Genomic DNA, 144,179 nt, shown 5'->3' with positions numbered 1-144,179 from the left:
TTCTTAGCATACTCCACAGCATCTCTTTTCATAGTTGGCCAATAGTATCCTGTCCTCAGGATCCTTGAGAATAATGCCCTGCCCCCAGTGTGGTTTCCACAATCTCCTTCATGGAAGTCTTTTAAAACTTCTTGGATTTCAGGATCCTCAATGCATCTTAAATATGGTCCTGCAAGAGATCGCTTATACAACATATTATTTAAAATTGTGAACTGAGATACCTTAACTTTGAAAGCTCTAGGGTTTTCTCCTGTAGGAATCTCTCCATGTTGTAAGTATCTCATAATTGGGAGGATCCATGATCCTGAACGAGATCAGGTATCCTCACTAGGGATGACTGCAGAATCCTCTTCTATTTCCATAGCCACATGATCCTCGATGGCGGGAGCCAGGATATGGATAATGGGGATACTTATATCTTCGGGGATCTTCAAGGATGATCCTAAATTAGCCAATGCATCGGCTTCTGTATTTTCTTCCCTTGGTACCTGTGTCAAACTAAAGGAAACAAAAGAGAGTGCCAATTCTTTGACTATCTCCAAATATTTGGTTAGCTTTTCACCTTTAACAGCATAGGATCCATTAAAGTGATTAGTGATTAGCAATGAATCTACATGTACCTCAAGATACCTGATCCCCATATGCTTAGCAATTTGCAAACCAGCTATCAAGGCTTCATATTCAGCCTCATTGTTAGTGGTTTGGAACTCACAAGCTATAGAGTGGGGTATTATGTCCCCCTTGTGGCGATTTTAGTAGTATTCCAAGCCCTGTGCCTTTGACATTTGAGGATCCATTAGTATAGAGTATCCAAGGATCCTTGGTCTTCTCTAGGTGCTGGACTTCCAATTCAGCTTCCTTTTGCAAATCACTACTGAAATCTGCCACAAAGTCAGCTAATGCTTGGGATTTAATGGTTGTCCTAGGCTCATATTTTATATCATATGCACTAAGCTTCACTGCCACTTAGCCATCCTTCTTGACATTTCAGGTTTCCTGAGAACATTCTTAATTGGAAAATTAGTTTTAACAATAATAACATGAGTTTCAAAGTAATGTCTTAATTTAGTAGATGCCATAATTAAAGCAAGGATAAGCTTTTCTAGGTGTGAATACCTGGATTCGGCATCAAGTAAACTCTTACTTACATAATAGACAGGATGTTGTGTACCTTCGTGATCCTTAACAAGGACTGCACTTACTGCTTTTAAGGATACTGCAAGATATAAGGATAGCACATCTCCTTTTTCTGGTTTCATCAAGGCCGGGGCTAAGGATAGGTAATCCTTGAGAGCTCTTAAGGCACTTTCATGCTTCTCAGTCCACTCAAATTTCTTGTTCTTCCTTAGGATATCATAGAATTCCTTGCATTTCTCTGAGGATTTGGATATGAATCTGTTCAAAGCTGCGATCCTGCCTGTTAGCCTCTTGACATCCTTAGCATTGGCAGGAGATTTGATATTCACTAAAGCTTTGATTTGTTCTGGACTGGCTTCAATGCCTCTCTTTGTCACCATATATCCTAAGAATTTACCTGCTTTAACACCAAAGTGACATTTTGAAGGATTAAGTTTCATGTTATATTTGTCAAGGATATCGAATGCTTCCTCCAAGTCCCTTAGGTGATCCTCAGCCTTTCTGGATTTTACCACCATATCATCTATGTAAACCTCCATAGTTTGTCCAATCTGATCCTTGAACATCATATTCACCAGCCTTTGATAAGTTGCACCTGTATTCCTTAGTCCAAATGGCATAGCAATATAACAATATATACCGGTTGGAGTCATAAAGGCCGCATCCTCTTGATCAGATGGTTCCATCTGAATTTGTTGAAATCCAGATGAAGCATCCATAAAAGTTAACAGTTCATGACCCGCCGTTGCATCCACCATGGAGTCAATGTGGGGTAATGGGAAAGGATCCTTGGGACATGCCTTATTTAAATCTGTAAAATCGACACATACCCTCCACTTTCTGTTTTTCTTTTGAACAACAACCACATTGGCCAGCCATCTTGGATACTTGACCTCTCTAATCATACCTGCTCGGAGCAATTTCTCTACCTCTTCCTGGATAATGGCATTTCTTTCTAGTGCAAACTTCCTCCTTTTTTGATGGATTGGTTTGAATGACCTGTCAATGCCAAGTTTGTGAGTGATGATATCTTTAGATATACCTGTCATATCTTCATGTTTCCATGCAAAGGTAGTTCTCCTCCTTTTGAGGAAGGATATGAGGTCTTCTTTCATTTTGCCAAGGATCCCTGATCCTATGTAGACCTTAGATTCAGGATCATTAGGATCCACAAGGATTTCTACTACATCCTGCTCTCTTGCCTCCAAGACATCCCTTGGAGGATACTTTGATTGCTATTGCTCTCTTGATTTTGAGGCTGGTTTCATCGATGAAGTGTAACAGTTCTTAGCCTCCTGCTGATCACTATCAATCTTCACTATTCCCCAAGGACTAGGGAGCTTCACACATTGATGGTAGGTGGATGGGACTGCCTTCATATCGTGTATCCAAGGCCTGCCAATGATAACATTACAACAAGATAAACAGTCAATAACACAAAATTTTTGATAAGAATGTAGGCCTTCGATATAGATTGGGAGTTTAATGTCCCCCAGAGTATTCTTATTTTCGCCACTGAATCCCACGAGCACAGAGGATCTTGGTATGATATCGGACTCGGGGATATTCATCTTCTTGAGAACATCAAGCTGGATAATGTTCACAGAGCTCCCTCCATCTATAAGGATCCTGCGAACAAAATGGTTAGAAATAAAGAGAGTAATAACCAAACCATCGTGATGAGGATCCTGGATATCAACACGATCATCCTCATCAAAGGTTATGACTTTTCCTTCGGAGACACTTGATGTTCGAATGGGTCTATCTCCGCTATTGATGAGGCTGTCGCGGGCCACTCAAAAGAAAAATAACCTAACTTTACCTATAGACAGGGTAAGTCGGGTGTCGAATCCACGAGGAGCATGTGGTTAGTGTTACACTTTTTGTTTGTAAATTTTACTAAACTAACTGATGATTATAAAACTGATATGAAATTTAAAAACACATGAAACAAGTTGCAATTAAGAAAAAGATTGAGTTGTAATAAACAATGATGAGAAAAGGTGATCACTCCGGGATTCAGATTCTGTAGTTACTAATAACCTAGTTCTGATTTTATTGGATGCTATTGATTGAATAGTAAATCTATCACAACTACCAATTACCTATGCAGTTCAAAATCTTAATATTAATTGATCAGAGAAATATTAAAACAAACATTCATAGGAAACATACAATCAACAAAAGCATAATTGGATTCAAAACACAATTATAACTCTGACTGTCACTCAGGATTTGTCTGTCACACAAATAATATAATCATGTAAATAGTCGGCTGTCACCCGACTACAAATCCAAATCTCAATACAAAACAGAAACTAGAATTAAAAGTGTCTTACAAGAATCATTCACCCGAAGTGTTCACGAAGGATTTAGCCGCTCATCTCGGTTGATTGATCTTCGCCATGGTTGAAACCCTTCTATCTGCCGTCGAAGATGATGTGATCGTATTTCTTGAAAAACCCATTCCTCCTTATATCACGACCCACAATTAATAATAATAACCCCACAAGTCCCTTCCAAAACAATTGTCTACATGTGCCTCTCGAAACCCAAGTCAGCCGCAACTATCTCAAAAGTCGGCCCACAATGATGATGTTTTTGATGTACATGTGCCGTCCACAATTAAGCCCACTTGTGATTTTGTTGTGTGATGTTTTCTGCCGTCAAAAAAATAGGCCCGAGCCCAATTCAAGAAACAAAGACTAAAAGTCTCCTCCACATGTATGCGTGTGTTGGTGATGATCAGTGGTATTATGACCATTTAAAAATAAAGCATCTTTCACACATGTGTTCCCTGTTCCTCCTTGTCTACGTGTATATATATGTTTTCATCTTTGAAGAAATTAATTAATGCATGCCTCCCATAAAGTCACATGGATGGCTGATGATGTAATGATTGATCTTAACTGAAATCCCATATGTCTTGTACATCCAAACCATCAATTTGACCCGGAACATATCCGAGCATTTCCAACGACTGCACTCATCAATCTTACATGCTTCGCTTTATCTTTAAACCCCATAACTTAACCAAATTCACTTGTTTTACCTGCAAACATACAATCACTCGCAATAAGCTAATTCCAGGCATATAGTCATATAAAACAAGCTAAACCACATAAGATAAACACTTCAACACCCATGTTTTACACTCTCCATCAGCTATCTATCTTGGTTTCCTTTGCATGCCTTTTAGCCGCTGAGAAGGATGTGCCACAAATGTCTGATCCTCCAGAAATAAAGTTTATTACTTGTGCATCTGCTGGAGGGGCCGGAACTTTCTCAGGGATCCTTTCAGGATCCTGAGTCCTTGACTTTTTTTCTCCCCAATAATTCTTTCAAATGCCCCTTGCTCAACAAGTATCCAATTTCTTTTCTCAGTGCGATGCATTCTTCTGTGAGATGCCCAAAATCTTCATAGTATGCACACCACTTTGATTTATCTTTAGTTGCAGCTGGTCTGTCAGTTTTCCTGGGCCATCTAGCTTTATCACCTAAATTCTGCATCGCAAGGATTAGTTCATTGTTATCAACAGAAAAACAATATTCAGAAATTGGAGGATAATCCTCGTCATCCTCTTCTTGATCAACAGCATGCACATTCTGCTTAGCAGATTTGTTATAGGATCTGAATTTGTTGTTCTTGAACGAGGATCCTTGCTTTTCTTGTTTTGAGTCCTACTAATCTCTCCTGGATCCTCTTATCATCCTCTAGCCGGATGAACCTGAGTGCCCGGGTTCTTACCTCATCTAGGTTCCTGCATGGTGTCATAACAAGATCATCATAGAACAATGAATCCCTAAGCAATCCCATTTTAAAGGCCTCAACAGCCGTGGCTATATCCAGGTTAGGAATGTCTAAGGATTCTTTACTAAATTTAGTGATATAATCCCTTAATGATTCATTATGACCCTGGGTTATCCTATATAGATCACTAGTTAGACGTTCAAATTTTCTACTACAAGAAAACTGATTATTAAATAGGTTAACTAGATTAGCAAATGAGGTAATAGAGTAGGGGGAAGACTTAGCAGCCATTTGAGAGCTGATCCAGTAAGAGTGGATCCAAATCCCTTGCACAGACATGCTTCCTTTAACCTTTCTGGGATTAGATTGATCTCCATCCTCTCCCTGTATTGTGCTATGTGTTCTTCAGGATCCGTTGAACCATCATACAACTTCATGGTTGGCACGTGGAACCTCTTGGGTATCTCAGCATCACAGATTGGTGGTGCAAAACGAGATATCTTATGGCTCCCATCTGCAATCTCCGGGATAGGTTTGACCACTCCTGGAACACTTGATATCATATCCTTTGACTTTTGCAATTCTCTGGCCATGGCATGATTGATACCTGTATCCTGCATGAATCCATGGTTAGTGGTAAGAGAACTATTAAAAGTGTTACCTCCCACCGGGTTTAAATTAGGAACACCGGATGTGAACCCATATTGTTGGGACTCTGGAATGATCGAAGGACCAGTAGAATCAATGGTCTGCATTGGAATAAAATCTCCCTGATGGATATCTGAACTTCCTGATTGCAAACTCCTTAAGGATCCCGGCATCTGGAAGGATCCATGAAACTGGGATGATCCTGGAACATAGGAAGATCCTTGAACCTGGGAGGATCCTTGAACCTGGGAGGATCCTGGAACAAAGGAGGATCCTTGAACCTGGGAGGATCCTTGAACCTGGGAGGATCCTGGAACAAAGGAGGATCCTTGAACCTGGGAGGATCCTGGAACAAAGGAGGATCCTTGAACCTGCGAGGATCCTTGAAACGGCCAGAACCCTTGAATCTGTTGCGCTCCTGGGTATCCTCCAGAGCTTGTGAAGGATCCTGCATGCTGAGGATGGGATCCTGCTGGTTGGAAGTGCGATCCTGAGGTCTGAGTCATTGTTGTTGAACCGTAGTGCACTCCTTTTGGTCCTCCCACATATTGAACGTCTGGAATCACTGAAGGCTGAGAAGTTATCACCGGAGTATCAAAATTCAAAGATCTGGGCACCAGTGGGGAATGATCCTCTGCCGATCTTTTTAGTTTCTTGATGTCTCCAATTTCTTTAAGAATCCTCTCATTGGTCTTATCTTGCTGCTGTATATGATCTTTCATCTGCAAAATCAGAGTAAACAAGTCACTAGTAGTAGGAGTATAAGAAGCAGAAGAAGTTGGAGGTTTTGAGAAAATGGGAGTTGGTTTCTTCTCAGCATTTTTCTGAGGTCCAGCAGGTGGTGGAGGCAAAGGTGGAATGCCCTGAGATGAATTGACCGTAGACATTGCAGCAGAAGTATTCTTTGACGATGAAGCCATGTACTTGAATGCAATGAACCAGAATGATCACAAATAGAAGAACTTCTTAGGAATGAAGCACCAATTGCCCCACGGTGGGCGCCAAACTGTTTTGGTCAAAAATCAGACGAGGATAATGCAACCAAACTCTTTGTTACGGGGTATGATGCTTGAATTGGTAAACAACAATAAGGATCACTTAGATATGAATTGCACAAGTGACACAAAGATTTATACGAGGAAAAAGCCCTTGATCAATGAATGATCTCCGGCATAAAAAACCTCGGGTGATGGAAACTACCGATCACCAACTTCAAATTGAACAATAATTCTTTACAACTTCGGATAATAGCGAGCTAGGTACAAGGATCACTATGGTGTATCGTGCAGAAATGTGTAAAAATTGCTAAGTGTTTTGCTGTATGCTCAAGAGTGCTGTTGTACGAGTGTGTGTAGCCAAAATTAGCCAAGTGTTTCTAAAACTAGCTCGCTACCCCTTTTAAAAATAGAAGTTAACTAGCCTAACTAACTGTCCGCAATTGGTGCCTTGCTCCCACGTTCTCCACAACGTCCATTTTCAGTCAAACACGTGCGAAATAACCGTGGAATATTCCTTAGTAACGTTGCCAAGACCAAGTCCAACTTGTTACTCCTGCAAAACAATATGAAATTTAAAGTGAACAATCGTTAGTATAAGGATCCTTAGGGTGATCCATGATCCTGATCCTGAAGCACTTCTGAGGATCACTATCTGTCACAAAAGTAAGGATCACTAAAAGGATAACACATAAAGATCACAGGCTACTAGAAAATCCTCCCTTAACACTTACCAACACAAGGATCACACGTGCTTTAAAAGAAATCACCGCTGAACTAATCCAATAATCATAGGAAATAAGACAGACAAAATTACATCGGAGAAGATAATATGATGAAGAGAGAAAGTGAAGTGTCTAAAGCACAAAAGCTTGCCATTGGAAATATAAAGGGGCCGGAAGAGTTTGCGTGTAAGTATCTAACAAAAGCCACGTGTACATGTTCTAAAGTGTTAAAAACCAAAACAGAATGTTCAAACATGTAATCACTAAAGTACCAAACATGAAGGAACAAAGGTAACAAAAGACAAACTTGAAGGGCCAAAGCCCGAAGGTGTATTCACCACTAACTTTGGTTTTTAGTTTATGGAATAATATTAAAAAATACAATTAATATTAAAAAAATCCAAATTCGGTTACTATTAAAAAACATTACGGAATGTAAAAAAAAAAAAAACCCAAACAACTTAAAAAAAGATAAAAACAACAATTCCTATATTTAAAATTATAAAAAAATATTATTATTTTGAATCTTTTAGTACTCCTCATGTATTTCTTCTTTTGTCAACCAAAATAACTCAAGATAATCTTCAGATAGATAGTCTTTTTCATGGCCATTAACTTTATATCAGAATTTTTTTTTATCTCCGTTTGTTCAACTCAACGAGGTTGGTCGTACTTGAAGCTAATATTTTCATGCTTTATTTTCCCTTTATTGATCCTCCCGGGTGGGGTACTAGTTGTAAAGTCCGTCAAAAACGGATCCTCGAAACCTTACTCGTATTGTAAACCGGATCATTGTGAAATTAATAAATGAGAATTTTATTATCTTTTGTTATGTGAGGTAGTTATTTGATTAATATAAATATTATGGGGTTTAAAATATTACTATTATAACTAAAAATAAGTAACTTCGTTAGTTCCATTACAGAATAAAAAAAATTAAGTTAGCAAGTTAGAAATAAGAGTTAGCCTAGTTCATAAAGCAGGGGGACTTGTGTGCAAATATTGAAACTTGAAAATAAAAGAAAATTAAAAAGAGATAATCCGGGTAGAGCTGGGGATTCGAATCCGGGTCTCCACCCGGGCAGCGCACAACAACACAACCAACCACTCGACCACTAATCCCTTTGGGATCTAAACTCGAGACCCGTTTTATTTAAACCCAACCCGAACTATCTTCCCCACCCGATTCAAAGCTGAAACGCGAAACCCACTTAACCATTTAACCAATTCGTTTGAAACGGTGATTTTAATGGATAGTTAAACCCAATTATTAACCCTTACTGCAAACAACTTTGAGATTAATGTTTTGTGACTCTTAAACATCTTGTAACCATCCGAATTAAATCCAAACATTTTCACCATTAAAGGGTTAGGAACATCAATTTAGACTACATGGTATGGTGATGGACCATCCTTGGAGGATGGTCCGCCACGTAGGCGACACGTCACAATCCTCACTAAGATGGTCCATCCTCCAAAACTAGAAGGCATGGTAGGATGATCCTAGTCATAGTCCTTCACCACTTTTTATGTTTTTTTTATTTTTTTTTATTATTTTATTTTTTTTAACATTTGACAAATATACTAATAAAATATTTTCATTAATATTAAACCCACATTACATAGATATTAAAAAAAAACATAAACTAAAAAATTGGTTGGGCGATTGTTGGAATGAAGCAAACGCGTTCGATGAAAATTGGGAGAATTGGTTCGGTTCTAGCGTTGGATAATATCCCGGAACCGAAAAAACATTTGGTTGGGTCGGATTGTTGGGAGTATTCGGGTTGTTCGAAGGAGTGTTGGGAGTATCCGGGTTGTTGAACGGATCCATGAAAATTATGTGGAAGAAGGTTGAGAGTATAGTGGAAGAGAGTGTAAAAATTATAGGAGAAAGTGGTGAATTGTGGAGGTTAATTTGGTGTTTGATAGTGAAAATGGATGTAAAATTTATATAATTTAATAATATAGCCGTTTGGCTTTATTCAAAATTTGGAAATTTTTTTTTTTTAATGTAACGGTCATATTTTAAGGGGGGGGGGGGGGCCACAACATTTGCTTCGTCGCCAACGTCTAACTTCAGACGGAGAGGACGGGGACGTATGGGGGCGGCACGGTGTTTGGACCGTCGCCGACCCGCGACGGGCCGGGGCCGACCCCCATACCGTATAGCCTTAGGGTTCTTTCATTTTTGTAAAATCATATAACTTCTCACTGAAAGTTTCATATTTCATTAATTGTACATCACGAATTTAATTAAAGAGCTTTCTAGGGCTCAAAACTTTATTTCAAAATTTCTCCTCCATTCTCACACCAAATAAGGTAATTCCAAATTTCTCGTTAATTTTTTATGCTCTACAAAACTTTGTTGTCAATTTCTGTGATAGAAGACTTTATGAATCTGAATTGAATTCTTGGTTGAAGTAGGGTTCTTAGTTCTTGAAATTTGGACATTTTTGATATAGGATTGTGTTTTGATAAAATTAAATCTAGGGGATTGTTTATTACAATGTTAGATTAGTTTGTAGAACTTTTGAGGATTTTTGGACTCCAATTGAATTTATTATGAATATTTAATCACAATATATAATAAGAAAAATTATATAAATTATAAAACTATAAAACTATCAAGATAAAATACCAAGAATAATATTTTCCTGATTTTCTCTTAAATCCATAGGACTCAGTATTTTTCATAGATTCATGACACAAGGTAAATTGTAGGTAACAAAATGGCTAATTTAATTTATAAATACAAAAACTAGACTTTTAACAAATTTAAATAATAGTGTAAGACATGTTAGATTGTGTTGGACTTACGGAATATTAAGAGGAATTTTTATAGGTTTATCTAGAATTGATATTCATAATATATAATAACATAGAATGTTGATTATTTCATTGTTGTAATTTTGGTCATGTTAGATATAAATTCACTATCTTAGTTAGATTATATACTTTTTGTTGTTAAGATTAAATTTAGAGTTAATTGCTCGGATGGTCCCTGTGGTTTCAAGTTTTTTCACGTTTAGTCCCCACCTTTTGAAAATAGCAGGTATGCTCCCTATGGTTTATCATTTTGTTACTCGGATAGTCCCTGAGTAAATGTCAGTTAGTTTGGAAATAGTATGTATGCTCCCTATGGTTTGTCATTTTGTTACTCGGATAGTCCCCAAAGTAAATGTTGGGGGACTATCCGAGTAACAAAATGACAAACCATAGGAAGCATACATGCTATTTTCAAAAGGTGGGGACTAAACATGAAAAAATGTGAAACCACAGGGACCATCCGAGCAATTAACTCTTAAATTTAGAGTAATCAGACTTAGTTTATATCACAATATGTAATATTGGACATAGGTATTTTATTGTCACAAATATTAAATTAGTTTTAAAATAGAAATATAATAAGTATTTTTTTAATTATACAAAAGCCATAAATCTTAAGATCTATTTTATACTTTTTTTATTTGTAGATGTGTATTTAGTATATTTTCGTTATTTCATATATTAGGGTGATTTTATCTTCGAATGTTTCTCAAAATCCGTGCAGTTTAAGTCAGGATCAAACAAATACAACCTGTGAATAGATCTTTTACTTATCTCCTTTTTTGTCATTAAATATTTTTGGGGTGTATCATGTATCTTGTTTCTATTGTTTCTATTTAAATCAATAACATGCGAAAATCAATGTGTCACTACGTGTTTCGTATTCATGTTTCTATTGTTCATATTATCTATTGTTTCATATATGTGTACCTATGTGCTTACTCACTTTGTGTCTATGGTTTCTATTGTGGATCCACTGGCTGACCGATTCCCCATGACAAAGGGTTGAACTTGGTATCACCAACCTCATTTAGATTCACTATTAAGGGCTTGAATCTCACTGTGTCTATTGTTTCTATTATCATTATGTTGCATTATCATTTGTAGTTGTGGTGATTGTTTTTATTGTTGATTTATTGTGGATGTAACATTACACATGATATTGCATGTTAATATATTTTAAGAAGGAAAAATTACAAGTTTTGTCATTTATCTTTATATCACTTTTCAGGCGGTGTCCTATTTAACGAATGTTGACAGGCGGTGTCCTTTACTAAGTATTTTGTTGCAAGTTTAGTCCTTTACACCCAACCCAGTTAAAAAACCCTGTTAATTGTTGGGTGTAAAGGACTAAACTTGCAACAAAATACCTAGGTAAAGGACTAAACTTGCAACAAAATACCTAGTAAAGGACACCGTCTGTCAACAATTAACAGGGTTTTTTAACTGGGTTGGGTGTAAAGGACTAAACTTGCAACAAAATACCTAGTAAAGGACACCGCCTATCAACATTCGTTAAAAAGGACACCGCCTGAAAAGTGATATAAAGATAAAGGACAAAACTTGTAATTTTTCAAATAATAACGCAACAACATTTTATTTATATTTATATATATTCACCAACATTATGTTAACCGAAAACCTTTTTTACACATGATACAGGTACACAGGGGTGTATGAGTTCAAGATGAAGACACATAGGATGTCCCTTAGTTAAATAATTGCATTTTATTTCATGAATAATGTCTTTTGGTTCTTGTATGAATATTTGGAAAATTCTATGTTATGTGTGATAATTTATTTGGATGCTTTAAATATTTAAACTTATAATAGTTGTCAAGAGCTATGGACAATCATCATGTCTCGAACCCGGGTCTCTATCGGGTTGAAATGTGATACTAGTTCTTCAATGATAACAAATTCATCATTCATGTTGTTGAGATCAGTGTATGTATGGGCGTCGAAGCTACCTTGGGACGGGCTATTCTCATTGGACAAAGTTGTTTTTGTCTGTTTGATGATGGACCTTGACCCATCATTGGTACCAAGTGCTATTTGGTTGACTTTCTCAAAATCTCTTAAACCGGCCTTTGAGAAAGTATAGGTGTAAATGACAAGGTCATCCTAACCGCTTAGGCGATTGCTCCATTTTTTGTCGTAAAGATTTCCAAAAAGTCCAACCTTCCGACGTATCTCTACCCAGTGACCTAATATCATGTCGGCGATAGAAATTCACACCGCAATGTATTATTAAAAATTGTTGAAATCATGCCCAAAAGTCGTTTTCTTTTTGCTAATCCCTACAATACGTGTAAAAATAAAATAAAAGGTAGATATTATTTTTTTTTTGCTATTAAAATAAAAACTTACCGGTTCTTCTATCCTCTGAGACATCCATCCATGCTCGAGCTAAAGTTGCACATATACAGATGATGAACGGGGTTGTTTTTTCTTGTGGGACCTTTTTTCTTGGAGCCGTTTGTGGTTGTGTTTCGGGTACCTATTATGTTTGAGCGGGCCTAAATTGTTCGTATATGTTGAATTCTATAATGGGTCAATAATTGTCGCTTTGGTCCATAATGACTTAAAATCTAAAATATATCGCAAGAGATTGAGATTAAAAAAACTATGGAGAAGGAGATAAATTGTTTAGAGTATGAGAGAGATGTGGGGTATATGTTGTTGGGAGATGAATTGTTTAGAGTATGAAAGAGATGAATTGTTTTTTTTTTTTTTTGAACAGTAACTTTCATTAACACAGACACTAACCCAAGACGGGCCAGCAACAAAACACCGAACAATTTACATGTTTACAAAAGAGACCCAATCTTTCCACTCTACCCCTTTATACTTCGATCTACTAGCGAACCATAAATAACCTATCGATTTAATTTCACTAATGATGCTGTCGATTCTAACAGTCGCACTAGAAAATCTAACACTGTTCCTAGCGCGCCATAAACACCAACAACCAATCAAAATAATACGGTGGACCGCTTCTCTCTTCTTCTCCGAACCGTTGACGTCCTTGTAAAAGGTAAACAGATCCTTGATGGAGAAAGCAAAGAAATTAGAGATTTTACACCAAGAGCTTATACCATTCCAAACGTTCGCGGCAATGAAGCATGCGTTAAAAACATGTTCAACAGTCTCCTCCTCCGAGTTGCAATGAGGACAAACAGAGTCACCAATGTTGATATTTCTTTTCCTAAGCGCTTCGGCTGTCGGAATTTTATCCATTTCCGACCTCCACGCGTGTATGTTGACTTTAGCAGGGACCCATTTGCACCAATCCAAAACGAAAGAGGAATGGATACTAGCTTCAGCTTTAAGCAAACTTTTGACTGATTTGACTGAAAAACTACCTTCCGGATCTGCTCCCCACTTCCAACTATCCAAGTCAGCCGAGATCTGGACCGAGGTTAACGCGTCCGACAAAAAATGAAGATTAGCCAGCGATTCTGCATCGGAAATTTCCGATCTCCAGCTCCAATTCAGCCGTGTATCGTTACCTTCCTGCTGTAATCTATCCGCCACCGAACACTTCTTATTAACTTCAATACTAAAGAGGTCCGGGAACTTCGTTTTCAGCGGCTCATTGAAGAGCCAACAGTCAAGCCAGAATGCAATTTTCACCCCATTTCCCACTGAACCAATCAAGAAATTCCTAAGGGGCATACCTTCAACCTTAGAAAAAATGAAATTTTTAGCAATATTAACCCAAACACCGTTAAAAGCTTTTTTATAAGGAATACATTCCCAACCCATCCGGCTCGAATGTATAGTGTCGATAACTTTTCTCCATAGGCTATTACTTTCCGTCTTGTACCTCCATCCCCATTTGGATAATAGAGACGTATTCACCAACTCTAATTTGGTTAAACCCAAACCACCCTTTTTCTTAGACCGAGTGACCTTCTCCCATGCAACCCAATGCATCTTTTTTTCTTCCGACGAACCACCCCACAAGAATTTTTTCACCATAGACTCTAAAGCGGCTACCACTTTCTTCGGAGCTTTATATAACGAGAAGTAATAACACGGAAGACTCTCCATAACCGACTTGATAAGGACGATCCTACCACCGATAGAAAGAAGATGGGACCTCCACTTAGCAAGCCTAGAACGGAAAATATCGACCACCGGTTGCCAATTGACAACACGATTCATATTAGCACCCACAATGAGACCGAGATATTTAAACGGAGGGCAACCCGGCTTGCATCCAACAACTTCGGCCATTTCCCCAACCTCATTAAGACCCACTCCTAACCCATAAAGATTCGACTTGTCGATATTAATCTTCAAACCCGAACACAGGAAAAAGCAACGAAGGATATGAACCACATTAATCACTTCATTTCTTGACCATTCTCCCGTCACTATAGCGTCGTCCGCGTAGAAAAGGTGAGAGATAGATGGCCCATTGTTATGAAGCTTAATACCTCTTATAATCTCCTCCTCTTTGGCCTTGTCAACCATACAAGAGAGCGCCTCCATCACAACTAAAAAAAGGAAAGGGGAAAGAGGATCCCCTTGTCTCATACCTTTTTCACACTTAAAAGTGTAAGTAGGTGACCCATTGACCAACACCGACGAGTTGGCCGATTTAAGAATCCCCATAATCCATGAGCACCATTTCTCGTGAAAACCCATTTGTTGAAGAATGCTCACCACAAAACACCAATTAACATTATCATATGCTTTGTCAAAATCTAGCTTGAGAATAAAAGGCTTCCGATTTCTTCTTTTTAATCCAAGAGATGATCTCATTAACAATAAGAGGGCCGTCCAGAATATATCTACCCCTAAGGAAAGCCGATTGGGAATCAGAAATGACGCCATTTAACACCGTCCTCATTCTATTAGCAATGACTTTAGAAACCACTTTACTAATCACACCGACTAGGTTAATGGGTCTATAATTGAGGAGAAACACCGGGTCATCGACCTTGGGGATAAGTGTAATGAAGGAAGACCCACTACCTAAAGAGATCTCGCTATAGTTATAAAACCAATCAAACACCTCAGCAAAATCATCTTTGAATAAATCCCAAAAGTGTTTGATGAACTTAAAATTCATCCCATCCGGACCCGGAGCCCTTTCGTCACCACATTCAAACACGGCATTTTTTATTTCAATCTCCGAAAACGGCTCAATTAAAGCTATGCTATCCGCTTCTGAAATTTTTTTCAAGTTACCACAAGCAGCAACCGGACGATGAACGTGAGACATAAGATCCCTAGTTTTGATACGATTGAAATTATGCATTTATCACAAACATATCCCTACACTTAATGCAATCATCAAGAATGTAGACGAAGAGTTACAAATTTAAATTGAGAAATAAAACACCAAAGTTGGTGATTAAGTTTAGAATTATCATCGATTGAATATTTAGGACCACATTCATCAATTCATAAGAGATTAATGAAGATCAATGTCCATATGTATAGAACAATGCATACACACATCAAAGATGATGATGAGTTGGGAGCTTACCAAGATCAAATTATGAAAACAGGCAAAGTCAACTAAAGATCATAGAAAAATTGTCAAGCAAATCATTTGGGATTCTAGAAAGGTTATATAAATGGTTTTCATGTGATCCAAATGAATTTATAAAATATCATTTTTTTATACAACCATGATGATTTCCCATATTGCTTTTATAAAACATCAATTTAAAAAAATAATAAGTGTTACAAATTTATAAAAATGGTTTTTGAATTATCTTGAATTTCAAAGCTGGTGGATGAAACTTACTAATTTATAAAAACTAGATTTACGACCCGCCGCAATGCGGCGGGATCCTTTAGTTAAAACTAAGTCGATTTAAGACGCGCACGTTATGTTGAACCTGTCAAACGGGAAAAAATAGACGATGTAAAAACATTCACCCACACACGCACGTTGCGTCATGTTAACTCGTAAAATTTTGAACGAAACGTAAAAACGTTAAACTAAAGATGCACGTTCCGATGTGTTAACTCACAAAATTTAGAACGAAGCATAAAGCGAAAAATTTGCGGAAAACAAAAACTATAAAGGACCAAAGCTGAAAGTAAAAAAAAAAGTTGTGAGGATAGATTGCAAAAGATAAAAAGTTTTGTGTTAAAAGTAAAAAAACAAATAGTTTTGGGTTAAAAGTAATTCATGAAATACTTTCGGGTGAAAAGTAAAAAAATTAATTTTTTTTAAAAACCCCCAAAAGCCAAGGTTTTAACAAAAATATTCATAACTATTTTTTTTTTTTTGAAAAAACCCGCCAAAGCCAAGATTAACACACATAAGTAAAAAAAATCAAAGTGGTTAAATTGCAAAAGATGGAAACTTTTGAATTAGAAGTGAAAAATCAAATTAATCAAACGGGTTAAACTGTATAAGATAGAAATTTTTGAATTAGAAGTGAAAAATCAAATTAATCAAAAGGGTTAAATTACCAAAGATTAAAACTTTAAACTTAAATTGTCAAAGATTAAAACTTTAGGGTTAAAAAGGAAACAAAGATTAAACTTTAAACTTAAATTGTTAAAGATTAAAACTTTAGGGTTAAAAAGGAAAGTTCTAGTTTTTTTTTTTTTTTTTTTTTTGAAAAACTCACTAAGCACATGTTACAACACATGTATGCATATTCAACTTGCTTATTTATAAAGTTTAAAACTTTAAACTTAAATTGTCAAAGATTAAAACTTTAGGGGTAAAAAGGAAACAAAGATTAAACTTTAAACTTAAATTGTTAAAGATTAAAATTTTAGGGTTAAAAGGAAAGTTCTAGGTTTTTTTTTTTTTTTTTTTTTGAAAAACACCCCAAGCACAAGTTACAACCAAGGTAAGCCTAAACTTGTTGCTTCTTTATATGGTTTTAATGTCATTTGATAAGACACTGATAATCCCTATGCCCCAATGTCTCCTTTTTTGCCTTTTGCCCACGCCCGTGATCCTGACCAAGCCCTAGCCCCACAACACCCTTATGGCCAGGGCCGGTCTGTTTATGTAACTGGGCTAGGTGACGGTTTAGTGCCTCTGGAAAAATAGGGCTTTCAAAATTAAAAAAAAATAAATCTGTATTTATAAAAAAAGAATATTATATTTACAGTTATATTTGTTGATATTAAAACTAGTATGGTAGTAAGAACAAGATCTGATCTTTGTAGAGGGCTGAGTTCGAATCCCACCTGCTACCCATTTTCAAAATTATTAATCACCTCACTCACTCTTTTAATAAATGGTTATAAATGCATCTTTTTAATCACCTCTCTTAATTTAATAAGCTAAAATGTTTTATCCACACAAATTTTAACATGATACGTCCATGTAAAATTTTATTTAAAGAAATCGTTTCTAACTAATAACAATAGTATACTTAAAATAAGTAGCATGTTTTAATTCCTTTCACACATAAAGTAAGTTGTTATTTGTTAGGTTAAACTCTTTTGACCAACTTAGATTTGATTTATGTATTAGATCCTAACATTATTTGATTAGGGAAATCATCAAGTGCTTTATAAGTTTCTTCTTAATATATTTAATGTCAGATACAAACCGAAATTACGATCCTAAAAAAACTAAAAAGGGTTTTGAATTTTTAATTCTTTTTGGGCCTCCAAAATTCTAGGACCGGCCCTGCTTGTGGCGGTGTTTCTGAGCCGCGCCTCTGAGATGTGGCAATTATGACTCCCCCAATGGAGCCCATAACACATAACCTTAGACTCATCGGTTTTAAATATACCCAATTAACCAAACTCAAACAAACTCATTACTCGAAAACCGATTAAACGATTGTTAGATAAGGTATCATTTAGACCTTTAAACATCAAATAACCCCAGAATAACAAACCCGATCAACACCCGGAATTTATATATTTGACAAACAGTGTTACATGGCCGTGGTTTATATATTTAACTAAGATGTTAAGAAATGAGTATGGGAAACAAATAAGTTGAGATGGGTGGCGTGGGGTATGAACAGGGACTACAAGGTTCACGTGCACATGCTGCAGTGTCAGCCCAAAGTTTGAAATAGTTGGAATAAATCTGTGTTTTAAAACCAAACACCCCACAAACCAAAACTTTCAATTTAATGTTTTCACATAATAAAGCATCCAATGCCATAGGCAAGAAAGACATTTCGGTGATGTATGTGGACCCTTTTATTGTTTTTAACCACACAATAGTACATCATAATGCACCCTTATTCAACGTTGCTACTGTATGTGTAAGCGTGTGTGCATGCGCGTGTGCACCTGTCACTTCTTTTAGTCTTTCGTTGGTTCATCATCATTTTTTCGATCATGCATTGCAATAGAGATTATATCGTTTTACTATTGAATGAATAATATAATTCGGAGAATTAACAATTATTTGATTCTTAAAGTCGCATTGTGAAAATGAAGAAGTTAAACTTCTATTAATAGAGGTGATGTATAATCTGTTACATAGAGCTGTAAATGAACCGAACGTTCAGCGAACAGTTCGTAAACCGTTCGGCGGCAAGTTCGTTTATGTTCGTTTGTTTAGTAAATGAATGAACACGAACAAGAAATTCCGTTCGTTAAAGTTAAACGAACGAACATGAACAGAGGTTGCGTTCGTTCGTTTATGTTCGTGAACGTTCGGTAATGTGTTCGTTTAAGTTCGTGAGCGTTCGGTAATGAGTTCATTTATGTTTGCTCGTTAATATTTATTTGTTTTAGTTCGTTTAAAGGTTTTATATGTTGTATTTTGTTTTATTATTTCTAGTTTTTAAAATTTTGAAACCCTAGTTGTCTTATATGCCTTTTACAACATCCCTGGTTTCACTATTTCAATTTTAGTTTGCGTTAAAGCTTTGTCAAACTCTTAATTTTGTGTTTATCATGTTTTTGATAATCACGCCAACTGTGTTTAGATGATTATCTTAAGTGTTTATTTATTTTTTGTTGATTTTTCGTAATGTTTGTGATGAAAATGCAGATTTTATTCTAAAATGAATATTGTGTTCATAAATGCCGTTTGTGTTCATTTATGTTCATGAACATTTGTTAGAGCTCATTAGCATATGGTAAGTGTTCGTGAACAGTTCACGAACATGTTCGTTTCCTTAATGAACGAACACGAACAAGAAATCTCGTTCGGTAAGCGTTCGTGAACAGTTCATGAACAAGCTTGTTTCTTAACGAACGAACACTCGTGTTCGTTCGGTTCGTTTACAGCCCTACTGTTACAAATCAACTAACTAAAAAAAACTGCTATAGTATTAAAAAAATAAAATAAAGAGTAAATTACGTTTTTGGCCCCTGTGGTTATATCACTTTTACTATATTGGCCCAAAATAAGATTTTTTAACAGATTTGCCCCTGTGGTCCTGATGTCTGTCGTTAAGGACATGCAAAAACCAACTAAACCAGTAGATAGGGTAAGTCGGTTATCGAACCAGAGGAGGATTGTGGAAAGTGTGTAATGCTCAGTTTTAATTAACTACTATAAAAAAAGTAAAACTCAATTGATGGTTTGATTGATTAAACTACAATTACGAAAATACGAAGTTGTAAACAGTAGGAGAAACAATGGTCCCTCCAGATTTCAGGTTTGCAGCTAGATTCAATTATGTGTTTAATCGAACACTTACATAGACATAAGTGGACTAACCTAATCAACTAATTGTGATAACCAAAGACTAAGTACTCCGGTCAATACATAACGGGAGGTTATCTAGTGGTTACCAATCACAATTACCAACCCTAATCCTATAACAAATATATCCCAATTACTAGAACTCTCGGGAACTGAATGATCAAAGAATAAGGTTAAGCAAATGCAATCGATTACAATTAATTAACTAAGTCATAAGTGAAAAGCATCGAATGCTTAGATCACTGAGTCAAACGATTGTCACCAAACACATAAAATCTGTTAACTTACAAAAACCCTCCATCCGGAGAAAACCACTAGGAGACTAGCCGCTCATTAGGGTTGGATGATCTTCAGAAGCGTCTATCTTCGTCCGTCTACTGTCGTCCAAGATGATGATGTTATTGGATTCCCTTTTTCTTTAGATGTTGCCGCCCTATCGGCCCATATGTATTGATGTTAAAGCCCATGTGATGTTTCGATCCCCAAAGTCAGCCAAGCCCGTGTGCGGCCCGATTGGGAAGTGATTTATATCATAAAAATGCCGCCCATTATGATGTTGTTATGATTGACATGTGAACACGGACTTTGAGGAAGGAATTGAGAGACAAGTGCAATGAATTAACACAAATATATGATCATCATTCACGCAGCGTTCTTTCACGCGGACCAAGGTTATATATAACATATATGAACCCTTGTGTTGTTGACTTTTTTGTTTTGCCTTGTATGTGCCGCCACTATGTTGTTTGCATGGATGTGTATATGGTTTATGATGATGTAGACTAGAACCTCCAGCTGCTTCCTTGTTAGCGGCCCAATGATAGAAGTCAACATGAGGTGGGTTTTTTTTTCTTCAAGGAGTCCACTTGAGTGTCTCTTAAATGGCGGCCCAATCCAAAGAGGAGATGTCTCTCAAATAATCACGTGATTTGATGCCTGCCGCCAATTCCCCTTGTGAAAATATTATTATTAACTTTTGTGTCCTCCTCTTAATTAATGTTCACCTTGGTCGTGATTGTTTGCTGTTCAACCTCTTCTTTGTGAATCCAATTAATAATAATATAATGATGATGAGAATTAATGGCTTCACATGTGCACACAACACCCAATGCCGTATCCTCTTTCTCTTGTGATGACTGCCTTTCACGTGTTGACAATCTTTTTGAGAGTAATGATGATGATGATGATTCACGAATCACGAATCAAAATCCTTTCAACTCACGTGTGCCCTTTTTCAATAACCGTAACCTACGGAATTGAGCGTAAGTTACGTTTTATGGTTTCTGTTTGTTTTGTATTTGGGCACACCTCAGCCGTATCCAGCCCCCTCGCACACACAACATACAACTTTCAACTAATTGAACAATTGGTCCTCCGACTTCTTTGTTATCATTTCCTTCACATATCAACATCACATTTCTTGAATCTCCGAGCTCTAACTTGACCCGCATCAATTCCCAATCACTATGAATGCCTCGAACGCTCCGCATCATCTTTATCTAGCTTAACATCACTGAATTATATGCTTTTACCTGCAATGACACGGAAACTCGGAATAAACGTATTCCACACATATATACATGTAAAACTACTAAATCACACAAAATAATCACTTTAACACTCGATTTTCACACACTCCATCACATCCCCACACTTATCATTGATTGTCCTCAAGCAACCATTACAAACATTACTCACCTTATTAACAAATCACCATAAAATCCCTTACCGAATTAACAATTTAAGATCCCAAGTCATACCCATCCCATAGACTGACACAATCGAGGTTGACAATCTGACAAATAAGTGATACGCATTTAAAACAATTTAAGACTTGCCTAACTAAAATTAACATGCTTATATTACTACACACATGCCACACGCCTCTCACAATAATCACTCCTCTCGGTTTTATCAAGACTAGCATGTAATGTGCTAGTATATAATTCTCTCAAAACCAAATATACTACTTTGTAATCATAAGCTTGTATAGCAATCGCACCTCCACTGTATCAAATAACGTAACACATATCAAAAGGACTTTTGGGTTTTGGGTTAAGGGTAAAGGTAAGGAAGTATTTTTTTTTTTTTTGGATTTTTATGTTTATTTATTTGGCGAACACAAAAGAATACCAAACCATGACAACTTATTCACAATACTACTAACACATGGGTTATTTTCGACCCATTTATTCAACACGAACATAATAATTATTTTTTTTTTCTTTTTCTTTCTTTCTCTCTCTTTTTTTTTCTTTTTTTTTAACAAATATCTAACACAATTGTCATTCATGGTTGGTAATCAAACGGGTCAAACGAGGTGTACAAACGACAGGTATAAGGCTCAACATGGTTAACTAAGGTGGGTGGATAAACAATCAACAAATAACAAATGAAGGGATCCTAATGCCTTTATCATTTATATGCATACGCTAAACCACAGTCTCGGCACGTATCAAACCACACAAGTTCTAACACAAAGCAACATATGGCCTACACTCATCAATTGAACATTTATTGCAACTTCATCTAACAACTAGTAGGCTCAAATATCTCACCGAACAAAAGGAAATTGGGTTACCGACACATAGCATGTGTAATTCCTAAAGCATGTTACCCCTAGTTAGGCATCTCTTCTCAACTATTTTAAACATGTCAGAAAAACTCTCATGAAACTTAAAGGGACAACCATGACTAGGGATCTAAGTTAGTTTAATATCAGTAAGAAACCCTTTAGCGATTGAAAATGTTGGTTTTCATGAAGTTCAAGCATACTTGAGAAACAAATATTTTCAAAATTTTTCAACTTTGACCAATTTAACCAATTCAAGCATTTAAGATCATCAACTATACCAACCCTTTTCTCGAGTTACCGCATCCCCACACTTGGGATACATTGTCCCCAATGTATGGTGCACTTTATACACTAAACTCGAGAGATATCACCCACAAACCATGAACGACTAACACCTAGACGACTCGACACATAAAACCACTCCCAACACAAGAAGTTCACACCACCAAATACACGAAAACAAATAAAATACAGGATAGATAAACACATGCACCTGATCATAAAACAAGTGAGTGTCTGTGGCGGTGTAGCTGCTGCGATCTAACCGGAACATACGTCCCTCATGGATTCTTTGAGATCTCACCGGGGATGTTGCCAACATCCCCACACTTGATTCATTGCATCCGTGAAGATTGAACGTAGAAACCTGTCAAAACACAAACACACCAAAACGAAACCAAACTAAAATACAATACTCTACATCCTCGGGCTGCCTCCCGAGAGCGCTAAGTTTAAAGGTCTTCAGCTAGACCGTACCTGATTTCCGCTACGGTGGTCTTAGTGCACACTTACCCAAAACATTTCCAACGAATGCCCGGAAACTTACATGCCATCTCCATAAATTCGTAAGTATAATTGGCATGTTCAGAAAGCACATGCGGGATTCGCTAACCCACTTCATGAGATATACACCGATGTCTTGTAGCTTCACCCTTTTCATCTTCTTTCTCGAACCCTCTTCCCCACACTTGTTAATTTGAATGATTGATATGGGAAGAGGTTCGGTACACATACTCATCTCATCAGACTGCTCTGCCTCATCATCCTCACACACCATCTGATCCACCAGTGACTCTTCATCAGATAAAGGATTCATTGGTGTGGTCTTATCCTCCACAACCTCCTCCTCCATGTGAGAATAATCACTAATATCATCAGGTAATGGTGAGAGACGCTCTTCTATTTCTATCTTCATTTTTAACTTCTGACACTTGGAAACTAGGCAGCTGATTCGATCTTCATCGGAAAGGTTGGGTGCTAATAAATACTGTTCGAGTTTAGACAAACTCGCTTCCAACGTAGCAAGCTTTTTCTCCTCCTCGGTCTGATAAGTATACACACCCTCGGGCTCCGGATATTCCTCGGGATGATACTGTCGGTATCCCTGATACGGTGTTGAGATGTATGCATCCATCATTTTTTTATCCCAATACTCTGGATTTTCCAAATACACCGCGCACACATCCTCATCATAAGAAGTATGATAACGACCGCAACAGAAACATCGTCCATCCGTCCTTGGCTCATAATAAGTATCCTCGTCCCGATCCCATCCATCAGAGTAATAACCATCCTCCACCGTTGTATCATAATCATAAAAATATGGTGGAGGGGAAGGATTATCATAGCAAGGCATCAGTGGTTCTGCCAATTTCGCTCTTTCCCGTCTAAATCGGGCCTCGTGGCAACCGATACACGGGTGAAGTGGTTCCCTACACAAAATGCATCTAAGAGAGGTGCATAATATTGTAAGATCTGTCATCCTGCACAAACAAAAAAACACAAGCACCACGCGTAAATCTGAACAAAACAAAACAAAACAAAACTGACACTATTTTTGGATTTTTTTTTTAACTAAAACTTAACACTAAACACTTTGCGCACGCCTCCCCGGCAACGGCGCCATTTTGATGTCTGTCTTTAAGGACATGCAAAAACCAACTAAACCAGTAGATAGGGTAAGTCGGTTATCGAACCAGAGGAGGATTGTGGAAAGTGTGTAATGCTCAGTTTTAATTAACTACTATAAAAAAAGTAAAACTCAATTGATGGTTTGATTGATTAAACTACAATTACGAAAATACGAAGTTGTAAACAGTAGGAGAAACAATGGTCCCTCCAGATTTCAGGTTTGCAGCTAGATTCAATTATGTGTTTAATCGAACACTTACATAGACATAAGTGGACTAACCTAATCAACTAATTGTGATAACCAAAGACTAAGTACTCCGGTCAATACATAACGGGAGGTTATCTAGTGGTTACCAATCACAATTACCAACCCTAATCCCATAACAAATATATCCCAATTACTAGAACTCTCGGGAACTGAATGATCAAAGAATAAGGTTAAGCAAATGCAATCGATTACAATTAATTAACTAAGTCATAAGTGAAAAGCATCGAATGCTTAGATCACTGAGTCAAACGATTGTCACCAAACACATAAAATCTGTTAACTTACAAAAACCCTCCATCCGGAGAAAACCACTAGGAGACTAGCCGCTCATTAGGGTTGGATGATCTTCAGAAGCGTCTATCTTCGTCCGTCTACTGTCGTCCAAGATGATGATGTTATTGGATTCCCTTTTTCTTTAGATGTTGCCGCCCTATCGGCCCACATGTATTGATGTTAAAGCCCATGTGATGTTTCGATCCCCAAAGTCAGCCAAGCCCATGTGCGGCCCGATTGGGAAGTGATTTATATCATAAAAATGCCGCCCATTATGATGTTGTTATGATTGACATGTGAACACAGACTTTGAGGAAGGAATTGAGAGACAAGTGCAATTAATTAACACAAATATATGATCATCATTCACGCAGCGTTCTTTCACGCGGACCAAGGTTATATATAACATATATGAACCCTTGTGTTGTTGACTTTTTTGTTTTGCCTTGTATGTGCCGCCACTATGTTGTTTGCATGGATGTGTATATGGTTTATGATGATGTAGACTAGAACCTCCAGCTGCTTCCTTGTTAGCGGCCCAATGATAGAAGTCAACATGAGGTGGGTTTTTTTTTTCTTCAAGGAGTCCACTTGAGTGTCTCTTAAATGGCGGCCCAATCCAAAGAGGAGATGTCTCTCAAATAATCACGTGATTTGATGCCTGCCGCCAATTCCCCTTGTGAAAATATTATTATTAACTTTTGTGTCCTCCTCTTAATTAATGTTCACCTTGGTCGTGATTGTTTGCTGTTCAACCTCTTCTTTGTGAATCCAATTAATAATAATATAATGATGATGAGAATTAATAGCTTCACATGTGCACACAACACCCAATGCTGTATCCTCTTTCTCTTGTGATGACTGCCTTTCACGTGTTGACAATCTTTTTGAGAGTAATGATGATGATGATGATTCACGAATCACGAATCAAAATCCTTTCAACTCACGTGTGCCCTTTTTCAATAACCGTAACCTACGGAATTGAGCGTAAGTTACGTTTTATGGTTTCTGTTTGTTTTGTATTTGGGCACACCTCAGCCGTATCCAGCCCCCTCGCACACACAACATACAACTTTCAACTAATTGAACAATTGGTCCTCCGACTTCTTTGTTATCATTTCCTTCACATATCAACATCACATTTCTTGAATCTCCGAGCTCTAACTTGACCCGCATCAATTCCCGATCACTATGAATGCCTCGAACGCTCCGCATCATCTTTATCTAGCTTAACATCACTGAATTATATGCTTTTACCTGCAATGACACGGAAACTCGGAATAAACGTATTCCACACATATATACATGTAAAACTACTAAATCACACAAAATAATCACTTTAACACTCGGTTTTCACACACTCCATCAGGTCCCTATATGAAGATCTGTGTTTATCTTTTGTTTAGGCATTATTTAATTTACTAGCAACGTTGGTGATGACTGTGGGTCAAACTCCCCCACATATATATATATATATATATATATATATATATATATATATATATATATATATATATATATATATATATATATACAAAAGCCCTAAATTCCCATCAACCTTCTCCACTTTTTACCCATATCTCATCATCTTCAACCATCATCATCATCATCATCCCCTCATCCTCCACTTTTTGCACTGCAAATCCAAATGAAGAACCATCATCATCCCCTCATCCGCAGCCCACCTCATCCGCAGCCCATGATCTTCGATTTCCCCCAATGTTCAATAGTCCTTACATCTGGGATTGAACTCATATCATCTGATCTTCCGATTGCTTGTGCTTGTTGACTGTACTGCTCTGTTTCTTCTGTTATATGAGTGAATCGACTGATTTGGTTTAGTTGCCTAATATGCTCGATTAGAAATCACAAGTCAGTCATCTATGATCTGGTTTAGTTGCCTAATATGCTCCGATTGCTTGTGCTTGTTGACTGTACTGCTTCTGATGCTCGTGCTTGTTGACTGTACTGCTCTGTTTCTTCTATTTATCTTTTGAATTTTATGAAGGCTTTTGATCTGTGTTTGAAGTTTATGTGGGGATGATGATGATGATGGTTGAAGATGATGATGTTAGTTAAAGATCTGGGTTAGATTTAATTGAAGATATGGGGATGATGATGATGGTTGAAGATGACGAGATCTGGGGATGATGATGGTTGAAGATGATGATGTTCTTGAAAAATCTGGGTTGAAGATGATGATGTTCTTGAAAAATCTGGGTTAGATGATGATGGGAGGGAAAATTACCAATTTACCCATCATGTGCATGTCATGTGTCTAATAATTAACCATGGTTTGGGATGGAGTTAGCCTCAGGGGCCAAAATAGTTAGATATAGGGACCACAGGGGCAAATCTGTTAAAAATTCTTATTTAGGCCAATATAGTAAAAGTGATATAACCACAAGGGCCAAAAACGTAATTTACTCTAAAATAAAAAAAGAACTATATCCTATATTTTTGGATATAGGAGTAGTTCTTTTATATCTTACCAAAAGAAAAGACGGTTTAGGAAAATACGGTTTGTTTCAGAAAACCCAAATCAATTGATAAACCAATACAACCGGTTCGGTTTTGAACCCTTTTCATTCTAGTCTGATGGATTTATTATGGTTACCGATCGAACCAATCGCACTGGATTGGTGATTGGAACCTAATTACAAATTTTATATAACTAGATTTATCACACCCGTCGCAATACAGCGGGGGCGTAACACCGTGCTGAATAGCACCAATGCCACACCACCGTCAGCGACAACCAATACTGAAGTTACGGGGTTTTAATGCGAAGAAATTAGACTGAAATGTAAAACATAGAAAATAATAATTAAGTCGATTTAGGAACGAACCTGCCAAATGGGAAAAAATAAACGACGTAAAAACGTTGAACCACACACGCACGTTGAGCCATGTTAACTCGCAAAATCTAGTACGAAGCGTAAAACGAAACGTTAAAACGTTGAACCACACATACACGTTACGTCGTGTTAACGCGCAAAATTTAAAACGAAACGGAAAACAAAAAACCTGCGAAATATGAAAATGGTGGGGGACCAAAGTTGAAAGTAAAAAAGTTGTGAGGTTAAATTGCAATAGATGAAAACTTTTTAGTTAAAAGTAAAAGATCAATTAATTTTACCTTAAAAGTGTAATATCAATTAAAAAAAACTTTTAAAGCTTTGAGTACAATACCTATATGCCCAAATATGTTGGTAATTATACTTTTGTTAATAGTTAAAAGTAAAAGATCAATTAATTTTACCTTAAAAGTGTAATATCAATTAAAAAAAACTTTTAAAGCTTTGAGTATAATACCTATATGCCCAAATATGTTGGTAATTATACTTTTGTTAATGTTAATGTTAATTTTATGTTTATTTTTTTCTAGTTTAGCTATGCATTTGCTACTTTGTCATCCATATTTTATTTATTTTAGACTACTTTTTTTAAAGTTCTTTTTTTTATAAAAACATCTCATTCATACTTGCTAAGTTACATCAAAATAGAATGTAGACGGGTAACAAGCTACGCCGTCACCCCTTTCTGAATTGCAAACCCTAATCTGCCAAAGACAAAACCCCGTCCCCCCTGAGGCTGAGCAATTGTTGTGGATGACCCGTTGAACCCTGATCAAGAATTGGATAGCTTCTGGCGCTAGGGAGCCAAATGTGTTAAAGGCAAAAGATACAAAAACATGCTGGTTCTCTGCACAAGCTTTAGCGTGCTTATCAACTTTCTTCGATTCTGCCTTTCTTGCTACTTGTTCAGCTACAAACTCGTTTTCCTTTAAACCAACCAGAGGGGAAACCCCCTTGAGGTGTACACAAGCATGTTTCCCCTAGACCAACCAAAGACGAGCAGATTCGCTAGTCGCAGAGTAGATCTCCCTTCCATAGGGTCCGTAAGGAAATTCACAGGAGCCTCTTTCTTAGTCAAATTCCCAGCTCTTCCCAGGATGTCCCACAAAACATCTCGCACCTAGTCGTGCCGATATTTGAACCCAGTGAGCTCTTTACAATGCACCGCGTGCTCTCCGTATTTATCGATACAAGCTTTACGACATATCGGGCAGGTTTCGTCTTCTAGGTACATAGGGATTATCAGCCGGTATTTAAGAAAGGCTCGGTATTCTACTGCTGACATACATGGTCTCAGCCTCTCAATTAGGATAACGGTCAAAAATTCCTGAGCATGGAGACCCTTTAGACACTCTCACACCGCCTTCTGACGAGATGAGAAATCAAAAATTTCTCGTTTGTTAACAATGCAAACTCACAAAAAAAAAAATTATAGTTTCACATTTTATTTTATGTTATTTATAATGTCAACCGGTAAAATGAGCTGTTTTCACTAACCAGTCCGTTTTAAAAAATCGATAAAAACATATTTTTTGGTACAAGTGGAAAAGATTGTTATAAATAGGAAGGTATTCTATGTATAAAATGTCCACATGCTATATTTGGTGAGTTTGAATGCTTTCTTAAGAATCTTTTGACTAAATTGATGGAAGCTGGGGCTGTCCTCAAAAAATGATTTTGACCGGTCAACATTTTGGGTGATGTTATTTGGTCCCATATCAATCAATATAGCATTTATTTAAATGATTTGCAGGCGACAATCTGTCTACGTAATTTATTCCGATTTTCTTACATTTTACATAATACTATTGGTATGCATACATACTGTATGGGAGGTTGGTTCTAGCATATAATATTCTTAATTTAAAGAAACGTAAGAAGCAATGAGAAGGCAATTACAGATTACACATATTAGATTTAGACAATTGTAATTGAGTTAATTTATTAGTTTACTCAATTAATTTAAATGTTCATAACATTTTTATATGACATTATTTTTATTTCAAATGACACCATAAAATAGAGAATTTTTTTTCTCTTTAATATAAGTATACTATTGATGTGCTTTTTATAATAAAAATTGTTTTCTGATTAAAAAAACTAAAGTGTTGTTATCAAATGACACAGATATTTGCACAATTATTCAGACTAACAGTCTGACACATATCAACACCGTATAACTAGTATAAAAACACAGTTACGTGCGCAATTATTTAGATCTGAGCACATATCAACATCATGTTAATGTATAACAACACACTTATACGCACGTCGTGATTATAAAAAAAAGTATAATAATAAGGTACTTATATTGAAGAAAAAAAGTTCGAAGATGTTACGGTACCACTTAGTAAAATGTCATTTTAGTACCTATGGTTTGGTCCAAAATGTCACTTTAGCCCAAATAGTTTATTTTCTCGTCTAGGTCCCCAACGTTTTCATGTTTGATCATTTTCGTCCATTTTGCTAACTACGTTAAAAAAAACTCAGTTAAGCCAATGGTAATTTAGTCAATCCATTTTTTTTCGATTTTCTTCCCCCTTTATACCCCACACATACAATATATCTCTCTTTTCTCCCCCCCCCCCCTCTCTCTAAAATCGATCACACCACCATTACCTCCACCTCCACAACCGGATTCACCACCTGCCACCATCGTCGCAGCTGCCACCACCACCATAACCACACCAGACCCCGCCACCATCTAAACCCCCCAAAACCCCAACAAGATTCTTGTCCATGAACCTACTACCACCAACAACACCGAGATACCAAACCCGGTTTTGATTTCTACTAGATTTTCCACGAAGATGAATAAATATACGAGTTTGAAAATGGGTTTCACACATCTTGAGGATGCTCAGATCTAGTGGTGGTGGTGGTGCAATGGTGGTGCTCAAATTTGATGGTTGTGACAAGGTAGTGGTGATAGGTTGTGACGGAATGGTGGTGATAGGTTGTGACGGGGTAGCGGTGGTATAGCGGTTTTGTGACGGTTTGGGCTAGTGGTGTTCGATTTGATGCTGGTGCTTAGATATGATGGTTGTGACGAGGTGGTGGTAGTGATAGGTTGTGACGGGGTGGTGGTGATAGGTTGTGACGGGGTGATGGTGATAGGTTGTGATGGGGTGTGGTGATGGTATGGCAGTTCTATGACGGTGTAGGGCTGGTGGTGTTCGATTTGATGGTGGTGGTGATAGGTTTGTGACAGTGGTGGTGGTCAGATTTGATGGTGGTGATCATAGGTTATGAAGAGGTGGTGGTGACATGTTGTGATGGTGGTGATAGGTTGTGACAGGGTGGCGGGGGTATGATGATTCGGTGATGGTGTCAGGCTGGTGGTATTCGAGGAGAGAGAGATAGGTAGTGAAAAGGAGGTGGGGTTATGTTTGGGCATTTTCTAAAATAATTAACCTACCTTTCATTCTCTATTCTCAAATTCTTTTCTATTGAATTTTAAAATGACAAGATGTTGGACCGAGCAAGAGAATATCGCTTTGGCCACGAGTTGGGTGGATGTCGTCGAGCTAGCAATGCCTCGAGATTCGTGACAGTGAACACTGTTATGACTTTATCTCATCAACATGTGAGTGAAAACCATCGTAATATTAATCAAAAAAACAGACTGGAAGGTTTACGTTTGTCTGAGCAAAATTTGCAAGATTTGAGAGGTTCATTAACAATGTGTTGAACGACAAGGAGGGTTTAACTGAGAATTTTGAGAACAATGTGTTGCCATTTTTATTTTATTTCTGTGCCTTTGTTTTTAATAATTTAAGTTTGAATTATGTATGTTTTTCTCATATCTTTTATATTTAATTATGTTTTTTTTTTAATTTTTATTTAAATTTATAAATATCTGAGTAATAATTGAGTTTGGGGGGGGGGGGGGTATTTTATTGCTTGGGTGTTATTGGAAGAAGGCAATGGAGCCCCCTGCACACATGACGTTGATGTAATGCAATAAAGCCCCTAGGGATTCGATTCCGTCCCACCGAACCTAAGAACATGTGTGAAATTCTGCTATACGCATACAAAAATACTGATTTAGTAGTACAAGTCACTATTTCTTATACGATTTATTAATTATACATAGTATTCCCATATTTGAGTATTTATATTTCAGATTAGAAAAAAATTGTGTCAGTGTGTGCGTGTAAACTTTACTTGTTAAATACATGTAAATCAAATAAAAAGAAAGTTTATATAATGAGTCTACATTGATTAACTAAAGTTTTTTAATATGAAATGTCATGTGAAAATTGAAATGTCACCAAGCCCATGTGAGTAAACCGGTCATGTGGGCTCGTAAATACAATATCGGGTCCAAAGAATCAAAAACCAGGGTCAACCCACCTTTTTTGTGTATTTTAATCGTATTTTGTAACTTAAGCTGTATTAAAACTGGATCGCAATCGAACTCATCATTATTTGGTTTGAGAATCTTGTATGGCATGAACTAGATAAAAAAGACGTGAATTTCCCGTTTTGTTGATACCTATATGACATCATTAGCATATGTATGTCCCTATACGACATCCCTAATTCATCTTTTGGTACATAACGCTATAAAGCTTAAAATGATTTTAATTTATGATTTATAAATTAATAAAAATAGTAGAAATGTAAATATTAATGTTTCTTTCTAGCATCTCTTGTTTTTTCTTCTCTTCTGTCACGTCTGTCCGTCATCAATATTTCCAAACACATGCACATGTGCACAAAATGTAAACCTAGCTAGTATATTTCCACAATAAGTTCAGTATCAAGAGTGTGTGTACACCACAATTTTGTAAGGAAACCCAAAATATTATTAAATTCATATGTGTTTTATGTCAAAGTAGTATATTCATGTAAAATGAAGATTGTACCTGTAATTAGGGATGAGCATTTGAGACTTGGTACTGCTATCATACCGTACCGAACATTTTCAGTACTAGTACCGGTAGCGAGCTCATCCCTACCTGTAATAATTAAAAAAAAATAATGGTAATGAAAAACTAGTGACTGCATAAAAAAGATAAAAATAACAAACCCTTTAGCAGACGCGTTGTTGTTAAGCTGCAACCTTGGTGGCGGTAGAGAATAACAAAAGAAGCAATTGGGTAAACCCGATATCCAACGAGTAATGAATACTTTAATACCTTAACTAATACAAGACAATATTTTACAATCTAATATGAGTTCAGGATTATCAAGTAAAAATAAGTGTCCCATTGCCATCTTAAAAAGGTGATCGAGGTTGTAAACTTTTTTGCCAATGAGAGTGAGGGAGAGTAGACTAAATATTTCCCATTATTACATTAGTGGCTAGCATGATCTTTATTTTGTATGATGTGTTTTATTATTAAATTTGAAACTCTTTAAAACTCGTGTTTAGAGATGTTACGTGTGTTTGCTAATGTAAAGATGAAACAAATTTGTTAGGGCAGCAATTTCTTACACAACGCGTAAAAACAAGTTTTGGGTTGACTGACACAACTTGTTTTATTAAATGAGTTAACCTAAACACGACTCGTTTAAAAAATAGGTTAACTTAAACATGAACCATTAAAAAATATTGACCCGTTAACCTTTTGAAGAGTTTTTAAAGAAGTTAGTTTTTGATTTCAAAAAACAAAAGTATTAAAAATTAAGTTAAATATTTTGATTTTTGATTTTTTCTATATAACTAATAACTTTAAAAATGAAATTAACTTTCTTTTTGAATCATTTTTTCACTCTTCGCTTCCATTAATTTTATCATATAAGTTCTAACTACGCATTTCTGAATAATCTAATTTTCTTATATTAATTTCGAGTTAAATATATAAACCCAAATTTGTTAATTAGGAATGAGAGATAAATGCATAAAACATTTAAAATATATAAAAAAACAAAGTTTCATATGAATCAGAGTAATTACTAATTAAACTTTTACAAAATCACTGGGTATTACTCATGTTCATTAGTGACAATAAAACAAATTAGCCCATGAATTAAAAAAAAAAAAAAACTTAATCTAGGTATTACTCATACGGTTGAGATTGAATGTTACAAGAAGTAATTTTTTAAAAACATGTTAAAGACTTACAAAAGTAAAAGGACAGTTTTTTGCTTTTTCAACTTTCTATCTAACACGCTGACATGTAACAAGTTTGTCTGTTACACTAAATTTTTTCTGTAATAAAAACATGTAACATATGTTGTTGAAAACCTAAAAAAAAATGTAACATGTAATGTTACATATATGTAAATTGGTGAAAAGGTGATAATAACTTTCTCTCTCTTGACAAAAGTTATTACATGTTAGATTTCGGAAAAAAGCTATAACACGTGACCAAATTGTGTTTATCCATTGGGTTTCTTGAAATCGCATGAGATTTCATATATATATATATATAGGGCTTGGTTATATAAGAAACCCTATCTTTTTTAGAAAACTATGGAAACCCATTGTGAACCATTGATTACCTTTCATCTAACTTGATCAAAGGCTCTCATAATTTTGGTAAGAATTATATTTGAAAGAAATCTTATAATACATATTAGTAAAGGAGAAAGGGCATTTAAGGCATTCAAAATTCTGACTTTTCTCTTACACACATCAACTTTATTTCTCTTACACACATGTTATCTCTCTCTCCTCTCACCTCTCTCCTCTCTCTTCAATCAAGAACATGATGAACACCAAACACAAGTTTCTATCTTCAAGTTCAGATCTAAATCGTATGAAAGAAAAAATGTTTGAAGATTGTTGTTTTAGAGAGAGAACGACGGCAGGATGAAGGTTTTTAGAGAGATGAATTTTTTGTTTTAGAGAGAGAAACAACAATCTTCATCATGTTCATCTATAACACCAAGAACACACATACAAGTGTGTGAGAGAGAAGAAGTTTGAAGTATGTTGTTTTAGAGAGAGAACGATGACACACGCACGAGTGTGTGTGTGAGAAGAAGGTTTGAAGATCTTCTTCGTGTTCATCGGACGGTTATAGATCCGGTAAGTGTTCTTGAAATATCATTTCACACTTGATTTTTTGTTGAAATGATTATTAATATGATTTTTTTTTGAACGAGTTTTTTTGGTGGTTGGTGACGCCGGAGTTCGAAACGTCGTCGGAGTCAAGATCTAGTAATGGTTAATGTTCTCTCTCTCTCTCCTCTCCTTTGTCTTCAATCAAGATCTAGTAATGGTTAATGTTCATGTATTTTAAATAAATCGAAAACTTTAGGATGAGATTTTTGAACGGGATTTTTTGTTGGTTTGGTTGCTTGTTTGGGGATTTTGATCTTAACAATAATTGTTTTTTTTGTTGGTTTGGTTGCAGGTTTAGCCTTTTGATCTGAACAGTAAGTGTTTTTTTTTGTTGGGTTGTTTGATTTACAGAAACAGACCCATAACATGTGTTAAGCACCTGTTAGAATAATATATAACGTGTGTTGATTTACAGAAACATATCCATAAAGATATTCAATTGACAAGCTGGATGGATGCGGGGATATTGAACAAGTCAAAACTTTTGGGAAAGAAGTTTTCATTCGTTTATAACATGTGTTAGTGGTTCATGCTGTAACAGATCCATAAAGAAGTTTTCATGCTGTAACAAGTTTTCGTTCATGCTGTAACAGAACAGCATGATGTAACCAGACATGTGTTCATATATAACATGTGTTAAGCCCCTGATAGAATAATATATAACGTGTGTTATCCTTGTTAATTAAAAAAAAACAAGTAATAACTATTTTATTTTTATTGATGTTTAAAATATCTGATAATGTGGATACCGAGCGTAATACTTGTACAAGTATTACATGTACAAGTTAGTATGTAACGTGTAATATTAAACGAGCCATTTATGGTATCACATGTACCGGTAATTTTTGGAATATACAGATTTTGGAATATATAACATGTGTTAAGACTCTGTTATAATCTTTGTATAACTTTAACTTTAGGACCTTAACATAATATGAAACGGGTCATTTGTTGTGCAGATTTTGGAATATATAACATGTGTTAAAACCAACGGTCTTGGCAATTGGATCTTATTTCCCTTGAATCCTTCACCGTCCTAATAAACAAAAAGATAAGATAACCGTTAAGTCGTTAACTCATAAATATTAACACATTCATAGCCAGATGTTCAGACTATAACACGAAATATAACGTGTGTTAACATGTGCATCCAGCAAGATGATGGCATGTAAACGTGCATTATGATTAGCGGATCACGCATGGTAACACATTTATAGGTAGGTTGGGAATAAATTTTTAAAACCCTTGTGTGTATAATTCGATGGTGACACTATGTTGTAAACGGGTGTGTATAATTCTTAAACGGTTTTTTGGATTCGTTATTATTGTTGGGGTTTCCTAATCACTTGTTTTTTGTTACATGTTTTACAAGTGTGTTGCTGAATCCAAAAAATATCAGGTTTGTTTCTCTAAGACCGAAAAATGACTGCCCTTGGTCAGATACTAACATGTGTTAGTGTACATGTAAGGTCAGTCACATTTGTTTTCATTAACATGTGTTACGTTTATGTCAGCGTTTGTTTTCACATTTGTTGTCGTTAACATCCGGAACATATGATACATAACGTTTTTTAACATGTCAGCAAGTGTCAAATATTGCGAACCATATTGGGAATAAATAAATTGAAACCATCAAGTTGTGCACTTTTATATCAAGTGGATGGTATCGTTTAAAACGTAGAGGGTGTACAACATGTGTTAGGCTGTATATGTACTAACATGTCACATTTAATCACATGCATGTTACTCCCGTAATTTGTTGGTTTCTAAAAAACGATGGTATCGTTTAAAACGTAGAGGGTTTCTAAACGTAGAGGATGGTATCGTTTAAAACGTAGAGGGTGTACAACTAGTTGGTTTCTAAAAAACGATGTGCCAATGATTAGACTTCAAAAAAAAACCGATCATGTGTTAAGACACATGATTTGTGGAAATATTTTCTTCGGAATTGCTATGTCTAGCAGTATAAAGTGTAACATGTATTTTGGTACAAGCTTTAAAAAGAAAATAGAAAAAAGACAAAAAGACAACCATCAGGAATTTCCCTAAACCCAGAAGAATCAAAGGGCAGTTGATTAAATCCAGAACCATGACGAGGCATTTTAGAATACCCGACGTTTAGGGAAGCAACATGTGTATCGCTGAACTACATCGAAAACAACATGAACTAGCGACAAAGTGAAGAGAAAGACATTAACGCGCACAATATCATGACAAAATCTGGGTCGAAGATACTTCATGAACATTAATAAAGCAACCTCAGGAACATTACTTCGTTGAAAGAATCCATTAATCATACAATCTAGAACATTTATCTGGTGATACAATCTGGAACATTTACTTGAATCACTTTAATAAATCGCCTACATGACCATTACTGACTCTAAATGTATCTCCATGCTTGTACAAAACGAAGAGAAACAACACAACAAGACTCTTTCTGGTACAAAAAGAACACATGCTTGTACAAACCTGGAACATTTCCTTCATCTTCGATCTCAATCTCAATCTCACTAATGTTATTTCAGATCAGATGTTGGAGGATGCTCCATGGTTCAACAATGGTGGAACTAGATCTCAATGAAGAAGAATGACTTTATGAAAAATAAAATCTTTATTTAAATGTAAAAAGTAAAGGTATATGATGGGTTGAAAACATGGTGGGACATGACAGGACAAATGGAGGAAAATATCTTTGGGAATATATGCAAAATTACACATATACCCTTAAAGAAAAAGTAGGAGTATGTTAATGGCTGACACGTGGCGTAATATGGACCATGCAATGAGTTTTCAAAGTTTTCTAAAAATAAAGGGTTTCTTGTGTAACATTATCCTATATATATATATATATAGGGTAAGGATAGTGTAAAAAGGGTCTGAAGTGTGAGAAGTGTATTATAACACTATATATAATATTATATAACACCATATAAACACCGTATAACAATATGTAACACCATATAATACCATATAACACTATGTAACACTATATAACATTATACAACAAATAAAACACTATACATCTATCATAGACATGCTATCAGACAACCTATAGTGTTATATTTGTTATATAATGATATATAGTGTTACATAGTGTTATATGGTATTATATGGTGTTACATATTGTTATACGGTGTTTATATGGTGTTATATAGTATTATATATAGTGTTATAATACACTTCTCACACTTTGAGCACTTTTTACAGGATCCTCTACCTATATATATATATATAGGGAGCCGCTAAAATGAAAACCACCCTCAGTTGTAAGAACCATGAGAACCAGTCTCCACTAATCAGATTTTGCCAACAATAAGGGTATATTAGTCATTTACCACAAATGTCATATCATTTCTCTCTCCTCTGTCTTTCTTTTAATGTTTTCTCTCTCCTCTCTCTTTCTTTTATACTTATTAGTTGCAGAGATTCATTCATCTCTCTATCTCTTGAAATCCAACACCCCCTCCCATCTCCATTAGCAGCTCTCATTCATCACTCCCTCTTGTCTCATGTAAATCGAAGATGATGATGACGGCGACCGAACCCACCCTATTTTCTGACGACAACCGCCAGGCAAACCCCCCCCCCCCCCCCCCCCCCCCGTCTCCAAAGTAATCGCCGGCCACCCCAACTGTGGTGGCGGCTCGTGATGCCGGTGGCCCCAAACAGAGGCGGAAGGCGGTGGTGGGGCGGTGGTTTGGTGGGAGTTCGGCAGAGGCGGAAGGCGGGGGTGGTTTGTGGGGGGACCGGTGGGGGTTTTGGGGCAGAGATCGGTGATGGGGGTGGTTTGATTCTGTTGAATATGGGTTTGAATCTTGGGTTTGATTCTTTTAAATCTGGTGCTTTTTGAATCTGTTCATGGTGCTTTTTTAATCTGGTGCTATTTGAATATGTTGAATATTTGAATATGTTTGAAGGATGTTCATGGTGCTTTTTGAATATGTTTGAACGATGTTCATGGTGCTTTTTGAATGATTTTGCTTTTCTAGTGATTTTTGATGAACTTTGCTTTTCTAGTGATTTTTGATGAACTTTGTGGTTTGAACAGGTTACCTTTTGCTGGGTTTTGTTTGAACAGATATCGAAATCAAGGCATGGTTACCTTTTGATTATGTGGGTTTTGATATGGTCGATTTTGGGCGGCGATGATGAAAAAAAAAACGTAAATTTAGATGACGATGGCGCGGCAAGGATGGCGGAGGGTAGGTTTTTTGAACCTGCAACTCCACTTTTGCAGCCTTTTTGATTACCGGCTAATCTGAGCCAAACCCCTTTTTTTCGAGATACACTTTGTTTTGATGTTGTTGGTTCCCCCCCCCCCTAGTCGATGATGATAACAATATATCTGAGACATCTCCCGAGTTTGCGATTTCTGGGTGCGTTCGTTTTTGCGTAAAAAAATTTTTTGTAAAAAAAAAATTAAACCGTAAACTTTTTAACGTAAGCCGTAAACTTTTTAACGTAAAACGTAAAAATGTGAAGCGTAAAAAGTTTTACGTAAAACGTAAATCGTAAAAAGTAAACGTAAATCGTAAAAAGTAAAAAGGGGGCGTAAAAAAACGGGCCGTATAAACGGGGCGTAAAAAAACCCGGTCGCAAAAACGGCGTGAAAAAAACGGGGCGTAAAACGTAAAACGTAAAAAGTAAAAACCCGGTCGCAAAAACGGCGTGAAAAAAACGGGGCGTAAAAAAACAGCGCGTAAAACGGGCCGTATAAACGGCGCGTAAAAACGGGACATACAAACGGGACGCTGAAATGACGCGTAAAAACGGGACGTAAAAAACGCCGCGGTAAAACGGGACGCCAAAAACCGGCGCGCAAAAAAAATTCGCTTTGTTAAAAAAATCTGAATTTAAAAAATACTTTTAATAAAAAAATCTTTTTAAAAATAAAAAGTAATATAATAACACTAAAAAGTAATATAATAAAACAAAAAAAAGTAATTAAAAAATAATAATGACAAAAAGACAAAAAAAAGTTATTTTACTAAACTACCCTTTTGGATTAAAATATTAAAGACATAATAAGACAAAATGTATTTAATATTAATTTTTGTTACTTTTAATCTCATCCATCCATCTTGTTGATCTAAAGGCTAGAAAGTGGTTTCCATGGTTCTTACAACTAGAGGTGGTTTTCATTTTAGCGATCCCCTATATATATATATGATATTTCTTATTTTTATATATCATAATATACATATATATATAATTTTTATAGATGATAATAATAATAATAATAATAATAATAATAATAATAATAATAATAATAATAATTTGGTAAGAATACATGAAAATTGCATAATATATATTGTATTTGTTGATTTGAAAATGATACAAAAGACGATTTATGTAACCGTCTTTGCTTATCTCTCATACTATTTCTAATTAATTTTTATTCACCATATACAAGTACTAGGTTAGAACCTCGTGTAATATACGGGTTAAATAAATGTAATTTTATATGCCAAATAATAAAAGAAAATATATGTTTAAAAACCCCGTTTATCACACCGGTTGAATTAACTTAATTTTATATACCAAATAATAAAACAATATATCTTTAAAAACCTTGTTTATTAAATGGGTTGAATAAATGTAATTTTATATATTAAATAATGAAAAAGTTATATCTTTAAGAACCCCGTGTATTGACGGATTGAGTAAATTTAATTTTATATATTAAATAATGAAAAAAAATTACATTTTTAAGAACCTCATATATTATATGGGTTGATCACATGTAATTTTATACATCAATCAATAAAAAGTTATATCCTGTTATATCTTTATAAACCATGTGTATTATACGGATTGAATAAATCTAATTTTATATGCCACATAATAAAAAAAGTTATATTTTTAAAAACCCGGTGTATTGCACGAGTTGCATAAATGCAATATTGTATAGTAAATAATAAAAATATTATATCTTTAAAAAACCTCTTTTATTACACGGGTTGAATGAATATAATAAAAAATTATATATTTAAAAAAACGAACGAATATACTCGATATATGATGGATGGGGTGATTGCGGTGATGGTTCTTATAAATGTCACGTAAATATAGTGAATACCGTATTTGAGTTGAGAGTTGAACACGAAAATAAAAGTATATAATCAATAAACATTGATTAATGTTTTTGTTTACCCTTTATAAACATTTTTGAAATAAGTTCTAAATTTAACTACTTTAGTTTAATAAAATAAATAAATCATTTACATTATATTAATTTATATTTAGTTTACCTCTTTTTTTTTTTAATTTCAGGATAAATAATTTTGAAATCTAATAAATATTTCAAAATATTATATTATCTCCTATACAAATTATTTAAATTTATATTAAATTTAATTTTATAATTATATTTCAATTAATATTAATTATCTATAATTAAGTAGGAGAGAAAAATTAGATGGCTCCAATGAATGACATGTGTCCCTTCATTGGTTTCTTTTATTATATAGTATAGATATAGATATTATGGGGTTCAAGTTTTATTCAACATATTATTGGTTCTAGAATAAACATGGTATTACATATGTGTGTATTGACAATATTGTAAAACAAAATGTTTTTAACATGCGAAACATGTGGAGGGTTAAGGAAGCAACACAATTCTAATGAGTCAATGAATTTTAGGACAAGGTCAGGGGTATTTACGTCCTTAGAAATGGTTATAGAAACACCGTTGTAATGAGTTAAGCACATAAGTGTAATCAAACAATTCATTCCTAAGTCACATCTTAAAAATTTAGACACATCATTTTAAAGCTAGGATTATTGTTGTAACTAGTTTAGAAGTGCACTGTAAAGTTATATGCATTGTTGTAAGTATAGATTGCTCGTTATAACTAGTTTAGACGTGACACTTTTAAAGAATTAAGTGTCTGTTTGGTATGGGGTAATAGAATGGACGAAGAAATAGAATGGACGAGGTAATGGAATTGACGAGTGAATGCAATGGATCATTACCATTCCATGTCTTGTTTGGTTACCATGTGTGAATGGAATGAATTATTATTGTGTATTATTCGGTAAGCAAGAAAAACGAAGTAATAAAATCAGCGGTGAGCGGTGGTGGTGGTCGATGGTAGTGATTGTGGGTGGTTATAGCCTTATAGGTGGCTGTGGTGGGTGGCGGAAGCGGCGATGGGTGGTGGTGGTGGCGGCGACGATGAGTGGTGGTGGGGGCAAGGCGGTCGTTGGTGGTGGGTGATGGCGGAGGTGGCGGTGGGTGGCGGCAGCGGTGACGGTTAGTGGTGGCGGCGGCGGCGGCGGCGAGTAGCGTTGGCGGTTGGTTGCGACTGTGGGTGATAACGGTGACGAGTGGGTAGCGACGGTGGCTGTCGGGGTGAGGTGGTGGCGGCGATGCCGTCGGTGGTGGGTGGTAGGTGATGGTGGTGGGTTGTGGTGAAGGTGGTGAGTTGTGTTGTTGATGAATGGTGCAAAAGGGGGTGGAATGAAAAAAAAACATGGGGGTGGATGGAATGATTTTGAGGGAATGAAATGTCTTTTGGAATGGGTGATTCCATTCCATTGACCAACCAAACACCATTTTCTTCGTTCCCTCGTAATCATCCATTCCATTCAACCTCTTATTTCTGTATACCAAACACTACCTAATTTAACAATACTATACTTAAATTGAAGTAAATAAAATTCTTGATATTAACAATGAAGTGTAAAAAAATAGTTAGAGAAAAATAACAAATTAACAGTAAGTGGAAACAAGCCAAGTCTGAGCTTGTCTAAGTTCAGCTCGACTCATTTAAGTTACAAGAGCTTGAACTCGAGCTCGGGCCTTACTCACTTATTGTTTATTGATTATATAATTTTTCTATTTATATACATTTATAAATATTTTTATATATTTATGGTTATAAGTTTAATATATATATATATATATATATATATATATATATATAGAAACGGGATCGGGAGAAAACGCTTAAAAGTGTGAGAATGGTGAGAACGCTTACTGGCCTAACACGTGTCACGCCGCTTAGAAAAGGGCGGAGGGGCTTTTTTGTCCTTTCATCTTCTGCTTTTCTGTTCCGCTTTTCCCAATATTGTTTTAATTTTTGGTTTTTAAGATTTTTGGCGTTAACCAAATTCAATAATTAATGGCGTTTAATGGTTTCATTGAATTAACATTTTGGCGTTTATGGCGTTTATTCAAATCGTATGCCATTGGATCACAGGGGGTCAGGAAATGTATTTGAATGGCGTTTTCCAAGGCGTTTTAAACAAGATGGCCCATTGTTCTATTATTTTTTATAAACATTTTGGCGTTTGTGTTATCTTGGCGTTTTACTATTGTTAGATTATATTTCAACCACAGGAAAAAAAATACAAGGGAAGAAAAAAAATTAAAATCTTAATCGGATCTCTCTTCACAATCTTCACTGTCATCAGTCTCTCTCTTCTTTAATAGTACCAGAACTGTCACCAAATATATGACGTTTTATGTAAAACATAACAAACCCATTGGTTTGATTATTTTGCCTGCTCGTCTGTTGAACTGGCTTTTTTTGTGAATGTTTGGGGACATAGATCTATGACGTGTGAGTGAGTTTTTCGCTTTTTCTTTATCTTGATCTTTATCTTTATAATCAACCCACTCTTCAATGTCATTGATCTCTTCTCCTCATCCAAACTTTCTTCAAGAACAAAAAATACAAAATGACATATGACTGGCATCAGTATCTTTTTCTTGAATTTTTGTCCATCTCATGCAGCAAAATCTTTCTGAGTTACTCCCTTCTGATAACAATTCATTTAGTGAAACTTCACGAAGATCAATTACGAATATCCAAGAAAGCATATTAGCCATCTTTGATTTTCTTTTATTTTTTGGCGTTTTACAGTGAGTGGTATTTAGTAGTATTGGCGTTTGTTTTTTTTTTTTTTTTTTTTTGTTTGATCAAATGGAAGTTGCTGAGACATATCATTTTATAGGATGTCTTTTTGGCGCCTAAGTTAGGCGGTGCATTATTATAATAAAATATTCGTCTTTTCAGTTACTGTTTGTAATTATTGTTTTTGATAAGCTTTATCTCTGAAGTCTGTAACACGTCCCATCTTTCAAGTTTGGCGTTTTAGATTCTAATATAATAAATTTTCCCTATCTTCAGTATTACCGATTTGTATTTGCTTTTTCTAGTTACATTTTCAAGTTTGGTTTTTATTTTTTATTTATTTATTTATTTAGGTTTTTTATAATACTTTTTCAAAGTAATTTTATTATATTTTGAGAGTTTTTGGGGGCGTTTAACGGGATGATATCGTTTAAACAAGCATTTTGGCTGTTTTGGCATTTTTATTATATGTGGCGTTTTTATTACATAACAATCAACTGAAAAGGAAAATAAAATAAAAGAATACATAAACAATTGATATTCCAAATCTTCACTGTCACCAGTCTCTTTCTTCTTTTTTGAATCATGTTAACTGGCTGGTTCGACTTTCGTATGATTCATTTTATTTTTTAGTTTTTCAAGTAGTTTTTTGTGTGGCTGTTTGGAAGCACACAGTCTGACATCAACATCTTTTTCTTGAAGATTTGTCCATCTTATGCAGCAAAATGTTATTGAGTTTAGACCCTTCAGCCAACAATCTTGAATTCCACAATGAACGATGTTTGATTTTTTAACTTTTTTGGCGTTTTACCGATAAAAAGAACGTCACGAAATAAGAGCACCTTAAACCTCAAAATTTGATCATGCTAAAATCAATAATGTTTTGCTGTATGAGATGGACAACATTGTTAATCCTCGGTTAAGAAAGATAATTGACAATGTTGTCCACCCCATACAGCTAAACTTTATTGACAACAAAGCTTAATAACATTTTTGTATATTTTGGCGTTATAAATTGGATGGAAGTTGAGGATTAGTCAATAAGATTTTACTCAATGAAATGGACAACATCCTCACTTAAGGATTTTGTCCATTTCATTGAGCGAAATCTTACAGACAACTAAACTGAATTTCAAAAAGTCGTTTTGGGTTAGAAGATATTTGATGTTTGGGTTTTTTGGCGTTTCTAAGGCGAATGGGATATATCAAATATGGCGTTTGGGTTTTTGTGTGTGTTTTTAATTGAATGTCTGAGATGTTGTATATATAGGATTTTTTGGCAGTTTTTTAGGCGGGATTTTACTATAATTAAGTTTGGCGTTTTATATCTAATGGCGTTTTTTCTTAGAATGGACTGTGATTTTTGTTTTTGGCGTTTTATTTTCATGAGATGGCGTTTTGTGTGGGGAAGTCAAAAGACCCTTTTACCCTTAATGAAGCGCGTCCACATAATAAAATTGATGTTATTTACGAAAACGCCACCGCGCCAATCTAGTCCATAGATTGTTTTGATCGGACGATCGATAAGCATTCTCACCGTTCTCACACTTTCTACCGTTTTCTCTAAATCCCAACCCTATATATATATATATATATATATATTATTTAGTTATTTTTATCATAATTTTACGTATAATAATAATTATCATGTGCACATATATTAAAAAAGGTATTTCAAAAATTATATAAATAGCAGGCTTGTGAGCATAGTCGAGCTCGATTTGTGAAGCTTGGGCTTGGACTCATATATTAATAAGCTCTAATTGAGGCCGAAGCTCGGGTTTGAGCTCGTTATGCTCAGCTCGAAACAAACCAATTCCAAGTAATTTGGCTTCTCTAAACCCATACTTTCAGGCTTCAACCATATTTACCTTCATATTAACTATATTGTCACCTATTCAATCTTAACCATTAATATAATGTGATCTGTATTCGGTAGTTCACAACCTTTCTTTGCTTTCAAGGGTATTAATCAATTTTAATTCATTTTTTTCATATATATATATATATATATATATGTGTGTGTGTGTGTGTGATAAAAAAAAATGGTGATCCAACTTATGATATTTCCCAACTCTGTTGATGTAAAACATATACATTACTAATGTTTTTAAAATCGAAATTGTAGGCTCAACCAGTTGAATCAAGATATGAACAAATTCATATAAAACCAGGCGAATCATTTGTACGACATAGTCAAAATAAGGCGGGTTCGATCAAAACTCAACAAAACTTGGCGGGTTAAACATCATGTATAACACATTTGTATCTACATCTTTTACCAAAAACCCAAATCTTAAAGCAAGATAATTATATGAATATGTAGACAAATGAGATATCTTGTCACCTAGGTACCCCCAACATATTTGGAAATTTGAATTTTTGGCTGCTATACGTTTTATCTTGGAGGCAAATTTATGAAAATAGGGGTAAGAAAAAGTTTTGCCTGACTATGTATGTTCTATCTAGTGGATGTTTTAAATGTCCAAAATTTCGGTCAAAATGAACATTATATACACGTAGGATATGATGCCAATTAACATGGGCCTAGTTATTGAAGTCTCCTTTTCAAAATCACGCCCAATATCCTATTCAAAAATCACGGGTGAACCTACACGAATGAGGGTCCCGTACTGTTTTTCTAATGGAACGATACGGATGGCCTAAAATTAAAATTCACGTGTTGAAAGTTTTTGTTTTCAATTAATATTACCAAAGTACGGTGTGTAGGGGTTGGTTTGAACTCAAACTAAACAAAAAAAAACCGAAATTCGGTTTTTTGGCTTTTGAAAATCGATCAGTTTTGGCTTTTCTGGTTTTTGGTTTCGGTTTTCATGATGGGTTCAATTCGGTTTAGTTTTTTCGGTCTCCACTTGATTTTTTTGGGGGCAAAAACAAGGCCTACAATAATGAATTTGAGAATACATGTAAAACCGAAAATTCGGTTATAAAACCAAACTGTCGGTATTAGGTAGGTATCTGTTAGTTCGGTTCGTTTATGCCGGTTATTTTAGTTACAGATCCTTACAATGAGTGTGTAAACACGTTTAGTGTAAGCAAAGCTTTATTATAATCAAACTTGGTTCGTTTTAAGCTCTATATGTTTAGGCTCGACATTCGTTTTTCATTCATTTATTTTTTTAGTTTTATATATACATCATAAGGTAGAGTTAGTCTACAAAGTTTGTTTTTCCTAAGAAGTATAAGAAGCCTTATGGACCGTTAAATTGTAATTTTGGATGGATGAGATTGATTACTGACATTTTCATAAATTGTGTTTTACATTTAATCTTTTAATGATTGATTTAACGGTGAGTTCTGAGGCTTGGTAAGGGATTTGACGCCGAAGCGAAGGTAGAAAGGAGCTGAATGATATCGGGTGAACATAATATCCGTCTCAGATAGGATGTAAATGTAATTTTAGTGTGTTTTAAATTTAGATACTCACATGTAACTTGCCCCATCTTTTATAAATGTCAATAACTTTTTATATGTAACTGTTTTCTTTTTAATTACACAATAATAACGAACATTTTTTATCTTTAATATGAGTACCATATTGATATATAAAAAATTACGTTTGAACTGGGTGATTTTAGTCTATGGTGTTTTTCGTTCTGTTTATCCAATGGCGTCTTTTTATAGCGGGTACATAGTATTTTATTTTGTATGTAACAAATGGTTCATTACGTAGTGTCAGGCATATGGTGTTTATTTTTAGTTAACACAGGGTACATGGTGTTGTTTTTTTGCCTATAACAAATGGTATATAGTGTTTTATTTTGCAAGAACGTGGTGTTTATTGTAATTGAATAATTGTCTATTTTACTCATATATTCTTACCCTAAATTTTAATGATTGACACATGTCTAATTTTTATGGTTTCTTAGACTTCCTAGGAATTTAACCCTATGTAGTGGAATCCTTACTTGTGTATATAAATATATATATAGTGGAGAGTTCAAATGAGAAGAATTAAAAATTAAGAATAAAAAGAATAAAGGATATAATGGTAATTTGAACAAATCTTTAATGAGTCAATTATTTATTTTCGCTATTCAAATTAATGAACTCTAATTATTTAATGAGTCTATTTTATAAAATAGATATGCACCTTACACAATAAAAACAATCATGCACATGATCTTACATTTTCAACGTTTCCTATACCATTAAAACAATATTTTGGTGTAAGATACAGAATGTGTAGGACTCAAACGCTTTTAAATAATTTTACGACTCATAATAAAATATGTGTAGGACACAAAATTTTTAAATAATTTTATCACTTCTAATAAAAATTGTGTAGGAGCCAATACATTATTGATGGTGAAGGAGGAATTTATGGTTGCATTAATAAGACTTGTGTAACTCTTTAAAATATTTCTTAATATTCTACATCAAAATGTCTATACTACCCTTAGTAATTAAAGCATTAATTAAAAATGTACAAAAATGATATCTTGATTTCCAACCATTGATCAAAAAAATATAGGGTCTAGATTAATTTATTTTTTTCTTTTTTCAAGAAGATTCTTCTCAAATGAATCTCCCCCTATATATATATATATATATATATATAGAGAGAGAGAGAGAGAGAAAGGTTAACATACTTCACGGCTTATCATACTTCACGTAGGAGACAATGGTAACCGTTGGATCAGGGGTATAATCACGCATGGAACATATAATCACGCATGGGACCACATAATCACGCATAGGATCCAAAATCACGTAAGTTATTTTGGTCAAAAAAATAATTACGCATGTTATATATTTCGTGAAGTACGTTAATGTACGTTAAGGCGTGAAGTACATTATACTTTATACATATATATATATATATATATATATATATATATATATATATATATATATATATGCTATAGATCAAGAACCCCCCCCCCCTCCCGCCCCACAAGTTGTGAGAACTTAGGGGTTGTTTGTTTACCTCTTAATGAGGCTCTTAATGGTTCACACCTCTTACTGGTTCACACCTCTTACTGGTTCAGCACTTAATGGTTCAGATTGTTTGTTTCGCAAGCAAATGTCTGAATGGTTCAGACATTTGCCTCTGAATGGTTAAGCATTATACTGAGTCTAAATGGTTAAGACTTCTAATCTGAAGTTGTAAGACATTTGCCTCTGAACGGTTAAACATTATACTGGCTCTTAATGGTTCAGACTCCTTACTGGTTCAACACTTAATGGTTCAGACTTCTTACTGGTTTAGCACTTAACCATTCAGAAGTTGCCAAACAGCCCCTTAGAGAACTCTGACTTTTCTTGCGAGTTTTGGCGTCATTTTTTGCACACACGTAAATAAAAATGTTACAAACATAACTATAGTGTTTTCAGGCTTTTTACAGTACTATAAAAAGTATCAACATATACAACCACTGCAAGGATTTTTTTACGGTAGTATAAATCAACAAAAGCCTCTTTTTTAGCAAAAGTTTTTTTTTTAGAATTTTTGGTAAAAAAAAATTGAAAAATCTTCGATTTGGCCAAGTTTTCTAAGTTTTCACAATTCAATTCATAGGAGTTTTCATTTTACCCTAACTCCTATGAATTATATATATTATTTAGTTATTTTTATCATATTTTATATAATAATGATTACATTATGTTATTATTTTTCATACAAACTAATGTTATTACACACACACACACATATATATATAGTAAGTTTCTTTAAGCTTGCGAGTGTAGTCAAGCTCGATATGTGAAATTTGGGCTTGAATTCGTTTATTAAATGAGCTACAATTTAGACTTGAGCTCGAGCACAATTAAACTCAGCTTGTTTCGAGTTCTAGCAAGCCAATCTTGAGTAGTTTTTTTAGAACGACTAACTCACACAACCTTTAATCTGACTTCCAATTCTTACACATTTGTTTACCATGGGACTAAAACTCTCAACCACTTGAAAATAAACATCATTATGTACAATTGTAAACGCCCTAATCTCGTTCACACCCCTAGCTTATCCGCATTACCACATATGATGTAAAAAAAAGTTCATGTAAATAAAGTTGAGGTGAAACGAACTTTTTTCTTCAAACATTGGGTTTGATCGTCGGTCACAAAAGAGAGTTTAGATAGACCACAACATCTAAACAAAAGAGTTCAAACTGGCGGTTCGTTTATTTACACCGCTAGCTTATACTTGATGATTGTTAAACGAAATTTAACAAGTTTTTCACCATTAACTTATAATTTGAGTAAAGTAAACAGATGCTTCCTGTGGTTTACTAAAATTTTGGATTTGGTGTCTAGTTTTCCAAAAGTACACAGATGGTCCCTGTGATTTGCACTTTATAACGCGTTTAATCCCCATTTTTTAAGTACATGGATAGTCCATGTGATTTGCACTTTGTAACGCATTTAGTCCCCAGCTTGGACATGCTAAAACCTTTAGATTTGTTAGTTGGAGACTAAATGCGTTTACAAAGTGCAAACCACAAGGACCATTCATGTACTTTTGAAAAGCTAGGAACCAAATCCAAAATTTTAGTAAGCGACAAGAACTATCCGTGTACTTTACTCTTGTAATTTTCTTCATTATGAACACGAAAGACTCGGCACTCAAAGTCTCAAACTGTCAAAAGAAGATATTGTAATGGGCTAGAAAATCCATATTCCAACACACATAAATTTGGTTTCATCGAATCAACCTGAATTGAATTTCTTAAGACCAAAAACGGATAACTAATCTGATTCGTTTTAAATGGTTTTGGTTCGGTTTGATTTACGGCTTAATCGATTCGTAACCCAATACTCTGCCCCAATACACTTCACAATGCTTGCTTCTGATATGTATCCAAGACTCAAAGAGACTTCACATCATCATCATACTCAGTAAATCCCACCAATAACACAACTAAGGTAGGGTCTGAGAAGGGTAAGATGTAAACAGCCTTACCTCTACCCGTAGGAATAGAGAGGTTGCTTCCAGTGAGACTTCACGATGGCTCAAAATAGGAATTCAAATGGGCCAAAAGATGGAGTTAAACAAGACTCAACTGCATGATCTATCAATGATTGATAGATATAATATATACAAAAGCGCACATTCGAGGAAAAAAAAACCCGAAATAAAAAGGACATTCCAATAAATAATACCAAACGGCGTCAATAGCCTTTGAAACGACACAAAAACCCTTGGATTCTGTATCCAGGTATAAACCACAAGCAAAACCCCATGTTGGCTACATGGGTTTCAAAAGGAGATTACTGGGAATGCACAGTAAGTAAATTTGGAACATGAACATACATTATAAAACCCGTCACCTAATTAGTTTTTCAGAGAGTACTTCTTGCCTGTAAATGCTTGAAATTTCGGTTCTTCCTTCTTAGCTTCTTCCTTCTTAGATGAATCTTGTTTCGCTTCTTTCATGGTGGCCTGCAATTCATAAAAACAATTTATTTTAAACCACCATGCAAAAACTACACTAGTCGACATGAATGATTTTTTTACGGATCAAAACATTTCTTGTCTAAAAGATAGTGTGCGAAATATGATCACACGGTTACCTTATTTCCAAAAGAAAAGGAAGTTTTGTGCATTAAAAATACAGTTTGAACAATTTTCGGCCCGTGTGACCCCTTTCCTTTTTAGCTGACTATTTGCTACCTGTTACAAACACAAACAAGACCTTGTTCTTGTTCGTTTGTTAAGGAAATATATGTGTTCACAAACTGTTCATGAACACTTACCCGTACGAGATTTTATTTTCGTGTTCGTTTGTTAAATTTAGGCAACGAACGTTCATGAACGCAAATGAACACAAACTAATGTTTATGAACACAAATGAAAACAAACGAACACAAACAAACGTTCATGAACATATTATATAATAATACACTGATACTTATTAAATATTTTATTTGTCGGTTCACACACTGTTCGTTGAACGTTTGGTTCGTTTACGGCCCTAGGGTCAACCATGAGAAAAAGAAAAGAAAAAACAACCATACTTTCGGTGTTCCATTTGAATTTTGATCTGCAGTTGACCCAAAAACAAGCTTCCCAGAACGTTTTCTTGAACCAGAGCTTGACGGCATGGAGCCGTTAGTACCACTGGTTGTGGCCTCGGTCTTCTGCGGTTGAACCAGCGGAGCCGCCACAGTCTCAGCCGGTTTCCCATCTAACCGTCTAGCCGAACCGCTGAATGGGTTAAACTTTGGAACTTTCGTAGGTGGTTCTTCTTCAACTGCCATTCAAAGCTAACTTTTAATCTCTCTTTCGAAAAAGAATTAAAAAAACAAAGAGAAAAGAAAACAAACAAACCTTCTGGAGGCACTTTAGATTTCAAAGGTCTTTCAGGTTCTTTATAGTCAAGCGGTGGTGCAAAGTCAACTTCACAATCTGTTTCGATTATGCTTATTGCAGGTGACGGTTTCGTTTCAACAATGTCGATATAGAACTTTTTGTTGTTATATGCCACCATGATTGTGTCACCAGTGGTTAAACAAGAGTAGCTTCTTAATGATGTCTCTAATCTGTTAATTAAACAAGCGAACAAACCAGAATTAGAGAATGTCATGGGTTGCGATTTGTTTGAAACGGGTCCAAAAAAGTAGCTAAAATCTGTAACTACTTTTTAGTTAACTAGTACTAAGCCCCTGCGCTACAGCGGTTGTAATAAAACTGTGTTAAGTAGTAGCAACACTATACCATTGTCAGCGACCACCAACACTGGAAAAGCTCGTAAAAAAAATAAATAAATAAAAACGGGAAAAAAATAACGCCGAGCGAAAAGCAGACGTTAAATCTTTGAATCACGCACGCTCGTTGCTGAGAAATTAAACCGAAACGTAAGGGTATACGGGGCACCAGCGGGGAGTGGCCGACTGGCCGCGGTGACCCAATTCCCCCAGCGGGAACACCGCCGCCATCCCTGCGGTGACCCAATTTGGGGTGTGGACTCGGGGCATACTCACCGATGAAGGAGAGGGGGTGATGGTGGGCCAGCCTCTTCTCAAACCAATCAAATAATTCCTTTTTTTTTTTTTTTTTAATAACAAAACAAGTCACCTAATAGGGGAGTGGTGCCATCAAATTGGGGTGTGAGGGGAGTTTAAGAGGGGAGTTGACGTGGCACACGAGGATTAGTTATGCGTAAGAGAGGGGACTCCCCTCTTAGGGGAGTGCCCCTTACACCCTAAAACATAGAAAAAAATAACTAAGTCCATCCATGTAGGGGTGCTAAACGGCTCGTGTTCGCAGGTTGGCATGTTCAACCAGACCCGAACCCGAAAATTTTACATGAACCCGAACCCGACCCTAACCCGAAAATCGTATCATACATATGAACCCGAACACGACCCGAAATTTTGTGGGTTGACCCGAACACGACCCGTTCAACCCGGATTTTTTTATTTTTCAATTAATATACTAAAATTAAAATTTACTTAAAAAACACAAATGTATATAATAATATCATATTTAAATTATAAAATCTATGTTAGTTTCTCTTTTTAAGTTATAATCATGGCATAAAATACACACCCCATTTAATTTATGTCATAAAATATATTGTAAAAAATTATAATATAGTATAAATGTGTTAAACGTGTCAACCCGCCAACCCGACCAGGTTGACCCGAACCCGACCCGTTAACCTAAACGGGTTCGCGGGTTCAACCTGAAACTGACTCGAACCCGTTTAGACTAAATCTAAACCTGCGAATTTCGTGTTAGGTTCTTGTCGGGTTTTCGGGTCATGTTAGAAATTCACACCCCTACCCGCGTGTTGGACGAACTTGTCAAATGCAGAAAAATAGATGTGACGCGACGGGCCAGTCAAACGGGAAAAAAATATACGAAAAAATGTTGAACCCCACATGCACGTTGCGGTGCGTTAACTCACAAAATTTAGAACGAAACGAAAAAAAGATGAAAAGTACGGTGGACCAAAATTGAAAATAAAAAAGAGTTGGGATTAAATTGCAAAAGATAAAAAAACTTTGGGTTAAAAGTAAAAAACAAAGGGTCTAAATTGCAAAATTAAAGTTATTTATTAATTTTAGATAAAGATAAGGATAAAAATAAGTGATATCTATATATTGGTTATTAATTAATATTAATATTAAAAGAAATTAATTAAACAAATATAAATAAAATTTATGAGGTTGAAGGAGAGAATGCCATGTGGCATTATTTGGAGTCTTTTATTATATGTTAGATATATAAGCACAAAGTGTGTGTGGGTCAACCTCAACCCGATGGGCACTAAAAAGATCTGTTTCAACCCAAACTTGTTACCTGACCCGCCTTTCTTGCCCCATGTATTGCAATATATAAAGAAAATATAAACAACATAACACTAACATGGCTTTTGGGTTCGATATATCAAGAAAATCCGTAGTGTGCGGCTGAAGTTTCACATAAGTTCCCTTTGATAAACTCGCATTCTTCACATTTACGATATCTCCTTCTTGTAACAACATGTTCTCCATCATCTAATATGAAAAGATCAATAAAGAATCGGAAATGAAGTACATTTACAACATGTACACGAACAATTCATACCCAGTACGGAACGTATATCAAGCCCTCATCTGCTATAAATTCTAGCACACCACAATGTGAAACCTTACTAGCAGAAGGATTTTTGAGTTCGAATAACATTGGATAATCGATCTGCAAATAGGCTGCATAATTGAGAGAACGTAAAGATTTGGTGCACGATATTTAGCCGATCGATTTAACGTTCTTGAAACATAAAATTTAAAAACTCACTAACCGAGGCGATCAAGCGCAGATGGAGGCATTATAACTGAGAATCAACAGCGCAAGATAATTAGTCGATATACATTCTACATTTTATATAAGAAAAGGATGATATCACGGAAAGTTTCGGTAAATAAACTCACTTTTATCACCTTTCTCCAAATGAGACTGCATACGACAGAAAAAAGAAGACAAACGTTTCAGAAACAGACAAACATCAAGAGTAATCTGGATCTTGGTAATATGATTATAAATAATATAAACCTTTTCGATGAAAGAAACAGGGTAACAGCGATAATTCTGTTCAAAAGTCGAAGGAGGGTCACGGTAAATTTCATCCTCCTGGCAGAAAACAAAAAAAAAAGGTGAGTAACTTCACACTGCACTAATGAACATAAGAACGATGCACGACAAAACAACGGTATGATAATTCTCAATTAATCAAGTAGATTTACGAAAAAAATCAAGATCATCTTAGATTGTAAAACGACCATGTATTATACCATTTCAATCAAACGCAAAACCAGCCTTAAACCTCAACCCTTTTCGTTCCGAAACGTAAGGCAACAAATTGCTCAACCAAACGGCTTGAATATGAAAACCCTAGGCCCAATAACCCACTTAGGAATTTTAACAAACACCTTATGTGCATAAATCCAATTGCATCCAATATACCCAAAATAGAATCTCCAACCACATTCTTACAAGGATTTATAAACCCCATATCAGGTAAACAATCTAGTCACAAATAAATATCTTTATTTAGTAACTGATAATAATATCAATCAATGAGCATTTAAAGAATAAACCCATTATAAAAAAACCCTGATTCCAAATTGGGTATGATCTATTTAACTAGATTTACCATATCAACAGTACAATACAACCAACCAATCACAATAACCAATAATCAAACAGGAATCATACCAATGCCATGATGGATTTTATAAATTTATCTTCAGGAGATGAGTGGAAATCTGTACGGATTCAACAGGGGTGATGTTAATCAGTGAAGTATTGAACAAGATCAATGATAAAAACAGATTCGATTATCAAAGGTAAAGACTTTAATTGGTATGAAGTCAACATCGACAATAACATATAAATGAGTGTGATATTGTAATACAAGAAATTATGTGGGTGTTGATGTAAGAAGAGTGAAGAATTGAAGACCTTTTGTGTTGTGCAAGAAGCTTTGTAAACCCTGTTATCGTGTCGTCTTGAGGATCAACTTTACGATATATAGGGTGATCGCATCAAATTGTGCTATATGTGTTGGTTGAAGGGTTTCTATAGTTTTTTTTTTTTTTTTTCTTTTCTATATATTTTTTTATCTTTAAAAGGATTTGTTGGACATTTGAAAAAATATAAAAATTTAAAAGGATTTGTTGGAAATATAAAAAAGATAAGATAGCTAAGCTATTTATTTTTTAGAATTTGTTATGATTTAAAAAAAAAAAAAAAACGTAGTGTGATATGCAATCTACGATCGCTGATCAGTTGTTTATTCGTCTGACGTCCTTATACCTCATTGGTGGTAATTTGTTGGCATTGAGTAAATATATACACATGTTTAATTCGTGTAACACCAATATTGGTCGTGTATTGTAGAAGTAAGCAATATAGTACTTCGGTTTCTTATATAAATATTTAAAAGTTTGACAATGGGTGCCACTAAATCATACTCATTTAAAATATACTTGGTTTGTTATGTATGTAAGTTTTTTTTAGGGAGGATGGTAATTCAAATATGTCAGAAGTAATTTGAATTACATAATTCAATTGGTTTAACACTACGTGGTTGATTCGTAATGTATGGATCAACTACTCATGCGAGTGGTGCTATGCACCCAGGAAAAAAAAGATGTGTGGAACCCATACTATGGTATTCCTCTTATGCTCTTCAATGGCTTAACAATCACATTGCGTTCATATTACGGCTTGCATGACTTACTATACGGAGATGACAAAAAGGTAGGACCGCTAGCAACACATTTTGTTCATGGTCGGTTTGACACACGAGAGCATGGATAGCATACGGATTATGTGATAACCATGCATTCTGCTTAGCCTCATTTTGCATGTCCTTGTCATATTCTCTGGCATACGTAATATCCATTTAGGCTGGATAGTATCCTTGCTTCACATGTCCAATCTCATGGTATGGAGCAAGGGCGTAGCTTTGTGGGGGGCGGGAAGGGGCGGCCGACCCCCTGAACTTTTCGCTCAGTATGGAGAGTATATAGTTTCCGTATAGAAATTTTTGAATATATACGCCCCCCCCCGGGTCTTATAGGAATTTTTGGTATATACGTTTTCGACCTCCCGGTCGGAAATCTCAAGCTTCGCCACTGGTATGGAGTTGTCTCATTGCTTCACATGTTTCACTTGCCCAAGCTCACGGTATGGAGCTGTCTTATTGCTTCACAATTCACATGCTTCACTTGTTCAACCACACAGTATAGAGTTGTCTCATTACTTCACATACTTCACTTGCCTATTTCCTTTGTATTTTTTTTCAGTAGGCCAAAGTATGGATGCAAACCTTCTTGCCACAACATATGGCAAATTAAATACCACATAGACCAAATTTTAGTTTGTTAAATTAAATACCACATAGACTAAATTTTAGTTACTCCACTTGCCAAAATCCTTCATGCTAAAAGGATACCCTCCACCCTCACATACATCTGTTTTACTAACCTTCCTTATAGCAACCATACACCTACTTTACCACATCTTTTACTTAACAAAAGACAAAGTATATGAAGTTTTATGAAAATTTTGTAACTTATTCTATGACAAATACATTTATCATGAATTAAAACCTTCGGGTTTTACAATGACATTTAGATTCAAATAAAACTTTAATAAATAAGTAGAACCCTTCACAGCCAGGCTGAACCATGAACTGTAACCGAAACCGAACTAACCGACCGAACAGAAACAAACCATTTATATTTTCATATATTTCTAGCTTTTATACCTCCCTTTCATGTATTTATCCCTCCATTTCATTTATTTATACCTCCATTTTATGTATTCACACAACTGTTTCATATATTTATACATCCATTACATGTATTTCTAAGTAAAAAACTTGGCCCTTGTTTGGTTTGGTTATTAACGGAACCAAAAACCCATAAATTAACCGATTAATTGATAACTTCGGTAATGGTTTCAGTTAATGCTAATAACCGAACCATGCACACCCCTATCTAAAAGTCTAAAACAAACTACAAACCGAGATAACTTACAGACAAAACTTCAGTTACAGTTGATTACGTTTCTACAACAATCCTAGTACATTAGCATATACCATAACATATCAGATCAAACAAGGCTTCCTATGCAGGCACCCAACACGAACTAGCCATCAAAATCCGACCTTTCCACCCCTGTAACACCCATTCACCGTCTTCATCAAACACAAAATCTCTATGATACCCTGATTTCATACTAGCCCTCAGTTTCGACACAATTTCATGGTTCAGCGGTTTGATCTTGAACCCAGCCCGTGAGAGTCGTTCTTGCCACTGCTTGTACGTCTCAGGCCGCTCAACCAGCTCGGCACCTTCACATGCAATCACGTTTATAGCTTCACGCCCAAAAAACTCCTTTTCGAAATTCAGCCGTTGTTCATCATTACGGTCTAATGTAGCATCGAACATATCAAACATAGAAGAAAAATGAAAAAGAGCTTCCTTGAAACGTGGGACGAAAAACGGCGAGTTGTAAGATCCATTTGCTACAGTTTGAACAAAAATGTCGGGTTTCATATCTCTTATCAGTTTCAAAACACCGTCACGCGGGCTATCAACCGTAACTGATTCGTCAAGCAAGTTCTTGAATCGAATTACAGTGTTAACAGCAAGGCACTCGTTTCTCTGAAGCTTTAACTCTTCAACTTTAATAGACTCCCAGTGATGAGTTGCTATCGCGTTATACTCAAACGGGACGTTATATTTCGCGCAAAAATCAGCCAAACGCCGCCCGGTTTCCTGTACCCCTTCAGCTGGCCTAAAACCAGGTTTCGGGAGCTCGATTCCGGTAATCCGTAGCTTAGGTGGCCCACCGGGCCTCTGTGAAAGATGTTTAATAAGAACCGGCCACTGGAAACCGTACGCAATACCAAAATCGATAATATGAAGGGTGGATGACGTAAAAGCTACATCGTATAGCAATTTATTAGCAAAAAAAATGGCGATTTTCTCGAACGGGCAGACAGAAAGACAAACTTGATATGCTTTTAACTTTTCAGCAGCTGAGATCGTCATGGCACTTTTGGTAGCGTAAAGCTGAGAACCAGTGCCAGCTAAGCGGGCCTCGAGCCCAGTAGCAAAGATATGAGCTAAGCGTTGTGGAGCATCACCTACAGGAGAAGCATGTTGTCTTATTTGTTTCAACTGGTCTATCGCAGTCAAACGGTCATTAGCAGCAACCGACTGTGCACAGTTGACCAACAGAGTCCTGACATCCATAAGCTCGCCTGAACTTCCTCCCCATGAACGCGTAATCCAACCGCTGCTATTCCCGTACGATTGACCTTTCTGAAATTTCTTCGTTACGGATTTAGGTGGTTCTTCACAAGCAGACATTGACGGACCACCGGGATCGGTACAGAGAGCAACTCTATCAAACATTTCAGATACAACTTCTTCGACATAAATCGCAGATTGCTTGCTACTTCTTTCTTCCTCGTAACCGTTATCCTCAATTTGGTAATGTTTTCTTCCCCTGTATGAGTTATTATCGGTCTCCACAATCTCTTCCTTGATAACCGTAACCTCCGAAGACGTGTTATCTCGTGAACGTGAAGGCAAGTTGTATTGATCCAAATCGATTACCAGCGGTTTAATCGAAGGAATGAATTTACTAGCTTCCTCCATCCCTTTATTGAATTGCAACACAGACTCACTATCACTGAATATATTTTCGACGAGCTGTGCACTCGTCAACGAGTCAAACGCGCCATCGTTAGTAACACTGGTGGTAGAGCTGAAAGAAGACAGCAAAGGGTATTCAAGAGAAGGAGTTTGTACAGCTGATGATTTGGTCTCGAGCGAATCACCACCGGACCAGTGAGAATCATTGGTGTTGCTACCAGTTGTGCTACTGTTTGTACTGTACTCACTTATACTACTACTGAAAAAGTTCTCTTCATGTGGATGAGGGTATTGCTCACCTAGGGCTTCGTAGAACGATCTCTCGGTTTCTAGTAAAGCTAACGGATCATGGAACATGCTTTGTTTGGACTCCATGTCCTCATCCACAAGCATCTGGTTTATGAACTTGATGACACAGTCACCAAACCCATCGGGATAGTCAGATGCTGAAGGAACACATGGAGATAGATCTGAAGTGCAGGGATTTGGTGCTGATTTAGGCATTTCTAAGAAACTGAAATCTAAACGTTCGTTTCTGAATCTGTATCCGTTGGTAAGACCAGGAGCCGGACCAAAGAGAGGCGAGATGCTCTCGTCCTCCAAAGAGAAACCATTTAAGTAATCCAAATATTCGTCATCTCTCGATTCCATAACCATCTAAGCTTCTATTTCAACAAGCAGGATGACACCTAAATCATCAGTAACCAGAAAAATTCAACTCTTAGTATCCTCTAGTTCTAGATCAAAGCATCACAAGTATTAAACTACAATTTTTACAAACAATTTATAGAATGCAAAACATATACAAAAAAAAAAAAACAAATCATCTTCCCAACTTCCACAAATTCAACAACGTAATTCATGACTAACTCCGTGTGCATGATAAATATAATATCTTAAAGTGCAAAACAATAAATACATGAATAATCAATCAATAGAAATATGTAACGAAAAAAGCACGATCAAGCTGAATAATAGAACTGTAGAAGCCAAATCATCAAACAAAAATCGCAGATTCATACAATCGTAAGGTCTAATCAGTAAATATCTCTTGAATCCAGTAAAAACAAAGGATGTAACACTAAATAATCAATAAACTGAACCTGATGATAGAAACTTTGTAAATAATCAATATATCCAACCAAATGATCAGGAAGTTAGTAAACAATAAATCGAACCAAATGATCACAAACTTGGTATATAATCAACAAACGGAACCTAATGATCGCTATGTAAGTAAATAATCAACAAACGGAACCAAATGATCACGAACTTGGTATATAATCAACATACGGGGCCTAATGCTCACAACGTTAGTGAATAATCAACAAATCGAACCTAAGGATCGCAAAGTTAGTAAACAATTAATACATCAAACCTAATAAATCAAGAATTTCGTAAATAATCAGTAAACCAAACCTAATGATCACGAACTTAGCAAGTAACAAATAAATCAAACCTAATGATCACGGAATTATCGAACAATCAAAAAAAATCAAACCTATATGATAGCGAACTTCGTAAATACTCAACAAAGCTAACCTAATGATCACGAACTTATCAAACAATCAAAAAAATCAAACCTAATGATCACGAAATTATCGAACAATCAAAAATATCAAACCTAATGATCACGAACTTCGTAAATACTTAATAAATCTAACCTAATGATCACGAACTTATCGAACAATCAAAAAATCAAACCTAATGATCATGAACTTCGTAAATACTCAACAAATCGAACCAAATGATCACGAAATGATCGAACAATCAATAAATCGAACCTAATCATCACAAATTTCGTAAATACTCAACAAATCAAACCAAATGATCACGAAATGATCGAACAATCAATAAATCGAACCTAATGATCACGAAATTATCAAACAATCAATAAATCGAACCTAATGATCGCAAAAATTAGTAAATAATCAATAAATAAAACCTAATGATCACGAACTTAAGTAAATAATCAACAAATCAAGCCTAATAAATCACGAACTTAAGTAAACAATCAATAAATCGAACCTAATAATCACGAAGTTAGCAAATAATCAACAAATCAAACCTAACGATCACAACTTAGTAAATAATCAACAAATCAAACCTAAAGATCACGAAATTCATAACTAAAGTGTTGATCACATACCTCGAAGCAGCTGTTTGGTGGAGAAGGAGATCTACAGAAACATAAAAGGAAAATTTGCGAAGGGTAGCTGGTGGTTTTACATTATATAAACCTAGGGTTTGATTTGGGAACGAAAGATCGAGGTGGCAACAGAGTTGACCTGACCCCTTTATTCTTAGTTGACCAGAATAAAAATCTTAAAAGGAAACAAGGCGGGTGGAGCAGTCTTAACTCTTAAATAGAAAATAATAATCTTACCATTCCACTTACCAACAAAAAGTTTTTATATACAACAAAATAATGCATGAATACAAAATAATGCATGAATACAAAATAATTTTCTAACAACCAACCTACTTTTTTTCTTTTCTTTTCTTTTATCAAGATTGGCCGTCCGAGAAGGTGTACAGAGTGTGTCATCGAACATGATCTAAAATTTTCAGGGCCTATGAAAATTTCTTTCGATGTATGTATATGTAAAATATTTACAGTCTCAGATGAAACATTAACATTGATGTAACTCTAATGGTTCTATGCGTACTTGTCAATACTCTGGTTTGAGACATGGTAGCATTTTGTTTTCTTCGTTTTTTTTTTTTTTTTTTTTCATTTGTTCAAGCTTGATGCCCTAAAGCCCAAACATAACGAAGAAGAAAAAAGTTCTAAAAATATTGACTTTATAGCCCAATATATATAGATATTTATATTCTTTTTTATTTGATTTGTTTTTATTACTTTTAGTTGTTTTATTTTACTAAAATGTTTATTTAAGTTAATTTTTTGTTTATATTAAATTCTTTAATAGTTTGTTTATGTTAATTCTTATTATTTATTACTAAGGTTAACATGTACTTATTTGAAAACACATGGACCATTTTTTTCTATTCGCACAGACCTTTGAAGGCCCTCGAGCTCTCAGGGATGGCCCTGTTTATAAAAAAATGCATGAACAGAAAATATATTTCTTTTGAATATTGAATCTGTGAGTGTGGTGTGCTAGTCGGGTAACACAGTTTTGAAAAACGGATGACATACTATAACTTAATAACTAAAAATATACTATGATGTAACTGAATGTAGATAGCAAAATGAAAATATTTAAACTGAAACAATAATGAAAATATTTGATGATAATGCAAAAAATAAAACTATGTGAGTAACAGTGTTATTATGGACATTTCGTAGGGACATAAATTATAGTTTACTCCTGATTTAATTAGAAGTTATTTCACATATAAATATTTACAAAAATATATCATAAATATGAGACTAGATAAGTTGATAAGTGCAAAATTTTTAGTTTTTATCACTTATATTTACATAGCTCTAACATTTAAATGATCTCTTGTTTCGCATTGCTAAAAGTAAAATGTTTATTATCATTCTCCTCTTTACAAATAATACAGAAAAACACTTGTATTTTATCTATAACATTATGTATTTTGTCGTATCACATTTGTTGAAACTATGTATTTCTGAAAAAGAAATAGAAAATAGATGCTGCTTTGTTAAATTTATTTAAAAAGGTATCTATCTATATATATTAATAAAGCAGATGATTTGGGCTATTTGTCCTTGAATGGTGAAGCCATTTTGATGACGTGGCAACCATTTGTTTAGTGAACCTTTATTTTGAGTGGGAAAATATCTACTTCATCAAACACCAACCATTACACGCGGGATCCGATGATCTTTGGGTCGGATTCATTCTTTACCAAACAAACCGACTTACAATATGGATCCTATATAAACTTCTTCTCAATCATTGAACCCTAATTTTTCTTTCTTCTCTTTGTGTGCGACCGCTGGTTCTGTGTTCTAAATCCAAATCCGCTTTACATCTTTGGTGTCGAATCTGTTAAAACTTCATCGGTAAATCTACTTGATTAATGTTAATACTCTTTATTTATGTTATAACATCACATATCCAGTTTTTTTATCTTTAAATCTAAACCGGCAGATGTTAATGATTTATTTTTTGTATTTTTTTTGTAGATTGTTCTACACAATCATCAGGTATGTAATGAAATTTGATACTTGCTTATTGTTTTATGTGTATTCGGATTTATTTGATTTATTTTATTTTTTTTGTTATTTTTATGTTCCTTCTTGATGCTTAGAAACCCTAAATCGGATTATCAAAATACTGAAGACGATAATAGTTAAAAATGAGCAATATTTGAACAATCGAAGTTAAATGTATTCTTTATATGTTTATTGGTTATATCAATTTTGTATTTTGCAAAACCCATTTGCCAGACAATAATGTTTATTGTTGTTACTTTTTTATACATAATTGCAGATAATTCTATAGCTGGTGATCCTTTTAGATGATGAATCTTTCAACAATAGTAGGTAAATTTACTGCTTATTGTCTGTTAGATCTTATGTTTGTTTTTGGTCATAACCCTTTCTGCAGATCTTACTTTTTAATGTTGATGATAATTTTTTTAAAAAATACAGATTTTGTTGATAATTTTTCTTTATTTTTTGGAATTTTTTGCTGTTTTATATTTTTTTGCGTTAATAGTAATCCAATGTTTTTGATAAACTTTAATATATTAATTTCAGGTATCGACCCATTGCATAACACTCCTTCATTTCTAAAGTTAATAGATGAAGATTTCCCGATTTTTTGGGTACGTTTATTGTTATTCTACTGTTTTATAATTATATATATATTATGTAAACTGATAATTTATTCGATTTTTTTAACTCATAGGAAATACCTAATGACTTTGCATCAATGGTTTGGGGAGACCACCCACCTTACAAAGATTCAGTTAAGATTGTTGATGGTGACAATATATGGTTTGTAAGAGTAAAAAAAACTGATGTTGGCCCTGTTCTTGCTGATGGATTCACCAAATTGGTTAGGGATACTTCTGTTAGAAAAGATGACTATCTTATGTTTCAGACTTATGGACCAACCTCATTTTTTTTAATGGTCTTTAAATTATGTGTTCATAAAAACATGTTCATATCCAATATCAACCCTCACGAAGATGTTATTGTAAGTAGTATCTTATAATATTTGTATGTTGAATAATTTGTTATGTCTGTATACTGGTATTTAATGTAATTTTTAATACTAATTATCACATCATATGCAGGTAATGGCAGATGAGTATTGGAAGCAATTTTATGGAAAGACGTTCAAAGGTGGTCAATCAACTCTGTATTTAGGAGATAGGTTTTGGAACGTTAACATGGACGGCTTAAGTGACAGATGTGTTTTTAGTCATGGATGTTCGGAGATGATAAACGAACTTGCCTTAGACAGGAGATGTACCTTTGTTTTCTCACTGCATGGAAATAAAGTCTTCGAGCTTTCAGTATTTAATCATCAAACCGGTACTCAAATTCAGAACAACAGGGTTGAGTTAGTAGTTTTGGACGACCCAATCTATGTTGACGATTGTGATGAATTTGCTTTCGAGGTTAGAATTATAAAAGTACAGTATTCTTTACTTATCCAGTATATCTTAGAATTACATAAATCATTTAACACATTGTTATTTGTTAATTTTATATTTAGACTGCACAAAAAGAGGAGTGTATTGATGCTGGAACTGTCATTGAAGAAGATGTTGTTGTGGAAAGTGAACAAGTAAAAGCTCATTTGGCAAGTTTTGAAGATATGTTCAATGTAATTCTGTATATTATAAGGAAATTAATTAACAGATTTTATAAATATTTTTATGTTGTATTTTGACACATATTTTATTCATTCTTAATTATATAGGATGAGGACGATGCCAAGTTTGATACCTTTTTCTCATCTCTACTTGAAATGGAAGACCTTAAGAAGAAGGTACTTTTGGTTACATGTTTCATTTATTTTTTAAATAATAAATGTTACTATTTTGTTAAACAAAAAATTATTTTGATATGTAGTTCAAAGAGAATTGGGATTCAAAAACTGAAGGCAAAGGCAAATCAAGTGTTGTTTGTGATGTAGATTCAAATATGAAGGTTTGTGTTAATTTAAGAAATTGTTTTTTTTTAAATTTTTATAATTATTTTCCCTTTATTTATTCGTTTACGAATGTTAATGTTGTATCTTTTGTAGGATGACCCGAAGGCGAAAAGTGTTGTTAATGTTAATGAAGATATATCTTTAAAGGTTGTATTTGTCTTACTTAAACTATTGTTTGTTAATTTGACTGAATGTGTTTATATTACTTTTGAAATTTATGTTTTTCTTTTTTCAGGACAAAAACATGAGTGACATGGATCTCGACAGCTTTTTGATACCGAAAGATGTTATGGTGAATGAACCGGTTCTGTGCTCCACAGTTGTTTCTGATGTGAGTTGTTATGAAAGTCTTATTTATTTCAATTAGTTTGTCACTTATGTATTTATTTACCTTAAAGGAAGGTACTTTTGGTTACATTTTTTCATTTATTTTTTAAATAATAATTGTTACTATTTTGTTAAACAAAAAATTATTTTGATATGTAGTTCAAAGAGAATTCGGTTTCAAAAACTGAAGGCAAGGGCAAATCAAGTGTTGATTGTGATGTAGATTCAACTATGAAGGTTTGTGTTAATTTAACAAATTGAAAATTTTTTAAAATTTTTATAATTATTTTCCCTTTAGTTATTGTTTTACGAATGTTAATGTTGTATCTTTTGTAGGATGACCCGAAGGCGAAAACTGTTGTTAATGTTAATGAAGACATATCTTTAAAGGTTGTATTTGTCCTACTTAAACTATTATTTTTTAATTTTACTGAATGTGTTTATATTACTTTTGAAATTTATGTTTTGCTTTTTTCAGGACAAAAGCATGAGTGACATGGATCTCGACAGCTTTTTGATACCAAAAGATGTTATGGTGAATGAACCGATTCTGTGCTCCACAGTTGTTTCTGATGTGAGTTCTGCTGAAAGTCTTATTTATTTCAAATAGTTCGTAACTTATGTATTTATTTACCTTTATAGCCCATTATGAACAATACAGTTGATGTTCGTCAATCTGTTTTGCCGCGAAAGTTGAAGGTATAGTATCATATATGCATTTTTTACTTTTAAAATGTTATCTTACAATACAAACTAATTTTATTTTATTTGGACTGATTAGGCCCATAAGAAATGTGACTCAGTTATCATTCAGTCACATGAGTCTGTAATTGCTCATCGTACCCGTTCAAAGATTGGAAACAAAAAAGAAGCTGTTGTTGATAAGCTCACGGCCGTTGAACCCGTACCTGTTTGCCGTAAACGTTCTAATTTGAAAACGAGAAAAACAGATTCATTCATTGAATTCACGAAGGTAGCAGAAGATCGATTGGTATGTGCTTGAATGTTATTAAATTTTGTGTTATTTCGTATGTTGCTAATAATTATATGTTACATATTAATTTGAAATTTTTCTTTTTTATTATGTATTCAGCGTTTACCGTGTCCTGTTTCGGATGATTTGTGTCTTTCTGTTGACAACCTGCCTGAAGTTTCGGTAAAAAACCTTAGATGTGAGGTAACAAACATCAAGACGTTAGCGGAAAGGAATGGTGATGTTTACAGGTATGGTTTGTCCAAGTGGACGAGATTCTTGAAATCAAATCAAATACCCATTGGCGCTACTCTTTTCTTTAAATATGTGAAGTCTTCTCAGCTTTTGATGTTGACCAAAGTTGTTCACAAACCTTCAAAGAAAAGAGGCCGTGCGTGACTGTTTGCAAGTGTGGTCGTTAGTTTGGACTTTAGATGTTTTGGCAACATGTTGGTTATTACTTAATAGTAGCTTTGTAATGTTGTGGAACTCAGATGTTAGATATGTTCTAATTTGGACAGTTAGTACATAAAACAAGTCTATATTGTAAGAAATTAGCAGCCCGTTTTGAATTGTTATGATGGTTGTTGTTTATAAAGTTTATATGGTTTGCTTAAGCAATATGACATACTTATTTGACTGTTTTTTAGTTTCGTTCTAAATAATGTTTAGTAATCTACATTACTTAATTTAGTAATCTACTCATAAGATGTAGATTAAAAAAATTATTGCAAATATGTGTATACTTTAACCGGTAATATTTATACCTTTATATGATTGTTTTATTCAAATATTTCGGAAATTTGTTATTCATTTAAGGAAATCATTTAAGGTAATTAAACAAATTTATTATATTTTTGATTATGTCTATATTTAAAGTAATCATTTCCATTTTATGTAATTTACATTCATTACTATTATAGAATTCCAAAAATAGATTATCTCTATAAAACCAAAAAAAAATAGTCATTTCTTCATTTCATCTTCAACGTTCTTTCAAGAGTCATTCAGATTAATCTCAACATCTATTTCTTTTTTCATCACACTTTTATACATCCAGTAAGTTTGTGAATGTTCAACTATTATGCATATGTATCCTAATTTGTTGATATATCATTTACACCTATTTTGATGTTTGCTACATATTATATATTTTTGTTATTAGTAAATATTTTTAAATAAAAAACTTTGACATGTTAAATTCCAGCAGTAAGTTATAATGTTTCATTTTACATTTATTTTGCTGTATAGAAAATGGATAATATGTTTAAACATCAATATTCATCTTCTTCCGAACCTTCCATGAATGCCGTTATGAACGATTGTAAGTGTTGTTGTTTTTTTTTTTAACTAAAACATAGTACATTTAAAATTAATTCAATATATTAATTAATTTATGATGTTTCCAATATCTTTCAGATTATACACGTTGGTTAGCTTACGTTATGAAAGGTAATTTAGTATTTTATTTAATTCGAACTTTACTATTACATTCTTAAACTTAATCTCTATTTTGTTTTTATTACTTCTTTCTTCTCCTCTTTAATTATGTTTTAATTGTAGCTCACGAGGCCAGACATAGAAGAAAATTAAGAAAACAATATCTTGATAATAAGAGATCAAGATGTACTACACAAGTTCATCCTTATTTTCTCAAAGGTTACTTATTTTTTATTATTACTCTTTATTTTTTCTAAATTTCTTAATGGTTTTCTAACTATTATTATAGGCATTACTAATCTGATTATGTAATTTCATATTTTATTGCTTTAACCATTATGCTCACTGTAGTTGCCGAGGCAAAAAGAAGGCGTAGGTTAAGAAAACAATATCTTGATAGTAAGAGATCAAAGTTTAATCCAAGTTTTATTCCATCGAAATTGGATTCATCATCTTCATCAGGAACACGGATTAATTTAAAGAACAAAGAAAACATAACACCTAATTCTTCAAACAGAATATTGCCTACAGATGGTTCGCCAGTTATTCCTTTAAGTTACTATTCTTTTAGTTAATACCATGTTATTAGTACATCAATATTGTTTTGCATCTTACGAAACTGTTTTTATTATTAGTTTACTAACACTAATGTGTTTATTTTTTTTTAGGAAATCGTTTAAATACTTCCCTAAACGGCCAAACTTCCAGTTTAACACCTAATACTATTAAGAAGAACGGAAAAGATGTGTTACACCCTTCTACAACACCCAATCGTACACCGTTGTCAAATATATCTAACATACTACCAGGTTTGTAAAAAAAAATATGGCTTTAAATTATATATGTTTTTCTATTATCTTTATAACTATGATATATCATAATATTATTTTTTTTATGTTTATTTGTAATATGAAATTTGTTATATTTTTTTTTTAGGAACCGGTAGCATTTGTTCAAGAATGGTTAATTCTACATCTGGGTCGGATTTAACTTTGAATGGAAAGACCAATGTAGTATTGCAAAATTCTTCTAAGTTTGTTCGAAGTTCGAACACCGCAAACAAAGAAAACGTAACACCATCTTCGTGTATTACAAATATACATTCAGAAAATCGTAATCCGTCATAGTTTACTAATGCTATGTCTTCTTTGAACCGTATTTCTCCCGGTATGTTTATAAATTATACATTTTTCAGAAAACAATTTATTGTCTACATAAAATATACCTTTTGTTTAATAATGTTTTATTTGTTACAACAGACACTGTTGCAACGTCATCTACTTTACCACTGACAGAATGTTATTCTATTACTCCGCGGATTGTGAGTAAACGAACTGCTACAGCTATGAAGGCGGATTTGTCTTCTGTTAAAAGGATGTCTTCTGGAAGGCGTAAGTTGACGCATACACCAATCGAAATAGAACCCATACGAATGGCTGATCTTGATTCTGATGATGAAAATGTTGTTCAACAAGATATTAAAGACCTCCGGAAAGGCACCTCTAAAGGTAAGCAATATTAAATCTTAATATTGTATTTTTACATTCTTAAACGTTAAATTTGGAATTTAACTGTGCAGATTACCTTGACCATGGAGACCAATCTGTTTGTTGTGGGTTATGCTATGCAAAGTTGTGGCAAACTGAAGCTGGAAAGGGTCGTATTACACTTCAACAGCGGACATATTCCTTATGTTGTGCTTATGGCAAAGTTGACTTACCTGATTATAAAGAATCTGACCCATATTACCAGATGCTTTTTCGATCTTTAGATTCAGATAGCAAGTTTTTCTTAAAGAATATTCGACGTTACAATTCAATGTTTTCCTTTACTTCTATGGGAGGAAAAGTGGATACTAAGATAAACAAAGGTAATGCTCCTTTTGTTTATAGAATTAGCGGTCAGAATGCGCATAGTATGGGTAGCCTTCTTCCTAAACCCGGTGACCAACCAAAGTTTTCTCAACTTTATATTTACGATACCGAAAATGAGCTGTCCAATAGGAAGACCTTATTTGGGTATGTTACTTTTGATCACCATCTTTCTTTTTAATCCCATTTTTTTCTATATTTAAATATTTTCAATGTATTTTATACATATTATTAATTATCTTTGATTTTTATCCCAGTGACTCAACGACTCAGACATCTTCCAGATCAAAAGAGCTTGACGATAAATTCATAAAGTATCTAACTGACATGTTAGATTCAAAAAATATGTTGGTAAAAACATATCGCATGGTTAGAAACCATCTTCATGAGAAACCCAATGTTTCTCTTAGGCTTCGGTTGATTTATCAAAGAGATAAAGATGGCAGGACTTACAATTTACCTACATCATCCGAAATTGCTGCTTTAATTGTTGGCGATGAAAATCAAAGTGTGGAACAACGTGATATTATTGTCGAAGAGCAGTCAGGAGTTCTTAAACGTATTAGCGAGTTACATCCTTCATACCTTGCTTTACAATATCCAATTCTTTTTCCTTATGGTGATGATGGATATAGGATTAACATTCCTCATAGAGATTTTGGTCCGAACACAAAGAAGACACGTCCAAATTGCACAATGAGAGAGTTCTTTGCTTATAGGATGCAGGATAGGGACAACAAATTCTCTCTAATCCTTAATGCGAGGAGGTTGTATCAGCAGTTTATAGTCGATGCATACACAATGATTGAAAGCGAGCGGCTAAACTACATAAGATTTCAGCAAACCAAATTACGATGCGAATCCTTTAACAGCCTAAGAATTGTTCAGCAAGGTGGCCAGACTGATCTGTCTCATACTGGAAAACCTGTGATATTACCGTCTTCCTTTACTGGTGGAGCTCGATATATGATGCAAAATTACCTTGATGCTATGGCTTTATGTAGGAAGTATGGGTATCCTGATTTTTTCATAACTATCACCTGTAATCCGAAATGGCCAGAGATGGTAAGGTTTATTGGTGACACATCAGTTAAGCCTGAAGACAGACCCGACATTCTTTGTAGATTGTTTAAGATGAAGCTTGATTCATTGATAAAAAACCTTAAGGAAAAAAAATTTCTTGGCGATATTAATGCTGGTACGTGGAATTTAATATTTTTTTTCATCTATGTTATTTGTATTTGTTAACATTTTATTTATTTTTGACAGTTGTTTACACCGTAGAATTTCAAAAGCGTGGTCTGCCACATGCTCATCTATGTGTTTTTATGAAAGCTGATCATAAGGTTCCAACTGTTGAACATATTGATCCTTTTATCTCAGCTGAGATTCCTGATAAAACTGAAGACCCTGAATTATATTCTCTGGTCTGTGATTTCATGATTCATGGTCCATGTGGACATGCTAACTTGAAATGTCCATGCATGGTAGGAAACCGTTGTTCTAAGAATTTTCCAAAGAAGTTTTTGGAGGCTACATCTGTTGATTCAGATGGATTTCCGCTTTATAGGCGAAGGGACGATGGTCACACGGTTGTTAAGAAGGGTGTGACATTGGACAACAGGAGCGTCGTTCCATACAACAAAAGGCTTCTTAGAAGATATCAGGCGCACATCAATGTGGAGTGGTGCAATCAGGCAGGATCAATTAAGTATTTATTTAAATACATTAATAAAGGACCAGATAGGGCCACTGTTGTTGTTATAGATTCAGACAGAGGGATTGATGAGGAGATACCGAAAGATGAAATAAAAGAATATTACGAGGCAAGATATGTTTCTGCATGTGAAGCAAGTTGGAGAATATTTGCATGTGAAGTTCACTATCGGTATCCATCTGTTATGAGGTTACCATTTCATCTTCCAGGCCAGCAGAATGTAGTTTTCAGTGGTGAAGATGATATTGAAAATGTTCTAAACAAACCTCAGGTAAATTCATCTATTTTTTTGGAGTGGATGAACATGAACAAAAAACCTGAAACAACGAAACTTACGTATGTTGAGTTTCCATCAAAGTATGTTTGGAAGTTAAAGGATCGTTGCTGGCAGCCGCGAAAAAATTATGTTGTTGTTGGAAGACTTTATTCAGTTTCTCCTTCCCTTGGTGAAGCTTATTACCTTAGAATTCTTCTAACCAAAGTCAAGGGTCCACGATCTTTTGAAGAAATTAGAACCTATGATGGTGTTGTTTATCCTACTTTTAGGGATGCATGTTATGCTCGTGGACTATTAGACGATGACAACGAATACATTGAGTGTATTAAAGAGGCCAGTTTTACAGGAAATGGTCATTATCTTCGTTCATTGTTCGGTACACTCCTTTTGTCTAATACTCTATCAAGACCAGAAATTGTTTGGGAAAAGACGTGGGAGTTTTTGTCGGAGGACATTTTACACAATATGCGGAAGGATTCTGGTTTAAGTGGTACAACATTTTTATAAGTTTCTACTAATTTTTTAACACCTAAATTTTTTTTTAAAAATATTTTTCCATAGTTGTATAAAGTATGTTATTAAATATATTAATTTAAGTTTTTGTTGTAGGTTTTGCTGTCTCTGACGAGCGTTTAAAGAATATTACGTTGTCTAAGATTCAAAACTATCTTATCCGTAATGGATCCAGCTTGCATAGATTCTCACCGATGCCTGTTCCAGATGAAGATTCTACATTATATGAGGGTAATCGTCTAATAAATGAGGAGCTTTCTTGGGATAAGGACGAAGTTAGCGCTGAATTTAATAAGCTTCATAATTCTTTAAATGATGACCAAAGAGCAGTGTATAACGAGATTATGAGTGCTGTTGGACGTGGGAAAGGTGGTGTTTTTTTTGTGTACGGATACGGTGGTACTGGTAAGACATTTCTTTGGAAAACTTTAGCTGCTTCCATAAGATGCAATGGGCATATTGTTGTTAATGTTGCTTCAAGCGGGATTGCATCGCTGTTGTTGTCACGAGGCCGTACCGCCCATTCAAAATTTCATATTCCGATTAATCTTACTGAAGATTCCGTTTGTCATATCAAACCTAATTCTGAAATCGCTAATCTTATAGACGAAGCGAAGTTGATTATTTGGGACGAAGCACCGATGGTACACAAACATGCTTTTGAAGCTCTTGATCGTACATTGAAAGATGTTTTGAGTGTCTCCGATTCACGTAATTCTGAACTTCCCTTTGGTGGAAAGACTATTGTTTTCGGTGGTGACTTTAGGCAAATCTTACCGGTTGTACAAAACGGCACAAGGCAGGACATTGTACACGCCTCTTTATGTTCATCTTACATTTGGTCCACTTGCAAGGTTTTAAAATTGACCCGTAACATGCGTTTATCTGTTGGAAGCAGTAGTTCAAACATTGATGAGATAAACGATTTTGCCAAATGGCTTCTTGAAATTGGTGAAGGCAATATTGGTGATGGTAACGACGGCGAGTCCACTATAGAAATACCAAAGGATCTTTTAATCACCGATTCAACTGATCCAATTCAAAGCTTGATTGACTTTGTGTATCCATCAGTTCTTAACCGTTTTAAAGATCGTGACTACTTTTCTGAAAGAGCCATACTTGCTCCTAAAAATGAGGTTGTACATGGTATCAATGATCGTTTGCTTGCATTATTTCCCGGTGAAGAAGTAGAGTATCTTAGCTCAGATACTCTATGCCCAACTGAGGAAATTAATGATCCATTACACCAAGATCTGTATAATCCTGATGTGTTAAATAGTTTGATAGTTTCTGGCTTACCCAATCATAGATTGGTGTTAAAGTTGGGTGTCCCAGTCATGCTTTTGAGAAACATAGATCAGCAGAATGGGTTATGCAATGGTACACGTCTTCAGATCACGCGTCTTGGAAAACGTGTTATCGAGGCTGAGATACTATCCGGAGGTAATGTTGGTTCAAGAACTTACATTCCCAGAATTAGCATGATACCTTCAGACAAGAAAATACCTTTCAAATTTCAACGAAGGCAGTTTCCCATAACCGTCTGTTTTGCCATGACTATTAACAAAAGTCAAGGGCAGTCTCTTTCCAGAGTTGGCCTGTACCTAAGAGACCCCGTTTTCTCACATGGTCAGCTTTATGTTGCGTTGTCGAGAGTAAAGACAAGAGATGGCGTCAAGCTTTTGATATCTGACAAAGATGGAAGTCCAACGAATAAAACAAAAAATGTTGTTTACAAAGAAATATTTGGAAAGTTATAGTTGAGTTTTGAAAGTATACTTTCAAGTTGTAAATTTTGTAATTTATTTAGACTTACTATGTATGTGTAACTATTGGATTTTATTAAGGGGTCAATGTATGTTTAACTATTGGATTTTATTAAGGGGTCAATGTGTAAATGTTTAATATTTCGTTTTATTTGATTAAACCAAAATAATATCCCATGTGATTTAAACCCTAAAAAATATTTTGAGCGGCAATTACAGGCAAGGAGATGCATTCGGCGGCCTTTGTTTTCTTCCCTGTTTTCTTTTTCATTGTCATAAGGAAACTTGAAGTTTCCATCTTTCTCTCAAAGGTTATCAAATCTGTCTACCATATATCCGATTTTTCATATCTGTTTACAATCATCACCCAAAATATGAACCCTAGATGTTTAAACCCTAGATGTATAAATCCATACCTGTTCTTCAACTTTTTTCACATCGATTCGGTCGTTAATCGATTTATCAATCAATATCTTTTTGTTCACGACGAGTTGGCAGTCAATCGAATTGTGAAGGTTTATTTTAAGGTACGATTCTTGAATATGTATACATGTTTATTTGTTCTTTATTCTGTAGCAAAATTTAGGGGTTTTTGTGAGTATGTTTTTGATTGAATAGTCGATTTTGTATCGATTTGCAGTTAATATAGTTAGTAAACATATTAATGTTTTCTTAAGTTTGCTACATAAGCAGTTAGTAGGACTCAAGTTTAGATGATAGCTTGAAATTGTAACAGGTTTAAGTTATTACTGTTTCATACATATGTACTTTCTATAAGTCAACTTTAGATGAAAAGATTGAAATTGTAATACCTTGAAATTATGAATGTAAACATGTTTGAAATTGCTTTTTATAATGTAACTTTGTTTTACTTGCTTGCTTTGTTATTGTATTGTGTATACAGTCATGGCTCCAGCGTTTGTGAAGATTATTTATGATGCGTCACCGTCATCTCTGGTAAAAGTTTTATTTAAATTTATTCGTATTACTGTTTTTTTTTCCGACAACTTATTTTTCTTAAATATTACAGCCGTTGCCTGCATTTTACAATGATGCCGTTCGAAACTTTGGCTTTCCTGTTGGGCATGTCAGGTTGAGTACAGGTTCTCAAATCTGGTATGTTTACATCAAAGCGACGACCAACGGATGCTTTATCAGTGATGGATGGTCAAATGTTTTTTCGGATCTTGGAATTGAAAAGACAGATTTTATTTTTTTTGAGGTCCTTTCTGCAAACGCATTTCATATATACCATTTCAAGATTGACCGTGATTTGAATGTGAAGGATAGTTTTTACCATGTAATGATGTTTCCTGAAGCGAAAAATCTGGTATGTTTTTCAAAATCTTACACCAATGTGTTATGTTTATTATATATTTTATCAGGTTTATGTTACCAAAATATTTGACATATTTTATAATTGTTTGCAGTGGTTGCCAAAAAAATTCATGGAACATAATTTCAATGATGATATTCTCGAAAATAATGTCACGATTCGTTATGCTCCTAATCAAGAAAGGACTGTAACGATTAAAAAGTTATGGGATATTCATTACTACATCCTTGACTTCTCACAGATTTCAACTGATTTGTCGTTGGTTAAGTGGGATTTCCTTGTGTTTCATAGAGTTGAAACTTACACATTTAATCTCATAGTTTTCCGTCTACTCGGTGATGGTTCTTTAGTTGCTGAAATTGGAATTCCACTGCCTGAACTAATACCGATACCTGAACCAGAGTATCAAGCAGAAAATGATATTGAAGTCGGTGATCAACATAGCCAGACTGAGGATCAAATTCCGATTGAAGATATTAATTATGACAATGATGTTAATGTTGATAATCAAGTATATGATGATGAAGAGCTGCCTGTTCACGGAAACCCGCCTGTACCCGTCAACGATGTATATGAGCTTGAGTGGGTCCTTACTTATCGATTTGTAAGTCAGTGGTACTCTAACATAAGTTGATTTTACTGCTTAACTTTATTTATTGTCACTGATATGTATTTTTTAAAAACTTGATGTAGCGTTTCCCACAACGTTTTGTTGAGAATGTCCCGTTAGATAATGTTGAATCGATGAACGTTCAGACTATGAATGGTGTTTCTGTTGTTTTGGAAATTCGTTCCGAGCTTTCACGTGGAGCTCCAAGGTATGCTTTCAGAGGCTGGGAGAGATTTATGCGTCAAGTTGGTCTGCTTAGTGGTCGTGCGTATGTGCTTCGTTACGAAAGGAACAATGGAGTTTTGGTAATTTCGGAGGTCATACCTAACATCTTTTAAAAACACTAGATACTCTAAGATGAAGGATCATCCTTTTTATTTACTTCGATATTACTGTGTCTTTTAACGTTATTTCTTCTACGTACTACTTCTTGATTGGTGTTAAATTACTTTTTTGAACACTATATCGGTTGATTGATTATGAATAAACAATGTTTTGTTTTTTTTAATTATCACATGTGTTTGGTTTGAAATCCAATGATTTGTGTTGGTTGTTTACCATATTATAATCACGTACCATCTGATATTATCACAAGCGGTGATATCTATGTTATTATTTGTTAATCTTCTTTTAGTCGATTGACAACATATTTATATGTATGTATATACATTATAGATCTATATGTAAAACTAATTTATTTAATTAACCTTTATACATCTAACATTCATTCAATGGTTATTAACTTTTAGAGTTTTCTATTCCGAAAACCATGCAAAATGAGGCAAAAGATAGACGTAGAAAACGAAAATTATACTTCGCTTCTCGGAGATCTCATAATCTGCATGTACCTTCAACTTTTGCAACCAACATGTTGTCAAGTAGTATTGCAACAGGTAACAATACTGATAATCGTAAACTGATGTCATATTTTGTACATGAGTATTCAAATTTAATAAATATTCAAACAAGTAAAATATACCAAAACATTTAAACAGTTAACATAAACCAAAAAAGGTTGTCAAGTACTATTCCAACATCCAACATAAACCAAAATATTTAAACATGTTCCAAAAAAACCATTGCTACTTACTTATCTACTTATAGCGAAAACCGTTTGTTAGCCAAAATTACCATATAAAATGGTTGAATGGTTTTCATCTATGGTACTAACCCCATTATTCTTTGATTACATCCCTAACAAAGAGTGTAGGTATATCCTCATACCACTCTAAAACGCAAAGTTTACCCATCTTGATGTTGTTTTCACGAACCCATGCTGGCCATCCCAATACAGTAAACCTGTTTTTCTTTTTTCCTCTTTTTGGTTCAGCAGAGACGTTCAAAGTGGTTTCGACACCACGCATATTTTGAATGGTCACTGTACGGCAGCGATCGATTCCCATGGCTTTTGCGACCTTTACCGATATCCGCTAAAAAGGCCCAAAAAGTATATTTAGACTCTAATGATAAAGAGAATAATGACACCATAGAACACCAATATTTAAGTTAGTATACAAATAATCTAAGTAATTACTTACAAAACGTGAACAAGAGGACGGCATCCAAATGATATTTGGTTCTGGTGCGTCCCAGTCAATTGATTCCGAAGTGAAAGGTTCTTCTGAGTCCGAATCTGTTACCATGATCACTTCCTTTTCTTTCTTTTGTTTCTTTCGCTGATTTGAAGCACTTGCCATTGACTACATATGATTATTTTGATAAATATTAGATGTTTATTATCACAGTACAGAAAACCCCGAATTTGAGATCGCCAATATGTAACTCTGATGCAATATTCACAAATCTGAAATTGAATCTGGAGTTCTAAAACCTATACACTAACACAAATATTACATTATTCATAAACATCACCCTGTAAATACATGATTAACCGGTTTGTATATGGATAACTTTCCTATTAAGTGTGTGTCATAAGTAACCAGCAAAACTTAGGGGTATAAATAATAATCTGTGACATATAGATAACTAACCCTGTGAATACATGATGAAACGGTTTGTATATGGATAACTTTCCTATAAACAGTGTGTCATAACTAACCAGCAAGATCAGGTACTAACCTCTAAAATAACATAACATTTTAAATAAACTACGCCTAAAACACACCGAATGAAATATCAATAAACCTAATGACGCTAATACAAGTTTAACAACGCACATCAGAGCTTTTAACCTATAAAACCATACAAGTTTATATTAAGTCTTCTTCATCCCCTTATAATCATAACACATTATAAACAAAATCCACACAATCTGAAACTTAAATTCAAGCTATAAAAGCAATAAAATATCAAAAATCAGTACAAAATCTGTTAAACAAAGTAAACGAATCAAGTATACCAAACGAAATTGAAGAGCGACCTTAGGACCGACCTAATCTCTTATGCGATTCAAGTTTACAACTTTATAATACATTAAGTTTTAAAAATCTAGATGATGTGAGAATTTCAGTTGGAATAATACCCTGTTATTGATTTCTGGTTGAATTCTCCGACTGTGAAATCGATTTGGTGATGATGTTTGTATGCAAATGAACTTAGGGCTTTGACATAAAAGGGTGTATTTGAGAAAGGGATATGAATGAGTGTTTATTAAGTGATATCATAATAAAGTAACAGATATTTTTATTAATTCTTTTTTTTTTCAGTTTTTATTTTCTTAGATTTTGCACTAACATTTGATTTTGTTTTTTTTTTTTTTTTTTTTTGCAAACAATCAAAGTAAATCCGTATTTTGTAACCGAATACGAGAACTTTTTTTTGATCTCATGTGTAGATGAGAGGAGTACCGCCTACCGGACTCTATATCGGATAAGTGGATGTATTTTAAAATCCGATTGTCATTAAAATTTTGTTCTCATATCATTTTTTTTATGTAACCTAAATCATCTACATAAGAAGGACAAACATGTGATTTTTCAAGAGTGCGCAATTCGCTGGTATTAGCACTATTATGCACTGATTTCAACTACTATTGGTTTTGCTTTTAAATTAAACCCATGCATTACATTTGATGTGCGTTTGGTATATATGTTTTTTGTTAACAAAGATAGATTAACAACCCGTGAGTATTCACGGGTGATAACCTAGTTATCTATATTAAAACAAAACACTTTGGTGCCACTTGGCATTATCTTAATCCTATTAGTGCCACCTGTCATCTTAATATTCCTCACAATTCTCCTTTGAGCGCCAAAGTCTTCTAATTTCTTTTCCCTTTTTTACCTTCTTACGCGCTCGTGCTCTCTCTCTCCAATTAAACTCCTTTCAGTTTCTTTCATACCTATCAAAACCCTAATTGACAGTCGTATTCAATCAAAATTGGAGTTTCTCATACCTATCAAAACCCTAATTGAAATATCAACCATGACAGAGGCAGGTAATGACAGTCTTATTCAACCATGACAGAGGCAGCGAAACCAGGTAAAGATTATGGCTTTATGTTTTCACATGAAGAACCAAATGATCACCAGGTAATCTTACAATTGGGGTGCTACAATCGATCATTGTGTATTCAATATAAGTTTTGTTTTGTTTTGTTGTTTGATTTTTAAAATTTTGATAATCATCGAAACGCGGTCGTAGTCGACTTCAGATCTGATGATTACTATGAGTATATTCTTAATCGTGTTCAAATAATAACAATTTTGTTACAAGTATTGCTAAATCTTCAATAATTTGTGTCGTGGGTTGTATGGTTTACTTATTTAACCTATATTTCAACCAAAATTAATCATCCCTGTGGTTTTTTCTTTTAATGATGAAAATATTATCTCTTTTAAAAGAGGCCATGGTGATTGAATTGAATGCATTTGAGTGAATTAAAGTAATATGTTTATAAATTAGCATTGTAACTGTTTTTATGGAATGTTTTCACTCTAATTCTAAATCGAATGTTGTATACACTCAGAATTCAACACATTTATGGACAGGGGCTGGTACCCTCTATTCTAATTTTCACCATTGTTATGGGCAGGGGCTGGTCCATCATACTGCAAGTTGTTTGTATGAGAATGTGTCATTAATTGGTTGCTGATGGTTTTGCTCATGCTGGTGCATTTTCTTAGGATATGCTTGGTGCTTTTGGCTACATTATGATTTTAGGCTAATTGCTGCTCTTTGTTTAAGTTTTAGGTTTATTGCTTTTTTCTACATATGTAATACAATAATATCATGTTGGCTTTTTTCAATATATGTAATACGATAATATCATGTCAATTCGAAATCAAGAGAATGAATATGGCCATTCATAAAGGTCTCAAACTCAGACGAAGAAAGAGGGTTGTAACTAATAATCTTTCATGAAAGTCCCCACTTAGTGTATGCATGTGGTGTTGATTGTGTCTCGTGTATGTACTTCTATACATATCAATTTGGGTTTTTTTTTGTCTGCATTTATATCTCCAGCCAATTGGGTTGGGTTGGAAACTCAGAATACAAACACTTTTTTTGTTAATTGTTCATTTTTTTTCTTCTTTTTTCTTAATAATTAATGCAGGTTAGAGCAATTTGTTATGGGACAGCCACATTTTTCATGATAAACTATCCTTGCAGGTTAGAGCAATTTGTTATGGGACAGCCACATTTTTCATGATAAACTACCTTGCAGGTTAGAGCAATTTGTAAGGATAAGTTCAACACAGCCCAAATATCATTTTTTTTTTAAGTTGGAGGGCCCTATTGATTTAGAGGCCTAAAGCCCAAGCCTCAAAATACTTCGGCTTGGGCCGGCCCTGGCAGAAAACCTTAACTTCCTCACAAATATATCTTATAATGTTAGTTATTTACCCTTGACCATTAGTATATCTAATACGTTATTAGGTGACAACTTTTCATATATCTTGTAATGAAATAAATTGAAAAATCAGCAAGTTAGCAACAGTATCTAAGTACTCCATCCCTTAAGAATTTCAATAATTGACTAAATTACGTAGTTGTATAGGAGTGCTGCACTGTTAGTCCAACATTTAAATAGTCAATGCTGCATTGTTATTGCTAAATCACACAATTCACATTCTTTTTGCAGACTATTGCTTTGAAAAGCGGTGCCCTACGCCAAGATATCCATTATTGGTTAGGTAAAGATACCAGCCAGGTGCGTTTATACATGTTATATAGTCGGTCACAATATAATATTCCGTCTTTTTTCCAAAAGGTAATCCTAACCTTTGAGTTAATCGAATTTGGTTATAGGATGAAGCTGGAGCAGCAGCACTGATGACGGTCGAACTCGATGCAGCTCTTGGAGGACGTGCTGTTCAATATCGCGAGGTACAAGGACATGAAACCGAAAGATTCTTATCTTAAAAGGTATTGGGACTTGATAGTTTGATTACTTTCTGTTTCTTTGTAAGTTCTTCAATTATAGCATTCTGATTGCTTTGAGCCGGCTTCTTAACCAGGTATGTTTCTTCTCGACCCTCTCGAATCGTGATTGATGTTCTCGATCATATATATTTGTAATGTTTGTCCGTTTATTTTTTCTGAAGTATTATCAGTATTTAGAAGCCGAATTGTTTGTTGTACTTTAGAACCTACGGCTAGAGGTGTACAAAAAAACTGGTTTTAGAACCGAAACCGGAAAAAAAACCGAAACTGGTTTTTTTTAACCGGTTTTTTTTTAACCGCCGGTTTTTATACCGGTTACTATTCTTGACTTCAAAAACCGGTTATTAACCGAACCGGTTATTAAAAAACCGGTTAAAACCGGTAAAAAACCGGTTTTTTTGGGAAAAACCGGTTAAAAACCGGTCCCAACCGGTTATACCGGTTATTGTTTTGGACCTCAAAAACCGGTTAGTAACCGGAACCGGTTATAAAAAAAACCGGTTTTTATTTTGGGTGAAAAAACGGGTTTTTTTAAACCGTTTTTTTAATAACCGATTAACCGATTTGTACACCTCTACCTACGGCCTTATCCAGAAAGGTACTAATTTCTTGCATTTTACTATACCCTCTTTTTACATTGGTGATTTATCTAATTGTATGTGTTCATGCGTAAAAATGTAAGATTGATTCATTAATTTTGTTTATAAACGAGTTGGGTAATGGGTTGAAACTTTTATTTATATGATCTAAATCGAACAAGAATGGGCCATGGGTTGGTGTGTTAACAGTTTTATAAAAAAAAACAGATCTTGGCAACTCACATCCCATTTTACTGTTCACATATTTGGTAGTTTAAAGATAAATCACAACCCAAATGGACCCATTCATAGATGGGTCAACTTCTACCTCTTTATATATTTTTTTTATCTATATACAGCTAAAAAGCCGTATCTATCTTTCCAAAGTGTTTTATGTCACGTGTTACATTAAATCTATTGAACGTAAGGGGAAAATTGGGCCCATGCTTTTGACTTCAATATAGAGTAGCCAGAAGCGTCATCTCAAATTACAGCATTCAGGTCCAACGTGAAAATGTATAGCCATCATGCTGTGTTTGGTGATTGCTATGATACGATGCAAAAGGTGACATGGCCACATACTTTCTTTACGTAAAGAATCATGATCAGATCACATCATATCAATGGTCTGTGCTTTTTTTTTGCCCTCTTTAGAGTGATTTTGCTTAACTATAAGTGTATTTTTACTTACTATTTGTAATGAAATCACAAAGTTTTTTATAGATAATGAGGGCCGGCGGGATGAGATATTTTAAGAAGGAAGATGAGGGCAAACAGGAAGCTTCGAGTTTGGTTCCTTCAAGGCTTACAGGAAGTAGATTTTGTCTCTTTAGTGGTAAGTATTTTAATTCAATTGTTTTCCACGGCAAAATGACCAGTATGTTATATAGGGCAAAATAATATCAAATTTATGGAATTATTTTTTATGTAATTGTTGGGTTAGTTTTCATTGTGCACGATTGAGACACTCGCTTTGGTTAGTAACCCCTCATTATTTTGTGTATCCCCTTTGTAAGTACTAATGAGATTCGACTTTGAGCTTTTATTTTTGTGAGTTTGATTTGCAATATGATATTAATAAACCTTTATTCAAATCAAGACCCTAATGTGGTGTCGAACTTTATGATCGATCTCATAGCCATTGAAGAATGCCTTTAAATGCTAGCGGGTATTCAAGGTCGGGCTTTTAATTTCATATATGATAGTCTTGATTTGATTGGGAAAAAGCTAAAATGAGGACGTACTTTAAAACAAATGGGCTGGTACTTTGAAATGTACTCAAAATATGATCCTTTTGATATTTATTAAAATGTGACGAAGAGAGTGGAATGTTAAGTTGGTGTTATTGATTATAAAGATTTTTTATGATTCTTTTGAATTGTTATTGTTTACTTGACATGCAATTTTCAACACACACTATAGTTGTTCTTTTTCAATCTTCAATATCTCCTTTTGATTAGTATGACATGTTTATTGACGATGCGAAATTGTTAATGATATGCATTATTTTTTGTAAGACATGTTTATTGTCTTTTACAATATTACTTTGAACATATTTTAGGTCAGAGCCTAAAAGTAGACTTTTTAAGCTTATGCACCAGTCATTTTAGCTTGGACTTAGTATTTTAACTTCGTAATTAAGATTGAAGTTATCCATTGTATATCCTATAATATTCATCATGGCCCATTTGCTAATTATTAATTTCTTTTAGCTTCGTAATTTAGACATGTTTTTCGTTTATGTTAATACATTTGTTTTTTAGGACAAAAGTGGTGTAGCTCTTGTAGCCCAAGAGATATTTTGCAGAGTTAAAAGAAGTGGATGTAAATATTGTCCTTGTGATGTTTTTTTTTCTTTTTTTTTTTAAATTGAGCAGTTGCTAATATTTAGTGCTTTTATAGGAACTGGTTATTAAACATGTTAAGAAGGAACTTGGGCTTGCATTGAAGGGTAGTCAAAAGATGGTGGGGTTGAAGCACCGGAGGTATAAAGGAATTTATCTTTTAACTTTACTTCTATCAAAATTTTAAACTATAATTTTACAACTAAAACTAGAAATGTAAGGTATATAAAAGAATCAAGTCTAAACTATAATATTGAAACTCTTTTTTTTATATCTGGTAAATTTTGGCATAAAATACTTTATTAGTTTTACTTATGTTATAAAAGTTTTCCAAAAACTAAACTATTCATTTAAAGAGGTTAAACAGTGAGCTTGCAAACCTGCGGGTCTGATCCAAACTGAGCTGAACCCATTTAAATTAAACTAACAAATGGGCTTTTTTGTTGGTGTTTTCGTTGGAATGCAAACCTGCGGGTCTGATCCAAACTGAGCTGAACCCATTTAAATTAAACTAACAAATGGGCTTTTTTTGTTGGAATGCATATCAGTATATCACCTTTAAAAGCTATCCTACATTAACTGATGGCTGCATTTTGTAATCCTGTATGGTGTTTTCGTGGATCAATGTAGGTTGATTGGCTTAAAAAGTTCATCGAGTACATGTGGCCTTGACAAGGTATATTAGTAAGTAGTAACGCTAATTATGATCGTTTTTGCTGTTTCTTTAGTAACCCGTTTGTATTCGTAGGCAATATGCAAGACTGCAAAGGAGATTGCAAAGCCCATTATTGCTGAACAAATTCCAAAGTTCAAAATTGATTCGGTTCAGTTTGAGCATCTTACCTTATGGTCGTTGCCTCCTACTTTTCAAGGTAATCTTTGATATTTTTCTTAAAATATCAAAGTATTTACTGTTATTCTTAAATCAAATAAACATGTTTTCCAAAATATTTGCTGTTATTCATTTTTGTTACGCATTTGGTCCTGTGAAGATTCTGAGTTTCTGACTACAGGTTACATGGTTAAGAACTAAAAACCAGAACAGCTGGCCCAACCATAACCTGTTCATACGGTCTATGTGTTGGTATTAAGACTGGTCTGGTTGGTCCAACAAAATAAAACTGGTCTAAACCAAGTGCTTGAGGCATAGCAAGGAACCGAAACAAATCAGTCGACAACAAGTGCCTTTCTCATGCAGATCCAACAAGTACATTTCTGGCTCACTAATGAAAAAGGGGACAAAGGATTATGGCAGTGTCGTGGAGTGTGTCACAGTGGATGGCGATATGGTGTGGATGGCGATTAGTGATTGGGTTATTTCTTGCTTAACTGTTACTGATGAGATCGCTGGTTCGATTCTGACCGGTGATATCGGTCCATTTCATGTCAGTTAGGTTCAAATTTGCTGCCCGTTTTAATTTTGTGCAGGTTAGTAATTATGTCTCCTGATGTGTTAAGTTTTTTTTAACTCTAATTTATACTCTTTAGACGTGTAACTTGTAACCTGAATTCTGTTATCTTTAGTTTTGTTTCCGTGGTTACACCGTTACAGTTAAAAAAGATATATGGTTCTGGTTTGATTTTTTACATTTTTGCTATGATTTCATCTACAATAGATAGTGGTTCTGATGTCATAGCAACTTTAAGGCCTTTAAAGGAGTTATTTTTAATTATATAGGTTCAAGTTCTGAACATTGTGCAACATGATCTTGTGCATATATGAATTGGAGAAGATGTATGACATATGCAGTTTCAGTACATTGGTTGCAGTTTCAATCCGAATTGGCCCATTTTCACATAATAGCCACATAGGTAAATAAAATAGCCATGGGTATGGAATTTTATAATCACGGCCAATAAGCATGGATTGGGTGTCAAAAAGTATTGACCCGTACTCAACCAGAACCAACCCGGGCCCGTTTCAACACGAAAAATTGCCCCTTGATGTATAATCTTCTTTAAAAAAACATTTTTAACCAACCCACCCCAAAACCCGTTTTGGCCCGAACCCGTTTCGACCTGACCAAAACAACCTTTTTTTTTAATTTAGCCGTTTTGACCCATGACCCGACCCGTTTGCCAAGTCTACTACAACCTTTTTTTTAATTAGCAATTTTTTTTAATTGAGCCGTTTTGAAAACTTGAGGAGTCATGTACATTAATTTTACCTAAAAGTATACACCTTACATGTACATTTAAGGTTCATGGTGGCATGATGGATAATAGAAGCATTTTTAGCTTTGTTCATCATGTTGGTTATCATTATAGGGAACATAAACTTTTGGCATCAATTAACAAAAGAGATTTTCTCGGTACATATCACAAAAATAATTGATACGTATTTTTTATGCTGCCGCATCGCTATCCGCGGCAATGTGCGGGCATTCCCACTATTATTTATACACTTTGTGATAATGTAGATTAAAGTTTCCGACCCGCGAAGTTCGCGGGTGATAACCTATGTCCTTATATATGCGCACCTTGCAGGATTTAAATCATCTCCACGTTTAGATAGAAGATTCGTACTTTACCACCACATCAAGGGACAAGGTAGTTGGTAGCTTACGGGTGCTGTATCTTTTTGTTGGACAATCACCCAACAGCAGTAGGTAGATTTCGTAGGGAATCCAAACCGAGGTCCTAAACAATGCCTTTGTCTCATTGTAGTTTACTAATTTATTATTACTTCAACGGTTATTTAATTCAAACGATTACTTCAATAAATTAAACTTATTCATTTGTATTTTAGTCCATCCGCGAACCTCGCGGGTTCTTAAACTAGTTGTTTTATAAATCACCACTTGTAGAGATGATAATAATCCAAAACTAAGATAAAATATGTCTTAGTTAAGAAAATATATAAAAAATTGATAATTCTTACCGGCAAGTGCCAAGTAGTAGTCAAGACAAATGCTTTGGGGGAAAAGGCCAAAAAAGTCAATATCGACTATTAAAGACATAATAATAGGCTCATCTTTTACGTAATCCTTAAAAGTAGATATATTATTTTATTGTAATAAATTAGTAAATCTCTATAAGAAATAAGAACCTTCGTACTGCCGTTCAAAAAAAAAAAAAAAAAAAAAAACCTTCGTACTGCTCGACTGGCTAATGTGAATGCTTCTTCATATTGCTCGAAAGTCGAAACACGACCAAACATGTGGTTTTTAGACCCTAAACAACATGAAAGTGTGTATTATATTTTAAGACAGACATTTCTTCAACGAAGATTCAATCATCTTTGAAAATTTGATAGAAGAAATTTGCAATATATCACTATCATATATGGATATTTTATTTTCAAAATGGTAACTGTAATTTGAATTTTGCTCCAGGCTAGGTAAAAATAAATAAATAAATAAAAAACATCTTTACTAAAATACAACTATAAATTAGAATAAATAGATCAAAATTGTAATCTTACATTACACCACACGGTGTGGGCGTGGAAATACGGCGTTGTTGTCAGTCCACGCCCACAAAACCACCCCGTGCCCCGCATTATGAACGGCGTTGCGTTTGGGCTAGAGGATTTCCATCGGCGTGGGGGCAAATATGTGGGTGAGGTGGATGCTCTTGATTGGTGGGTATGGTTTAAGTTTGTTTTGATTGGTTGATTTTTATTTTCTTTCTAGATTTTTTTATTCTCTTCCACGCCCGTGCTTTTTTCTCCACGCCACCATGCTGACGTGTTAGCCACATGTCACTCCACGTCCTTCCTTCAAGCCCTTCCACAACGTGTAGTCTTAGAAGATAATCATCTGTATAATTATGGCTGATTTTGATGATAATCCTTAACCATACAAAATACAAATGTCCAAAATTTTCCATAATGCATCATTTGGCAACAAAAATAAAGGCACAAATACATCAAAACTCCCATACTTTGGCCATCTTATTCAACAATATAAAACAAACAAAGTAACAAACCTACCATTATCTCTTTAACTACACAAAATAAAAAGACAATCCGGAAACATTAACAAGAAAACACCAGTATAAAGATTGGCGTTTTCATGATGAATCTGTTAGCTACATTAGCTCTTATTCGGTTGACCCATTTACAAGCGTCGCGCCAACCCGGTAAAACACTTTACTATTCATCCTCCCTTTTTGTTGTTGTGCTAAAAGTTTTGATAATTACAGGTATAACAATATTAAGGGGGGACAAATAATTTTACTTTTTTTATAAATAATTTTAATTTGTTTTATTTAAACGAGTCGATTAGTTTCGAGGTGTGATGGTTGTTTGAATTGTTGTTTGGCTTGGTGATGTGACCAATACGCGTGTGCGGCTAAGACCCTGTCTAGGAGTTGTTGTGGCACCGGCTCACCTCTTCTTTGTTGTGGCGATATTCTTGCCGTGTGAACTAGTGTTTTCCACTTGTCCTGCATCATGGACCAATCAAAACGAGCCACATGTCATAATGGATGAATCAAAACAAGTGACCACTTACCTTCAAATCGACATAAGTGCGGTGCTTTGCGTTATCAAAGGCTCGTAGTTTGACGTCACGCCATCTAAAACATCAAAAGACCGTTCAAATAAAAACCGTTAATTTGTTTAAATTAAAAAAAAAAAACTATTAAAAGAAGCACACCTTCCGGTTCCAAGCTTCTCAACAGCTTGAACCAAAGCTTCCACTTCCGAAACTGAAAAAGGTCGACGAATTCTTCTTTGTGCCACCTCAGACCGCTTGCATTTCCTCAGTGGAACCGCAGCCAGTGCCCTAGAGTTCATAGCCGGAACCATGACCAAAGCCCTTGAGTCCGGACCACTTTTGTGATCCATAGACAGATCAGGTGGTGACGGTGCTGAGTCATGCTCACTTTCAACTGAACCGCCAAAATTTGCCATGGGTGTATCCGGTGAGGCGTGAGATACTTCTGGTTGAACCACCAACTTGTTACCTACATTTGGTGCCGGTGTATACCTAATACCATATAAAAAAAAATACGATATACAAGTTTTAATGCATGCTCCTAGGTGTGATACAAGTGTTTCGTGTAACCTAATAAACCGATTGATTCAAGTTTTTTTTTATCTGTAACGGGTCAAACATTGATAAAAAGTGTTTTTACATGCACAATCCTCTTAACTCATCATATTGATAATCTGGTTCAACCCAACCTGATTTGACCCGCAGAATAATGCCCATTTTGACCTGGACCCGTTGAGTTGTTTACCCAATTTGTTTGACCAGCCCATTTTCCACCACAAACTACATGTAAAAAAAATGTGGACCAAAAGTAATTTTGGTCAACGCGCCCCATTTTGACCCGCACAACAATACTTAACTTGACGGGAGCCCGTTTTGGGCCACTCATTTTGCCACCTCTAACTGCGGCCAAGAACATTTACCTTATTAAGGGCTTAGGCATGTCGGGAGTGAGTTGAACAGAGTGGTCTTTAGGGCATAAAGACGACTGATTTTGCAAATGGTTAGGTTCCAAGGTGAAACCTAATGCATCCAACTTGTTATGTAAGCCGGTTTGTAGCAATGTTTTGTCATCATCTCTGATTTTTTTCCCTTGAAGCAACACACCAACATGTAGATCACCACTAAGTAATGAAGTCACAGCCTCCATAACAGTCCTCTGTCAACAAAAAGTTGGTCAACATAAGTCAACCCATGACTAGATACCGATACTTTAACTAAATAGCGTTTAACAAAAGATTAGTCAACATAAGTCAACCCATGACTAGATACCGATACTTTAACTAAATAGCGTTTAACAAAAAATTAGTCAACATAAGTCAACCCATGACTAGATACCGATACTTTAACTAAATAGTGTTTAGCAAAAGATTAGTCAACATAAGTCAACACAACTAAGTAAAAGGAATTAATGTAATACCTTTAGTGAACCAATGGTTGCAGTTTTTGGTAACTCAAAGAAAAGCTCGGGTACCCGAAACGATTTGATCTTCAGTTTCACTGAGTAAAAGTAAAAATGTCTTTCACATAAGAACTTTGACTAGATACCGATAATTTAACTAAACGACGTTTACTCGTTTAATTACCATGTGAATCCCGAGGCTGAAAAGCTGGATTTTGCTTTGATAGTAATCCCAACGTCTTCATACCTGTCGATCACAAGCATGAAGAACACATAAGGAGTGTTTAGATATGTGTTTTTCAAACTGTTTATACAAGTCACAATAATGAGATAATCAGTTTGTAAAAATGTGACAAACCTCCTTCAGGTTTGACACCCAAATTGAATCCGTTCTCGATTGGATCCTTTCGAGGCGGGCTAGGTTTGTCTTCACTATCAACCACATCATCAGAATTCGAAAAATTGTCTAGTTCATAAAGTCGTCGTTTTTTAAAAGGGTAATCCTTCAACGATCTTTGTCGTTTGAAGCAACTTTTCTTGTTACTATAAACATCTGCAAAACAACATGTTTTACATAATTCACAATTTAATAAAATCCATAAATTAAAAATCCAAAACTGAGCACAAGATTAAAAGTTCAAAACCACTCACCATCGTCACAATTCACATCGTCATTCAATTTTGGGCCGGTTTTCCAGTATTTAGATGCCAAGAACCGTCTGATCCGTCGATCTCCAATACGTGGTGGTTGCTTAAAGTTTTTATTAGGATCCGGAGCGACCCCACAAAATTTTTCATCATCATCGTCATCATTATTTCTAACTAAATTTACATTATCTTTGCAAAATGGAAACTTGACATTATTATTATTGTTATTATCTATATTATGAACTACCGGAGGCTTTGGCTTTGGTGCCTCGTTTGTTATCGGTTTACTATTCCTTTCGTCTGCTTTGACGGTAAACGGTACTTTGACTTTGACTTTGTCAACCTTTGATTTCTCTGAGCAATCGGAAACGGTAATACCTGATGAAGGTCCTGAATTAGAATCTTGAATAGCAGGTGCTTGTGAGATTATTTCGGACACAAAAAAACTCCTATTGCAGCTTCCTTGATCACAAATATTATTAACATGTGACGGGTCGTTTTCGACATTTGGTTGTTCAATCTTAATAGTCGAATCTTTAACGGATTCGGTTTCTTTTTCACCACCTTCCTGTAATAACTTTCCGGCTACAGTAGCCAGTAAATCAAATGCACACATTTGCTTGTTATTGTTATTGTTATTGTTATTGTTGTTACTGATAATGTTACTGTCTTCGGTTTTCTTCCAAGATGGAACCCTCCTCTGTAAAAAAAATATAAGCCAAAATTATGAAGATAAGTGAAAATTAAAATGTGATGTGATGATGTGTTTACCGTGGCTGATCTGGCAGCCCGGGGCGTTGGAGGCACTTGATACCCGTTAAATCCATATTCTAACCGCTTTTGCAACACCATATCTTAGTGATCATATCAAGAAGGCTACTTAAACATCATGGTCATTGTTCTTATGAATCTTTAAACACCTGAAAATCGAGTGTAACATTTCAGGCAGACAATTTGGAAACAGAAGAATTCATCGAATTATACGAGTTGTATTGATGCGAACTTTGATCAATCAAATGAGATGTTGTGCCTCATATAAATATTAAAAGATTATTGAACCAAAAAGGAACCTAAACAATCATCAAACAGAACACATAGATCACAACACAATTCTGCATTCACAAAATCAGATCTTGAAAGCAATAAAACACATAATTTCTATCCATAAAAATCTCTAAAAACCCATGATATTCAAAATCCAAAAACAGGTTTTCAAAAAAAAAAAAAAAAAAAAAAAACTGAGCTTGCAGAAGACAAAGGTCTCCATGAAATTCAAAACCCTCACAAAACCCTTCAGAAAAAAAAAATAAAAAGAAAAGAAAACTCACAGAGGCATTTATACAAACACATAGACGACACTTTTACAATACATATAAATCACCTGAAAACTCAACAATTACTACCCAAATTCACAAAATCAAAATCAACCAAAATCACAAACACATTCACATTCATCCAATGACTCCAAATCAAAACCGATTATTCGATATATTCGATTCAACTAACATCTCCCCACCTCTAAAAAGATTTCGTCAACAATTCACCAAACATTTCCTTCAAATCCCGAACGAAACCCGCTTCACAACAATCGCAAAATCACCCAACAATTCACAAACCAAAACCCGAATCCATTATCTCTAATTCGTTATCTAATCCATCCTTATCTTCCCGACAAAATGCTTGGTAAACCGCCGATGAAAATATGAAAAAACAAAGAACAATGCCAACAAAATGAAAAACCCCAAGGATGGGTGCTTAAACCCACCAGCAGTTTATACTCATTGACCCTTGTTACCGAATGGATCGGTAAAAGGCTCCAAGTGGTTCCCAACTTACACACACCCTATAAGACCGGTTCTACGTACCACACAACCCTCCGACAGAGTGCTGGATTGGTCCACGTGGCAGCTTGTGGGGAATCCTACGGTTCTGAGTGCGTTTGTGGGATCGAGAAAACCGTTGGCTCACAGATTGTGTAAGGGTGGTTTGGTAATTTTGCATGGTTTTCGTTTACCTTTGGAGAAGTTGTACTAATTTTAGAAAGTAAACTGTTCAACTAATGTTGACCCAATTTGCTTAAATTTATGACCTTTTTATTCTATGGATGTCGTATTTTCAATTTGGAATTTGAATTGTCATTTATTTTATTTAGTTTAAATTAATTTTTATTTAATTAACCCTATATAGAATTTTTGTTTTTACATTAGTATTAGTATGATATTTAGCATGTACAACTAGTTACCTAAATCGTGTTTCATTCTTTTTAAGTTTCTATGGTTGAAAAGTAGAGCGAAGTTAAGTGATTTGTTTTGGTTAGAATGGTGTCGTTCACCTTTATATTTTTCAATTGAAATGTTTTTTGTATTTTTTTGTCAACCGTCTTACTGGTTTTAATTTGATGATAATATGGTTATTTTGTATAAAAACACACGAGACAATAGTCTATTAGCCAAATTTTATATGATCACCATATAGATTTTAGAGTTAAATGTCATTTTAGTCCCTATGGTTTGGTACATTTTGTCAGTTTAGTCTAAAGGATTCATTTTTCATCTGTGGGTCCAAAAAGGTTTCACCATTGCCATTTTAGTCTACTGGGTTAACTTCATCCATTTTTTCTGTTACCGATAAGGGCAATTCAGTCATTTTATATGCAATTTTGTTAACTAGAAAGGCAATTCGGCCATATAAAATGACCGAATTGCCCTAATCGTTAACAGAAAAAATGAATGAAGTTAACCCAGTGGACTAAAATGGCAACGGTGAAACCTTCTTGGACCCACATGCGAAAAATGAAACATTTGGACTAAACTAACAAAATGTACCAAACCATAGGGACTAAGCTGGCATTTAACTCTAAATCTACATGGTGATCATATAAAATTTGGCTAATAGACTATCGTCTCGTGTGTTTTTATACAAAACAGTCATATTATCATCAAATTAAAACCAGCAAGACGCTTGACAAAAAAAATACAAAACCTTTCAATTGAAAAATATAAAGGCGAACGACACCATTCTAACCAAAACAAATCACTTAACTTCGCTTTACTTTTCAACCATAGAAACTTAAAAAGAATGAAACACAATACATGATTTAGGTAACTAGTTGTACATGCTAAATATCAAACTAATACTAACTAGAATTAAGCACCCCGCGTTGCGGCGGGGCGTAAAACCATGCCAAATAGTACCAATGTCATATCACCGCCAGCGACCACCAACACTGACTCGACCTAAGACCTGCGTGTTGCGACGGACCTATCAAACATGAAAAATAGACGTATAAACGTTGAACCACACATGTACGTTGCGCCATGTTAACTCGCAATTTTTTGAATTAAACATAAAAATGTTGAACCACACACGTACGTTGCGCCGTACTAACTCGAAAAATTTAGAACAAAACGTAAAAGAAATATTTTTGAAAGATGGAAAATATAGGGGACAAAAGTTGAAAGTAAAAAGTTGATGTTAAATTGCAAATAATGAAAATTTTTAGGTTAAAATAAAAAAAAAAACAAATTATGTGGAGTTAAAATCATAAAAGGTAAAAACCTTTGGGTTATAAGTAAAAAATCAAGTTTTTTTTTAAATCATCCAAAGCTTATGGTACAACTAACCAAAGCTATAAGTTGTTACTTATTTATAGCATTTTAGTTTAACTTTAATAAGACAAAAAGGAATATCACTACAACAAAGCCCAAAGTACAAGCTTTCTATGCCATAAACACAAACAAAACAAAAGGTACAAGAGACTAATGGCTACAATTGTTACAAATTGATAGTATATAATACTAATGTAAGACAAAAAATATATGCTTATTAAATTGTAAATGCCTTTTAAAATAAAGAGTTAAATGCCATTTTAGTCCCTGTGGTTTGGACCATTTTGCCAATTTAGTCCAAAGGTTTCATTTTTAACATGTGGGTCCAAAAAGGTTTCACAGTTGCCATTTTAGTCCATTGGGTTAACTTCATCCATTTTTTCCGTTAACGAGAAGGCCAATTCGGTCATTTTATATAACTGAATTACCCTTTTAGTTAACGGAATTACATACAAAATGACCAAATTGGCCTTCTCGTTAACAGAAAAAATGGATGAAGTTAACCCAGTGGACTAAAATGGCAACTGTGAAACCTTTTTGGATCCACATGTTAAAAATGAAACCTTTGAACTAAACTGGCAAAATAGTACAAACCACAGGGACTAAAATGGCATTTAACTCTAAAATAAAAACGTGAATTGTATATACCTTTTAAAATACAAAAGGCATACCGCGTAGATAAAAAAGTAACTACAATTACCACGTTGTCCCTTAGGCTGTGCGGTATGGGCTACGTCCCCATACCCGTTTAGAACCAGCGCCGCCTAAACACCATCCCCCCCCCCCCGGTCCCTGTCCTCAGCGACGAGACCTTGACGTTGGAGACGATCCAAATTTGGTGGGCCCCCATTGATTTATGACCGTTAAAAAAAATAAATTCTAACTTTTAATTTAAAAAGTAACGGTTATATTTAAATTAAATACCAATTTCACTCCCACTTTTATAAATACTTACCTCTTTTACACCATTTTTCACAACTTTTCTCCTACTACAATCTCATATCTCTCTCACATTTTATAAACTCTCTTCCCTTTTTATAAAAACTCATCAATTTTTATACTATTTTTTACCCACTACCACCCTATCTCTCTCTCAAAAATTACCATGGCTTCACCTTCTTCCATTTCTTCATCTTCTTCGTCTACGTGATATTCATCATCTTCGGAAGAAAATGCATTTATGCAAAACATGATTATGAACGCGGCTCAGGTCTTCATGGCGGGTGATGAAGCGTCGTCCCAACGGCTAACTAGACGAGCAAAATTAAACCGAGACCAAGAAGGTACTTTACTATTTTTTCCATATGTTTTATATAGATTTGAAAATGTATTTTATAATTAATTTCATTTATGTTTCGTTTTAAATATATAGTCGCCCACGATAAACTAGTAGCCAATTATTTTGCCGACGAACCCGTGTACACAGACTATATGTTTCGACGTCGGTTCCGCATGAGTCGTCCACTTTTTTTACGTATCGCAGGCGACATGGCCCAGTCTGATCCGTTTTTTACACTGCGAAATGACGCTAGAGGGCAAAGGGGTTTCAGTAATTTACAAAAATGTACGTCGGCCATTCGCCAACTGGCATACGGTTATGCACCCGATGCATTAGACGAGTATATAAGGATGTCTGAAAGAACCGCACGTCTATGTTTGCACAAGTTTTGCGAATGGGTTGTCAAATTATATAGCAAAAGATACCTGCGGAGACCCAACGCCGAACGACGTTCAAAAATTATATCAAGCACACGAACAGAGACATGGTTTCCCAGGAATGCTCGGGAGCATTGATTGCAACCACTGGACGTGGCAGAACTGCCTAGTTGCCTGGCAAGGTCAGTATGCTAGGGGAGATCATGGACATCCGACTATTATTCTAGAGGTTGTTGCGTCACAGGATCTCTGGATCTGACATGCTTTTTTTGGTCTACCTGGTTCGTTCAATGACCTTAACATCATATACCAGTCACAGATATTTGACGATGTAGTGGCGGGAACAGATCCAGACACAAATTTTACGGTTTCGGGGGTAGAATACAGGCGAGGTTACTACCTAGCCGATGGAATATACCCAACGTACTCGACAGTCGTTAAAACTATTCTGCACCCGACAGACGAAAAAAGAAAAAAAAATTGCGAAGTATCAAGAGGGTGCGAGAAAAGATATTGAACGGGCTTTTGGTGTTCTACAAAAAAATGACAAATCATTGAACATCCAGCACGTTCGGCTACACCAAAGAGGTTACGACACATTATGTACGCTTGTATCATCCTTTATAACATGATCAATGAAGACGAAGGTAGAGCGATATGCGAGTACGACGAAAACGCGTCTACCGGAAATTCTGTTCCAGTTAGTGGGGAACAACAAGATTTGAACATGTTCGCTCTACGTAACGAGTACACACATCATAACCTACAAGCGGACTTGGTGGAGAACATTTGGAACAACGCTCAAAACGAACCAGACGACCACATGGAGGAAGAAGACTAGTAGCTTTTTTTAATATATTAGGATTTTTTAAGTTTATGTAATGTTTTTTTTTAATATTAATGGAAATATTTTGTTAATTTATTTGTTAAATGTTAAAAAAATAGAAAATTAAAAAAATAAAAAAACATAAAAGTGGTGGGGTACGATCATTTAGGATCATCCTCTTATTTCCACTAGTTTTGTAAAGCTGACCATCCTTGGGAGGACTATGATGTGGCGCCTACGTGGCGGATCATTCTCCAAAGAAGGATGGGCACCATACCCTCTAGCCTTAGGGACTTTTAATTTAATTAAGCATAATGCAAAACGTAATTCCCAAGTTAAATATAACGTAAGAATCATTAATGCTTAATTGTTAGTTTATTTAACATTCATTCATTGCGCGATGATGACAAAACCCATGAAGAAGCCACAACTCAAGGAAGTAGCTCTAGCTAACTTCATACCGACATCCTTTAACAATAACAAAATAAAAGGTTTAAAGTTTAAAAGGCAAAAGTAAGGGTGTGAATCGTGTGTGGTTAGTGGATTGATTTATTCAATATGAACCAACTCATATATGTATTCGTGTTGTGTAGGACGCATACAAAATCGTGTCTTGTTCAGGTTGTGTTTAAGTCGATATGGTTAATGTTCATTTGCGAATATGAGTAGTACGTAGTGAATTAATAACAAGTTAAACAACCATTTACCTCAAATTAAATTAAATGAATTTTTTTTGTAATTTTGTTTCATCTCTAACTCTCATCTAATACAAATGATTTTGCATATTTAACTCGGGGCTAGACGAAACAAATGGAAATGGCCAAGGACAGAAAAATTACTTCACTTTTGGAGATTAATAGTTAGAGGAAAAATTAAAAATCAACATTACAAACTTAAATTTCAACACGTTTTAAATAACCCTCGTTAAAATTCAAATAGGGACTTATTAGAAAACTCTTAAAACGGTTAACACGTTTATTAAAGACATTGTATTAGAGTGAACCTATTTATTAAACAGGTCGAATTTATGTTAACCTATTTAATAAACCATGTTACATTAGCTAACCTAAAACATGTTTATTGTTGACCCTGTGCTTATAGCTCAGTGGTCATGGGAAATGAGAGAAGACTTCCTGACCTTTGGTCTTGAGTTCGATTCCTGATCCCTCCGGGTTTTACCGGTTCTTCATTGTCGTGCCCTCGGGCGGGTGAAGGGTCGGGTTTTCCCCGGAACTGGTGGCTTGGTGGGCTAGGGGCTCCGTGCATGCAGGTTGGGCTGCCATGGGGCTACCTTTCGGCCAATGGTTGCCGTGTAGAAAGTACCCGACGTTGCTTAAGTTGGACGTTAAAAAAAACATGTTTATTGTTGTGTCACGTCACGAATTGCCTCCATATCTCCACATCTAACCATGTATATGAAGTATTAGTAAAACATGTATATCAAATATTATTAGAAAAAATAAAAGATTTTAATAAAAATTGCAAAATGCGTTTGCCGGGAGTCGAACCCGGGTCTATTGCTTGGAAGGCAATTATCCTAACCGTTGGACTACAAACGCTTTGTGTCCATTAAATAAGTTTTTTTCTATTTGTTGTTGCAATAGGAAATGATGCATCGTGTTTGGATGCAAAAGTAAATGGACGACTAGTTGTGTACGTGCTAAGAAGTAACATACATGTTCGTTAACACATTTTTCAAATTTGTAAAATGTTTTCAGGTATTGTGTTTAATCTAAATATGCTAAACTTGACTGATGTAAAAGATTTGAGAAAAAATGAGGTTGAATGTTCGTTAACACATTATAAGTGTTTATATACCGACAGTCTATAATTAAATTTCAAATTTTTATGATAACACATTTGTTAACATACTAGATAATAAATTTTAATTTATACAAAATTCAATAAAATGGTCATGTTATCTTCTGTAAATCTTAACGCATATGTGCACATAAATATATGTTTTCATATTAAAACTGATTGAAACATGTGTTGCCGCAGGGACCCAAGGGGAATTCGATAGGTATCGGTTTGATACGTCATGATATTGGCATAATAACATAATGTTTACAAAAAAGAAAGCTAAAAGCTGCAAATTAAAAACTGTAAATATTACAAAACAGAGATGTGAAACTAAAATATTAAAAAGATAAAGAATACAAAAAACCGAAACTGTAACAGAAAGGAGAGCTAAAAAATATTAATGAAACGAAAAAAAATAAAAAATTGTTGTAAAACAACGATCTATTAGCAATCCATATACAACTATACTAAATATTAGAGAACAAGACTATAGATAATAAGTTAATAGGAATTCTTGTTCATTAAGATAATACACCATATACAAATGCCACTATATAGGCACACACATTAATACAAAGAAATCAAAGAGATAGGAGTTATGTATGTGGAGAGTCATCATTATGATACATTCATAACATTCCCCCTTGACTATCCACATACCTTTAATACGCTTGGTGATGCTGCCTCGTTAAAAACCTTGCTAGGAAAACCCAATGGGACAAAACCATAGCTAAGGAAAAAAAGAGTGCAGCGCGTATCGTCTAACCCTAGTAGTTCTGGATTATGTATGTTGCCTCATTAAAAACCTTACTAAGAAAACCCAATGGGACAAAACTTAGTCAAGGGAAAAAGAGTGCAACTTGAATAAGTCTCCCTCTCATTTTAACATGTATCCTTTGTGTGACGTGTGTCCATCTTCCTTGAAAGTCGAAAAAGCTTCTGTAGCGAATGATTTGTCACTTGATCCCTTAATGTGCAATCCTGTATGTTGAGCAATGTTGTATAATCTTCTAACGAGACTTTAGGTGCCTCCTTCCAAAAATTATCATTTGTCCACGACTGTGTTTTGTTACATTTCTGCATCTACAAGACTAACCAAACTTGTTTTGATGGGTTAGTAAAATATAATCAAATATCGTTTATACCTGAAATACTTCTTTGAACTCATTCTAATGTCTCTTCGCTTGACACAGGTTATATCATGACAATAAGCTCAAGTGAAAGATATTATAACCATACATAGCTAGCAAAATATATTAATGCACTTATGCATTTAATGATGATACTTCTAGAATGAGAATCTCTACTTTGGTAGGAGATGATTATAGGCATTTCTTATAACAAATGACTTAACAACCTTTAATATACTTTAAGGTTCAACTATGTCCATACTAAAATATCCAAACATCATCTTCTAGATGTACTTGAGGGATTAGTAAAATATAATTACATATATACTCAAACTGCAGTTCGAGTAATAATTAGACCGTGCCAAAGTCATTCAAAAATTCTCCCTCTAAAAGCTCGACAATTTCTCTCAATAATGCCTAGACATCATTACTGTAAATTGCGATTATAGTAAACTTTTAAAAGTAGAATGTTCATAGAACATGGCTAATTTAATCAAATTTATATCCCTCTTTATGCGAATATCTCGAGTTGTACAACACTCGTTTTGACTATTTAGTCCATACGTATTTTGTCAACTTCATATAATACGTTCTTAGAGGTTTTGACATCAATAATGTCACACCCCAGCCAATGGCGGAAACATCGGGATGAGACGAAGTGTGAAGATTGCTAGAGACATCATAACGCTATTTGTGACAATATTTAGAAAATCCAAATTTCATTTCATTTCATAACTTCAAATAGTCAACGTTACAAGAAATTCAAATACGACAAGTTTAACAAAACAACATGATAACATATCAAAATTTTGATACAACATTTTAAACCCTAACGTCTATATGTGTATCTAGGCATCAACGCTACTTCATTTCATAGCATCATCGTCCTCAACCTGTAACATGTTTAAAATAAAGTTCAATGCAAAAGCAAAGGCGAGTATACAAGTTTGATACGTACATAGCAAAAGATAAGTTTGAACAATTCCTCATAGCAAGCATGTGATTCAAGATAAACATTTAAACATGGCATGTGTCTAACATATCAAACCAAGAAAACGCAACTTGCTCATGACATAACCAAAGTTTCAGTAGAGGCGGGTCGTTAATCCTATAGCGCTACATATGTCAAGGTTTGGCTCGTACGAAGTTAATGATAAGTTCTACACATAAGAATCACCCAAATTTAAAGTATCAAGCCATCACATATGCAAGCATGTTATAGGAATGTTCATGTGTTTAGACAAAAGTTCATGTGTAAGTTTCAATAGGTAAACATGTTACACCCCAAAAGTGATAAAAGTAAAAAGGGGGAATACGAGTATACTCACAAAGTTTGCATATGTTTTCCGATTATCCAATTGTTGACGAGTAGAGATTTAGAGTCCGAATGTATAAGGGTTAAAGTTCAAGTATGTTTAGAGTCGAGATTCGGTGTTTAAAACAACGTAAAAATAAGATATGAGAATAACATGGAAAATAATCATTTAGTACATATGATGCTTGTTCTTGACACTAGGAAACTCGAAGGAGTTTAGATGTTTTCATGGAACAAGGTTCCATTAGAATCGTGACAAGTTATCATAGTCTAGGATGATGTAATCTAGTACCCCGACATATGAACACTAGTTCATCATCAAAGATTCGATTATTCGAATAATATATTTAGGTTATATAATATATGTCCAATAGTTCAAGCATGAGGTAGAAGATTAAAATCTTCATTTTGGTACCTCTAAATGTCATAGAAGTCATGTAGGAGGTAGGAAGATCAAGTCTTCCATTTAGGCACCTCTATGTGTTCACCACTACACTTGATGTAAAAAAAACAACCAAGGAGGGTCATGAACATACAATAAAGAATAAGAAATATACACACTAACTAAGAGAAATCATCAAATCATGTGAGGATTGTATGTTTGGACAACCCAAGTTGTTCCATAATCACTCATGTATCAAAGACAAAGTTTGACATGACTTGTGGGTTAAAAACCCTAAACAAAACACCAAGTTTATGAGGTTTAATCCTCTGATTTTAAATGTCTCAACCTTGTTTTTAAGCTTAACCAACCATGGGATAAGTTGTAAGCATTAGGACATAGGTATGAGATGTGTTGGACACAAGTTGCATAGGTTTAAACAAGTTTTTGATGAACATAAAAACAAACAGAAAGTTTATGGACTATTTCGGGGCATTTCCAGGTCTGATTTCTCCAAGGAGAAGTCTAGGAATCGAACCCCATGATTATACAAGCAAGTAGGAAAAAGAATCGAGTGAATCGGATAAGAATTGAGTGAGTTATGCTCATTTTCGTGAAGGGATGTCAATCTACTCGAACCCTTGCTTTCAGCTACGGTTTGGTGGATGTTTTGTGAGTTTTTAGGGTTGCAAAAGTGGTAGGGAGGCTGGTTATAAGTGGTATTTATAGGGGGAAGGATTAGGGTTTCAATGGGTTGGGCTTTGGAAGTGTTTAGAAGGGGTTACACCTTGAAACTAGCCCACAAACCCAACTATATGGGCTGAATTTTGCTGAATTGGGGCTGCCATATTTCTTTATTTTTTTATTTTTTTAAAACATTATAATGAGTAATTTTGTTAGTTAAGTTGTGTAATAATGTGCAACAATGTTTCCCCTAACTTGTAACAAGGTGAAATATGAAATAAAACATGATTTAACTAGGTAAAAAGTGTAATGTACAAGTTTTATTTACGAAGCAAGTTCCGTATTTTACAACGATTACAATGAAAGAATGGTTATGAGAACACAAGATTTCCAAAGTTAGAATTTCACGTAAGGTTTCTAAATGTAGGAAGTTTGAAAACGCAGGGCGTTACAGTCTCCCCTCCTTTAGGAAATTTCGTCCCGAAATTTATTCAAGAGGAAGGCTTGAAAGAGTTTTTGGCATAAAGGTGATCATTAAGAATTGAAACTTGGGAAGTTTGAAAGTTTTGAAAAGTACCAAATTTTGGAGAACATCAAGGTAGATTTGCAAGGGGAAGTTTTTAAGGATAGTATAAAAAAAATCATACTTTCGTAAAACCTGTTTATTGAGAGGAACGAAAAGGTTTGTTACTTTAAATAAAGCAATAGAGAGATACTAAGTATAGTTACACAAGAATCAAGAATAGGGAGGCTATTTTATAGGTAATGAGGTAAGTTAGGACTCAAATGTTTAAACAAGCTGGATTGCGAACGAGTTTTGTATAAAATAATACGAGTATAGAATGAACGAATGGCTCTTAAAGAGTACAAGTATGTGAATAGCATAAGTGTTGGATAGATGAACGTAGTGTGTTAAGGATGAAGTCTCGTCATGAATAATCGGATATAATGCGTTTGTGAGTTGCGTGAAGTTGTATTAGGTCCAAAAAGTCTGCAACACACTGAATTTCTCATGGCACGTTTTACGAAAGTTTGGTAACATGGTGAAAACACTTATATATAGGAAGTACCAGCGGCGTATCCACCATGTTTTAACCACATTACGTCCGTTTCGTTACTCAGGGTCATGTTACGTTCCGTGTCTTACCATACACAGTAGTACACTCTATGGTTCTCATACGCCTATCACTTTAATCCCGTGTGCACCCGCGATTATACTGATCGTCGCATGATCCACATAGCTTGTACTAGTTATGTATGAATCAAGGTATACATGAATTTGAAAATAAGAATGTGTACGTAGAAGAATGTCGTATGTAAGCATGTTTATGTTTAAGCATGTATGGGACCCACGTAAGCGAATCCCTCGGATTACGCTCGCGTATAGGTACGAATGTACGAATCATGAGTAAGGATGAAAGTATGAGCATAAGTTTAAGTATGAATACGCATGAATGTATGAGCATAAACATAAAACGTGTAAGTAGTATGTGTACAAGTAGAAGCGTAAAACGTATAAGTAGTATGTGTATGAGTACAAGCATAAAACGTATGAACATAGGTGTAGGTATGAAAAATAAATATTGCGTATATGGTGTACGTTGAGACATTGCGGAGAAAAAAAAAGGTTAAGTATGTAGATACGAACGATATAAATGATGTTATCGCGAGATATCGTCTAAAATGTGTATGATGATGTGCATGTATAGTTGTTTAAACAAAACGTTGAGTTTGTCGAATCAAAATTAGATTGAGCTTGGTTTGAAAGGTAGAATATAGTTTGTATATGTAAAGGAACATAAAGTACTCATTGGTAATGCTTAACGTATTTTGTAATGATTGAAATGCTACTTTTGTTAAAAAAAAGGAGTTCACGTATGTTGAAAATTGTCGGTCCCCATGAAGTCTTCTAGCCCACGTGTTTTGAAATTTGGATGACGAGTTAAGCGTTGTAGAGAAGGTTTTTTTTTTTAAATAACGGGTTTGTTTTATTTGCATCAGAACATGAAATTTTGAACTTTGAAAGTTCTTGTGAAAACGTCGACCCTTAGAAAAGAAATTTAGTAAAAGAACTTAGTGATTGTTTAAAAATAATTTTAACAAAGGATTTATTGATGTTGGAAAGAGTATTTGGTAAAACGATCATATAACATCTATGAGGTCTTATAAGTAATTGAGAAAGGTTAGTTTGATTTCGATTAAGAGTGGAAGTCTCTAGTATGATGATATAATGTGAACGTGTTTCAGTTAATAAATCAGATGTGAAGTTCATGGGCAAGAGATTCATTAGACCGATTAAATTGATAGGTAGCATTTCGTAAGGTTTGGAAATTCGTGTAGTAAAACGGTAAAGACATAATTAAGAATCTCGTGTATATGATTTGAGTGAAAATGAATGGTAGAATAAGAAGTACGTTTGATAAACAATGTATTTTGAAATCGGAATAAGTAGGTATTTTGAATAATGATAAATGATTTAGGTATAAAACATGATCGGGTTTGCATAATAAAATATTTTGAAAGAGAAGTTTTGGGTAACGGTCACCTAAGTAAGGGAATCACCCCTAACTCGTTGGTGAGGTCGTTTTAAGGGAAGAGGGGTGGAGTCAATTGTCAAGGTAAGGAAGTCACTCCAATCTCGATGATACCTCTCCACTAGTTGTTACAAGGAATATGAATTTAAATTATATGAAAATCATGCATATATAAATGTATCGAAAAGGTTCGATATGTTGTGCGTGTGAAAAGAGAAATCAAAGGTAAACTCGAGGTTGAAAGATTGCATCGTATAAAATGAACAATAGAAACACATGTTTGACCAAAGTTTGGAGTGTTCCAAACGGAACTTTGACTAACCAAAGTGGTCGAAAAGTCTTTTGAATTTGAGGAGCATGCTTTGGCCTAATAGGTAAAATACTCTCGCCGACAAGTCGGTTAACGGTATTTACCCTTCCGGTTACTACATGTCCCAAATCAATCGAAATTTCAAGACTTGGCGGGATTTATGAAAAATCAAGGAGTGGAACTAGTCGACAAGGTGCGGGTTTCACCCCTATCTTGACGATTTCGTATCCTAAGTGTGGTTGGTACTCGTCGGGTCAAAATTTAAATTTCGACATGTTGACGAGGGTCCACTAGAATTTGAAATTTGAGATTTACCATTAAGATGTGGATTTCACTCCTAGCTTAATGGCGATATCTCGTGTAAAAAAGAAGAATAGATAGATTGAGAGTCGTTCACCAAATTGTGGGTTTCACGCCTATTTTGGTGAATTCGTCTCATTTGTATAATGCGAGTGTTTACGGATTTAGAATAGTCGAGTAAAATGCATGAGGTAAAGAGTATGTTAAAGGAATAAACAAACAAATTTAAATGCACAATGAAGCATATTAAGAATAGAACATAATGAATGAGACAATAAAACATGTATTAGCACATATTAAAGTAAATATAGCATACCAAGTGTTAACACATAAGCGACATATATGCTTAAAAGATAAAAAAAAGGAATAAATAAGAACAAATAAGGTATCATGTAGTGGTTCAAACAAAGCATACGAATAAGGCTCTAAAACTATAGACTAGGTGAAAGCATTCCTACTTTTCCTAATTCCCTATAGCTATGGCTCTGATACCAATCTGTCACACCCCAACCAATGGCGGAAACATCGGGATGAGACGAAGTGTGAAGATTGCTAGAGACATCATAACGCTATTTGTGACAATATTTAGAAAATCCAAATTTCATTTCATTTCATAACTTCAAATAGTCAACGTTACAAGAAATTCAAATACGACAAGTTTAACAAAACAACATGATAACATATCAAAATTTTGATACAACATTTTAAACCCTAACGTCTATATGTGTATCTAGGCATCAACGCTACTTCATTTCATAGCATCATCGTCCTCAACCTGTAACATGTTTAAAATAAAGTTCAATGCAAAAGCAAAGGCGAGTATACAAGTTTGATACGTACATAGCAAAAGATAAGTTTGAACAATTCCTCATAGCAAGCATGTGATTCAAGATAAACATTTAAACATGGCATGTGTCTAACATATCAAACCAAGAAAACGCAACTTGCTCATGACATAACCAAAGTTTCAGTAGAGGCGGGTCGTTAATCCTATAGCGCTACATATGTCAAGGTTTGGCTCGTACGAAGTTAATGATAAGTTCTACACATAAGAATCACCCAAATTTAAAGTATCAAGCCATCACATATGCAAGCATGTTATAGGAATGTTCATGTGTTTAGACAAAAGTTCATGTGTAAGTTTCAATAGGTAAACATGTTACACCCCAAAAGTGATAAAAGTAAAAAGGGGGAATACGAGTATACTCACAAAGTTTGCATATGTTTTCCGATTATCCAATTGTTGACGAGTAGAGATTTAGAGTCCGAATGTATAAGGGTTAAAGTTCAAGTATGTTTAGAGTCGAGATTCGGTGTTTAAAACAACGTAAAAATAAGATATGAGAATAACATGGAAAATAATCATTTAGTACATATGATGCTTGTTCTTGACACTAGGAAACTCGAAGGAGTTTAGATGTTTTCATGGAACAAGGTTCCATTAGAATCGTGACAAGTTATCATAGTCTAGGATGATGTAATCTAGTACCCCGACATATGAACACTAGTTCATCATCAAAGATTCGATTATTCGAATAATATATTTAGGTTATATAATATATGTCCAATAGTTCAAGCATGAGGTAGAAGATTAAAATCTTCATTTTGGTACCTCTAAATGTCATAGAAGTCATGTAGGAGGTAGGAAGATCAAGTCTTCCATTTAGGCACCTCTATGTGTTCACCACTACACTTGATGTAAAAAAAACAACCAAGGAGGGTCATGAACATACAATAAAGAATAAGAAATATACACACTAACTAAGAGAAATCATCAAATCATGTGAGGATTGTATGTTTGGACAACCCAAGTTGTTCCATAATCACTCATGTATCAAAGACAAAGTTTGACATGACTTGTGGGTTAAAAACCCTAAACAAAACACCAAGTTTATGAGGTTTAATCCTCTGATTTTAAATGTCTCAACCTTGTTTTTAAGCTTAACCAACCATGGGATAAGTTGTAAGCATTAGGACATAGGTATGAGATGTGTTGGACACAAGTTGCATAGGTTTAAACAAGTTTTTGATGAACATAAAAACAAACAGAAAGTTTATGGACTATTTCGGGGCATTTCCAGGTCTGATTTCTCCAAGGAGAAGTCTAGGAATCGAACCCCATGATTATACAAGCAAGTATGAAAAAGAATCGAGTGAATCGGATAAGAATTGAGTGAGTTATGCTCATTTTCGTGAAGGGATGTCAATCTACTCGAACCCTTGCTTTCAGCTACGGTTTGGTGGATGTTTTGTGAGTTTTTAGGGTTGCAAAAGTGGTAGGGAGGCTGGTTATAAGTGGTATTTATAGGGGGAAGGATTAGGGTTTCAATGGGTTGGGCTTTGGAAGTGTTTAGAAGGGGTTACACCTTGAAACTAGCCCACAAACCCAACTATATGGGCTGAATTTTGCTGAATTGGGGCTGCCATATTTCTTTATTTTTTTATTTTTTTAAAACATTATAATGAGTAATTTTGTTAGTTAAGTTGTGTAATAATGTGCAACAATGTTTCCCCTAACTTGTAACAAGGTGAAATATGAAATAAAACATGATTTAACTAGGTAAAAAGTGTAATGTACAAGTTTTATTTACGAAGCAAGTTCCGTATTTTACAACGATTACAATGAAAGAATGGTTATGAGAACACAAGATTTCCAAAGTTAGAATTTCACGTAAGGTTTCTAAATGTAGGAAGTTTGAAAACGCAGGGCGTTACAAATAATGCTTCCAGAATTATCAATCCATGAGGGAATTCTTTCCATCTTATCCAAATATGCATGTGCTTTCACTCTTAGAAGTTTTGCTATATAAACTTGCCCTTTTAACACATAGATATCTATATCATATGCAAAAATATCAAGAACACTTGCTTTTATCTCCAAAATTCATATTGTACCATGTTTGTACATTGTGTACATTGAGATGCCATAATAACCAGGTACATATTTTCTATATATGTTTATTAGAGTATTGGTGCACTATAATTACATCCATAAGGTGTTTCAATTAACCTCTTAAGCACTCAAATGCTTTAGGATACTCATGGGGAGTTCCACTTATATTTAATTCAATAACATATACAACATGTGTATGTATTCAGATCTGAATTTATATATTGATCATAATATTCTCGAGAACTTATTTTATATGACTTAGTATCAAGTGATACATAACTTTCATAAGACGCATGTCAATTCTCTTTTATATATTACCAGACTAATAAGATATTGAAAAGTCAATGCATCCACCAATGGAGAATACGTTTTCTCATAATCAATCATAGGTCTTTGTGAAAATTCTTGTGCCACCAATTTTGACTTATATCACTTAATTTGATTTTCACATGATTCGCGTAAAAGACACTTTTGTATCCAGCATATTTTACAACTTCAGTTGTATGGACTGTTGGTCTAGAAACTTTCCATTTCATTAGAGAACTAAACTCTGCTTTATTTGCGTCTTTCTATTTTGGCCAATTATTTCTTAATATTCATTCATTGGCAGATCTTAAATGTTGATCCTTATCATTTAACCATTTTAAGCGCTACATTATATACAAAAGTATAACGACGTCGATTTTTATTTTGATTCCATACATATCTTAGACATGATACAACTTATCGAGATCTCTTTATTTTCAGGTACCTGAGGTTCTTCTTGAACCATCATGTCTATTGTCTCTTTAGGAGATCTTATTACTATAACCTCGACTTGACCATCTTAATTACTTGCTCCAATTTTCGAGGAATTTTATTATTGGAATCAACTAGTCTACCACGTTTTAGGCGTGCAATAGACTCGTTACAAAAATATGTGGTTGTCCTCTTGGGACACAAATATAACTGGAGCATACGCAGTTGATTATGTGACTTACTTAGTCACTCTATTTAGGTCAGTGAACTTGTCTGGTAATTTGTTCTTTAATATTGGTAAATGAATTATACTTTAAACTTCTAGTTCATAGTTTATAATCTGAGGATCAAGATGAATGATAATTCATTTCACTTTTCACTTTCCAACTGCTTGTTATCTCCCCCTAATGTTGGCAACATTCATTCACTAAAGTGAAAACTAATGAGTCATAAACAAATTTCTCACTAATGGCTTCAAGTATTTAATCATAGACGATTATTTATACCTAACATATTCTCAAACTTTTTAGAAGTCCCATCTTTGTGCGGTGTGGTGGATGAGTTTCAATATATGTCGCACAACCAAAATCTTTGATGAAACATCTTTGGTTCCTGACCAAAAACCAACTGTATGGGGAGAACTATAACTTATTGGCTTAATGTGAATTGATGGTACTATATATAAAATTACATGTACCTAAATGAACTTTTGCTCCTCTTATGATCATTGGCTTTGTAACCAATAGTAATCTGGATTAATATGCTTGCTATCACATTAGCTAAGCCACAATCACACAAGCTTCAGGTTGTGAATTTGATAACCATTTAGACGATGGATCGATTTTAAAACACTAAATGGTATCATGTTTGTATAATTATTTTCATTATCATTTCTAGAATATTTGGGGATTCACACCCTACTTTTGTTGATCAAATACTTAACTTCACTTGAGAGCAAATATAACATGTATAATTATCAAGACGAATCTTCTGGTTCTTCAATACTTTTCACATCATCATTAATGACTCGGTATGGTCTGGCCGGTCATGCCAATCATTAAATAATTATGATCGTATATACTTTACTTGCACTCATGTTTGTTTAATACACGATACTAAATACGAGAGGATAATGCATTATTATGTTTTACATCTTTTCCCATTTCATTTATTCTCGTATATTCAATCTCACAGTGCGCTACTTCTTGCTATCAATTTCATTATTAGCATGCTTAATCTCATTATCAACATGGGCATCATTAAACTTTTTTTTATGTACATGATCATGACCTTTAAATTGATATTTTCTTCATCACATTCTCTTCAGGGAATGGATTATAACTTTCATGGTCGCATCATTATAATTTCTTCACTATGTACATAATCACGACCATTATACTAATTAGTATATCATCACATTCACTTCAAGGAATGGATTAGAGTCACAAAACTTTCATGGTGACTATTTCAAACCTTATATATCTAGAGCACATTTGAGGTTTGACAAGTGGAATTTTTTTTTCAACCTTCTAATATATCTCATTAGATGATGTAAATCAAGACGTAGTTATATGACTGAGACAACAAAATTTATCGATCGAAAATCTTACGAGCTTCCATAAATTTATAATGAGCTTACGTGAGACCCACACTTCATATGTCATGTCTTTACTTCAATTTATTTCAAATAAACAGGTCTTTTAAGCATGCTTATAAACTTTCATGGGAATGACAATAATACACAACTTTTATCTTTATTAGCCTTATTCAATAATATCTATATAAATGATAATCTCCAAATAAAAATCATTAGACATCATTAGGCAGCGTCATATATGTTTTTCAAGATAATGTTTTTGCCATAAAAGAGATCATGGATATAAAATGAAAAGCATCATGAATGATAAATTGCAATTATATATGCATGCATATAGATTTCATACTGAAATCTCAATTAATTCCTTTTATGCATATCAAACTACCACGAATAGAATTGTTCTTTAATGAATCAGAAAACCATAAAAAGCAAATATTATAACTCCAACATACAATTCTTTAGGTCTGATGGTTCTATTTCTTTTCATAATTATATATTCTATAATATCGTAAGAAAAGAATATGGTGAAACCTTGATGACTAAGTGTTCCCTATGAAATGTGATAATTTTCTAAAATTACACCTTTTATCTAAACATATGATAGAAACTAATATATGTATGAGAATACAACTCCATGTTTATCTAAGCAAAGACCTTTAAAATAATATACTGATTTAATTTTGTATACAATAAATAAATATGTTGCTTAGCTTGATAGCGAGTTCCTATCTCACAACTAAAAGTATAAAGTAATTAAGCTGAAGATAAAGTATATTTTGAAACAAAATACCGAATTATATCCCATACATAAATAACTTAATTATATAGACATAAAGCAAGATTCATTCATATTAATAATATAATAAAATTCAATAATTGAAACCTTTCATCGAAACTTTTCATACTAATACTACAATTAAATAAAAAAAACTAAGATAATGAATATTCATTTATATGTTGTGATAAATTCAATTTAATAAATACTAATGGTAACGTCTCATCTTCTTCATTTATATGTTGTGATAAATCCAGTTTAATAAAATTTATTGGTAACTTTTCATCTTCCATATTTTAGATCAAAAGACAACCACCTAAGATAACCAAAAATCGATTGTCTAGCCCCACAAGATTTCCCAATGAGAAAAATTAAAAGAAATTTGAGTGGGTTTTAAACCGATCGAACAATAAATATTCATGGTTGTAAAGAAACCAACATCATATCACTGATCAAAATAACACAATAATAAAGACAATGCAAAGTGATATAGATATGCAATTAACCTTAATCTAACTCTAGAAACACAAAAAACAATGCAAAGGTATGCATATAATTATAAGTTTATCATCAATATACAAACTATTTCCTTCTTTGACAATTCTTATTTGCACAATTTTTTACTTCAACAACCTGTAGCATTGTCTACACATACTTGATCTAGTACACATACTTCATAATTAATAAGTACAATTATTAAAACATTATAAATGAGTCAACATCATTACAAAATAAAACTACATTACCTATGAATTATTAAGTATCATTTTGATTATTATCACATTTTCTAGAGCATTTTCAACAAACTGTTACTCACAAAGTCTTCTAATCATTGCATCACAACCAAATTCTAGCAAATATTTTTATGATCACAAATTGTCATATAATACAAAACATGGCAAAAGATCAAATACAAATAATCTTAACATACTAAACATACAAATTGAAGGAAAACCCAAAAAGACAAGGTGGCATTTTTGTAATTATCACCAACCATCAAAGTTACAACCAAAAATACCTAAAAAAATACAATTTTTTTTTAACATTTTTTATTAAAAAATCGCTACATTTCGTTAGCAAAAAAAAAAAATTTTTTTTTTGGCTGCTACTAAAAGTAGCGATTTTTTAATAAAAATGTTAAAAAAATAAAATAAAATAATTTGTGTTTGTTTTTTTTTTATTTTTTTAGATTTTTTTAGGTTTTTTGGGGGGTTTAGTTTTTAGCATTTTAGCTTGGGTGGGGGGGGGGTTAGGTTTTTTTTAGGTTTTTGGGGGTGGGGGGGGGGTTAGGTTTTTTTTAGGTTTTTGGGGGTGGGGGGGGGGGGGTTAGGTTTTTTTAGGTTTTTTTTTAGGGGGGGGGTAGGTTTTTTTTTAGGTTTTTGGGGGGTGGGGGGGGTTAGGTTTTTTAGGTTTTTGGGGGGTGGGGGGGTAGGTTTTTTTTAGGTTTTTGGGGGGTGGGGGGGTGGGGGGTTTAGGTTTTTTTTGGGGGTGGGGGGAGTGGTTAGGTTTTTTAGGTATATTTGTAGAGTAACTTTGATAGTTATTGATAATTACAAAAATGTCACCTTGTCTTTTTGAGTTTTCCTTCAATTTGTATGTTTAGTATGTTAAGATTATTTGTACAAGAACTTTACCCTACAAAACATAGTTCACCATCATTAATAATTTAATTTCATCACCTCATTATACAAAACATACAATACATTATTTTATAGCCGTCAAAACACAGTTTAACACTTTCATCAGAATATTATTATATATATATATAACAAAATTCAGTTATGCGCTTGTCAATTATTTTGGTATTATTTAATTTTTAAGAAAGAGTACCAAGAAATCACAATATTTTTTTAATCGAAATTGCTAAAATTCACTCATAACCAACTTAACACAACTAATACTTTAGAGCAATCACACTTAAGAATAAGAATCTGTACAATCGTTTCATACTTTAATCGAAAAAATAAACAACATGCTCACACACAATCAGATAAATATCATAATATTAATAGACTATACAAAGATTAGTAATTAACCTATATTTTCAGCCTATACCTAAACAATGAATATAATACACCACTATATAAATCAATTGGTCGGACGACTCATATGAAGCAGTTTCTATAAGCTAAGGGGGTGTTTGGGATTGCGTTTTCAACCTGATTATTTGATTATTGTGTTTTGAAATCGCAAAAAAATCTATTTTGAGTGTTTGGTAAAAAAAATAATAAAAAGTGATTTTTTACATTTTGTAGAGTTCAAAACGTGATAATCCATAAGTAGGTCACCCCTTGCTGCAGGAAAACGTGATAATCCAAAAACTGATTTTTTACGTTTTCACTTGTTTATTTTTTTAAATATATATACTTGCCAAACACTCAAATAGTTGATTATCTGATTATTGTGATATCAAACAACATAATCAAATCCAAACAATGTTGATTATCTGATTATTGTGATATCAAACAACATAATCAAATCCAAACAATGTTGATTATCTGATTATTGTGATATCAAACAACATAATCAAATCCAAACACTATCTTTCTGCAGCACGTTTTGTTACAGCTAATTATCTGATTCTGATTATTCAAAACGCATAATCTATTTTCAAAACTCAACCCCAAACACCCCCTAAATCTCAATCTATCCAAGCAGTTTCTAATCTCAATCTATCTAAAATTGTATGAATTATAATATGGATTCTTTTGAAGATGATAACAATCACAAGTTAATGACATACCTCATGATAATGCAAACCATCATCAAAACCAACTCGTGCTGATAACGTGTTGTAAAACAACGATCTATTAGCAATCCATATACAACTATACTAAACATTAGAGAACAAGACTATAGAGAATAAGTTATTAGGAATTCTTGTTCATTAAAATAATACACCATATACAAATGCCACTATATAGGCACACACATTAATACAAAGAAATCAAAGAGATAGGAGTTATGTATGTGGAGAGTCATCATTATGATACATTCATAACAAAAACCAAAATAAGGCAACTCTTCATAGCCTTTAAAAAAGCGGCTCATTTTAGCCCAGCCATACTATTCATATCCACTAGTTTTTTAGTGTATAGCCTTTAAAAAAACGGCTCATTTTAGCCCAGCCATACTATTCATATCCACTAGTTTTTTAGTAGTATATAGTAATAGTAATAGTAATAGATATATTTGAAAAAAAAAAGATTTATTTAAAGAATAACTTAACTCAAAACAATAGTCAAAAATAAAGCTTGAAAGAGAATTTTCTTTAGGCTTGGAAACCAATCAAACAAACATGAAGAGGACATGTTTAGTTCAGAGAGCCTAAAAATGAATAAATTTAGACTAAATTCTATTATAATTTCATAAAAGTATACTATAAGAAGTAATGGTCCTAGGTTTAGTAAATAAAAATACAAATGAACGTAAGTGAAGCAACAAACGTAAATTAACGAACACAAATGAACGTAAAAGAACGATCATAAACCAACGTAAACGAACATTCACAAACATAAATAGACAAAGGAGGCATGGGTTCATGTTCATTCGCTCATTAAATATAAAAAATATAAACGAACTTTCCGTCAAACGGTTCACTGAACGTTCAGTTTGTTTACAAGCCTATACATATACGAAACGGCACCGTTTTCTTCATCTCCTTGTTTCATTACCTTCAGCTTCTGTTTCTATGACTTTCTGAGGATAACGAAAATACTGATCCCAATCATGCTTATCAACCGATCCAAACAAGATGTATTTCCAGCTAAACCTCTCATCAAAATCAATACTAGTCATCTTCTTTTTAACAATTTTAACCCGATCAAGAACCCCATTGACACTTACATCAAATGCATCTTTAAATTTCTCCAATTTTGACTTTTTCGGGTCAGCATAAACCACCGTAGGTATCAAATCGATCACTTCATTCCTCATCTCCGACACCTTCTTAGCCGGAATCCGAGACAAAACCCGCTCAATACTAACATTCTTATGTCTCACATCATCCTCGTTAATAAGAACCGAATATTTTTCAAACTTTTTAGGTAAATGCCATAAATACTGGATGTAAGCTGATCCCGGTGTGAAAAACACCGGGATACAACCCGCCAGAATGGAATCAAAAGTTGACCTCCGGGTGTGTGAATGACCCGGAGGTTGTAAACAGAAGATGGAACTCTGAAAGAGTTTCATCACGTCGACGGGTTGGTAACATTTTAAATTATCATTTGAGCATTGTATTAATCTACATTTACTCGAGTTAGCACAATGCTCTATGACTTCATCCCGATATGATTCCTCCATATCGGGACGCGGTGCACCGGCGAATGAGAACAATGATTTTCGCCGGTGCCTTTTCATCTTACTCTGCCACTCACTAATATCATTATCCGTTCTCGGGTGGAAATACGTCGGGTATGGTATCCCGAAATCGTTACTATGCCACGGGCTTTTCTCGATCGTTAAAAACGTCATGTTTTTAAACTCGGGTAGTAACATTAGTTTGTTCCCCCACGCTTCGTCATCGTCGGTTTCCCGTCGAAAGTCCCACGTTATCCGCCCGGCTACGAGAAAATGGTCTTTACCATGGTACTTCTTCCACTCGGGCTGTTCCTGTAACCATTCGGCCAAATCTACCGATAATGAATCGCGAAACGAGATGCTATGATCAAAAAGGTACCTCCAAACATCAAGGCCGGCATAATACGGAACGTAAACCGCAGACGCAATCGACGAATCATTCGTAAGACATTCGTAATTTTTCATCCGATTATGAAAAATTACTTCTAACATAAACTGATTCGTCGCATACCAACCGGATCTCGAGAAAGCCCTCTGGGGGTTCCCGAGATTCGGCCCTAAACCGTTATTATCAACGTACGGACACATATTTTGCCATTTGTTAAACGACCGACAATCATCGAGAATTTCATCATTAAATCTGGCAGGAAGATCATACATGTAAATATACCGGCCCGAACAAGACAGTTTGCTCTTGTATCCGGTTTTCCTTTTCCCGACTCTCTCTCCTACTTTATCGGTTGCAGTCTCAACCTTTTTTGTCTTTTTCTTCTCCGGTTTAGGCCTAACTTTTTTAAGAATGGGTTCCAATTCATTCTCGAGTGCTCGCATTTCAGCTGCGTCGTTTAACCAATCGATCTCCTCCTTGACGGAACCATGACCCGTATCAACATTGTCATTGTCAACGCGCGTGTTTGTGGTTTCGGGTATTGTTTTTTCGGTGGAATCTATGATCTCAATAGGGTTTGTGTGGTGGTGGAATGCGGTTCTAGGGGATGATAAAGTGTACCATTTAGCATTGTGGATCATAAAATACCAACATATGAAGAAGATACAAAGTACCAACCAGATTTTGCAACGGCATCTGGACGTTTGGTCCATTTTTTAAGTGATGATCCTGTAGCAATGGTCATGCATGTGATAATTTTCAAGGAAATGGTAGGATTTGATCTTCTAATAGTTTAGAAATGAAATTGGTGACGATATATACGTTATTGGGTATGGATTTTCAAGAATATGAGAAGTATAATTGTATAAATGATATTGAAATAGTCTGGAAATTATTAAACTGGTGATGATTTTTGATGGAGAGAGGAAGAGAAAAGTTGTTAAACTTTAACAAAAATGGTGGATGATAGTCCGCCATGAACGAGTCAAATCTAGAATTAGGAAAGCATAACATTATACAACACTTTTTCTAATAGTTGTTTTGTTATTTTTTTTTTACTTTGTTAGTTTTTTTTGTTGAACAACAATCTTTTAGGACCTAAAGGCTAAATATTACCTGGTCTGGTCTTGTACGTGCTAACTGATGAGGAACGTCTTGGCTGGACTGAACACTTAATGGAATGTAAGGTCAGATCGATAGCTCATGGGATAAACCGGACCTAGCATCCATAGTCGGAACGATTGAAGCCACAGGATCTTCTCTAACTAACTGGGGCCCACGGCTTTAACTACCTGATAGTGACTGGTCCGACCCTAACTAACTTGTCACGTCAGCATACCCCAAAAGTATAAATACCCCTTCAAGACTTCCCACAAAGGGTAATCACTACTTTCTCTCTCTAAACTCTCCTCTCTCTCTCCCTGACTTACTTCTCCTCACAAATATTTATTCTCACGCCCGAGCTTGGTCACAGAGAGGCCCCCCTCCCTATGGCGAGGCTAACGGTGTGCTTTCTTCCTTGTGATCTTGCAGGTTTAGTCAAGGTCATCTGAAGCTCTACTCTTACCAGCTCGGACCAACTGGTTTTTGAGTCTTCAGTGGCGTCATCCCCTCGAATTCACAAAATCTACTTCGTTGATTCTCTTCATTCGAAATTATGGAATTCACAACAGTTGTCTCCACAAGTACTTTCCCGTCTTATAACGATATTTGGGAAGGAAGAGTTGCACCTGTAACAGCTGTCCCCACAGCAGTTGCCACCTCGGCGGTTTCATTAGGATCGGCAACAATACCTCCACCTGCAAATTCTGTAATCGCGAGCTCTGTCACTACGGTCTCGGTTACTGCTCCAGTCTCCACGCCGCTGCCTAATTTGGACAACGCTTTCCTATTACGGAACACTGATTTACTACGACAGCTACATCAGCAGCGAGAGGAAATGTTACAGAGCCTCCGCACGAACCTGTTCAGCAGTGCTTATCCAAGGGCTAATCCCATCTTCGTTAGAACTTTCACCTTTGGATCTATGGTAAGTCCTATAATCTCCACTCCCATAACATGTCTTTCACAAGTTTCCACCCTTACGAACGCTCCAATAAATAACGGTCTTTACGACCTGTTTCGCCAGGTATCTATGGGTCTAAACCCTCAGGATCAGGAGTTAATCATGCCATATCATCCTACGTCCATGACTTCTCAGTCAAAATTCACGTTAAGGATCGCTAATGCACCGCTCCCGGCAAAGCTGAAGATGCCTCCAACGTTAAAATTTTACGATGGTATGTCCGACCCGGACGATCATATGTTCGCTTTTGCCGGAGCAGCCAAGGTCGAACAATGGCCCATGCCAGCGTGATGTTACATGTTCGCTCAGACTCTCACCGGGTCAGCACGGGTATGGTTTGATGGGTTACCGGAAGGATCGATCGATCATTTTGAGGAATTCCGGCGTATGTTTTTGCAAAATTTCTGTCAGTAGCGACGCTGCAAGAAAGATATTACTGAAGTTCATCACATAAAACGCCGCGACGGAGAATCCGTAGAAGATTTCATTGACCGCTTTAATCGAGAGAGCAGGCAGATAAGTGGAGCAGTTGATCAACTCCGCGTTTCCGGGTTCTGTCACGGAGTTCGAAACAATCAACTCGTAGAAAAACTCCACGAAGATCTCCCAAAAACCATGGAGGTACTTATGGAACGGGATCGAGCCTTTGTTCGGGGAAAAAGCGCCTGCGGACAACCGAACGAAACAGCAGCAAAGAACGCAAAGGCTCGAACCGCATCATGGAGACGGGACGCCTCACCACCAAAGGATAGAAACAACAATTGGAATCGAAGTCGTGGGCCGTACCAAAAATCTGATCGAAGCAACTTCCGAACCGGTAACGTACGTTTCAATACTTTCTCTGAATTAACTAAGTCGCCGAGCGAGATCCTTAGTACGGAAACCACCCGGTTTCCTACACCTTCGAAGCAGCGGCCTACATCAGGACAAGCATTCCAAAAAGTATTGTGAGTATCACCGAGACAAGGGGCATACGACCGATGAATGTTGGGCACTAAAACAAGAAATTGAGAAAGCTGTACGATCCGGAAAACTCTCCCACCTTGTGAAGGAAGTAAAAGATGGCAAAAAGTCGGCAACTGCAACCGACAATCCAAACACCGATGCCGGAATCAATATGATTCGGTCTACCGAATCAATGGGGTAAAGCGATCGAAACAACACATGGCAGCTTGGATGCACCAACCTACATACTTTCCTCCGATCGACCCAGAAGATGCTCGGGACGGACCAATCACAATACCAGAAAGGTGTACCGGTGGAGCACTTTACCTTGGCCGTGATCACGGGGCACCTGGTCCGGCGAATATACGTAGACAGAGGAAGTGCCTTTAAGATAATGTATTTACAGTGTTTTCAACAACTATCCCCCAGACAAAGAAGAGATTAATCGAGGTGTCTACTCCGTTGATAAGTTTTTCGGGAGAGGTGGTTCGTCCGATAGGACAAATTACCCTCCCGACTGCGTTTAAAGATAATGATCGAAACAGAACCGTTCAACTAACCTTTTTAGTTATCGGTACTCATTCATCGCATAATGTAATACTCGAACGACCTAGGTTAAGAGCTCTCGGAGCAATCACTTCCACAATACACGGTGCCATAAAATTCCCCACCAAGGCAGGGGTCGCCACTATCCTTTCGGAGTCGAATTCATTCGTTGCGAAAGTAAGGCACGCAGCAGAAACGAGTTCCAAAAAATCTGAAGTACCCATGGAACTTTGGGCGATTAATTCGGAGTTCCCAGAACAACAAGTGGCAATCGGGGCTCAGCTCCCAAAACGAACTAAAAAGCTCCTATGGGAGTTGTTGAGTAACTCAATCGACGTTTTCGCCTGGAAGCATTCCGATATGCAAGGAGTTCCCAGATCCATGGCACAGCACCGTCTGAACGTGAAAGAATCAATCAAGTCGATAGCACAAAGGAAGAGACATATGGCACCAGATCGAGCCAAGGTAATTGCTAAAGACGTGAAGAGTCTCCTAGATGCTGGGATCATAAGAGAGGTCCGGTATCAAACTTGGGTATCAAACCTAGTTATGGTACGAAAGAAGGACAACTCCTGGAGAATGTGTATTGATTTCACCGACTTGAACGACGCATGCCCGAAAGATTGTTTTCCATTACCAGAAATCGACGAAAAGATTGACTCCGTCGCCACATTCAGCCAGGAATGCTTTTTAGACGCTTACAAAGGGTACCATCAGATACAAATGGCAGTCGAAGATGAGGACAAGATAGTCTTTGTTACTAATGAGGGAATTAACTGTTTTACAAAGATGCCCTTCGGCCTAAAAAACGCCGGGGCAACGTACCAACGGTTGATGAACAAGGCTTTCAAGGACCAAATTGAGCGAAATTTGGAAGTGTACGTTGATGATATCGTGATCAAAAGTCACAACGAAGAGGCCATGTTTAAAGATATACTTGAAACATTCACCCGGCTCCGAAGCATCAATATGAAACTGAACCCTAAAAAATGTACATTCGGGGTTGAAGAAGGGAGGTTTTTAGGTGTCATGGTCGGATCGCGAGGCTTGCAAGCCAACCCCGACAAAATAGATGTTGTCCTTACCATGAAACCCCCAACTTCGGTTAAAGAAATTCAGTCCTTAAACGGACGACTGGCCGCTCTCCACCGTTTCTTGTCAAAAGCAGCAGACAGGTCCCTCCCATTTATGGACATACTTAGAAAAAGTTTCAGATCGGAATTTAAATGGACCGATGAAGCTGCACGAGCTTTTGAAGAACTCAAAGTTTATTTGGGCACATTACCAACTCTCACCGTACCAGAAGAAGACGAGGTGCTAACAGTATACTTAGCCGCATCACGTGGCACCATCAGTGCGGTTCTGGTCGCCCATTGAACCGGAGCTCAGATCCCTATTTATTATGTAAGTCGAACTTTGAAGGATTACGAAATAAGGTATCCAAATTTGGAAAAATTAGCTCTAGCATTGGTCCATGCTTCAAGAAGGCTTCGCCGATATTTTCAAGCCCACCCAATTGAAGTCCGAACAGATCAAAGAATCCAACACGTTCTCTGACGTCCCGAAGTATCGAGTCGTATGGCAAAATGGGCGATCGAGCTGGGTGCCTTCAACATCACCTTCAAAACCAAGGGTCCACTAAAAGGGCAGGTGATAGCCAATTTCTTAGTCGAAATGCCGGAGGACAAGGAAGTGGAAGGAACGGAGCAAGCTCCAAACAAACCTTGGTCTTTGTATACGGATGGAGCTTCGAGCGCCGAGGGCGCGGGAGCTGGGTTAATACTCACCGATCTTGATGGCATGGATATGACATATGCACTCCATCTAGAATTCAAGAGCTCCAATAATGAAGTTGAATATGAGGCATTATTGGCTGGCTTGCGTTTAGCAGCCAAAGTCGGAGCAAAAAACGTCGTAACCCATGTTGATTCGCTGCTCGTAGCAAATAAACTAAACAGAGAATATGAAGCAAGGGAAACTAACATGATCGAATACTTAGAGCAAGTGAAGCAATCGATGGCGTTGTTTGACTCATGCAAGGTCGAACACATTCCCCGCAGCAAAAACAAAAAGACGATGCTTTAAGCAAGTTAGCATCTGTGTCATTCAACCATCTTGCTAAAGAGGTACGGGTCGAAGTATTGACCGCACCTTCGATTGCCACTCCACAGGTCATGCAAGTGGAAGCTCAGTCACAAACCTGGATGACTCTGATAATCAACTACTTGGTACATGATGTTTTGCCAATTGATAAGGCGGAGGCTAGAGAAATCCAGATCAACTCGCTTCAATACCAAATGCAAGACGGGGGTTTGTATCGAAAGACTTTTTTTGGTCCTCTGTTAAAAATGCCTTGATCTGGAGCAAGCTAGCTATATAATCAGAGAAATACATTATGGCATTTGCGGAATCCATGCTGGACCAAAAATGATCGTAACAAAAGTAAAAAACGCAGGGTATTATTGGCCCGGGATGCACGAAAGTGCGGTAAAAGAGCTCCAACAATGCGATGAATGCCAGAAGCATGCGCCGATAAGCCTCTGAGCGAAGAATGAAATGATCCCATTAACTGTCGCATGGCCTTTTCAAAAATGGGGCGTGGATATAGTTGGACCCCTCCCGCGATCAAGTGGAAGTGCTCTGTATTTACTGGTGGCAGTAGATTATTTCACCAAGTAGGTGGAAGCCCGACCATTCACGGCTATCTCTGGCTATAATGTAACAAGGTTCTTCTAGGAGCAGATCGTGTGCCGTTTTGGTCTTCCACTATATATAGTAAGCGATAATGCAAAACAATTTGCGGAGAACCCATTCAAGCGGTGGTGCGAAAGTTTGAAAATTAACCAAGTCTTCTCCTCGGTCGCTCACCCACAGGGGAACGGGCAGATTGAACAGATAAATCTCCGAATCATCGATGGGATAAAAAGAAGGCTTGGTTACGAAGGCAAAGGGTGGGCAGACGAGTTGCCGAACGTACTATGGGCTCACCGAACCCTACACAAGACAAGTAACGGAGAAACACCGTTTAGTCTTACGTACGGTACCGAAGCTGTGATTCCTGCAGAGATCGGACTCCCAAATCAAAGGTGCAAAAACTGGGAGAAAAATGAATAGGAGCTCCGATCCTATCTTGATTTATTGGAAGAACGCCAAAACATAGCTGCAATTAAAGAAGCACGATACAAGAAGAAGATTGAAAAGTACTACAATGCTCGTGCCAAACTTTATAAATTTGAAGTTGGAGACTTTGCGCTCCGGAGCAACGATGCAAGTCGCGTCGAGGCTCCGGAAAGTTGACCTCAAAGTGGGAGGGATCGTATCGCATAAAAGAAGCTAGTGACAAAGGGTCCTACTTGCTCGAAAAGATCGACGGAACCTCCGTTCCAAGAACATGGAACGGGGTTCATTTGAAGAAATGCTTCATGTAGACGCCTGTCCACTACGGGCCAAAGAGATCGCTATTTTTATTATTTCCTTTTTTCCATGTAAGTGTCGGGAGGGTAGTGCCCCGAACATTTTTTCAATTTTCCTTGTAAAATCCGGGAGGGTCTACCCCGGAAGATATAACTATCTATCGAATAAAGCGATCTGCATTTTGATAAAATAAACAATAGCATATCTATGCAAAAGTTTGAACAATATAAAATCTACACAAACGGGCCTCGACCCATGCCTCGCGCCAATCGAGAAGGCTTAAATAGTTCAAAAAACAACAAAATCTATTAAGCAAAAGGATCTGATTCGATCCGACCATAAAAAGCATAAAGGATTGAAGCAAATAAAACAAACTTACGAAAGTTTTGGCTACGATCTGGTCATCTAGATGGCCCAATAAAGATTTGGCTAAGTAGTGGAAGTTTAGACACAAACTAAAACTGAAAAGCCAAGCATAAATATCATAACCAAAGATACGATTCCATAAAACTAAGAAAACATGTCCAGCAAAATTATAACAAGCCCAAATTATACGGTTACATGCCATAGTAAAAATAAAATATTGTATGATTACAGAAACACACACAAAGTTTCTTAATCCTCCTTGACAATGGGAAGCTCACTCTTCCGTTTTATAACCGACAGAGGTTCGTCCACCAGCTCCGAAACCTTGTCAAGAACTGAGATATGAAAGTTATCGAAAGCTTTGATCGCGACATCTAAGGTATTTTTGGCCCCTTCATCATATCCGAGAACTTCTTCGACAGACCGAGCCGAACCTTTGGCAGCTTGAAAGCCTTGCTTAATGTCGTCGTTCACACCAACAGCATTAACACTGTTCACCAAATCAGCCACCACTTTCTCCAACTCGGGGCTCTGATGAACCAATCTAACAACCCAGGCTACCCCATCAGTTAAGAACCATTGTTTAGTAAGCATAAGCTCTGATACAAGGCCGTACAACTCGATCATCTCGCCGTCATATCGAATCAACATATCTTTAGCATCGGCGATCATAGTCTGATGCGATTCGACGGCTCTCTCATGGGCCCTCTCAAGCTCAAGCTTATCTAAAAGAAAAACAAAGGTTATAAACTGAATAGATAAAAAAAAGAATGCGATAAACGTACCATTCACCAGATGAATATGATCAGCCAACAATTGATCATAAGTGGACTGCATTTCTCTCTGCTCCGCTCTATTTTTTCCCTCAACCTCAGATAATTTCTTCTCTAACTCTTCAAACTTCAGTTTCACACTCTCTAAATCACGGATGGCTTTGTCACGAGCCTCGTAAACAGACGCAGCTGAAGCCTGAGAGGCTTTGCTCACTTCTTTAGCTTCAGAAACTTGCCCCTTCAATTGATCCGCCTGAGTTCGAAGTGATGAGAGTTCCTGCTTTGTTTTTGATCAAACATTTTCTTCGTTTTTCAAAAAGGTAACCTCACGCTCGAACCGACGATAGTTAGATTCGGCCTCAACCCACCGCTTGTATGCTTTGACCACTAAGGAATTGGATTGAGCCTGGTTTAACATGAGAGCGTTTCCGAGTTCAGGACCACTCATTTTCCTATAATACGCGTGTTTAGCAGGGGTGCCAAGGTGAAACAACGCCATTTTCGCAGAGAGAGCGTCCACGATCCTATCTTTAATAACCAAAGACCAATCAGGGATATACTTCTCCAAGGCATGAGCAGAATCCGCATCCACAGCCTCGCCCGAACCTAACTCCCGACATATAAATACAGCTTCAGTTTCATACCACTAGGGGGACGAAGAGGCACTATCCCCACCATCAATCTGCTGAGGACTTGACCTTGAGACATTAGAGGCAACCCTGGTCGTAGGCTTACCCGAAGGAGAAAGTTCGATTCTCTTAAAACCTTGAGGATCAGGCATGTCGGCGACATCGATCACCTTTGTAGCTGTTCCTCCAAAAGATAAAGGACTCGGTGGCAGATTAACCGGGCGGTCCCTGGGGGTTTTGCCACCATGGAGATGAGCGTCCAAATTCTCCAATAAACTACCAGCAACAGAAAACCCGGTGACTTGGTCGACTTCGTCTTCCAACACAACTGTTTTAAAATCCAACTTCGTTTTCTTCGGCTTCTTCGGATTCGGGTCAGGTTTGGAAGAGGTGCTTTGCCCCCTCTTAAAGCTAACTTGAGGACGAGCCTCAGCATCCTCGGCATCATCATCATCACCTTCGGCACTCACTCCTTCGTCTTCCACAGACAAATGCTCCGAACCATACAGGATAACTTTTGAACCAGACCCCTTCGCCCCGCTCGAACCTGTCTTCTTTCCGTTATCTCCGTTCACCACCGCAGCCGTTTGAACCGAAACCACGTTTACCGCCTGCACCGAAGGAGCCGAGCTCAAGCCTCCTTGACTAGTCGTGGCAACAGGCTCCCTGATTGGGTAAAGATTCTCCTTAACCACAGAAAGATATGGAGGATCCCCCTTCGGCGTCTTAGTAGCTCGGACGTCGAGTTCCTTAGAATCGAATGATTTCAACCTCAAGGCTTCTTTTAATCCCATGGCTGCACACACACACAAAAAGGGGGGGGGGGCAATACGTAATATGCGTATACTTAGAAAATATAAGAATAAAAAATACAAAGGTATATGAAAAACGGGTGCTCGAACCAGGAACATAAACTAACCTTTTCTACTCCACTTTATGGTAGGGTAATATTCTGGTTCGGACCAAATCGTGCTTATCCTCCCCATGACTAAGATGTGTTCCGGAAATTTTTGAACACGGCCAGCTTCCTTGATCAGAGTTGCATACAAATCTTTATCAAATTCAAAGTCTTCCGGAAATGGATCAGGAAGTCGGGATCTCTTCAACCTCCAAGTCATATCGGACGGAACACACCGATCGTCCACCAAAAAGAAACGATCCTTCCAATCTTTCAAGCTCGAGGTAATCCATGAGTAACAGCAAACGTTCTTATTCCGAGTCTCGAAAGTATACCAGTCACCGGACTGGTTCAGTTTGTAAAAGGCCCGGAACACATCTAGATCCGGGTCAGACTCCAAGCCACGACAAGCAAGTTCAAACTGACACACCTTGGCAAGGCCAAAGGGGTTTATCTGAGAGAAATGAACCTCATGGAACATCAGAACATCGATTAAAAACTTCGTCAAGGGAAGACGATAGTTACAACAATCGAACATTCGGGTGTAAACACCTATTTTGCCCTGAACGAATGGATACATGGCCGTATCCTTCGCATGAAGAACAGGGTGTAAAGAAGATGGAATCGAATACTAGTTCACATACCATTCTAGACCGTTTCGGTTTAAAATATTGAAACAGCCGAACAGGTTACTCTTGTTAGCCATGATTACGGAAAAGAAACTAACCTGGTAGGGTTCTCTGATCCGAAAAAAGAAGAAGGAGAAGAAGGAGATAAAATAGGTAAAAGTAAAAAGTGATATGATTTTTTCTCTATTTATAAGGGATCTTCTCCACCGCCATAAGGCCACCTATGAAGGGGCAACACGTCACAATGAGTGATGCAAGTCAAGTGTCACGTCAGTTAAGGGAAAGATAAAACGACCGCCAGTCACCTAATGAAAGTCACCGCCAAAATTCAAAATTAAAAAATAAATAAATAAAACCGCCATAGAAATAGCACCGAGTATAAGGACCCCACCATTTAGTTCGAAGCTTTTACTAAACAAACGCTACGAACTAGGGGGACTTGATGAGGATACGTCCTGGCCGGACCGAACACTTAATGGAATGTAAGGTCGGATCGATAGCTCAAGGGATAAACCGGACCTAGCATCCATAGTCGGAACGATTGAAGCCACATGATCTTCTCTAACTAACTGGGGCCCACGGCTTTAACTACCTGATAGTGACTGGTCCGACCCTAACTAACTTGCCATGTCAGCATACCCCAAAAGTATAAATACCCCTCCAAGACTTCCCACAAAGGGTAATCACTACTTTCTCTCTCTAAACTCTCCTATCTCTCTCCCTGACTTACTTCTCCTCACAAATACTTATTCTCACGCCCAAGCTTGGTCACAGAGAGGCCCCCCTCCCTGTGGCGATGCTAAAGGTGTGCTTTCTTCCTTGTGATCTTGAAGGGTAGTCAAGGTCATCTGAAGCTCTACTCTTACCAGCTCGGACCAACTGGTTTTTGAGTCTTCTCTAACGATTTTGAAAGGGTGATGGTCTTTACACATCCCTCAAAATTTTTGTACATCCCTCAATAGGAACCGTATAGCCTAATACGCTTGGGTTTGAAGCATTAAATGTGACACTAAGGGGGGTAGGGGTGGTTATCACTTGTACAAATTCCATCACTCACAACATCCAATCAAGTTTCGCCTTGTCATCAACCATTATTCCATCACTCACAACCTTTTTTAGGGAAATGGTCATCACTCACCACCACACCAAACAATTTCCCCCCAACCAACAATTTCCCTCACACCAATCAAATAATAACGCGTCAAAATTTTAACGCGATTTAATGTCTTAGCGTTGGCGGTGGTGTTTTGCTATTGTTCACTCGTGAAGTTTTTCCATCACGCACATTTTGTGTACCACCCCGGGTGGCCTAATAGGAAGCGTATTGGGCAATACGCTTCCTATTGACAAGCACGTAGTTCAAAACTGAAAAGGTCTGAAAAGTGACCCCAATAAGAAGCGTATGGGGCAATATGATTCCCATAGGTCTAAAAAGATCTGGGAGTCGTATAGGAAGCGTATAGGGCAATACGGTTCCCCTGTCAGTAAAGTATAGGAAGCGTATATGGCAATACGATTCCCCTGTCACTAAAGTATAGGAAGCGTATAGGGCAATATGGTTCCCCTTGTCCTCTAATCCGTTACTGAACTTATCCCTATATACATATACATCTATCTAGGGTTGATCAAATTGCTCGACGCTCGAGACTTGTTTGATGCTCGATCGAAAAATGTTCAGAGTTTGTTTTTTCAATTCAGCTCGATTAAAAAAGCGCTCGGTTCGGATCGCTTCGGTTTGAAACGTTTTATTTCATTTTCTACGATCAATTTTAATGTTATGTAATGAGTATTTTGTTTAAATTTTTTGTAGGCTCCAGGCACATCCTATACGCGGCACAGCCCGTCACCCTCTACTAGGCGTGGCCCGAACTTTACGGAGGAGGAGCTCGCTGAGTCTGACGAGGATTGATGACGATAGTGGTTTATATTATTATTATTATATGATGCAATATTGTATGAACAATTGAATTTAATTTTAAGTATTTGTAATATTTGTTTAATTTGGATATGTTTAGTTTGTTTGGATTGCTTAATTTCACTACTTCTTTTATAAATTTATAACAAAAAAAACCAACTTAATTACTTAAAAAAATAAAGTTAAAAAAGATACTAATAATAATATGCTGCTCTTGCAAAAAAATCCCTTCAGTGAACGTATAGACCTATATGATTCCCCTGGTCTTTTGAAAAAAAAAATCTTTCAGGGAGCATATGGCCCTATACGCTTCCCCTAATCATTAGCTGACCATCTTCTGAAAAGTTTGTACTTCAAATACACATATAGGAAGTGTATTGCTCAATACGCTTAGTCCCAGATGAACCATATTGTCCTATACAATTCCTATAGGATTCAAGTGATGTGGAAATAAAATGGGGGGATGTGTAGATAGCCAAGCCTTTATAAATACATGCCTGTTTGACTGTTTCCTTTACATTTATTTTGTGTTGTTGCTTTCTGATGTTTTTGTTTTTATGCCTTTTGGACAATGGTTAGGTGGTATAGTAATTGGTTTTTCCCCAAGAGTGTCACCACAAGAAATTAGCTGCTTTTCTGTCTAGCTATTGTTCAAGCATAATCATACTTGAAACATGTTTACCGTTACAATAGATAGAAAGAATCTTAATGTAAATATTAGCGAATGAGGATACGTATAACTCTCATGAAGGAACAATAAGTTGTAGGGTTTGGAAGTGATTGCCCCCTTGTTGTGACGTTAGATGTCGAAAGTTTATTTCTTTAGCTAAGACATGAAAATAGTAGTGAGTGACACTTATTGTATGTTTTAGGAGTTATTTAATTGCTAATGTCTTTATGATGCTATAAATACTTCAATGCTTAAAATTTGACATGTCTGTTTCTTGTTTAAATATGATTTAAGGGGTCAAGTTATTTTACAAAAGCTTCTAATTGTAAGAAGTGTAAGAAGAATTTATAGAGTGACAAGTGTACAATAACCTAAAATTAAACGCACTACACCACCACCCAAAAACCTAACCCCCCCACCCCCCAAAAACCTAAAAAAAACCTACCCCCCCCCCCCACCACCTCCACCCGTGGCAAAGAAAAAAAATATACCTCACAAAAAAAAAAACCCAAAAACCTACCCCCCACCCCCCAAAAACCTAAAAAAAAAATCAAAAAAAAAACTAAACACCCACCCCACCACCACCCAAAAACTTAAACCCCCACCCCTCGAAAAAAAAATATTTTTTTTTTGGGTGGGTGATGGGGGTGGGGGTTTAGGTTTTTGGTGGTAGTGGATGTTTAAGTTTTTTTTTTTTTTTTTTTTTGTAGCGGGTTTTTTTAGGTTATTAGACACTTGTCACTTTATAAATCCTTTTTACACTTCTTACAATTAGGATCCTTTGTATTTGATCCTAATCCATGATTTAAGTTTCTGTATTTTCGTTTGCAATAAGATAGTAAAAGAGAGGACAATGTGTGTGTGTTCAACCCAGCCCATTTGTCTTTCAACCTAATTTACTCATTTGGCCAGTCAGCCTGATAAACTAAATATGCACAATTAGCCAGAATTATACTCAAAACATAGAAGGGATTAAACTTTCAATTAGGGGTGATCGTTGGGACATGATTTGCCATCTATGAATATGAATAGAAGACTACATCACCACCTTGCTTGATTCACCATGTTTTGCATGGATCAAACCATTGCAACTATGGTCCTCCTTTCCATTTTTCAACAAATCATTTCATTTTTCTTTAGACAAAGATAAATTAAAATAAATAAGGGGATAGTGGTTTGGGTCATGACCACACCCTTAGAGAAGTGATTTTGGTCCTTGGATGATGAATTAGAGGTGAGTTACATGATACTGACGTGAAGGGTATAATAATAGTCATAAAGATCATGAGACCACACCCTATAGCCTTAGGCTACACGGTATGGGGGACGTCCCCACACCGTCGAGGTCCGGCTGTAACAATTCTCATTAAAATCCATAATTAGGATGATAATTAGTCAATAAGGAAACTCTAATTGAGACACCCAAGTAATTCTGCACTAACCCTAAAATTTTCGAAACAATCGGAATCAGGATCAGGGCCCCTAAAACTCAGGGGGGTTAAACCCTAGTGGATATTTATCTTCTAATTTTGCTGTAGAAATGAAAATCATTCGTACATTTACTCAGCAAAGCTATCTGAGACACGAAACAACCTAGGCTAGGTAGTAGACCCGTCGCGCCACGCGACGGGTACACATATCTCTTTCGCGTGGCGCGAGGGGGAGCATTTTCCAGATATAAATAGGTGATGTTGGCACTTGAAATTTGTTGTTCATTCGACGTTCAAACTCGAATTATGCTCTGAGATATCATAAAAATCGTTCACAACACACACTAATATCGAAACGCTGCCGCAAAACAGGGTAATTACTCGATCGCTATTACGATTCATTTTCCGAAATCAATATATCCAAAGAATGTTTAAGTGCCGCCCACATTGGGTTATACTTTGTCGTTCATCGTTAAATCGATGAATGTTTAAGTATTGCACTTTGTCGTTCATTGTGAGAATTTGATTTCGTGAGTTATCGTGACTGCTGTATTGATCACTAACCCAGTTTTGTGTGCATTATTATTGAAATTAGGTTAACCAGGCTAAATCATATTCTGTCCGTGTTAAATCTGCAATGTGAGTCATTCTCTTTTTATCAAATGCTTTACAATACTCCAAATTATTTTCAGAATTATAATTACAGTGATTAAGTTGATGTAATCACCAAATTACAGCCAGTATGTGGGGTATTGTGCACATTACTACAGTTTAAATCATTTTAGGTGGACGAACCTAATTTTAATTGATTTACGTCATTCATTGGGGCAGCCAATGGTGATATGACCACTGTCACAGATCCGGTCGAGTGACAAATACTGTGGGTAGTTGGTTGATATCAGAAACATGCGTAAAAGATCTTAACACTGTGTATTAAAATAAATGTGTCATTTTCAGTAAAATGAATGATTCACTCAGTATTTCCCTGTTGACAAAACCTTTTTCAAACATGTTTCAGGTGATCTACTGTAATTCAGGAAAAGTGCCGAGAAGCATTTCAAGCTTAAGATAGTGGCTCAGTATAAAATAAAGAAATATGTTTTGAAATAAAGATTTATCAGAAAAATCTTATTATTGTAAATTATCGGGGTTTTATCCCGAGTTGTGAAATAAAATAATCGGGAAAAGTTTTTAGCTTTATAACGATCCTGATATTAAAATTTCCGCTGCTAAAATCACATAAACAAATATCACGGGATTTCTGTCCCGCGGCTCCTGAAACGGGTCAAACCGGGTCGGGGGCCGTGACAGAAATAAGGTGGTATCAGAGCCACTGAGTTAAGCGCTTTAAGTATTTAACAAATACTTAATTTTTCCTGATTACTATTATGTGATTATGTGTTTTATTAAACTGACTATTTATTAGTTATAGTATGGGTAAGCAAAAGTTGCAAGATATCTATCTTAAATTAGATAGGTCAGTCTACGAAGAGGGAAGTTCATCCAAAACTAAATTTTCAAAGCTCCCTACAATTCCTGAAGAAGGAATATTTGTGCGAAAAGCACAATATGAGAAACCGCTTTCTCTTAGAAAAAGGAGTATGATTATTAAGAAAAGTAAAGAGCAAATCCGAGAAAAGAGGATTAAAAAGGAAACCCAGGAGTTAATTAATAAATCACCTTGGGAAGATAAGCTAGATGAGAAATGGGCAAATTTGTATATGCTAGCCACTGTAGCAGAACATGCAAATCTTTAAATACCCTAAGTCTAGTAATAACACTTCTCAGTAAATAAATAAATAAATCTGAGTGTGTTCTTTCCTGTTATTTTGTACAAATAATGTGCAATAAAACTTCGATGTTTATTTGTTAAACTTTGTTCCAAAGTTTTAACTTAGCAATTCTGTGCATTTTGCATATATGCTACACAGCATGAGCGAGATATCTGAAGCTTTTCAGAACCTCAATCTTTACCCGGTGAATATAGAAGTTTCCCAAGAATTTACTGGATACTTTGCTGATGTGGACCAACCTGTAGAATTCCATGCTCCACCTTTGACAAAGCCAAAACGAAAGAAAACGAAGAATTACGTGTGGGGACATCGTATCCGTAGGAAAAAGCCAGTCCCGAAACTTCCTAAAATAAACAATCCTTTAGAAATAGCAAAAGAAACTGGTAAACAGCCGGAAATGGAAACTGAAGTCGAGAAAGATTCTAGGCAAATGGAGATACAGTTTGAGGAATATTCTCAAGAAATAGAAATGGAAGTAGGACAAGGTTCTAGACCAACTCGGGTAGAAATCGGAGAGAGCTCCAATCAAAACCAAAACAAGGGAATAACTTTTCAGGATGAAATAGATTTTCTTTTGGCAAACTGTGAAACTATTCAGCCTGTCAATACAAATGTTTTTACCTATCCTAGTGAAAATCCACTCCCTATGAATTTTACACCAGCAATCCCAGAACCAATAGTCCACACTCAACCTATAGAAATGGAAGAATGGTGGACGAATGATTGGCAATTTCAAAATATTGTCAACGACCCTTATTCCTTCCTTCCGCAATTCGATCCAGAACCCCTACCTAATCCACCAATGAGCACTGAGAATATGGCTGAACTTCGTCATTTCGGTGAAGAGTTGATGGATGCAGGGAATAGAATCAGGGAGATAGGGGGACAGATTTCTTGGAAGTATGATGAAAGGGAAATGCGTTTTTAGAACAACAAATGGTGAGGAATAGGAAGGTGGTAAAACTATAGTTGTGTAATAGTATAGTAAATAGTGAAATCAGTCTGTAACATAACTCCAAATAAAACTTTGTAAAATATATGTGTGTAGTGATGCATACTATAACGGATATGAAATGGAATCGAGAAATCGATAGTTTTGACTTTACATGCATTATGAATTTTCTGATTGTTTGTGTATAAATTGCTATTTATCAAGATACTAATTAATATATATTATCAGATGGCTAATAGTGGTAATGAACCGGTAAATGAAGCTAATCAGTCAGAGCAACATCCAGGGGATCAATATATGACTAGACAAGATATTGAAAATATTGTTGCTCAAGGGATAGCTAATGCTATTCCAGCATTTGTTGCTGCTGTGAAAAATCCAGTCGAACCCCAACATATTATTCCTAGTAAACATACTATTGAGGATAACTTCAGTAATAGTATAAACGGGGGTAATAATCATGCTAATCATGATAATGAATCCCAGCACACGCCGCTCCCTAAGAAACGAAAGGCTGCAGCACCTGGTTGCACTTTCAAGGAATTTCTTGCTTGTAAACCCACTGAATTTGCAGGCAACGAAGGGGCAACTGCATCGCTGCGTTGGTTCGAGAAAACCGAAGCAGTAATTGCAATAAGTAAGTGTGCCAAAGATGATCAGGTCATGTACGCATCAAATCTGTTTAAAGAAGGAGCACTCGAATGGTGGAACATTGTGCTACAAGCTAAAGGAAGAAATAGGGCTTATGCCATGACTTGGGAAGAATTCAAGAATCTGGTTGAAAGAAAATTCTGTCCTGAGTATGAAAAGGAACAAATGGCAAATAAGTTCCTAACTCATCGGATGTTAGGTGTGGATTGTCGTGGTTATACTTCGACATTCTTCGAATATGCTAGAGTGGTACCTAACCTGGCTTCGCCAGAACCGGTACTCATTTCTCGCTATATTTGGGGATTAATTAGCGAAATTCGAAATATCGTTAAGGCTGCGAGACCTCGCACTATTGACGATGCAGTAGAATTAGCTAACACCCTAACTGATGAACTGATACGCACAAGGGATGAAGATAGGAAAAAGGAACTAGCTCAGAAAATTACCCAAGGATTTAGGATGGGTAATAGTAGTAATTTCAAGAAGAGAGGAACAGGGCAATCTTCAACTGTGCCATTCTGCAAAATTTGCAAAAAGAACCATTTTGGAAAATGTAATAGAATTTGCAATTTTTGCAAGACAACAGGACATCGTGAAGAAAGCTGCAGAAAGAAATCCATAATTTGTTATCATTGTGGAGAAGCCGGACACTTCAAAACAGAATGTCCTAAGTTAGCCAACCCAGTAGATAACAAACCTAAGGCAACCGAATGAGCTACTAAAAAGAATGCCAGAGCATTCCAGCTAACTACTCAAGAAGCAGAGCTCATTCCGGATGTCATCGCCGGTACATTTCTAGTTCACAACGTTTATGCAAAAGTATTATTTGACTCTGGTGCAAACCAAAGTTTTATAAATACTTCATTCTGTCAAGCTCTTAAGTTACCATTAACTACCGTTAGGCAAATTTTTACAGTCGAAACCGCAGATGGGAATTCCGTAAAAATCAATCAGGTTTTGCAAAAAGTAGAAATAGAACTCTCAGGTCATAAATTTGCTGCAAACCTATTGCCTATGAAATTAGCTGAATTTGATGTTGTGTTAGGAATGGATTGGTTAATAGCCAACCATGCTCAAATTATTTGTGATAGAAACTCTATAGAAATTCAATCACCTACTGGGAAAGTAATCATGATTACAGGAGATAAACCTCGAAAGCCGCTAAAGTTAATATCAGTAATGAAAGTTGCTAATTATGAACGGAAACAAGGAATAGTATATATGATTTCAGTAATCATTTGTACTAAAGGTAAGGAACTTAAGGAAATTCCTGTAGTCTCAGAATACCCAGATGTATTTCCAGAAGATTTACCTGGGTTACCACCAGATAGGGAGGTAGAATTTAGGATTCATCTAATTCCAGGAACTACACCGATAGCCAAGGCACCCTATCGACTAGCTCCTACCGAAATGCTAGAATTGAAAAAGCAATTAGATGAATTACTAAGCAAAGGATTTATACAACCTAGTTCATCCCCTTGGGGTGCACCAGTGTTGTTTGTGAAAAAGAAAGATGGATCGATGAGAATGTGTATCGATTATAGAGAATTGAATAAGGTTACAATTAAGAATCGATACCCATTACCTAGGATTGATGATCTTTTCGATCAATTACAAGGCGCTAAATATTTTTCTAAGATAGACTTGCGCTCCGGATATCATCAATTAAAGGTTCAAGAAGAAGACATACCTAAAACTGCTTTTAGAACTAGGTATGGACATTACGAGTTTACAGTCATGCCCTTTGGATTAACAAATGCACCTGCAGCATTTATGGACATGATGAACAGGATCTGTAAACCATATCTGGATAAATTTGTAATTGTCTTCATAGACGATATACTTATTTATTCAAAAAGTCAGGTCGAACATTGTCAGCACTTGCATGCACTCTTAACTTTGTTAAGAAAAGAAAAGTTGTACGCTAAATTCTCAAAATGTGAATTTTGGCTACAAGAAGTACAATTTTTAGGACACATGGTGAATCACGAAGGTATTCACGTAGATCCTGCTAAGATAGAAGCAATTACCAATTGGAAGGTTCCGCAAACTGCAATGGAAATTAGAAGTTTTATAGGATTAGCTGGATATTATAGACGGTTTATTAAGGATTTTTCCAAAATAGTTGTACCATTAACTAAGCTAACCTGTAAAGCCACTAAGTTTGAGTGGGGACCTAAACAAGAAGAAGCCTTCAGAATCTTAAAGCAGAAATTAACCAAAGCTCCAATCTTAGCCTTACCAGAAGGAACAGAAGATTTTGAGGTATATTGTGATGCTTCAAAATTAGGATACGGATGTGTGTTGATGCAACGCAAGAAGGTAATTGCGTATGCTTCCAGACAATTGAAAAAGCACGAAGAAAACTATACGACTCATGATTTAGAATTAGGAGCTATAGTTTTTGCCCTTAAGATATGGAGACGTTATCTGTATGGAAGTAAGTTTACTGTTTATACAGATCATAAGAGTTTAAGATATATATTTGGGCAAAAAGAATTAAACATGAGGCAAAGAAGATGGATGGAAATCCTGAGTGATTACGACTGTGATATTCAATATCACGAAGGAAAGGCAAACGTAGTCGCAGACGCCTTAAGTCGTAAGTATCATGAGAAGCAAAGGCGAGTCCGTGCCCTTAGAATAAATCTACAAATAGATTTAATGGAACAATTAAAGGAAATTCAAGAAACGACAATCAAGGACAATGCCGAAGGAATGAAAGGTTACCTAAAAGAATTGGAACAAGGAAATGATGGAATTTGGAAATTCCACAAAAGCAGAATTTGGGTACCTAAACAGGGAAATTTAAGGTCAAAGATTTTAGACGAAGCTCATAAATCTAGGTATACTGTCCATCCAGGAAACAATAAGATGTACCAAGATTTAAGAAAGAATTTCTGGTGGATAGGAATGAAGAAGGATATAGCCAAATACGTATCTAAGTGTCTAACTTGTTCACAAGTTAAAGCCGAACATCAGAAACCTTCAGGTCTGCTACAACAGTTAGAAATGCCTGTATGGAAATGGGAACTCATAACAATGGACTTTGTTACTAAGTTACCCAAAACCAGAAAAGGTAATGATGCCATTTGGGTGATCGTAGACCGATTAACCAAATCCGCTCATTTTCTACCAATAAAGGAAACCTTTAACATGGAAAGGTTAGCCAAGTTGTACGTAGATGAAATAGTATCCTTACATGGAGTTCCACTCTCCATTGTATCGGATAGAGATAGTCGTTTCACTTCCCGTTTCTGGACAAGTTTCCAAGATCAATGGGAACCCGACTCAATTTAAGTACTGCATATCATCCACAAACAGACGGACAAAGTGAAAGGACGATCCAAACTCTAGAAGACATGCTCCGAGCATGTGGAATTGACTTTGGTGGTAATTGGGATAACCATTTACCATTAATCGAATTCTCCTATAATAATAGTTATCACTCAAGCATTGAAGCCGCTCCATTCGAAGCACTGTATGGACGCAAGTGCAGAACTCCAGTATGTTGGGCAGAAATAGGAGAAAGTCAATTATCAGGTCCAGAAATCGTGCAAGAAACTACTGACAAGATAACACAAATCAAGGAAAGATTAAAGACGGCTCGAGATCGCCAGAAAAGCTATGCAGACAATCGCCGCAAGCCACTCGAATTCCAGATAGGAGACAAAGTACTCTTGAAAGTATCTCCTTGGAAAGGAGTAGTACGATTCGGTAAGAAAGGAAAACTGAGTCCCAGATATGTTGGACCATTCCCAGTGATTCAACAAATCGGACCAGTTGCTTATCGCTTACAACTACCAGAAGAATTAGCTGGAGTACATGATGTATTTCATGTATCCAATCTCAAGAAATGCCTATCAGACGAATCCCTGGTAGTACCTCTTCAAGATGTGAAGGTAAATGAAAAGCTGAAATTCATAGAGAAACTTTTACAAATAGAAGATAAGAAAATCAAGTTCCTCAAACACAAGCGACTAGTACTGGTGAAAGTCAAATGGAATTCAAAGAGAGGACCAGAATATACTTGGGAACTGGAGTCAGAAATGAAGCGGAAATACCATCATCTATTTCAATAAATCTCGAGGACGAGATTTTTCTTAAGGTGGGGAGGATGTAACAGTTCTCATTAAAATCCATAATTAGGATGATAATTAGTCAATAAGGAAACCCTAATTGAGACACCCAAGTAATTCTGCACTAACCCTAAAATTTTTGAAACAATCGGAATCAGGATCAGGGCCCCTAAAACTCAGGGGGGTTAAACCCTAGTGGATATTTATCTTATAATTTTGCTGTAGAAATGAAAATCATTCGTACATTTACTCAGTAAAGCTATCTGGGACACGAAACAACCTAGGCTAGGTAGTAGACCCGTCGCGCCACGCGACGGGTACACATATCTCTTTCGCGTGGCGCGAGGGGGAGCATTTTCCAGATATAAATAGGTGATGTTGGCACTTGAAATTTGCTGTTCATTCAAGGTTCAAACTCGAATTATGCTCTGAGATATCATAAAAATCGTTCACAACACACACTAATATCGAAACGCTGCCGCAAAACAGGGTAATTACTCGATCGCTATTACGATTCATTTTCCGAAATCAATATATCGAAAGAATGTTTAAGTGCCGCCCACATTGGGTTATACTTTGTTGTTCGTCGTTAAATCGATGAATGTTTAAGTATTGCACTTTGTCGTTCATTGTGAGAATTTGATTTCGTGAGTTATCGTGACTGCTGTATTGATCACTAACCCAGTTTTGTGTGCATTATTATTGAAATTAGGTTAACCAGGCTAAATCATATTCTGTCCGTGTTAAATCTGCAATGTGAGTCATTCTCTTTTTATCAAATGCTTTACAATACTCCAAATTATTTTCAGAATTATAATTACAGTGATTAAGTTGATGTAATCACCAAATTACAGCCAGTATGTGGGGTATTGTGCACATTACTACAGTTTAAATCATTTTACGTGGACGAACCTAATTTTAATTGATTTACGTCATTCATTGGGGCAGCCAATAGTGATATGACCACTGTCACAGATCCGGTCGAGTGACAAATACTGTGGGTAGTTGGTTGATATCAGAAACATGTGTAAAAGATCTTAACACTGTGTATTAAAATAAATGTGTCATTTTCAGTAAAATGAATGATTCACTCAGTATTTCCCCGCTGGCAAAACCTTTTTTAAACATGTTTCAGGTGATCTACTGTAATTCAGGAAAAGTGTCGAGAAGCATTTCAAGCTTAAGATAGTGGCTCAGTATAAAATAAAGAAATATGTTTTGAAATAAAGATTTATCAGAAAAATCTTATTATTGTAAATTATCGGGGTTTTATCCCGAGTTGTGAAATAAAATAATCGGGAAAAGTTTTTAGCTTTATAACGATCCTGATATTAAAATTTCCGCTGCTAAAATCACATAAACAAATATCACGGGATTTCTGTCCCGCGGCTCCTGAAACGGGTCAAACCGGGTCGGGGGCCGTGACACCGGCGCCGCAGCAAACACCGTGCCGCCCCCTCCCCGTCGCGATTTCCCCGTCCGAATCTCGCCGTTGGCGACGTTCCAAAAATTGGGGCCCATTCCTTATTTGACCGTTAAAAACAAAGAAAATTAAATATTTTCCAACGGCTATTTTTTTAATCCTCCCCCATTTCACTTCCATTTTTATAAATACTCACCTCTTTTACTTATTTTTTCACAACTTTTCACCCACTACAATCTCACATCTCTCTCACATTTTATAACCCTCTTCCCTTTTTATAAAAACTCATCCATTTTTTTACCCGCTAACACCCCATCTCTCGCTAAAAATTATCATGGCTTCACCCATTTCTTCCATTTTTTTTTAAGTTTATGTTTTTTTTTTTATTTATTTTTTTTTTAAGTTTAATTTTTTTTTAAGTTTATGTAATGTTTTTTAGTATTAATGAAAATATTTTGTTACTTTATTTGTTAAATGTTAAAAAAAAGTTGAAGATTAAAAAAAATAAAAAAAAACATAAAAGTGGTGGAGGACTATGACTAGGACCATCCTCCTATGTCCTCTAGTTTTGGAGGATGATCCATCCTTGGGAGGACTATGACGTGTCGCCTACGTGACGGATCATCCTCCAAGGATGGACCATCACCATACCTTGTAGTCTTAGAGGATGCTTGTTTTGCTTTGTAATCCCATTATTTAAAGCTGGTTTAATAATATATTAACTCCTATTCTCTTGCTATAAATAGTGAACATGACAGTAGTTAATTCTAGAAGCGACGTATGGCAGGTTGGAACACTTTTTGCCCATGTACAATTAGTGTGTCAAATTATTGATCTTGTTAGTAATTTATCTATATTAATTCAGTTTCACATCACTAGAGTCGCCGGAGTTTCACCGGAGCTGTGTTTCGTCGGAATAGCGTGCAAGGTCCCGCTCTTCTCCTGGAAGTTTCGGTTGTACCTGGTATTCTATCTTGACCTTGCACCTCCCCCTCTCGGCCGCTTTCCTTTTCTCGGCACGGTTGAACGTAACCTCCTCTACCCTCTCTTCCCACAGTGGCCGCTGGATTTCTTCGGGGCTTAGTGGGTCTGATATTGATCGCGGCTATCTGAGTATAGTTAAGCTAGATCGATTCGAATCCCATTAACACCCTTAGGGTTGAGTTGCCATTGTTTCGTTTGCTTGTTTTGGAGGTGCTAGGGGAGTGTTTTATGCGTGGTCGGTAAAATACTATATCGTGGCTTAAGTCATTCACTAAACATGGGGTTTGCCGGGAACAGTAGAAGGGATGGAGAATGGATAGATATCCCGTACCGGAGCAAGGCTGGAGGAACAAAAGGCTTGAAGGAGACCACGTTCTTCGTATCGAACCTTCCAGGAGGTGTGTCCAGGACGATGTTACGGAGGGTTTGCCAACCTTTTGGGGTAGTTACGGATGCTTATGTGGCAAAGAAGAGGGACGTAAAAGGGAATTTCTTTGGTTTCGTTAGGTATGAAGGGGTTGAAAACGCTAAGAATGTATTGGCGGGTCTGAACACGATCAAGATATATGAAGCGAAGATAAACGTATCAATTGCACTATATGATCGGGACCATAGGAGGTTTGGAAACCAGCAACCACAAGGTGGTAGTGGCCCGGCACCTTACAGGTATCAATATCGTCATCAACAAAAGCCGGTGGAGGTCAAAAGATGGCAACCAACTAATGTAGTAAAGGATGTTTCATACAAGGATATGTTGACGGGGGACAGAGGCCAATCTATGAAGGATAGGAAAGTCATTGTCTTGAATGATAAATTACCGGTGTATAATAACCATTGTCTAGGAAGATCAATCATTGGTGAAGCAAAGGACGTCAAAGCAATAGGTCACATGAGGGCCATGCTGAACAGGGGGGGCTATACAGATGCACCATTATGTTATATAGGGGGCTTGCATTTTATGGTAGTCATGAAGAATAAGGAAGAAGCATCCCAGTTCTTAAGCAGAAGGGAAGAATTGTGGGGTGAACACTTCGCTAGTGTTGTGGTATGGGTAGGCCAAGACGTTAATATTGAACGGGTTACTGAACTAAAAATAACTGGGCTACCTGTCCAGTTCCGGGAGGATGAAGTTTTTAATCAGATTGGGGCCTTGTTTGGAAGAATTATAAAAGGATCTGATTTCTCTTGGGCTGACTCTGATGTATCTTATGGGGCTTGTCAAGTACTAACTAGCAATATCGGTCTCGTTAATGAGGAAGTGGAGTTAGTCTGGAAGAATAACAGGTATATAGTCAGGGTAACGGAGTCTGGTAATGGATGGTTCCAGGAGAACGTAATAAACACAATGATATCGGAGTCAATGTCGCCGGAGGAATCGATGATTGGTGAAAATGAAAATATGGAGGATGAGGAACTGGAAGATGGGGAACTGAAGAAAGGTGATGAAGCCTCGCCGGAGAAAGAAGCTCAGGGATCGCCGGTGATAGAGAAGGTAACAAAAGAATTCGAAGGGACGAAGTTGAACGGTCGTGTGCATGGGGAACCGGATACGATGCATGCCACGCACGGATTGCATGGGAACCAGGAGAGAGAAATTCTTGGGAACCAGGAGAGAGAAAAAGCGGCGGACATAGGGACCAAGGATGGGGAAAAAGCGGATGAATATGGGGGCGGGGCCCAGAAAGAAAACTTGGAATGCCTAAGCCCAATGGAGACTAATTCAGTGATGGGCCTGGATCCAGGTACACAATCTAGGAAGAGGCCCAGAAGGGCCAGAAGCCCACAAATGTGGTGTCCAGAGGAAAATAGAGGGGAGAATCCGGTGTTTCCCCATATCCGTAATTTGGAAAGGTCGTTTGACCTAAATAAGGAGACACAACAAATGGCGTATGCTACTGAGATGCCGTATAGTCAGGAACAATTACCAGATACAGGGGAGTTCGGGGAGGACCAGAATGTCTCGAATGTTAATGATGTGGCCAACCGAGGTTTTGGGGATCGAGGGCCTGAGGCGAGAGACACATCTGGAGCAGCAAATCAGATCCAAATGGAAGATAGGGGAGTGCAAGACGAGGTAAATAATACCAAAACTGTGGGTTCGATGGTTGGATTTCAGCTTGGTGGGTATGATAAGCAGGTAAGTGAGCTTATTATTGGAGAACAATCAGGTGCCCAATGAATTTTATGACTATCAATTTAAGGGGGGTCAGGGACCAGAGGAAGATAGATTGGATAAGGGGGCTAAAAACATCGCACGGGGTTCATTTTTTAGAAATTCAGGAAACAAAAATGGGGGGTATAACAGAATACACGATTGGCAAATATTGGGGGAGGTCAAGGTTTGAAATGGCTCACGTGGATGCTGTTGGAAGGTCAGGGGGTTTAGTGAGCATGTGGGATCCGGCTGTTTTTGAGTGTACTGATGTAATTAAAGGTCAAAGGTTTATCTTAGTGCAAGGTTGTTTAAAACACACGGGGGAACTGTTAAACATCGTAAATGTTTATGCTTATAATGATCCGACGGAAAGGAGATCCTTGTGGGAAGAGTTGGTTGTATTGAGAATATCACTGGAAGGCATGTGGGTTTTTGGTGGGGACTTCAATGACGTTAGAGCACCATGTGAGAGATTCAATTCAGAATTCGTGGGCATAAATGCGGCATATTTCAACAGATTTATTGAACAAGCTGATTTGTTGGAGTATCAAATGGGGGGCGAAAGTTCACGTACCATTCAGACAACGGTATTCACAAGAGTAAATTAGACCGGTTCTTGGTATGTAGAGATTTCCAAGATAAGTGGCCTACAGCCTCGGTTGTGGCTTTGTCCAACATGGTTTCTGACCACTGCCCGGTCCTCATGTCCTTAACTTCTCCGGATTATGGGCCTATACCAACAAGAATTTTTAATTCATGGCTGGACTTGCCAGGTGTATTGGAGTTCACTCGACAGTCATTATCAAGCTTTGTGTTTGATGGCCCATCGGATTTGGGATTAGCTGTTAAGTTGAAGTGGATAAAATTTAAGATCAAAGAACGGGTAAATGTGATCAAGGCTGAAAAGGAGGCGTTATACAGAGAAAAGATTGCAATTTTGGAGGATCTGGAGGTTAAAGCGGAAGAGAGGCTTTTATCCCCAAATGAACTGGATACAAGAGCGGAATGTAAAAAAGTAATCATGGAAGTGGATAAGGTGAAGGCTATGGATTTGAGGCAAAAGTCTCGGATAAAGTGGGCTTTGGAAGGTGATGAGAACACGAACTTTTTTCACAAGGTGGTTAATGCTAATCAGTGTTCCAATAGGATCAACGGCCTAATGATAAATGGTGTATGGGAGACGATTCCACCGCTTATAAAAGATTCGGTTTGCTCCTTCTTTGCTGAGAAGTTCAAGGAACCGTACAATGATCGTCCAAGATTGCTATGCCCGGTTATGAAGATGGTTTCGGAAGCAGATGCCGAAGCTCTGGTAGCCCCCTTCTCTCTACGTGAAATTAAAGATGCCGTGTGGGATTGTGAAGGAGACAAGGCACCGGGACCGGACGGGGTTAATTTTAGGTTCATAAGACGATGCTGGGGGTCTCTGCAAGAGGATTTTGTGAAGGTTTTTGAAGATTTTCAGCTGAATGCGACCATCTCGCAAGGTTGCACTTCTTCGTTTATAGCATTGATACCAAAGTGTACGGATCCGGGTGGGCTGGGTGATTATAGGCCTATCAGCCTCATTGGATGTATAAACAAGGTTATATCCAAGGTTTTGGCGAATCGAATGAAAATGGTGATAAACGAATTAATCTCAGAAGAACAAACCGCTTTTCTTGCAAATAGGAGCATCTTGGATGGGCCTCTTGTATTAAATGAGCTAGTTCCATGGCTGAGAACGAATAAGAAGGAAGGGTTTATCTTCAAGGTAGATATTGAAAAAGCCTATGATTCGTTAAACTGGGGATTTCTGGAAGATATTATGGACCAAATGAAGTTCCCGATGTTATATAGAAGATGGGTCATGGCGACGGTTATTAATGCACGGGCTTCAGTTCTAGTTAATGGGTCACCGACACAGGAATTCGCATGTGGTAGAGGATTGAGACAAGGCGACCCGCTGTCCCCGTTCTTGTTTATAATTGCAATGGAAGCCTTAACAGGGGTAATGAAGAAGGCGTGCAATATTGGCTTATACGAAGGTATCAGGTTCGTAAACAATGGTGAGGTGCTATCCCATTTCCTATATGCGGACGATGTTATTTTTGTAGGGAATTGGGAGGGTGCCAGTGTGCAGAATTTAAGAAGAATACTAAGATGTTTCTTCTTAGCCTCGGGTCTCCGGGTTAATTTGGCAAAAAGCAGTGTTTTTGGAATAAATGTTGATGACAATAGAATACAAGGATTGGCGAATACATTGGGGTGTAGAGTTGGTATTTTCCCTGTTAAACATTTGGGGCTTCAAGTGGGGGCTAACATGAATTTAATCAAGAATTGGCAGCCGGTTGTA

General features: G+C 35.8%; 8 protein-coding genes, 1 long non-coding RNA gene and 1 other non-coding gene across 24 annotated transcripts; 5 read left to right on the top strand and 5 right to left on the bottom strand.

The window, feature by feature from the left end:
* Positions 1–34,573: 34,573 nt before the first annotated feature.
* Positions 34,574–35,473, top strand: LOC110901943. Its single transcript, XR_002571023.1, has 3 exons — positions 34,574–34,706; positions 34,897–34,918; positions 35,020–35,473. It is a non-coding gene; the product is annotated as an uncharacterized LOC110901943 (long non-coding RNA).
* Positions 35,474–50,557: 15,084 nt separating this feature from the next.
* On the bottom strand, positions 50,558–55,509 carry LOC110910014 (ubiquitin fusion degradation protein 1 homolog). 2 transcript variants are annotated; one of them, XM_022154730.2, is made up of 10 exons: positions 55,380–55,509; positions 55,134–55,183; positions 54,471–54,548; positions 54,350–54,374; positions 54,220–54,252; positions 54,006–54,127; positions 53,805–53,935; positions 51,762–51,973; positions 51,449–51,684; positions 50,558–50,873 (listed from the first exon to the last, which is right to left on the bottom strand). In XM_022154730.2, the coding sequence occupies exons 2-10, from the start codon at positions 55,140–55,142 to the stop codon at positions 50,766–50,768; spliced, it is 954 nt and encodes a 317-aa protein (XP_022010422.1). In that variant the 5' UTR covers positions 55,143–55,183; positions 55,380–55,509; the 3' UTR covers positions 50,558–50,765. The 2 variants fall into 2 exon arrangements, with proteins under 2 accessions (XP_022010422.1, XP_022010428.1); XM_022154736.2 differs by having other exon boundaries at positions 55,134–55,185; positions 55,383–55,459.
* Positions 55,510–57,294: 1,785 nt separating this feature from the next.
* LOC110910003 (scarecrow-like protein 14) lies at positions 57,295–61,418 on the bottom strand. The gene is made up of 2 exons (XM_022154721.2): positions 61,242–61,418; positions 57,295–59,781 (listed from the first exon to the last, which is right to left on the bottom strand). The coding sequence occupies exon 2, from the start codon at positions 59,747–59,749 to the stop codon at positions 57,554–57,556; it is 2,196 nt and encodes a 731-aa protein (XP_022010413.1). The 5' UTR covers positions 59,750–59,781; positions 61,242–61,418; the 3' UTR covers positions 57,295–57,553.
* A 3,560-nt stretch (positions 61,419–64,978) lies between these two features.
* Positions 64,979–66,226, top strand: LOC118481748. Its single transcript, XM_035976978.1, has 7 exons — positions 64,979–65,034; positions 65,118–65,195; positions 65,293–65,346; positions 65,435–65,530; positions 65,686–65,763; positions 65,863–66,100; positions 66,169–66,226. Exons 1-6 carry the CDS (start codon positions 65,014–65,016, stop codon positions 66,019–66,021), a joined length of 486 nt encoding a protein of 161 aa, XP_035832871.1. The 5' UTR covers positions 64,979–65,013; the 3' UTR covers positions 66,022–66,100; positions 66,169–66,226.
* Positions 66,023–66,988, top strand: LOC118490330. Its single transcript, XM_035987881.1, has 4 exons — positions 66,023–66,100; positions 66,169–66,225; positions 66,308–66,517; positions 66,620–66,988. Exons 1-4 carry the CDS (start codon positions 66,023–66,025, stop codon positions 66,896–66,898), a joined length of 624 nt encoding a protein of 207 aa, XP_035843774.1. The 3' UTR covers positions 66,899–66,988.
* Positions 66,989–67,753: 765 nt separating this feature from the next.
* Positions 67,754–74,077, top strand: LOC110885572. Its single transcript, XM_022133274.1, has 11 exons — positions 67,754–67,823; positions 67,919–67,951; positions 68,063–68,158; positions 68,291–68,473; positions 68,608–68,748; positions 68,876–69,025; positions 69,199–69,447; positions 69,519–69,957; positions 70,068–71,008; positions 71,080–72,294; positions 72,414–74,077. Exons 1-11 carry the CDS (start codon positions 67,754–67,756, stop codon positions 74,075–74,077), a joined length of 5,181 nt encoding a protein of 1,726 aa, XP_021988966.1.
* Positions 74,078–79,247: 5,170 nt separating this feature from the next.
* Positions 79,248–86,536, top strand: LOC110910024. 14 transcript variants are annotated; one of them, XR_004866065.1, is made up of 10 exons: positions 79,248–80,656; positions 81,074–81,142; positions 81,241–82,579; positions 82,677–82,788; positions 83,856–83,938; positions 84,428–84,473; positions 84,546–84,669; positions 84,811–85,225; positions 85,476–85,609; positions 86,285–86,536. XR_004866065.1 is itself a non-coding variant. In XM_035976972.1 (9 exons), the coding sequence occupies exons 5-9, from the start codon at positions 82,717–82,719 to the stop codon at positions 84,828–84,830; spliced, it is 345 nt and encodes a 114-aa protein (XP_035832865.1). In that variant the 5' UTR covers positions 79,248–79,470; positions 80,602–80,656; positions 81,074–81,142; positions 81,241–82,579; positions 82,677–82,716; the 3' UTR covers positions 84,831–85,240. The 14 variants fall into 14 exon arrangements, 9 of the variants coding, with proteins under 9 accessions (XP_035832865.1, XP_035832870.1, XP_035832863.1 ...); XR_004866069.1 differs by lacking the exons at positions 85,476–85,609; positions 86,285–86,536 and adding an exon at positions 83,717–83,777 and having other exon boundaries at positions 79,248–79,470; positions 80,546–80,601; positions 84,811–85,240; XR_004866066.1 differs by lacking the exon at positions 85,476–85,609.
* Positions 86,537–87,663: 1,127 nt separating this feature from the next.
* On the bottom strand, positions 87,664–92,328 carry LOC110910046 (telomere repeat-binding protein 5). Its single transcript, XM_022154760.2, has 10 exons — positions 91,803–92,328; positions 91,058–91,206; positions 90,290–90,986; positions 89,997–90,191; positions 89,823–89,885; positions 89,657–89,736; positions 89,160–89,395; positions 88,399–88,731; positions 88,255–88,318; positions 87,664–88,186 (listed from the first exon to the last, which is right to left on the bottom strand). Exons 2-10 carry the CDS (start codon positions 91,136–91,138, stop codon positions 88,010–88,012), a joined length of 1,926 nt encoding a protein of 641 aa, XP_022010452.1. The 5' UTR covers positions 91,139–91,206; positions 91,803–92,328; the 3' UTR covers positions 87,664–88,009.
* A 5,535-nt stretch (positions 92,329–97,863) lies between these two features.
* On the bottom strand, positions 97,864–97,935 carry TRNAG-UCC. The gene has a single exon. It is a non-coding gene; the product is annotated as a tRNA-Gly (tRNA).
* Positions 97,936–114,376: 16,441 nt separating this feature from the next.
* LOC110910054 (probable xyloglucan galactosyltransferase GT13) lies at positions 114,377–116,417 on the bottom strand. Its single transcript, XM_022154772.2, has one exon. The coding sequence runs from the start codon at positions 116,238–116,240 to the stop codon at positions 114,492–114,494; it is 1,749 nt and encodes a 582-aa protein (XP_022010464.1). The 5' UTR covers positions 116,241–116,417; the 3' UTR covers positions 114,377–114,491.
* Positions 116,418–144,179: the final 27,762 nt, after the last annotated feature.

Source organism: Helianthus annuus, chromosome 1 (genome assembly GCF_002127325.2).
Source record: "Helianthus annuus cultivar XRQ/B chromosome 1, HanXRQr2.0-SUNRISE, whole genome shotgun sequence".
Classification (NCBI taxonomy): domain Eukaryota; kingdom Viridiplantae; phylum Streptophyta; class Magnoliopsida; order Asterales; family Asteraceae; genus Helianthus; species Helianthus annuus.
Note: the sequence above shows the minus strand (reverse complement) of the source record. Positions and strands in the feature narration are given on the sequence as shown.

Coding starts and splice junctions, on each gene's coding strand:
- LOC110910014 (XM_022154730.2), bottom strand. Junction 54,253..54,349: donor TTTGGAGAAAGGTGATAAAA/GTGAGTTTATTT, acceptor GTTGATTCTCAG/TTATAATGCCTCCATCTGCG. Junction 51,974..53,804: donor ATATCGAACCCAAAAGCCAT/GTTAGTGTTATG, acceptor TTTAATTAACAG/ATTAGAGACATCATTAAGAA.
- LOC110910003 (XM_022154721.2), bottom strand. CDS start 59,749: ATGGTTATGGAATCGAGAGATGACGAATATTTGGATTACTTAAATGGT.
- LOC118481748 (XM_035976978.1), top strand. CDS start 65,014: ATGGAAGACCTTAAGAAGAAG. Junction 65,196..65,292: donor ATGTAGATTCAAATATGAAG/GTTTGTGTTAAT, acceptor TATCTTTTGTAG/GATGACCCGAAGGCGAAAAG. Junction 65,347..65,434: donor ATGAAGATATATCTTTAAAG/GTTGTATTTGTC, acceptor TTCTTTTTTCAG/GACAAAAACATGAGTGACAT.
- LOC118490330 (XM_035987881.1), top strand. CDS start 66,023: ATGGATCTCGACAGCTTTTTGATACCAAAAGATGTTATGGTGAATGAA. Junction 66,226..66,307: donor TTTTGCCGCGAAAGTTGAAG/GTATAGTATCAT, acceptor TGGACTGATTAG/GCCCATAAGAAATGTGACTC. Junction 66,518..66,619: donor AGGTAGCAGAAGATCGATTG/GTATGTGCTTGA, acceptor TTATGTATTCAG/CGTTTACCGTGTCCTGTTTC.
- LOC110885572 (XM_022133274.1), top strand. CDS start 67,754: ATGGATAATATGTTTAAACATCAATATTCATCTTCTTCCGAACCTTCC. Junction 67,824..67,918: donor GAATGCCGTTATGAACGATT/GTAAGTGTTGTT, acceptor AATATCTTTCAG/ATTATACACGTTGGTTAGCT. Junction 67,952..68,062: donor GTTAGCTTACGTTATGAAAG/GTAATTTAGTAT, acceptor TTTTAATTGTAG/CTCACGAGGCCAGACATAGA.
- LOC110910024 (XM_035976972.1), top strand. CDS start 82,717: ATGAGGGCAAACAGGAAGCTTCGAGTTTGGTTCCTTCAAGGCTTACAG. Junction 82,789..83,855: donor TAGATTTTGTCTCTTTAGTG/GTAAGTATTTTA, acceptor GTGCTTTTATAG/GAACTGGTTATTAAACATGT. Junction 84,474..84,545: donor GTACATGTGGCCTTGACAAG/GTATATTAGTAA, acceptor TTGTATTCGTAG/GCAATATGCAAGACTGCAAA.
- LOC110910046 (XM_022154760.2), bottom strand. CDS start 91,138: ATGGTGTTGCAAAAGCGGTTAGAATATGGATTTAACGGGTATCAAGTG. Junction 89,886..89,996: donor GGGTGTCAAACCTGAAGGAG/GTTTGTCACATT, acceptor TGTGATCGACAG/GTATGAAGACGTTGGGATTA. Junction 88,187..88,254: donor GCACTTATGTCGATTTGAAG/GTAAGTGGTCAC, acceptor TCCATGATGCAG/GACAAGTGGAAAACACTAGT.
- LOC110910054 (XM_022154772.2), bottom strand. CDS start 116,240: ATGGACCAAACGTCCAGATGCCGTTGCAAAATCTGGTTGGTACTTTGT.